The 144,179-nt window shown below is 41.6% G+C and overlaps 6 protein-coding genes across 13 annotated transcripts in view; 4 read left to right on the forward strand and 2 right to left on the reverse strand.

Moving 5' to 3' along the window:
• The first annotated feature begins 4,260 nt into the window (after positions 1–4,260).
• LOC139395153 (CTP synthase 1b) lies at positions 4,261–34,381 on the forward strand. Of its 2 annotated transcripts, XM_071142854.1 has the most exons (19): positions 4,261–4,586; positions 4,744–4,799; positions 13,377–13,557; positions 13,664–13,834; positions 14,027–14,127; positions 14,398–14,514; positions 14,800–14,883; positions 14,965–15,045; positions 15,205–15,356; positions 23,881–24,013; positions 24,306–24,394; positions 32,137–32,231; positions 32,432–32,494; positions 32,628–32,671; positions 32,764–32,860; positions 32,939–32,994; positions 33,168–33,264; positions 33,490–33,634; positions 33,858–34,381. In XM_071142854.1, exons 3-19 carry the CDS (start codon positions 13,392–13,394, stop codon positions 33,922–33,924), a joined length of 1,758 nt encoding a protein of 585 aa, XP_070998955.1. In that variant the 5' UTR covers positions 4,261–4,586; positions 4,744–4,799; positions 13,377–13,391; the 3' UTR covers positions 33,925–34,381. The 2 variants fall into 2 exon arrangements, with proteins under 2 accessions (XP_070998955.1, XP_070998954.1); XM_071142853.1 differs by having other exon boundaries at positions 4,326–4,799.
• Positions 34,382–35,008: 627 nt separating this feature from the next.
• On the forward strand, positions 35,009–51,167 carry LOC139395179 (RAB42, member RAS oncogene family). The gene is made up of 2 exons (XM_071142855.1): positions 35,009–35,678; positions 50,310–51,167. Exons 1-2 carry the CDS (start codon positions 35,461–35,463, stop codon positions 50,749–50,751), a joined length of 660 nt encoding a protein of 219 aa, XP_070998956.1. The 5' UTR covers positions 35,009–35,460; the 3' UTR covers positions 50,752–51,167.
• LOC139395195 (TAF12 RNA polymerase II, TATA box binding protein (TBP)-associated factor) lies at positions 51,164–56,722 on the reverse strand. 3 transcript variants are annotated; one of them, XM_071142857.1, is made up of 6 exons: positions 56,575–56,722; positions 54,698–54,948; positions 54,196–54,273; positions 53,944–54,058; positions 53,381–53,469; positions 51,164–51,979 (listed from the first exon to the last, which is right to left on the reverse strand). In XM_071142857.1, exons 2-6 carry the CDS (start codon positions 54,866–54,868, stop codon positions 51,944–51,946), a joined length of 489 nt encoding a protein of 162 aa, XP_070998958.1. In that variant the 5' UTR covers positions 54,869–54,948; positions 56,575–56,722; the 3' UTR covers positions 51,164–51,943. The 3 variants fall into 3 exon arrangements, with proteins under 3 accessions (XP_070998958.1, XP_070998965.1, XP_070998957.1); XM_071142864.1 differs by lacking the exon at positions 56,575–56,722 and adding an exon at positions 56,128–56,390; XM_071142856.1 differs by lacking the exon at positions 56,575–56,722 and adding an exon at positions 56,219–56,385.
• A 362-nt stretch (positions 56,723–57,084) lies between these two features.
• Positions 57,085–86,936, reverse strand: LOC139395222 (discoidin, CUB and LCCL domain-containing protein 1). Of its 2 annotated transcripts, none has more exons than XM_071142880.1 (15): positions 86,801–86,936; positions 77,848–78,069; positions 77,003–77,140; positions 72,012–72,063; positions 71,773–71,845; positions 71,438–71,571; positions 71,139–71,176; positions 70,373–70,567; positions 69,948–70,060; positions 69,604–69,778; positions 69,319–69,411; positions 68,538–68,631; positions 68,069–68,109; positions 67,878–67,985; positions 57,085–58,307 (listed from the first exon to the last, which is right to left on the reverse strand). In XM_071142880.1, the coding sequence occupies exons 1-15, from the start codon at positions 86,898–86,900 to the stop codon at positions 57,868–57,870; spliced, it is 2,016 nt and encodes a 671-aa protein (XP_070998981.1). In that variant the 5' UTR covers positions 86,901–86,936; the 3' UTR covers positions 57,085–57,867. The 2 variants fall into 2 exon arrangements, with proteins under 2 accessions (XP_070998981.1, XP_070998973.1); XM_071142872.1 differs by having other exon boundaries at positions 67,878–67,988.
• Positions 86,937–87,716: 780 nt separating this feature from the next.
• On the forward strand, positions 87,717–101,021 carry LOC139395240 (glucocorticoid modulatory element-binding protein 1-like). 2 transcript variants are annotated; one of them, XM_071142889.1, is made up of 10 exons: positions 87,717–87,808; positions 95,382–95,526; positions 95,868–95,926; positions 96,168–96,289; positions 96,460–96,563; positions 97,206–97,354; positions 97,881–98,024; positions 98,387–98,524; positions 99,017–99,139; positions 99,828–101,021. In XM_071142889.1, exons 2-10 carry the CDS (start codon positions 95,399–95,401, stop codon positions 100,457–100,459), a joined length of 1,599 nt encoding a protein of 532 aa, XP_070998990.1. In that variant the 5' UTR covers positions 87,717–87,808; positions 95,382–95,398; the 3' UTR covers positions 100,460–101,021. The 2 variants fall into 2 exon arrangements, with proteins under 2 accessions (XP_070998990.1, XP_070998998.1); XM_071142897.1 differs by having other exon boundaries at positions 96,171–96,289.
• Positions 101,022–129,828: 28,807 nt separating this feature from the next.
• Positions 129,829–144,179, forward strand: part of LOC139395256 (protein tyrosine phosphatase receptor type Ub) — a 343,039-nt gene continuing 328,688 nt past the window's right edge. The window contains exon 1 of one of the 3 annotated variants that reach the window (XM_071142903.1): positions 129,829–130,046. In XM_071142903.1, the coding sequence (XP_070999004.1) occupies positions 129,977–130,046 (70 nt within the window). In that variant the 5' untranslated portion in view covers positions 129,829–129,976. The remainder of the gene's footprint in view (positions 130,047–144,179) is intronic. The other 2 variants (XM_071142905.1, XM_071142902.1) reach the window with 2 other exon arrangements.

The following is a 144,179-nucleotide window of genomic DNA, read 5'->3' on the forward strand; positions in this document are numbered from 1 at the left end:
TAATGAAATGGGCAAATGTTGCACAATCCAGGTGTGGAAAGCTCTTACAGATTTACCCAGAAAGACTCACAGCTGTAATCGCTGCCAAATGGGATTCTAACATGTATTAACTTAGGGTTGAATACTTATATAATCAAGATGTAATTGTTTATTTGTATTTTATAATTGTTAGTATTTTGACAAAAAAAATCCATTAAATCCATTTTAATCCCACTTTGTAACACAACAAAATGTGGAAAAGGTAAAGGGTTGTTATTGTTAAATAACCAGCAATAAAGTTATTTAATGTTGTTCGCTAAATTGTACCAGAGAGGTCATTATATTCCGGTATACCTGGTTATACTCACCACCACCGGTTGTTGCACACCAAGCAAGCATTACTGTTGTAGACTCCAAGCAAGTACCTTATATATATATATTTTTTTTAAATTCAAATATAGATCAACAATTTACATTCTTAGATCATACAAAAAAAACAATTCTAGTGCATTGCAATCACTCTGAAAAAGTCTTATTGTAATGATTTAGGAACATTTTATTCTTGTTATTGTTCACTAGAGTTAATGCTTTAATAAAATACTTAAATTCAATTTTTAAAAACTGTAATTTGGGCATAGAATTTGTTTGTGTATGAAGTATTTGGCAACAATAATTAAAAAATGTACAATCATTTCAGTGGTCTTGTTATCATTGCAATAGTAACATGTTAAATACTTCATGTCAAAAACATAGTTCATAATGATAAATAAGTATTCTGCAAGGTTTTCCCAAAATTCTGACACAAATTTACATTCAAAGAACAAGTGAGACAGATTCTCACCTTCTTCTTCACAGAAAACACAGATATCATCAATAGCCACAAATTTGGATATCATAGAATTACATGGATATATCTTATGTAAAATTTTGAAGTGCACTTCCTTAACTTTGTTTGGTATACAATATTTGTAAGGCCTTAACCATGCATTTTTCCAGACAACGTCAAGAATAAGCATGTTCCAGAAAAACGTTCCACTCTGTGTAAGTTGGTTTTGTGAATGAAGAATTTGTCTTATATATTTATTACAACAAGATCTCTCAAGTAAGCCCACACCTTCCAATCTGTTCTGGATAAACTTTGTGATCGTTACCAAAGCTAAGATGAGTTTTCATTATTGTAGTTAGACCACTGGGAATGGCTTTGTTCACAGAAATAAACTCCCTGAAAGGTATTGGAAACTCTTTCAAAGTTATAAATTGTTCATATGTGAGAATATTACCCTTGCTGTTGAAAATATCAAGAACACAGTCAATATTCCTCTCATGCCAGCTGGGGTACAATTCCTTATAGATATGTCTGAATTATTCCACAAAAGAGCTTTAAGTGGGGAAAAATTGTGCAGGAAACATATTTTCCAGGCCATTAAAGCTTGTTGGTGAAACCTAGCCAATTTAGCAGGTAATCTTTCAGGAATATAATTACATTTCAGTAAAAATGGAAGACCTCTCAATTTATTAAACACATTATTTGGAATGAAATACCATATTGAATCAGTATTGATCAAAACATTTTCAACCAGTTTATCTTGAAAGTGTTATTTATGTCAACAAAATCCAACACTTCTAGACCGCCTTCAGCTCTTTTGTTTGAAAGGACAGATTTTTTGAGTTTGTGAGACTTATTTTTCCAGATGAAGTCAAGAAAGGTCTTATTGATCTCTTTACGAGTAGCAGGATTTACACATAACGATAATGAGGGGTACACAAAACGAGACAGTCCCTCTGCCTTGGACAGAAGTACTTTCCCAAGTATAGAAAGATCTCTTTGTAGCCAACTATTAAATATATTTTTAGTTCTCTTAATTTTAGGAGAGAAATTCAAATGTTGTCTGACTAAGTGTTTTTTTGACAGATGTATTCCTAAATATTTAACACAGTCCTTTACAGAAATATTTTCTAGTTTTTTTATTATCAGAGTCAAATAAACATAAGATTTCACATTTAGAAACATTCAGTATTAATCCTGATGGAATAGAAAATGCAGTTATAGCATTAAGGGCATGGGCAACCTGGTCTTTGTCTCAAGAAAAGAGTAGTATCATCAGCCAGTTGGGAAATTTTGATTTCTTTGTTAAAAATGGTTAAGCCATACAAATTTGCATTAATCAAACTATCTGGAGATAGAAGTTCCACAACCAAAATTAATACAAATGGCGAAATTGGGCATCTCTGTCGTACACGTCTGTTGATACTGAATCTTTTGGAAGTATTAAGGTTTAAAAGCACAGAACTATTTATATCTTTGTAAAACATGCAAATTACTTTGCAAATAAAATGTTCACTAAATCCAAAAAGTTTAAGAGACCTAAAGGGAAATTCATGTTCAATTGTGTCAAAGGCTTTACAGAAGTCCAAAAATAAGACAACCGCATGCATCTGAGTCAATTGCATCTGAATAATTTACAAGGTCCAAGATTAAACGAATGTTAGAGCTTATGTGACGTGACGGCCCTTCATAAGTCCTGTTTGAGTCTAATTTATAATGATATCTATTCCTTTCTTTAATCTGTTGGCATAAACCAGAGCAATCAATTTGTAATCAATATTTAATAAAGTAATTGGTCTCAAATTGTCAATAAGAGAAGGGTCTTTATCGGGCTTCGGAATCAATGAAATAAGGCCCTGTTTCATAGTGGAGACCATTTCCCCATTTTTAATGCAATCTTGAAACATATTGAAAATCGGGTCTTCTAGTAACCCTCACAACTGTCTATAGAATTCAACTGACAGGGCCATCAGGGCCAGGTGATTTCCCTTTTTTCATTGAATTCAGAGCCTCTAATTTCTTCAATTGACACAGGTGAATCGCAAACTGAGTGGAAATCATCCTCAATTTAAGGGCCATAATTCTGAATGTGGCAAATGTAGCTTTCACAACCATCTTCCTGAAATTGAGAGCTGTAAAGGTTTTCATAAAAGGAATTGACAAATTATGATATTGTAATGGGATCTTTGCATAAAACATAGTTAATTTTGAGTGCAGTTATAGATTTTCTTTTGTGGTTTCTCTTTTCAAGTGCAAAAAAGTAACTAGTGTTTCTTTCCCCCTCTTCACTCCATTTTGCTCTTGACCTTACAAAGGCACCCTTTGCCAAATCCATGTAAAGCTGTTATAATTCTAGTTGTAAAGACTTGAATACAGACTCCTCTTCTTCAGATAGATCATCTTTCTTTAGAAAACTGTCAAACTTGCTCATCATCTCCTTTTCTCTAAGGCTCTTAAATTACATCAGCTCTTTGGCGCGTTTAATGGCTACCACTCTGACTTTATATTTGAAAAATTCCCATCTACTTCCATGACCCAAGTCTTTTCTTGCAAAAATATATTTAGCTAATGATTTGATGTTTTCAATGAGAGTAGTATCTTTAAGAAGTGTGTTGTTTAATTTCCAATAACCTCGAGTACCTTTTGATGTTTTAGTAGTTTGTAAATTCAGGGAAATCAAGTGATGATCAGAAAAGGGAGCCAACTGATGATCTACATCTATAACAAATTGTAACAAAATGAGGGCCATTAGGAATAAATCTATTCTAGATTTACGTGACATAGTTTTGTTGGTCCCTTTGCATCCGGATTGAAATAACGCCAGGCATCCTCAGCACAGAGATCCTTGCATAATGTAACGATAATGTTACTATTTTGAGGGCTTTGACTCGTTCTAGGAGGAAAACGATCAGCAGATGCATCAGGTATTTCATTAAAATCCCCTGAAATAATTAGAAAAGCCTCTGAGTATTTGTTGCTTAAATCCTGTACTTTCCTGGTAAATTTGGTAAAAGGGGTCTTATTATGAGTATGTGAGTTATGTCCGTATACATTACAGATGATGAACATAGCATTGTCAAGTTTAACAGTTACTCAGACCCATATCCCGTCTTGTGAAGATGTGGATTCTAGAACGTCACATTTAAACTTGTGAATAAGTGTCAAAACACCAGCAGAATGATTTGATCCATGACTGAAATAGGCCATATCTCCCCATTGTGCTTTCCAAAGTTTAAAATCACTTTCCTTCCTGAAGGACACAATCTGCGATACTGCGTTTACAATATAAAAATAAAGCTTTCCTTTTTGTAGAATTTCTCAAACCCCTAGCATTCAGGCTAACGATATTGAGTGAACTGAAAACGAACTCCTGCATTAAAAAAAGAAAGAACACAAATTAGATAACACAAGTAGTAATGTGACCAATAAAACAAACAGTGAACCTTGAGAGGATTACTCCGACGGAAAACTACGCTCGGCTAAGGTAGCGGTGGTGGTTAACAGAATAACAAATCTATTTACTTCCTTTTTTGTTGTTGCTGTTGGCAAGTGTTCATCGGTTGTAGTTCGAACGGTACATTTACTCGTGGCAGTATGTTACTGTACTCATGGTATTACTCATAGTTCCAATTTGGTTAATGTCAACAGAGTTACCCAGTAATCATTCTTCCTTCGATAAACGCGTGTGGACCATTTGAACGCAGCCTTTTTTCCCTCTTTGTCGTGCCTTCTCGAAGCAAGTACCAATTTCTACCGCAAACACAACAGTGACGATGAAGAGGTAGTGACGTTGCTCAAGTCCTGCTCATGAGTGTTTACTGTGCAGTGCGCAGCAAATTGTACACCATTTGGCTGATATGCATGCAACGTCAACTCTTTTCACTTTGTAATATGTAAATCATTGCATTCAATTCTGCCTTGTTTTTGCGTCTGCGAAGTCTTCTTTTGTGTCAGTTTACGCCACACGTGTACCAACACAGAAGAACGTGCGCAGGCAAGTAGTAACAATATCGTGCATGACACAGAATACATGAAGAATTGACTTTATATCATTACATGTGTGATCCTCCTGGGGCTTGTGTGAACGATTTAATCTGTATTTGTATAATTCGGCGAGTTCAAATCGAGTAGAAGCTAGCTACGAGTTTGCTGTGCTAACTACACCAGATAGTTAGCAAGACAGCTACGGATTAGTATTGTAGCTTGATCAAGTGAGGTCTACTGTTGCAATGGTAATGTACTCTCCCAGTGGTGATTTTACATCGCTAGCTAGCGAGATCATGTAAGAAGCAGCGAACCTGGCTGGCTATACTTGTCATATCATGTGACTTATATTTTAGCGTATAAACATAGTGTATAAACAAAACGATCGAAACAGAAACGATGTGATTGCCATGAGGAATTCGCAATTCATATTCATATTCAACTGTAGTGCCATTTTTATTTCCCGCCATTGGATTTCCGCAATTGTGACAAGTTTAAACTGGGTGAACAACCCGTCTCGAGCTCCAGACAAAATAAACTACAGCCACATAGAACACTATAGTAGTTAGAAGTGAACATACAAACATGAACGGTGTTCATGTAATAGAAGAGATCCAAACACTACGGTGAGTGTATTACAGCTACCATGACACGATTGAATGTTATGGTGCTTTCAAGACAACTGGGAATTCGGGAAGATTCGAGTGGTAATGAGGTCAAATCATTACAGGTCGGTCGGTTCAGGTCGGAAGGTATGAGCTCGAGAAAGATTCCCGAGTTTCCGACTTAGAATTCCGAGTTGGATGAGTGTTACACGATTTTTCACAGTCGAACAGATTTTTTCCCCCTCCGAGTTTCCAGTTGTCTTGAACGGACACAGGTCGGATATTTCCGAGTTCCCAGTTTAGTTTGAATGTGGCATTATGCTAACGTTACATTATTTAAATGAAGACTAAGATGTCGGGGGAAACGAATTGCCTCGATCAATCAAACTTGTAGTGTATTATGACAACAAGTACTTCGCCATTTATATCATTCATTACTAGAGGTCGACCGATTATGATTTTTCAACACCAATGTCCTCCAAAAAAATGACAATGACAATTACAACTATATTGAATGAACAATGAACACTTATTTTAACTTAATATAATACATAAATAATACATAAATAAAATCTATTTAGTCTAAAATAAATAATGAAACATGTTCAATTTGGTTTAAATAATGCAAAAACACAGTGTTGGAGAATAAAGTAAAAGTGCAAAATGTGCCATGTGAAAAAGCTAACATTTAAGTTCCTTGCTCAGAACATGAGAACATGTGAAAGCTGGTGGTTCAATATTCCCAGTTAAGAAGTTTTAGGTTGTAGTTATTATAGGAATTATGACGTGTCAACTATTTCTCTCTATACCATTTGTAGTTCATAAACCTTTGACTATTGAATGTTCTTATAGGCACTTTAGTATTGCCAGCCTAATCTTGGGAGTTGATAGGCTTGAAGTTTCCTTGTGGATTGCAATGTAATCGGCATCCAAAAAGGCCAATTACAGGCCAATTCATTGTTATGAAAACTTGAAATCGGCCCTAATTAATCGGTTGATCTCTATTCATAACTCATTTGATTAATGTTTCTCCGGTCTTAAATTGCTTTAGTCCAAAGGCCGGCAGATGGCTTTCATTTCACTATGTATGCAGCCGGCAATACACTTGCATCAGTTCATAACCAAAACAATCTAATTTCAGACTGCAAAGGCGTTGATTTCCTCCTTAACTATATTTAATGGCGAGAAGGTGGGGAACATGTTAGGGATGGGCATGAGTACTCGAACAGATATCAAAACTCAATCTTTAAAGCTGCAATATGTAACTTTTTGTGCAACCTGACCAAATTCACATAGAAATGTGAGTTATAGGTCCTGTCATTCTAATTGAAAGTAAGGATACACGTGCGTCCACCATCGCGACATGGTGATTTTGGCCATCCACACCAGATGCGATGAGGACACACAAGTTGAAATATCAAAATGAACTCTGAACCAACTATATTAATTTGGGGACAGGCCAAAATATTCATGGACATTTAGCGAGCTAGCTAGCTCATTTGTCTTGTGATTTAAACATTGAAATGCACATGTTCCATTTTTCTGAATCTTTGTATAATTTGACACATGAAATCATGTGTTCTCTAACTAATCCACAGATAAAAGGGGAAACCTACTTAGTTTCTAGTAATCACTCCCCCTTCAGCAACAAACTAAGGTGCATTACTGCCACCAACTGGACTGGTGTGTGGAACTCTGTTCATCTTTCAATCACCCATGTGGGTATATGCCCTCGAAAAAACAATGAGGAGATGGGAGAGGCGGAACTTGCAGTGCATCATGCTTCAAAAACAGAATGAAGTTCAACTTTACATGCTGACCAGACCACACATGCACGTTGATTTAGTTCCCCCACACGCATGTTGAAATATCAAAACAAACTCTGAACCAATGTTATTAATTTGGGGACAGGTCGAAAAGCATTAAACATTAATGGCAATTTAGAGGGCTAACTTGCTGTTGCTAGCTAATTGGTCCCGGGATATAAACATTGGGTTGTTATTTTGCCTCATGCATAAGGTACTCTACTATGACAATTAATCCACAGATAAAACAGTAAACTGAATTTGTTTTTAGTCATCTCGCCTCCTTCAGGCTTCTTCTTATTTTGACTTTATATGGCAGTTGGCGACCAACTTTAAGGTGCATTACCAGACCCGACTGGAGTGTGGAACTCTGTTCATCTTTCAATCAGCCATGTGGGTATATGCACCTAAAAACCAATGAGGAGATGGGAGAAGTAGGACTTGAGCGTGACAAATAAACTCAGCAAAAAAAGAAACGTCACTTTTTCAGGACCCAGTCTTTCAAAGATAATTTGTAAAAATCCTAATTATTTAACATATCTTCATTGTAAAGTGTTTAAACACTGTTTCCCATGCTTGTTCAATGAACCATAAACAATTAATGAACATGCACCTGTGGAACAGTTGTGAAGACACTAACAGCTTACAGACGGTAGGCAATTAAGGTCACAGTTATGAAAACTTAAGACACTAAAGAGGCCTCTCTACTGACTCTGAAAAACACAAAAAGAAAGATATCCAGGGTCCCTGCTCATCTGCATGAATGTGCCTTAGGCATGCTGCAAGGAGGCATGAGGATTGCAGATGTGGCCAGGGCAATAAATTGCAATGTCCGTACTGTGAGACGCCTAAGACAGCGCTACAGGGAGACAGGACGAACAGCTGATCGTCCTTGCAGTGGCAGACCACGTGTAACAATACCTGCACAGGATCGGTACATCCGAACATCAAACCTGCGGGACAGGTACAGGATGGCAACAACAACTGCCCGAGTTACACCAGGAACGCACAATCCCTCCATCAGTGCTCAAACTGTCCGCAATAGGCTGAGAGGTGCTGGACTGAGGGCTTGTAGGCTTGTTGTAAGGCAGGTCCTCACCAGACATCACCAGCAACGATGTCGGCTATGGGCACAAACCCACCATCGCTGGACCAGACAGGACTGGCAAAAAGTGCTCTTCACTGACGAGTCGCGATTTCGTCTCACCAGGGGTGGTGGTCGGATTCACGTTTATCGTCGAAGGAATGAGCGTTACACAGCCTGTACTCTGAAGCGGGATCGAGGTGGAGGGTCCGTCATGGTCTGGGGCCGTGTGCCACAGCATCATCAGACTGAGCTTGTTGTCATTGCAGGCATTCTCAACGCTGTGTGTTACAGGGAAGCCATCCTCCTCCCTCATGTGGTACCCTTCCTGCAGGCTCATCCTGACATGACCCTCCAGCATGACAATGCCACCAGGCATGCTGCTCGTTCTGTGCGTAATTTCCTGCCAGACAGGAATATCAGTGTTCTGCCATGGCCAGCAAAGAGCTCGGATCTCAATCCCATTGAGCATGTCTGGGACCTGTTGGATTGGAGGGTGAGGGCTAGGGCCATTCCCCCCAGAAATGTCTTGGAACTTGCAAGTGCCTTGGTGGAAGAGTAGGGTAACATCTCACAGCAAGAACTGGCAAATCTGGTGCAGTCCATGAGGAGGAGATGCACAGTACTTAATGCAGCTGGTCGCCGCACCAGATACTGACTGTTACTTTTGATATTGACCCCCCCTTTGTTCAGGGACAGAATTCAATTTCTGTTGGTCAAATGTCTGTGGAACTTGTTCAGTTTATGTCTCAGCTGTTGAATCTTATGTTCATAGAAATATTTACACATGTTAAGTTTGCTGAAGATAAACACAGTTGACAGTGAGAGGACGTTTCTTTTTTTGGTGAGTTTAGAACCAAATTCTATTTTAGCGCCTGTCTACGCAGATGCTCGCAAGCAGAGTGGGTGCATAACATGTATGTGTTCATTTATTTGTGGTCAGCATGTAAGAAGCAGTAAATCTGTTCTATGTGCGCTATTTTTATGCTTCCCGTTCTTAAGTTTAGTTTTTTTGTCTTTTACTTAGTTTTGTACTCCAGTTTCAAACAGCTGAAAATACAATATTTTTGGTTATGGAAAATATCTTTCACACTACACATTGCTTGTTTTGCCACAAACTGAAATTAGGCAAACTATTATAATTTTAGCAACCAGGAAATGGCGGAGCGATTTCTGCATAGTGCATCTTTAGCCAAAGATTTTAAAAAATACTATAAAACTATTTGGTGGAATGTGCTTTGTGGCTTGTCCCCCAAAAAATGTGTAATTTTGTCTGGAAGACAACGTTACTTTGCTTTGACTCTAGTGTTCCAGTTGTACATGGTTTGCGCACCACAACCAAAAAGAAACAAAGGCAAGCATCACACAGTTCTCCCTAAATTCCCTTTCCCCTCCCCTTCACTCAATTGCATTTTGACCGTTCCCTCTACACCGTTGGCCACCAACCGGTTGATCTCCAAGACATTCATAGTCGATCGCCAAACATTTCTGCAAAAAAAACAATGCTGAAGTCTTGTGTTCCAATTTGTATTTTTTCATTTATCGCTGTGGGCGGTAGGTGCACGATTCAGCTGCCTTCTGCACCAGATAGGTGGTGTTCCCATTTTGACTCATTTAATGTGTCTGAAGGTTCGAACTCTAACCTTCACAGTGGGACCGATGAGCAAATCAAGTGCACTATACACTACCATTCAAAAGTTTGGGGTCACTTATAAATGTCCTTGTTTTTGAAAGAAAAACACATTTTTTGTCTATTTAAAATAACATCAAATTGATCAGAAATAAAGTGTAGACATTGTTAATATTGTAAATGACTATTGTAGCTGGAAACGGCTGATTATTAATTGAATATCAACATAGGCGTACAGTGGCCCATTATCAGCAACCATCTCTCCTGTGTTCCAATGGCACGTTGTGTTAGCTCATCCAAGTTTATCATTTTAAAAGGCTAATTGATCATTAAAAAAACATTTTGCAACTATGTTAGCACCGCTGAAAACTGTTGTTCTGATTAAAGAAGCAATACAACTGGCCTTTAGACTCGTTGAGTATCTGGAGCATCACCATTTGTGGTTTCGAATACAGACTCAAAGTGGCCAGAAACAAAGACCTTTCTTCTGAAACTCGTCAGTCTATTCTTGTTCTGAGAAATGAAGGCTATTCCATGCAAGACATTTCCAAGAAACTGAAGATCTCGTACAACGCTGTGTACTACTCCCTTCACAGATCAGCACAAACTGTCTCTAACCAGAATAGAAAGAGGAGTGGGAGGCCCCGGTGCACAACTGAGCAAGAGGACAAGTACATTAGAGTTTGAGAAACAGACTCTTCACAAGTCCTCAACTGGCAGCTTCATTAAAAACACCAGTCTCAACGTCAACAGTGAAGAGGCGACTCCGGGATGCTAGCCTTCTAGGCAGAGTTGCAAAGGAAAAAAAGCCATATCTCAGACTGGCCAATAAGAAGAAAAGATTAAGATGGCCAAAAGAACACAGACACTGGACAGAGGAACTCTGCCTAGAAGGCCAGCATCCCGGAGTCGCCTCTTCACTGTTGACGTTGAGACTGATATTTTGATATTTTGCACATTGTTATCTTAGGCTTGTGTGCTGCTACTCGGCCATGGAAACGCATTTCATGAAGCTACAAATGAACAGTTATTGTGCTGACGTCTCTTCCAGAGGCAGTTTGGAACTCGGTAGTGAGTGTTGCAACCGAGAACAGACATTTTTTATGCGCTTCAGCCCTTGGCGGTCCCGTTCTGTGAGGTTGTGTGGCCTACCACTTTGCGGCCGAGTCGTTGTTGTTCTTAGATGTTTACACTTCACAAATACACCACTTAAAGTTGGCCGTGGAAGCTCTAGTAGGGCCGAAATGTATGAACTGGCTTGTTGGAAAGGTGCAATGTTGAAAGTCACTGAGCTTTTCAGTAAGGCCATTCTACTGACAATGTTTGTCTATAGAGATAGCATAGCTATGTGCTCGATTTTATACACCTGTCAGCAACGGGTGTGGCAGAAATAGCCAAATCCACTAATTTGAAGGGATGTCCCTTTGTGTATATATAGTGTATGTGTCACAACAATGAGTTTGGATTTGGTAATAATTGCATGCCGTCTATTTTCAATTTAGGACTTTGCAAACTGCTAGTGCCATTTAGAATTGATTAGCCTAGGCTATAACCCCCCTAAACATAGACGGGTTCCACACTGAAAATATGCAAAAGCATTATTTTGATAAAGCGTATTTTCATCAGAATCATTAAGCCTAGACCTACTCACCAAACAGATGTTGGCTAAAACTGCTTAGACTAGTATAGTAGGAGGTAGGATAGTCAAATCTTTATCTGTAGTAGTGCTGAGCGATAAATTATTTTTGAGGTCTGTTCGTTTTCTGTTCTATTATTAAAAAATAATCCAGTTTTTTGGTTTCGTAAGATTGTTTTAAACATTAAATACACTAACTTTGTGGGTTGAATGCTTTAACACAGAATAAAACAAATAATAAATGGCTCATGATGGTTAACTTCTCACTTATTAACCATAATTTATTCACATTACTTTAATAAAATATTTAAATTGTGTCTATTACATTTCGGTTTATTTGATGACTTTATTATTTCATTCCAAGTCATAATCTCATTTCTATAGAGCTGCTGCTGCCTATGCTGTCTGACAAAAACACTATTTTAGTAGTTCTTCAATGTAAATGAGGCATAATTTTATGAATGCTGAGTACCAACTATCAATCACTTAGGTACCTCTCGAAGCAACTGCTCTCTATCCCTCTCGATCTGTCCACCACACAGACCGGAAAAGTAGATACGCAATGGATTTTGGTCATCGTAGTTAATGAGCACATTTTCTGTGCTAAACTAATATAAGTGTTGGTTTCATGAGCTGAAATAAAAGATCCCAGAAATGTCCTATACGCACAATTTGGTGCACAAAGTTGTTTACATCCCTGTTAGTGTGCATTTCTTTTTTGCCAAGATAGTCTATCCACCTGACAGGTGTGGCATATCAAGAAGCTGATTAAACAGCATGATTATTACCCAGGTGCACCTTGTGCTGGGGACAATAAAAGGCTGCGCTAAAATGTGCAGTTTTGCCACACAACACAATGCCACAGATGTCTCAAGTTTTGAGGGAGTGTGCAATTGTCATGCTGACTGCAGGAATGTCTGCAAGAACCGCAGACCACGTGTAACCATGCCAGCCCAGGATCTCCACATCTGGCTTCTTCAACAGCGGGATCGTCTGAGACCAGCCATCCGGACCGTTGATGAAACTCGGGGTTTGCACAACTGAAGAATTTCTACACAAACCGTCTCAGTGAAGATCATCTGCGTGCTTGTCGTCCTCATCAGGGTCGTAACCGACTTCAGTGGGCAAATGCTCACCTTCGATAGCCAATGGCACTCTGGAGAAGTGTGCTCTTCACAGATGAATACTGGTTTCAACTGTACTGGGCAGATGGCGAGTGGTTTTAATGTTGTGAACCGAGAACCCAACCGCCACTTTGGGGCAATGGTATGGGCAGGCATAAGCTACGGACAACAAACATAATAGCATTTTATCGATGGCAAATTCAATGCGCAGACGAGATACTGAGGCACATTGGCATGCCAATCATCCTCCGCCATCATATGTTTCAGCATGATAATGCATAGCCCCATGTCGCAAGAATCTATAGACAATTCATGGAAGCTGAAAATGTCCCAGTTCTTCCATGGCCTGCATACTCACCTGACATGTCACCCATTTGAGCATGTGTGGGATGCTCTGGATCGAAGTGTTACAATTCCCGCCAGTATCTAGCAACTTTGCACAGAGGAGTGGGACAACAATCCACAGGCCACAATCAACATCCTTATCAACTCTATGCGAAGGAGATGCTGTGTGAGGCAAATGGTGGTCACACCAGATACTGACTGGTTTTCTGATCCCTGTCCCGACCTTGAGGTCACAGAAAAAAACTATTGAACCGATGTCTCAGTTGTTTTAAAAACTGTACAATAACAGACATTTCGGTTAATCGCTCAGCACTAACCTAACATTGATTGTCATCTATCTATCTATTTTTGTTTCTAGGTTTCACATGCCACTATGAAGTACATCTTGGTCACTGGAGGTGTCATATCCGGAATTGGCAAGGGCATCATTGCCAGTAGTGTGGGCTTAATCCTGAAGTCCTGTGGTCTGCATGTGACTGCCATCAAAATCGACCCCTACATCAACATTGATGCTGGCACCTTCTCACCTTATGAACATGGTGAGTGCATTTGGGTGGTGAGTTCTCTCAGACTAAAGCATTTAATCTGTGAGGGCTAGGCCAAGGCATGCCTATCTAATTGACTTGAGCTGCATCACCCATCTAGGTGAAGTGTTTGTGTTGGACGATGGAGGTGAGGTGGACCTGGATTTAGGAAACTACGAGCGCTTCCTGGACATCAGGTTAACCAGGGACAACAACCTGACCACGGGCAAAATCTACCAGTCTGTCATCAACAAGGAGAGGAGGGGAGACTACTTGGGCAAAACTGTACAGGGTGAGCGAGAGATCAAGGGTTCTCCGCAAGGCAAGGGGCATTGGGATTAGCGCAACACCTGGAAACCTATGACATCACTCCTAGTTGTTGTGTTGATTTGTAAGGGTCTCTCCGTAGTCCTTTTTTCTATGCTGATCTCGAGTTTCTGTGGATGCTGATTCTATTTTGCTGATGTTTTCTCTCTTATCTCAGTGGTGCCACACATCACAGATGCAATTCAGGAGTGGGTGGTGAAGCAGGCCAAGATCTCAGTGGATGACGATGGGGTGGAGCCACAAGTCTGTGTTATAGAGGTACGAGCCACAGCGTAGTCAAGTTTGTCTTATTATGGGTCATTCATTATAGGCCATTGTGATTGTCCCCATGAAGTTGTTATTGGTGTCTGGTTTCAGCCAGGGATTGTTAAGCTGGGTCATATTCATTAGGGCACACTGTAGCAACACATTTCAAAATGTTGTGCAATGGAAACCGAGCAGTTCAGATAGTACCTAACCTTTTCAGATGGTTTCTTGCGTTTTTGCCAAGTGAATGTTGAGGTCTCAGGCTGTGTCCTGTTTTGACAGTTGGGAGGCACTGTGGGAGACATTGAGAGCATGCCATTTATCGAGGCCTTCAGACAGTTCCAGTTCAAGGTGAAGAGGGATAACTTCTGCAACATTCATGTCAGCTTAGTCCCACAGGTAAGAGATTTAACACACACACGCAGAGTAAGGCTTGTTTGAAAGCCGATTTCAGCGTTGTGACAAAGCACATCTGTACCAAAAATGTCCAAAACATTGTCAGCCCTTTACTGAATTAGTACATACACACACACAATTGAATCAAAACACAGTCTTTTACATAAGCATTGTAAAACATCATGAACACTTTAACTTCGTCTCAAAAGTACATCAGTTGTGTTTCAAGTAAAAGGTTTTACAATGATGCTTAACTGAGAACTGAAATGTCATTTTGTCTGCCTTTAGCCCAGTGCCACAGGAGAACAGAAGACGAAACCCACTCAGAACAGTGTCCGAGAGCTCCGTGGACTAGGACTCTCCCCAGATCTGGTGAGTTAGATACTCCCTCATCCTTTTGCCTTGGGACTCTTGGAATTGGCTAACTATGTGTTTCTCCTAATGTATTTTCAGATCATGTGCCGCTGTGCGACACCTCTGGAGAACGCTGTCAAAGAAAAGATCTCCATGTTTTGTCACGTAGAGCCCACGCAGGTAAGGCCTTCTCTGTCCGTGACGAATTTCCGTTTTCCATTGCGTGCCTAAATGAACACAACCCGGAAAAAAGTGAATGTAACGTCAACCAGCAACATTTCATATACTTTTGAAAAAACGTAATCCGATTCTTATGCTTTTCTCTCTCCCTGTCCCCAGGTGATCTGCGTGGCAGATGTGTCGTCCATCTACAGAGTACCCCTACTACTGGAGGAGCAGGGGGTGGTGGGCTATATCTGCCAGCGGCTTGACCTGCCTATTGAGATGAGGGCCAGGAAGATGCTCACCAAGTGGAAGGAGATGTCCGACAGGTGAATGGGACCCCTGGCCCCCAGTCCAGTTGGACTGTTTTTGGCAGAAATAGGCTTCTGAATGTAGCACTACTCTGCTGTAGTACAATAGTGATGGGAAGCAAAGCTTCCTGAAGTATTGAGGCTTTCCAGCCCATTGTGTTGAAATACTGTAGGTTCATTATTCAAGGCTTTACTCAATACAGCGTACACTGGTGGCAAATATCGCACTTAGTGTAGCCTTTTGTCTTCAACCAAAAGCAATAACAAACCAGTCAGTTGGTTGTGCAACTAAACAAAGCTTAGGACATCATTGATCTTGTGCCTCTGATAAAGTGATACAGGCATCGGCACACTGCTTTCAAGTAGACTGCTCTGTGATTTCGACGCATGCCTCAGAGCTCCGGTATCAAATGTAACATCACTATAGTACAACATATGATAAGGTTACTGTGGAACTTAGATTTTTACTACATGCTGACATAGGGCAAGATTCAGACTCACTTCTCAGTAGTTGGTATTCAGACTGACCTTATGCAGGTGCGTAGTGGGCTTTGCAGGTGTGGTACCCTTGCGCGCGCAGAATAAATGTAATTCAACTGCTGAAATCCCTCTCACTTGCTGGCCATCAGATTTTCTCGCTGGGTTTTCATTCAAGAGGGTTTTCAGTACAGTTATCTAAAGCCACCCCTTTAAATGTGGTGTACATAAAACATTTTTTTACAGTTAAGAATATTAGGGATCAAAAAGCCAGAAAGCCATGTGGGCCTAAATAGACTTCTCATTTTCAGCACCAATTGGTAGATGTAAAAAATACTCTGATCTTGTATATTATTTAGTGTTATGAAAGTATTTATGAATAATCATTTGTAAAAATAAAAACTTTGGAGAGTCTTTACGCACAAAATATATTGATGAATCAAAAATAGTGTTTTTTTTGTTGGTATTTTGGCATTTTATTATGATCCACATTAGCTGTTGCAAAAGCAGCAGCTACTCTTCCTGGGGTCCACACAAAACATGAAACATAATACAGAATGACATAATACAGAACATCAATAGACAAGAACAGCTCAAGGACAAAACTGCATACATTGATTCATCCTGAAAGTTGCCATATTCAATTGAAATATAAAAAATGCACATTAGTCCTATAAATCTACCCTAATAATCCTTACTAATCATGGAACTGTGATGACAACGGTCCTGTCGGCCATTTCTGTATGGACCTCGCTTTGTGCACAGGGGCAGTTTGGAACTCGGTAGTGAGTGTTGCAGAAGATGTTTACACGCTAGGCACTTCAGCACTTGGCGGTCCTGTTCTGTGAGCTTGTGTGGCCTACCACTTCGCGGCTGAGCCATTGTTGCTCCTAAACGTTTCCACTTCACAATCACAGCACATACAGTTGGCCGGGGCAGCTCTAGCAGGGCAGAAATTTTACTAACTGAATTTTTATACACCTGTCAGCAACGGGTGTGGCTGAAATAGCCTAATCCACTAATTTGAAAGGGTGTCTACATACTTCCTTCCATGTAGTGTACATTAGCCTAATATGATCCACTATTGCTAGCGATTCTTATAAACAACGACATGAGTGTGACAGTGGAAAGAAAGGTAAACTAATGATGTAATGGAATGATGCAAAATGTAAGGAAACTAACACAAGTCGGTGACATTTATACATTTGTCGTTATAACTGACGGTGGCTACCTATAGTGGTTAATTCGAGCTTCTACTTCTAAAAATTCACTTTTACAGAAACAAGTCTATCACTGTTGCCGCTTGCTATAGACCTCCCTCTGCCCCAAGCTGTGCCCTCGATACCATATGTGAATTGATTGCCCCCCATCTATCTTCTGAGCTCGTGCTATTAGGTGACCTAAACTGGGACATGCTTAACACCCCGGCCATCCTACAATCCAAGCTTGATGTCCTCAATCACACACAAATGATCAATGAACCTTCCAGGTACAACTCCAAATCTGTAAACACGGGCACCGTCATAGATGTCATCCTCACTAACTCGCCCTCCAAATACACCTCTGCTGTTTTCAATCAAGATCTCAGCGACCACTGCCTCATTGCCTGCATCTGTAATGGGTCTGCGACCAAACGACCATCCCTCATCACTGTCAAACGCTCCCTAAAACACTTCTGCGAGCAGGCCTTTCTAATTGACCTGGCCGGGGTATCCTGGAATGACATTGACCTCATTCCGTCAGTAGATGATGACTGGCTATTCTTTAAAAGTGCCTTCCTCACCATCTTAAATAAGCATGCCCCATTAAAAATATTTAGAACTAGGAATAGATATAGTCCATGGTTCACGCCAGACCTGTCTGCCCTTGACCAGCACAAAAACATCCTGTGGCATTAGCATCGAATAGCCCCCGTGATATGCAACTTTTCAGGGAAGTTAGGAACAAATATACACAGGCAGTTAGGAAAGTTAAGGCTAGCTTTTTCAAACAGAAATTTGCATCCTGTAGTACTAACTCAAAAATTATCTGGGACACAGTACAGTCCATGGAGAATAAGAACACCTCCTCCCAGCTGCCCACTGCTCTGAGGCGAGGAAACACTCAACACCGATAAATCCACTATAATTGAGAATTTCAATAAGCATTTCTCTACGGCTGGCCATGCTTTCCACCTGGCTACCCCTACCCTGGTCAACTGCCCGGCACCCTCCACAGCAACCCGCCAAAGCCCCCACCATTTCTCCTTTACCCAAATCCAGATAGCTGATGTTCTGAAAGAGCTGCAAAATCTGGACCCCTACAAATCAGCCGGGCTAGACAATCTGGACCCTCTCTTTCTAAAATGATATGCCGAAATTGTTGCAACCCCTAATACTAGCCTGTTCAACCTCTCTTTCGTATCGTCTGAGATTCACAAAGATTGGAACGCTGCCGCGGTCTTCCCCCTCTTCAAAGGGAGTGACACTGTAGACCCAAACTGCTACCGACCAATATCTATCCTACCCTGTCTTTTCTAAGTTAACAAACAGATTACCGACCATTTCGAATCCCACCGTACCTTCTCCGCTATGCAATCTGGTTTCAGAGCTGGTCATGGGTGCATCTCAGCCACGCTCAAGGTCCTAAACGACATCATAACCGCCATCGATAAGAGACATTACTGTGCAGCCGTATTCATCGACCTGTCCAAGGCTTTCGACTCTGTCAATCACCACATTCTTATTGGCAGACTCGACAGCCTTGGTTTCTCAAATGATTGCCTCGCCTGGTTTACCAACTACTTCTCTGATAGAGTTCAGTGTGTCAAATCGGAGGGCCTGCTGTCCGGACCTCTGGCAATCTCTATGGGGGTGGCACAGGGTTAAATTCTCAGGCTGACTCTCTTCTCTGTATACATCAATGATGTTGCTCTTGCTGCTGGTGATTCTCTGGTACACCTCTACGCAGACGACACCATTCTGTATACTTCTGGCCCCTCTTTGGACACTGTGTTAACTAACCTCCAGACAAGCTTCAATGCCATACACCTCTCCTTCCGTGGCCTACAACTGCTCTTAAACGCAAGTAAAACTAAATGCATGCTATTCAACCGATCACTGCCCGGCTCCGACTTAGAATACGTGGACAACTACAAATACCTAGGTGTCTGGTTAGACTGTAAACTCTCCTTCCAGACTCACGTTAAGCATTTCCAATACAAAATTAAATCTAGATTTGGCTTCCTATATCGCAACAAAGCATCCTTCACTCATGCTGCCAAACATACCCTCGTAAAACTGACCATCCTACCGATCCTCGACTTCGGTGATGTCATCTATAAAATAGCCTCCAACACTCTACTCAACAAACTGGATGCAGTCTATCACAGTGCCATCCGTTTTGTCACCAAAGCCCCATACACTACCCACCATTGCGACCTGTACTCTCTCGTTGGTTGGCCCTCGCTTCATACTCGTCGCCAAACCCACTGGCTACAGGTTATCTTCAAGTCTCTGCTAGGTAAAGCCCCGCCTTATCTCAGCTCACTGGTCACCATAGCAGCACCCACTCGTAGCACGCGCTCAAGCAGGTATATCTCACTGGTCACCCCCAAAGCCAATTCCTCCTTTGGTCGTCTTTCCGTCCAGTTCTCTGCTGCCAATGACTGGAACGAACTGCAAAAATCTCTGAAGCTGGAGACTCACATCTCCCTCACTAGCTTTAAGCACCAGCTGTCAGAGCAGCTCACAGATCACTGCACCTGTACATAGCCCATCTGTAAACAGCCCATCTATCTACCTACCCCATGCCCATACAGTATTTATTTATTTATCTTGCTGCTTTGCACCCCAATATTTCTAATTGCACATTCATCTTCTGCACATCTACCATTCCAGTGTTTCAATTGCTATATTGTAATTACTTCACCACCATGGCCTATTAATTGCCTTAACTTCCTAATCTTACTTCATTTGCACTCACTGTATATAGACTTTTTGTTTTATTTTGTTCTACTGTCTTATTGATGTTTTGTTTATTCCATGTGTAATGTGTCGAATTGCTGTGCTTTATCTTGGCCAGGTCGCAGTTGCAAATGAGAACTTATTCTCAACTAGCCTACCTGGTTAAATAAAGGTGAAATAAAAAAATATTTAACACTATACAAATTGTTTTAAAAAAAATACAGTAAAAAGTCCGGGCAAATAATTCTAGAAATCATAAATCAACTCTAGGTTTGGCGCTATACTGTCATTGGTGCAGAAGCCTATAGCTTGGGTCTCCAAATTTAATCTGAAGTTATAAGGCCAGCATTTCATATACAGCGGGGCAAAAAAGTATTTAAAAACAGCTCAAAACAGCTCGAGCTCAGTGAGGTTGGATGGAGAGCATTTGTGAACAGCAGTTTTCAGTTCTTTCCACAGATTCTCGATTGGATTCAGGTCTGGACTTTGACTTGGCCATTCTAACACCTGGATATGTTTATTTTTTAACCATTCCATTGTAGATTTTGCTTTATGTTTTGGATCATTGTCTTGTTGGAAGACAAATCTCTGTCCCAGTCTCAGGTCTTTTGCAGACTCCATCAGGTTTTCTTCCAGAATGGTCCTGTATTTGGCTCCATCCATCTTCCCATCAATTTTAACCATCTTCCCTGTCCCTGCTGAAGAAAAGCAGGCCCAAACCATGATGCTGCCACCACCATGTTTGACAGTGGGGATGGTGTGTTCAGCTGTGTTGCTTTTACACCAAACATAACGTTTTGCATTGTTGCCAAAAAGTTCAATTTTGGTTTCATCTGACCAGAGCACCTTCTTCCACATGTTTGGTGTGTCTCCCAGGTGGCTTGTGGCAAACTTTAAACAACACTTTTTATGGATATCTTTAAGAAATGGCTTTCTTCTTGCCACTCTTCCATAAAGGCCAGATTTGTGCAATATACGACTGATTGTTGTCCTATGGACAGAGTCTCCCACTTCAGCTGTAGATCTCTGCAGTTCATCCAGAGTGATCATGGGCCTCTTGGCTGCATCTCTGATCAGTCTTCTCCTTGTATGAGCTAAAAGTTTAGAGGGACGGCCAGGTCTTGGTAGATTTGCAGTGGTCTGATACTCCTTCCATTTCAATATTATCGCTTGCACAGTGCTCCTTGGGATGTTTAAAGCTTAGGAAATATTTTTGTATCCAAATCCGGCTTTAAACTTCTTCACAACAGTATCTCGGACCTGCCTGGTGTGTTCCTTGTTCTTCATGATGCTCTCTGCGCTTTTAACGGACCTCTGAGACTATCACAGTGCAGGTGCATTTATACGGAGACTTGATTACACACAGGTGGATTGTATTTATCATCATTAGTTATTTAGGTCAACATTGGATCATTTAGAGATCCTCACTGAACTTCTGGAGAGAGTTTGCTGCACTGAAAGTAAAGGGGCTGAATAATTTTGCACGCCCAATTTTTCAGTTTTTGATTTGTTAAAAAAGTTTGAAATATCCAATAAATGTCGTTCCACTTCATGATTGTGTCCCACTTGTTGTTGATTCTTCACAAAAAAATACAGTTTATATCTTTATGTTTGAAGCCTGAAATGTGGCAAAAGGTCGCAAAGTTCGCAAAGTTCAAGGTGGCCGAATACTTTCGCAAGGCACTGTAGGTACACTTCAACTAGAAACTGAGAAAAAAAATCCAGAAAATCACATTGTAGGATTTTTAATGAATTTATTTGCAAATTATGGTGGAAAATAAGTATTTGGTCACCTACAAACAAGCAAGATTTCTGGCTCTCACAGACCCCTTCTTTAAAGGCTCCTTTGTCTCCCACTCGTAACCTGTATTTATGGCACCTGTTTGAACTGGTTATCAGTATAAAAGACACCTGTTCACAACCTCAAACAGTCACACTCCAAACTCCACTATGGCCAAGACCAAAGAGCTGTCAAAGGACACCAGAAACAAAATTGTAGACCTGCACCAGGCTGGGAAGACTGAATCTGCAATAGGCTAGCAGCTTGGTTTGAAGAAATCAACTGTGGGAGCAATTATTAGGAAATGGAAGACATACAAGACCACTGATAATCTCCCTCGATCTGGGCCTCCACGCAAGATCTCACCCAGTGGGGTCAAAATGATCACAAGAGCGGTGAGCAAAAATCCCAGAACCACACGGGGGGACCTAGTGAATGACCTGCAGAGAGCTGGGACCAAAGTAACAAAGCCTACCATCAGTAACACACTACGCCGCCAGGGACTCAAATCCTGCAGTGCCAGACGTGTCCCCCTGCTTAAGCCAGTACATGTCCAGGCCCCTCTGAAGTTTGCTAGAGAGCATTTGGATGATCCAGAAGAAGATTGGGAGAATGTCATATGGTCAGATGAAACCAAAATATAACTTTTTGGTAAAAACTCAACTCGTCGTGTTTGGAGGACAAAGAATGCTGAGTTGCATCCAAAGAACACCATACCTACTGTGAAGCATGGGGGTGGAAACATCATGCTTTGGGGCTGTTTTTCTGCAAAGGGACCAGGGTTACTGAGCCGTGTAAAGGAAAGAATGAATGGGGCCATGTATTGTGAGATTTTGTGTGAAAACCTCCTTCCATCAGCAAGGGCATTGAAGATGAAAAGTGGCTGGGTCTTTCAGCATGACAATGATCCCAAACACACCGCCCAGGCAACGAAGGAGTGGCTTCGTAAGAAGCATTTCAAGGTCCTGGAGTGGCCTAGCCAGTCTCCAGATCTCAACCCCATAGAAAATATTTGGAGGGAGTTGAAAGTCCGTGTTGCCCAGCAACAGCCCCAAAACATCACTGCTCTAGAGGAGATCTGCATGGAGGAATGGGCCAAAATACCAGCAACAGTGTGTGAAAACCTTGTGAAGACTTACAGAAAACGTTTGACCTCTGTCATTGCCAACAAAGGGTATATAACAAAGTATTGAGATAAACTTTTGTTATTGACCAAATACTTATTTTCCACCATAATTTGCAAATAAATTCATTAAAAATCCTACAATGTGATTTTCTGGATTTCTTTCCCTCATTTTGTCTGTCATAGTTGAAGTACACCTATGATGAAAATTACAGGCCTCTCTCATCTTTTTAAGTGGGAGGACTTGCACAATTAGTGGCTGACTAAATACTTTTTCCCCCCACTGTAGGTCACTTTGGAAAAGGTGATTATATTGATTTGCTTCAGTTTGCTGCCATTTTTGCATTTATTATGGATCTCCATTAGCTGCTGCCAAGGCAGCAAATAAAATACAATTTTATTGGTTGCATACAGATATTTAGCAGCAGCTACTCTTCCTAGGGTCCAGCAAAATTAAGGCGGTTATACAATTTTTAAAACATTACAATACGTTTCACAACACATTAAGTCTGTGCCCTCAGGCCACTATTCTACTACCACAAATCTACAACACAAAATCCATGCGTGCATGTGTGTATATTGCGTATGTTATCTGTGTCTGTGTGTGTGTTTCAATATGACTGGGTTCAAATTTGTCAATACAGTCTCCAGCGATCATAAGTTAAAATAGATCTAAAACAATATTGTAATTTATATTTACGATCCCCTCATCCAAACAACTTACAAGTTTACCTAGCTCTTATCAATAGCTCTTATCAATTTGTAAATTACAGTGCATGGAGAATGTTGATATTTCTATCTGATAAAATAAAGTAGATGTTCACCTTAGAACTGACAAGTTGCTCGACCTTATTCATCATTTCATCGTGCCTAAAGGTGGTGGAATTATGAGGGAATTAAGTCAAGGTCAGAATACTGTTAGACACACCTCCGCCGCACCTTAATTCCTTTGATCTCCACCCAAAGTGAAAAGCGGTTGAATAGCATGCTATTCTCATGCTTTAGTTCAAGGTCAGAGTGCGCGTATAGAGAGAAGTGCATAAAAAGGGAATTATGTTCCATTTATGCACGATTAACTTGGGTTGGAATTTCCCCATACTGTATTGGGAGTCTCACCCTGGTTTGATTGAGTATTTACCATGTTTTAGTCTAAAATACATATTGACTTGATACCCCAGGGTCCTCGGAACATGTTGGAACTAAACTGTCTCCTCTCAGGTCTGACCGACTCCTGGAACATGTGTCCATCGCCCTGGTAGGGAAGTACACAAAGTTCTCTGACTCATATGCCTCTGTCATTAAGGCCCTGGAGCACTCAGCCCTCGCCATCAACCACAAACTAGAGATCAAGGTATGGAACACAGTCACATTCACCCATGCTCCCTCTTTGGAGCGACTGCAGTTCCCTACGCACAGCATCTGTGTGTAGGAAGAGACGACTCTGCTTACATCGGTGGCATTGATGTTATCTTTTGTGCTAACCAAACATTGCGTATCCTTAGACGAGGATTATGAGAAGCTCTGTTTTAATGGACTGTGTTAAATATGGCCTTATTTGTTATGTTATAATAAAAATGACGATTACTGTATGTCATGTTCTTATTCCACCCACCTCCCACTGACCCTCAGTCTTCCTCTTGCAGTTCATCGACTCTGCAGACCTAGAGCCAAATACACTGCAGGAGGAGCCTGTGAAGTACCACGAGGCCTGGCAGAAACTCTGCAGTGCTGAGTGAGTCTACAGCAAAATACCTACAATGAGTATACAAAACATTAAAAACACCTGCTCTTTCCATAACATAGCTTTCACTTGGTCAGCCTATGATGCATTATTGATGTCACTTGTTAAATCCACTTCAAACAGTGTAGATGGGGAGGAGACAGGTTAAGGAAGGGTTATTTTTAAGCCTTGAGACAGTTGAGACATGGATTGTGCATGTGTGTATTGTTGGATTCTGGAGTAAACTTTGAACATTTGTTATACTCAGTGTATAGGAACATTAGTTACACAAGAGACATGAGGGGTGCCATGATGAAGCTTGGGAGGGGCTGATTGCAGGGTAAACAATTGCATGTGAGAGTATGTATAAGGGGAGAAACTGTTGAAGGCTCATTTACGTGTAGTAGCAGTATCAATATGGAGAGAGGTTGGTTTATGCCCTATGGGGAGAGGGAGACATGAGAGATGATGCGGGTTATCAATAATAGTGATATTTGAGGATGTACTGGAATAGGACATTAAGTCATCCATATTCTCCAGTAATACATTTTCAGACGCTATGGTATCGGTTCTAATACAAGGTATTAAGTGCCATGACCAATTAATTATTATCCAGGGAAGTGTGTAGCGCTAACTTGTCAACTAGTTAATAGAAGGTGTGTATTATAGACGGGAGTGAAGGAATCTAAAATACCCTGGACACCGTCGGGAGAGTTAATGGAATAATAACTATTGATATGTCGACAAACGGCTCCGATTCTCCCTGTAGAACAGAGCTAGGGATTTTAATCAAGCCATGGAGGCTCTGAAAGAAGCGCACAAGCATTCTACCAATTCGGCTGGAATATGGGACAAATTGAGAAAATTAGATTAAATTGGACAACATTTTCCTGCTGACGGAGAATTCAAAACAAATAAAGACTTCAGGGAGGCAATTATGACTTGGCACAAAGACATAAAACCAGAATCAAAAGCTCAATATACCAGCATTTTGATGTCAGCATTCTATCAACAAAAAGTGCATCACGATAAACCCGGAATGAGTACCAGGACTCTGCCACAGAAAGACGTAACGGGAGTGTATTGATAGAATTTGCAGTTCTGCTTTGATGGCAGGTTTGAACCCTGTGATCAAAACGGTAATTGCAGGGGTAGTAGATTTAATTCAAGACGATGTTTTGAGAGTGGAATATAGCTCTGCTAACCTCGCCGACGTGCAAGGTTAGGGCCATAGAGAAAAGCACTAACTATAGTTTCAATGGCCAAGATAAGACAATGAAACGTAGCGGAAATGCATCACAGCGTAGGGAGACCGAGTCCTGTTTAAGGTGTGGAGCTATTGGTCATTGGAAAAGGGAGTGTAAAGTGGGTATGGAACCTGCTGTATTTGTAGAAAATGCTGCCAGGCAAGCGTTTGCATCATTTTGAAAACGGCAACAACAAATACTCTGGAAAGTAGCAGGAATGGCACTTTCACCTAGCGGTGTATAGTCTCTGTTCGATCGATTAGTGGTTCATAGAGATTACAGTTTCTATATCATGGAAGACGTATGAGATCACATTTTACCTAACTTTTTAGTAGAGGCCAGGGTTCAAATATAGCGGTTTCCTTACGATGGGAAATGGGCTAAATTTGCCACAGGAAAATGTATTTGGGGTTGAAGAATCTAGGCGAAATGCCAGGGGAATTAATTCTAAAGGTAACACATTTAAAATATATTGCCAAACACTCCTTGCAAACTCAGAAAGCCTTGTTTTTTTATTTTTATATCATGAGATATTTTGTGGTTTTATTTTTAAAATATATTTACATTTTATGTCATCTTTATTCTGGAAAATATTTCTAGAATGGTTGAAAGGGTGGAGGAGTCACGAGGTATTGGTATAGGGGCTATCAAACCTAAAATTAACTTTTCATTTTTTTATGTGGTGAGGTGGTTATGGAGAATCATGGGGAAAAGAGACCAGTGAATCGTTAGACTCGGTGGCGAGATAATGTTGCCTTGTCGAAGGGTAGTACATGCGAAATAAAGGATGGGGTGGATTAAAACAAACATTTAATGATTGGAGAAAGGACAGTGGATTTACAAATAACAGGTTTGGTTTATAATTAATACTATTGGGCTGCTGATTAAAATGTAGCACAGTGAATGCTAATGAAATGTACACTCTTTTCCAGAAGAGGGGGTTTTGTTATTTTTCGTTGGAAGGTCCCCGGAGATTGTGAGGGGAGTGCAGTCAGTGATATTTGGCCGTTTTAGGTATTAACGTATCGGGATTAAGCCATAACCGAGTTCCAGATAATAAGTGAGGCTTGTTCATGTGTGTTCTGGACCTACGGTTCACCAGCACACACCATTTACTGGTTACGAATGTGCGTCAGTGGTGTGTTGATACTGTGGGATTTATCGAATGGGGTCTTTTCAATTCGGTTAAATTGGGTATGCAGAAGGATGGACATGTTTTGAAAGGTATTTCAATTGTTTCTGAAGGACAGGGAAAGAAAAGGGAGAGGAAACATTTTAAATGGGGTCGAATGCCCTGTATCCTAAAATGTCTTAGGAAGTCTGATCAACCTCTGTAGAAATGATTGAAATGGGGATTTAATTATAAAATGAATGAGAAACACCAGTCTCTATCAAAACTACCATTACTTTAGGAGATTATTATTATTTCCGTAGGGAGTTATAAAGAGTTGTAATTCTAAGTTGATTAGTTATTCGAATTAGTTTATTTTTGATTTAACATATTGTTTTTGAATCACGTGTTCCACGGGGTAAATTACCAGTTCCCAGAGGAAAATATATGTTATAAGGGATGACAGTGACTTCAAATGGATTGTGATATATGTATTGCTCATTTCATTTTGTGTTTTTGTTTCGATACAAATTTCACCAGATTGGGATACTGGAGTGTGGAATTCTGCGAGGGGTTAGGGTGCTAACTTCATGATCTGGTAACTCTTCCGAGAGGTCGCCAGCTGAATAAGGGTGTATGGACTGATTTAGAAAATGGTTTTAGCAGTAACACGTATGTTATGCTTTTTGACATTTTTCGTAGATATAATGTTATTAAGAAATGCTTGTCTGGATTTCCTGAAACAGAAATTAAATTAACTAAACTGTTGTTTTGATCTGTGCTTTTTTGAGGTTATCATGGAAGGTGACGTCATACCGTGCCTTAATGCATGGTGGGAATAATTTGGCCACAAACAGTGTGTGCGAACCTCAAAACCCTCCCTAACCGTTTGAAGAAAGAGCGACAAAGGCGTGCAATGCGACAGTGACTTTTAACACTCCTGAGTCCGAGCCATAAACCGGGGCCGTAGTTCTGAGAGCGCGTGTGGAGTGAGCGTGGAGAGAGAGAGCGGCTCAGGTGAGAGACTCATGTACGTGGGTGAAACGTATGTATCTACTTGGATATTAAAATCGGGACGTTATCAAGGGCCATAAAATGTGACAGGTAAAAGTTACAGTGGGGCAAAAAAGTATTTAGTCAGCCATCAATTGTGCAAGTTCTCCTACTTAAAAAGATGAGAGATGCAGAGAGATGTAATTTTCATTATAGGTACACTTCAACTATGACAGACAAAATTAGAAAAAAAATCCAGAAAATCACATTGTAGGATTTTTTATGAATGTATTTGCAAATTATGGTGGAAAATAAGTATTTGGCCACCTACAAACAAGCAAGATTTCTTGCTCTCACAGACCTGTAACTTCTTCTTTAAGAGGCTCCTCTGTCCTCCACTTATTACCTGTATTAATGGCATCTGTTTGAACTTATCAGTATAAAAGACACCTGTCCACAACCTCAAACAGTCACACTCCAAACTCCACTATGGCCAAGACCAAAGAGCTGTCAAAGGACACTAGAAACAAAATTGTAGATCTGCACCAGGCTGGGAAGACTGAATCTGCAATAGGTAAGCAGCTTGGTTTGAAGAAATCAACTGTGGGAGCAATTATTAGGAAATGGAAGACATACAAGACCACTGATAATCTCCCTCGATCTGGGGCTCCACGCAAGATCTCACCCCGTGGGGTCAAAATGATCACAAGAACGGTGAGCAAAAATCCCAGAACCACACGGGGGGACCTAGTGAATGACCTGCAGAGAGCTGGGACCAAAGTAACAAAGCCTACCATCAGTAACACACTACGCCGCCAGGGACTCAAATCCTGCAGTGCCAGACGTGTCCCCCTGCTTAAGCCAGTACATGTCCAGGCCCCTCTGAAGTTTGCTAGAGAGCATTTGGATGATCCAGAAGAAGATTGGGGGAATGTCATATGGTCAGATGAAACCAAAATATAACTTTTTGGTAAATACCATTTCATATATTTAACAAGAGTAATAGTTAGTATATTACATTTACGCAAATCATGAATGCTTTTAAAAAATATCTATATTTATTACTTTCCAAATAAATGTTATATTTCCTTGGAAATACATGGTTAGCCATGAGAAAGACCCTCTCTCTCTGTGACAGCGGGAGAGGCATGGTAGGCTGGGTCAGGTTGTGTGGGGTGGTTGCTCTCCTGTAGATGAATTAAGCAGCAGAGTATCTGCTGGCCATCCACCATGGCAATTCACATAGAAATACATCACCTACAACAGTGTAGAATCGAGAACAGATCTATATATTGCATTTCTTTCTGGAAAACTGTATCTAAATGCGGTGCCTCAGATGAAATAAGCCGCCGTTCTTCATTCATTATCAATGGAGAAAGCTCAAAACTGCGGAGGACAGCAGAGAGAAGGATGGTAGGATTTGTGTGAAGCATAAACACAATCAGAGGTTTAAGCACTCGCCGTAATCAGCAGGTTAGGAAGAGTACACAACCATTCTAGGAGGCACTCTGCCACAAATGTGCTTTGATCTTTTTTTATCTTTTCCATCTCCAAACAGCGTGGTGGCGAGTCAATCTGCAAGTCTAATCTAGGCGAGCAGTGAGGAGCGCACATAACAATACAGGCTCCAGACATCACAAGCCAGCTAAAAGAAACCCATGAAACAAACAAGTTACACACACTCATAACTTCTTATGGCTTGGGGGCAGTATTTCGACGTCTGGATGAGAAACGTGCCCAAAGTAAACTGCCTGTTATTCAGGCCCAGAGGCTAGGATATGCATATAATGGTAGATTAGGATAGAAAACACTCTAAAGTTTCCAAAACTGTTAAAATAATGTCTGTGAGTATAACAGAACTGATATGGCAGGCCTGAGGAAAATCCATCCAGGAAGTGGGATTTTTTTGATGTGGGTAGTTTTCAATTGAATGCCTTGAATAACCCTATCTAATGGGTTAGGACCCAGATTGCAGTTCTTATGGCTTCCACTAGATGTCAACAGTCTTTAGACATTGTTTCAGGCTTGTTTTCCAAAAAATGAAGAAGAATGAGACCTTTCTGTCAGTAGACTGTAGAATCATTTAGTGCTGGTTTGCGTGCGTGATCGAGTGCGCGCCCTTCGTTGTTTTTCCTTTCTATTGAATACGTTATTGTCCGGTTGAAATATTATCGATTATTTATACAATTGGCAACCTGAGGATTAATTATAAACATCGCTTGACATGTTTCGACAAACTTTACCAGTACTGTTAGGATGTATTCGTCTGCATGTTTTGATTGCCATTGAGCCAATGGATTACTGAACAAAACGCGCCAACAAAACAGAGTTTTTGGGATATAAAGAGGGACGTTTTTGAACAAAACAAACATTTATTGTGTAGCTGGGACTCTTGTGACTGCAACCAGATGAAGATCTTCAAAGGTAAGTTATTAATTTTATCGCTATTTCTGACTTTCGTGACGCCTCTACTCCTCTACTTTTCCTCTACTTGGAAAATGTTTGTATGCTTTTGTAAGCGGGGATCTGTCCTCAGATAATCGCATAGTATGCTTTCGCCGTAAAGCCCTTTTGAAATCTGACAAAGCAGCTGGATTAACAAGAAGTTCATCTTTAAGCCTATGTATATCACTTGTATTTTTATGTTTATTATGACTATTTCTGTAATTTTGAATTTGGCGCTCTGCAATTTCACCGGATGTTGTCGAGGTAGGTTGCTAGCGGATCGCCTGCGCCAGAGAGGATAAACACACAACCTCGTGTGATGGATAGCTGTCGGCTATATTAGCCACGACTTACCGTTCTTCGTGCAGCTTCAAATGTCGAACAAAGTTGGAAATTGTTGCGCCTCCGTCTTTAATTTTCTTCCCGCATGTTTTGCAAGTTGCAATCCGTTTTTTGTTGATACAGCAGGTCTTTATATCTGAACATAATAATTTGGGGTATCATCTTTCCAAGGGCTCCATCTGAATTCACCCGCTGACGTTCCTCTGCACTGCCACGCACAATTTGATTGGCTGCTGTCCGATTCAAACTGTAATCCGTTAAATGAAGAGTTGATGCATTGCACACTTTTTTTAATAGCATAATTTTTTATATTTCGGCTTGGGGAGGATATCAAGTCAGGTCGAGTCATAAGGCTCAAGTCCAAGTCATGAGTCATTGGTGTTAAAGTCAGTCGAGTTGCAAGTCATCATATTTGTGATTCGAGTCTGACTCGAGTCTGATCAGAATTTCTGATGGAACTGTAAAGAGTGACATACAGAATAAGCGTTCCATCTGACATGGAACAAGACAGCAGATTCAGCTGGAATGGCATTTTGTTGTGTGATGAGAGATGGAAATGAAATTGTGTATGGTGTGGTCATAGAACAGAGGCCATAAGTCTCTGAGTTTGTAAACCTCACGGTGGAGTTTGTTTTATCATTGTTCGTTCATATCTAATCATGTATTATCTTTTATTTTAGATTCATGTTTTTTTTTAGCATTGTTTGTTCAATTATAAGTAATTTCCAAGTTTATGTCAATTGAACAGTAGGACGCCATTGTTCAAAAAGAGTGACTGTTGGATTCTGGAGTAAACTTTGAACATTGTTATACTCAGAGTATAGGAACATTAGTTACACAAGAGACATGAGGGGTGCCATAATGTAGCTGCTGAGGGGCTGACTGCAGGGAAAACAATTGCATGTGACGGTATTGATAAGGGGAGAAACCACTCGTATCACTTAGTTCCCTGCTTAGCAAGAATGATGCAATGTTTAGAGATGAGGAGGAGACTCCACCCAAAGTGGGGTATGAATATCACCTCGGGGGAAGCCATTTCTTGGTCTGAATACAGCTGTGTCGACCCTTTGGGAAAAATTAAACTTGGTCAAGCTTCTTTAGTGTCCGTGAGTGATTTACTAAAAAAATGAGAACTTAACAGTATGAATGGGCAAGACAAAATATGTAAGTGCCTTTTGAACAGGGTATGGTAGTAGGTGCCTGACACACTGGTTTGTGTCAAGAACTGCAACTCTGCTGGGTTTTTCATGCTCCAAAGTTTCCTGTGTGTATCAAGAATGGTCCACCCAAAGGACACCCAGCCAACTTTTTTCTTAACTGTGTTGTTGGTTAAGGGTTCGTAAGTAAGCATTTCACTGTAAGGTCTACATGTGTTGTGTTCCCTGTAGAAAGCTTTCGACACCTTGTAGAGTCCATGCCCTGACGAATTGAGACTATTCTGAGGGCAAAAGGAGGGCGGGGGTGCAACTCAATATAATAGGCTGCTTGACACCATAAATCCCACAGCATTTACATGAGCATTGTGAATAAAAATACATTCTGTGTAATTGTAACCCTAAGCCAAGGGAGCTGTGTTCTCCTGTCATTGAAGGATCAATGTTGTCTCATACACACAGTGGTGTCTTGGTACCTGGAGGCTTCGGTGTACGGGGGACAGAGGGGAAAATCCAGGCTATCAGCTGGGCAAGGAAAAAGAAAAAGCCATTTTTAGGTAAGATGTATTTAAGCATTAATGAAATACAAACGAATCAATAGTATTGTCATGTATCATGCGTCAGTTTAGCATGTTTTGTTAAATGGAAATGATATTCTGTATGTCACTCTTTATAGTTCCATCAGAACTTCTGATCAGACTAGTTCAGCCTGACTTTTTTTAATTGCACACATTTAATCCCAATTGTCTTTTTGCAGGGGTATGTTTGGGCATGCAGTTGGCAGTGTGTGAATTTGCCCGCAATGTTCTTGGCTGGCAAGGTAATATTTGAATCAGTAATCGTTATATCCTTGAGGTGTATGTTGCGTAATTCTAGAATGTTCATAAGTTAAATGTTCAACTCTCAAACCTTAGAATGGAACTGAAATACGTATTTCTTTTTTTTTATAACAGATGCAAACTCTACTGAATTCCACCCAGAATCTAAACACCCTGTGGTAGGTGTGCCATAGTAATCATGTCCTTCTCTGTCACTTCTCACTGAGTTTTGTCTCACGAACATTGTGATATTCTGGTCCTTTTTTGACAGGTGATTGACATGCCAGAGCACAACCCTGGGCAGATGGGTGGGACTATGAGGTTGGGGAAGAGGCGGACCATCTTCAAATCCAACACCAGCATTTTGAGTGAGTGCTAATCTTGCCAAAACCACATAGGGTTTGGTGTGTTATAATGGTTGATAATATTCAGTATTTATTTTTCAGGAAAGCTGTATGGTGATGCTGAATATGTTGACGAGAGGCATCGTCACCGTTTTGAGGTAGTAGAGCTGAATCGAGTCTTGATGTGTATATTTGCGTTACATTTTTAAAGTACATTTTACATGATATGTTACTTGGAAGACAATCCATTTGACAATCCATTTGAAGTGTTACATGTATTACATTCTAAGTGTGGATAGGATGAATTGATGGGAGCTCTCTGTCCTCTTAGGTGAACCCTGAGCTGAAGCACCACTTTGAGGAGAGGGGCTTCCATTTTGTCGGCCAAGACGTAGAGGGAGAGAGGATGGAGGTCATTGAGCTGGATGGTGAGTTAACCATGGAGACATTTCAGTGTTTTCCACTGTCTGGCTCTTGGAAATGTTATTGTTAAATAGTGCGTTATCACTTCATAAAGTACTTTCTTGACTGAATTGAACAAAAAAATGTAACACAATTTTGTAGGGGTATCAAATGTAATGACAGTTGTAGCTATGCCAACCGTCCGTAGTATCCATCTCAAACTGATCATCTTCCCACCTGTGTTGTTTCAGATCATGCCTATTTTGTTGGAGTGCAGTACCACCCAGAGTTCACTTCTCGTCCCATCAAGCCCTCGCCCCCCTACTTTGGCCTCCTGCTGGCTGCAGCAGGGAAACTCCAGAGCTACCTACAGAAAGGTTGTCGCCTCTCACCACGGTAAGACCACGCAGATCATTGTATTTCTCATAATTTCCTTTTAATCCATCAGATGGAGGCAAGCAAGATGAGTGGCATTTGGTCTGGCGTAAAGGGGAATGGAAAAAAGTTACCCGGCCAGTTTTGGATTTTTGTAATGCTATACCTAGTTTATATCTCTGACTTATCATATCATCCTGAAAAAGTATTATGGATGTATATAACTCTGTCCCTTGTGTTACAGAGACACATACAGTGACCGCAGCGACAGCAGCTCTCCAGACTCTGAGATCGCTGAACTGAAATTCTAGGAGTTACCAGTTACATGCACCTGTTACTCTGTTGATGCTGGTACTACTGTTATAGTTCACCTCATCTTTTCAAACTCAATACACAGCCTCCGCTCATCTACCTGACAATAAATACTTTTTTCCGTCACCCAACGGAAGGTCTCGTTACTGAGAAAAGTAGCTCTCTGAAATGATGCAGGAAACTAAAATGGCTAGATTTTTAAACAATTGAATTGAACAATTGAATGCAACATATCGGCATTACAATGCCCCCCTTTTTAAATGGTATTCTTCAAAGTGAAACTTTGTCCAATAACACTAATAAACAACAGTGTGAATACAGTTTGATAAAATGTAGTAAGAGATGTATGTGCTTGTCAATTTCCCTCAGAAAAAAACACCCAGCGAGGTGTTATTGAATAAAACAGTGATGCACTAATGAATGGAAGATGAAAATAAAAAGTTGGTGTGAATTTGATCCATCTTCCATTCTGCACTATTTCAATATCATCCTTCACATTTTTTTTTATAACAGAAAGAAAACCTTACATTTATTTAACTTTTATAATTGTTTGAGATCAGCTTTGATATAAGACTAGTGATATTCTGTGACCCTGAATAGACCACCCTTTTCAGTGTGCACCAGTCCCTCTTGTTTCCAATGACAATCCTTACAACTGAACGTGCAAGTTCCTGTCTTGACTTGAGAGAGATTGATTTGACAACCTATGAAATAAAGCTCAGTTTACATATCCTGAGTTATTAAAATCCCAAGTAGCCCCTCCGTGTGAGTCCTTGGAGAGTTTAGGTTGTATTGTTGTCCACTTCCCTTTTTCAGAGGCTCAACTACCCATATAGTGGGTTATGGGGGAGGCTACAATTCAATGTAAGTTTCTTGATAACTTGATATAAAAGGAGTGCTTGCAACCCATGTCATATTCTTATTTAGTGAAACATAGTGACAACAGGAAATGCATGATTCAGGGGAGAATATGCACCCGTTCCCTTCAGAGAGCCGCAACTCCCCTTTTCTCTCTTTCCATCTGCACACCCCTCCCTTTCCATTGGAGAGCCCTCCCTCTCACACTCTTGCACCTCTCCCTTTGTCAAGTATCAAGTTTGCACAGGCAAACTTTGGAAGTCCCCACCCCTACCAAACACTCATACACACATGCACATGCTTGTGCAATATCAGTCAGGATCTACATGAAGGAGGACGGCAGCATAACAACTTAAGAACTCGATGGGATGGACATTCTTCCACAGGTGCTTTCACTGAGGATTTGAGGAGCAAGCACACTCACTGAACCAAACACACTTTCGACAGCAGGGGATCAACAATGTGAGGGTGTTTCCTGGCTGCTGACACTACGGACAGAGACTGTTTTATGTGGGAGCCGTGAGAAGTGCCTCACACTATTTCTCCTCTGAGGGAGCGTCGAGGAACTAGCTCCAGCTTGTCAAAACCCTATCTGCCTCTGGCTTCCTGAGGGGAATCCCTCTCTCCATATCTCCCTCCATCTGCCCTATCCCCCTCTACAGTCCTCAGCAGCTGCTATGGACCTGACTCTGTGGCAGTACCAGTTCAGGATCATCATGTTAGGGGACTCGACAGTGGGCAAGTCGTCCCTGCTGAAGCGTTACACAGAGGAGATGTTTCTGGACTGCATCAACCAGACAGTAGGGGTGGACTTCTACGTGCACTTCCTGGAGGTGGAGCCTGGCGTTAGGGTCAAACTGCAGTTCTGGGACACAGCAGGCCAGGAGAGGTTCAGGTAAAGAACAGTAATGTGATGTATTACCACAACAACACATTCATTCAGCCTACAACATCACTCCATTCTGTAATGTTAGCTATTCATTTACTAATCCACCACCCAGTTACTTTTCTGACTTGAGGGACCTGCTTTCTACTCCATGGCATAAATCATGTAAATACATGATTACATACACCCAAGCCACTGCCTGTTCACACCGCTATCATCCAGAAGATGAGGTCAGTACAGGTGCATTAAAGCTGGGACTGAGAGACTGAAAAACAGCGTCTATCTCAAGGCCATCAGACTGTTTAACAGCCACTAGCCCACTTTAAGGAAGGAAACACTAGTCACTTTAATAATGTTTATATATCTGGCATTACTCATCTCATATGTATATACTGTATTCTATACTATTCTACTGCATCTTAGTCCGTTCCGCTCTGACATCGCTCGTCCGTATATGTATATAGTCTAAATTAATTCCTACTTTGATTTGTGTGTATTGGGTATATGTTGTGTAATTTGTTAGATATTACTGCACTGTGGGAGCTAGAAGCACAAGCATTACTCTACACCTGCTAATCACATGTATGTGACCAATACAATTGGATTGGATTTTAATGCCATGATCTGCACAAACAGGGTATTTTACAGAGGCTCAGGGGGATAGGATTGTTCCCATAAAAGGACAATTCTTACTAGTAAGAACTAACCATATTGACAACAGGAAATACAGGGCTTGCCTTGATATGGAGCAGAATGCACCCTTTCCCTTCAGAGAGCTGCAACTTCCCCTCTCTATTTCCATTATCTTCACACCGCTGCAATGTTCATGCAAATGCAATACCCTGATAAACTACCTGCTCTTTGATTTGGGTATTTTCAACAATAGGAGTATTCACCAGTCTTTACCTAAAGAAAATCAAACAAATACAATATAACCTATATGGGAGTATGGTGCATCAGACCTGCTCTCCTTACAGAATGTAATGAACACTGTGACTCACCACAGCCAAACAAAATATTCCCTGTGAATCAATGGTTAGGAGTTTCTTTTAACTGTCACATACTTGCACATTTGACCATAGTGCAAGTGTTCCTTATAGTCTGGTTTATCATCTGTCTCCCTCTCTACCTCATGAGTTGATATTCAGTGTTGGGGAGTAGTAAACTACATATAGTTCAACTAGTAATTTAACTACATTTTTCTGTAGCTTGGTGGTAGTTGAACTACATTAAAATCTTGGTATCGTTTTCAATAGTTTTTTGTTGTTGCCATTTTAGAGGTGTAGCTAACCACACAATACTTTTTGGCAAAAATAAATATGAATGAAGTAGGTAAGAATTGTCTTTATTTTTTGTCATCAGACCTGCCTAATTGTCACTTGAAACAGTTTTTGTGTTTAATAGGCCAAGTTACACATTCTGTTAAAAGCCAAATGCAGACTTTTTTATATCAATATCAAATACTTTCTGCGTAACAAATAAGTATCTTACTGGAATAGACTTCCATTAAAATGGGCAAAAAACTGAAAACTAGCTGTTATTGGCTATTAACCAATTTACTGCATGGTGATGTCACCATTGAAAGCCAAAATCCCCGCTCATGCAAACCTGATGATTAGAAGGTCCTGTGTAGATTGTATTTTCAACCAGCAACTATCAGGAAATAACACTGATCTACTTTTACAGTATGAGTTTCATCAGCTGGAAAAACTGAATTTTGGGACTGGGACTCAAGGGATGTGATAATTTATGAAAAAGTAGTTTGGATGTAGTGAATTACTTTTTCAAAGTAACTATAGTTAAATCAATTATATTTAGTGAAGCTTTAGTGAAGCTTAATTTCTTTCAATGTGGAGTAATTGGTAGCTTGCTAAACTATATTTTCAGAGAAGCTTCCCCAACACTGTTGATATTATTCAGTGACAAAAGGGGAGCTGAAGAGTTCATTTATTTACATTTGCAAGAGTGAGAGTGAGAGAAACAATCTGCTTAATCCTCTCTGTGGGGGGGGGGGGGGGGGGGGGGGGTGTACAATGGTAGACCCCTTAAGGCATGACATTTGAATAATTAAAAACCTGTCCCTCTGTAAAAAACCTGGCCCATGTTACATAACATATGGTGGTAGATTTTGCCTCGTTTTTTTTGGGGCTTGCTCCTCAAGAAATGTTGGCGGCCATGACAGAAGCCAAATGTGAGTTGGCTTGGGGGTGTGGTTGATGTGGGTGTTAATTGGGTGTGTCATTGCAACCACCAAGACACACCCATCTATCAGAACCTTGCCCGCAGCTGTTTCCCCCCACTCATAGTTGAGTTCAATAACTACAGGCAGATGTATGTTGAGGTGCCGGAGGAAACTTTGAATAGGTCAGTAGCCTACAGAGCAATATGAGAAGAATGCAATTGCTGAATTTATGTAGATATTCTAAACTAAGTGTTTTGGTAACTTTCAAATGTAGTAAGAGGTCCATGTAGAATAAACAACTCTTTACAGAAAAACATAGAATCAGTGTTCTGCTGATATAACATTGTGCACCTTTCATCAGATACTGTGCATATTGGCATTTTGTCTGGTGATAATTGGGCTACCTTGGCAAACTTGTCAGAGGGGTAATATACCTTCCTGCGTGGTGCCCCGTATACACCAGACGTTACCTGATCCTGGTCCTGGTACACTGGGTTTCTCCCTCCCCATATTGACTGATACCATTCAATTCAATAATAAAAAAAGACAAGTAAAAGTTGTCTAGTAAAATGTTCATGCTGTGTCAGGTCTCTCTCCATTCAGAGACATCAGTATCAAGCCTGTCTGTCATTCTGGACTTCATCACATCATATTGCAAGTATCCATGAGCTGGCTCCATACATGTTTCTGTGAACACATACACCCATAGTCACCAATGGATGTTAGGATAGGTAATAGGTAAGAAACAGGTACTACAGTGCATTCGGAAAGTATTCAGACCCCTTGACTTTTTCCACATTTTGTTACATTACAGCCTTATTCTAAAATGGACTAAATACATGTTTCTCTTCATCAATCTGCACACAATACCCCATTATGACAAAGCGAAAACATGTTTTTTTAATTATCTTATTTAAATAAGTATTCAGACCCTTGCTATGAGACTCAAAATTGAGCTCAGGGGCATCCTGTTTCCATTGATCATTTGACCACAGGCCAAACTGAGTAAATTGGGGGAGAAGGGCCTTGGTCAGGATGGTCACTCTGACAGAGCTCCAGAGTTCCTCTGTGGAGATGGGAGAACCTTCCAGAAGGACAACCATCTCTGCAGCACTCCATCAATCAGGCCTTCATGGTAGAGTGGCCAGACGGAAGCCACTCAGCGGCAGGGACTGGGAGACTAGTCAGGATGGAGGGAAAGATGAACGAAGCAAAATACAGGGAGATGAAAACATGCTCCAGAGTGATCAGGACCTCAGACTGGGTTGAAGGTTCACCTTCCAACAGGACAACGACACAGCCAAGACAACGCAAGAGTGGCTTCGGGACAAGTCTCTGAATGTCCTTGGGTAGCCAAGCCAGACTTGAACCCGATCTAACATCTCTGGAGACCTGAAAATAGCTGGGCAGCGATGCTCCCCATCCAACCTGACCTAACTTGAGAGGATCTGCAGAGAAGAATGGGAGAAACTCCACCAAATACAGGTGTGCCAAGCTTGTACTCAACAGGACTTGAGGCTGTAATCGATGAAAAAGGTGCCAAAGTACTTAGTAAAGGGTCTGAGTACTTATGTAAATGTGATATTTTTACATTTGCAAACATTTCTAAAAACCTGTTTTTGCCTTGTCATTATGGGTTATTGTGTGTAGATTGATGAGGAAAAACAATTTAATCAGTTTTAGAATAAGGCTGTAACGTAAGAAAATTGGGGAGAAGTCAAGGGGTCTGAATACTTTCCAATCCAATGTATAACCAAGTTTCCATCCAAACTTTTTATGCGAGTAAAATACAAAAAATGCTACGACAGTGCTACCCAGGAGCACGAGTACAGGACATCACAAAGCTTCTATCGGCTGTTTTACGACAGATGCCGGGAGCTGACACTGTCGTAGTCCATGTGGGGTCAAACTACATCAGGAGGGCTAGCTCAGAACATCTGAACATGGATTTTAAGGAACTTATTTTAGCCTTAAAAGGCTCCAAAAAACGGCCAATCATTTCAGGTCCAGTACCATCGTTGGGTGTGGGAGATTCAGCAGGCTACTGGCATTATACATCTGGCTAAAATATTATTGTAGCTCTGCTGGAGTCACTTATAGATAACTTTGACACCTTCTGGTAACAGAAAATATTCTACAGGAATGATGGAGTCCATCATGTTTCCAGAATCATCTTGGCTCCTGGACTCTGTCCGTGCATTTCAAGGCTAAGCTGAAACAATGACTTATCAATGACCCAAGACCAGCTCAGTTAATCCCTATCATTGTGACAATGAGTCGTCATAATGCTGCATCAGATGTACATTATCCGAGGGGCGTTGGCAGACACAATGTAAGTATCTTAATGTATGTCCCATGTATGTCCCCCTAATTGCCCTGAATACCTCTGTTGATCCTACAGCTATTGTATGCAGTAATCATGAGCCTATGAACCAGAGTTACACTGTTAACACAGAGGCGGTGTGCCCTAGTAGGAAGACCACTTTGTGCAGCTCACCCTGCACTATCAGCTCCAATATAAGTAACATGAGCAAGTCTACTTCTGATAAGCTTCCCAGTAAAAGCATTAAAAACCATCACGCAACCCAGAAAAGTGCTAAAATAGCCCATATTAACTTGCAGCCTGAGAAACAAGGTCCATGAAGTCAATAACTTGCTTGTAAACAGATGAAGTTCATATTGCATCTCTGAAACTCACTTCGATAATGCCTTTGATGATACAGTGGTAGCAATACATGGTTATAACATTTACCGAACAGACAGAAATGCCAACGGGGGAGGTGTTGCGCTCTATATAAAGCACCACATTCCTGTAAAGCTGAGAGAGGATCTCATGTTAAATACTGTTGAAGTAATTTGGCTCACAGGTTCATCTGCCTCACCTAAAGCCCATTCTTGTGGGAAGCTGCTATAGACCACCAAGTGCTAACACTAATATGTGTGAAATACTTGATAATGTATGTGATATCAACAGAAAAGTATATTTAAGATTTAAATATTGACTTGCTCTCAACAGCTGCCCACTGAATAAAAAACGTCAAACTGTAACCATTGCCTGCAACCTGGTTCAGGTTGTCAGTCAACCTACAAGGGTAGTTACAAACAGCACAGGGATGAAATCATCAACATGTATTTATCACATCTTTACTAATGCTGCAGAAATTAAATCAGTATCCAAATCCATAGGATGTAGTGATCATAATATAATAGCCATATCTAGGAAAACCAAAAGTTCCAAAGTCTGGGCCTAATATAGTGTATAAGAGGTCATACAAGAAGTTTTTGTAATGATTCATATGTTGATGATGTAAAGGATATTTGCTGGTCTGTGGTTTGTATTGAGGAGCAACCAGAGGCCACACTTGACACATTTATGAAATTGCTAATTCCGGTTGCTAATAAGCATGCACCCATTAAGGAAATGACTGTACAAACAGTGGATTGATGAGGATTGTGGATTGATGAGGAATTAAGAAATTGTATGGTTGAGAGGGATGAGGCAAAAGGTATGGCAAATATATCTGGCAGCCCAACTGATTGGCAAACATACTGCAAATTAATAAATCATGTGACTAAGCTAAATAAAAACCAAATGAAACTATACTATGAAACAAAGATAAATTATATAAAAGAATGATAGTAAAAAAGCTTTGGAGCATCTTAAATTACATTTTTGGGAAAAAATACAAAAAAAGCCAACTTAAACATTATTCATTGACTACTTGAATGACTTTTTCATTGGCAAGATAAGCAAACTTAGGGATGACATGTCAGCAACAAACGCTGACACTACACATCCAAGTATATCTGACCAAATTATGAAAGAGAAGAATTGTACTTTTGAATTCCGTAAAGTCAGTGTGGAAGAGGTGAAACAAATTATTGTTGTCTATCAACAATAACAAGCCACTGGGGTCTGACAATCTGGATGGAAAATGACTGAGGATAATAGTGGACGATGTTGCCACTCCTATTTGCCACATCTTAAATTTAAGCCTACTAGAAAGTGTGCGCCCTCAGGCCTGGCGGGAAGCTAAAGTCATTCCGCTACCCGAGAATAGTAAAGTCCCCTTTACTGGCTCAAATAGCCGACCAATCAGCCAGTTACCAACCCTTGTGTTCGACCAGATACAATGCTATTTCACAGTAAACAAATTGACAACAGACTTTCAGCACGCATATAGGGAAGGACACTCAACATGCACAGCACTTACACAAATGACTGATGATTGGCTGAGATAAATTGATGATAAAATTATTGTGGGGGCTGTCTTGTTAGACTTCAGTGCAACTTTTGACATTATCGATCATAGTCTACTGCTGGAAAAATGTATGTGTTATGGCTTTACACCCCATGCTATATTGTGGATTTAGAATTACTTGTCTAACAGAACAAAGAGGGTGTTCTTTAATGGAAGCCTTTCAAACATAATCCAGGTAGAATCAGGAATTCCCCTGGGCAGCTGTTTAGGCCCCTTACTTTTTTCAATCTTTACTAACGACATGTCTATGTATGGGGATGACTCAACGTGTATAGTACACGTCAACTACTACAGCGACTGAAATGACTGCAACACTTAACAAAGAGCGGCAGTTCGTTTCGGAATGGGTATCAAGGAATAGGTTATCCTAAATATTTCCTAAACTAAAAGTATTGTGTTTGGGACAAATCATTCACTAAACCCTAAACCTCAACTACACCTCCTAATGAATAATGTGGAAATTGAGTAAATTGAGGTGACTAAACTGCTTTGAGTAACCCTGGATTGTAATCTGTCATGGTCAAAACATATTGATACAACAGTAGCTAAAACGGGGAGAAGTCTGTCCATAATAAAGCACTGCTCTGTCTTCTTAACAACACTATCAACAAGGCAGGTCCTACAGGCCCTGGTTTTGTCGCACCTAGACTACTGTTCAGTAGTGTGGTCAGGTGCCACAAAGAGGGACTTGGGAAAATTGCAGTTGGCTCAGAACAGGGCAGCACGGCTGGCCCTTAAAGTACACGGAGAGCTAACATTAATGACATGCATATCAATCTCTCATGGCTCAAAGTGGAAGAGCGATTGACTTCATCATTACTTGTTTTTGTAAGAGGTGTTGACAAGCTGAATGTACCGAGCTGTCTGTTTAAAATACTAGCACACAGCTCAGACACCCATGCATACCCCACAAGACATGCCACCAGAGGTCTCTTCACAGTGCCCAAGCCCAGAGCAGACTATGGGAGGCACACAGCACTACATAGAACCATGACTACATGGAACTCTATTCCACTTCAGGTAACTGACTGTATCACAGCCTGGACTTGATTGGGAGTCCCATAGGGCGACGCACAATTGGCCCAGCATCACCCGGGTTTGGCCGGTGCAGGGCGTCATTCTAAATAAGAATTTGTTCTTAACTGACTTGCCTAGTAAAATAAAAGGTTAAGTTTAAAAAATGTAAAACTGATGCAAGGAGTAGAATCAGATTTTTTTTAAACATGTAAAACTACACCTTATGGAACAGCAGGGACTGTGAAGCAACACAAACATAAGCACGCATACAATACACACATGATAACATACACACTATACACACACGTACACATGGATTTTGCCTTGGCAGCACCTAATGGGGTTCCATAATAAATACAAATATAAAACCTGATTACTGCATTCACCTTTTTATTTCACTTCAGATATTTGGCTAGCGATTATAGTGATAATGCTAGCGATGATAGTGATAATGATTATCAAAATATACATAATCATACATATACATACTCACCACCTATTCAGCATGAAAGGGTCCTTCAGCAGGGCATGCTTTTCGGCTTTTCGGTCTCAAACGGCTGTAATCCTTTGAAGACGTTGGGGGTGATGAAACAACAGAGCCCTATTCAATGAGGGGGTTAATTTATCTGGCCCGGATTACCCTGATAGGAGGAGTTTGAACAGGGTGAAAAGTGATTGTCGTTTTGGAACTGTGCTGCCTCCCGTGTGTGAGCCAGGTGCCCCGCTCTAGTAAATGGTGAAGTCGGCTCAAAACAAAAGTGAAGTACTCAAGCACGTTGAGTGATTAAGTAGGATTCTCTGTTTTCACAAGCAAAAGCGATTGCTTTTTATAAAGATGCTGGTAACACTTGACACTCAGCATCATAACATGTTATGACACAGTCGTAACCATGACATAATATGTCATAACAGCTCACATAACTTGTTATTACCGGTCATAACACTGTCATGACCCATGTATTTAGATCTGTTGTGACATACAGTATATTGCGTTATTCTATGGCTGGTTTGGAGTGAGAGTGTCAAAACCCACAAAACCTACCACACACAGCAAAACCTTCTATTACACCATAAACAAGTAGGCTATGTTATATAAAATTTTCTGAAATTTACCATATTAAATTATCATTGTAATTGTGCACAATTGATGTCAGACATGTACCTATCCCAATGCTTGTTTTCTGATGACTGGGATGAATGCAGGAGAAGATTTCAAGAGCAGGACAAGACACTCTCTTTTTGACTGATGACTAACATAAGGGCATGTACGTGATAGGGTTGTCTGGCTTATATGATTATGATGGTCATAATGCTTCTTGACAGTGTCATAAAGTGTATTTTCTTAGTCCAAGTAAAGTGACAAAGTATAGTCATAATGCTTCTTGACAGTGCCATGAAGTGTATTTTCTTAGTCCAATTGAAGTGACACAGGATGGTCATAATGCTTTATGATGTGTGAAAGTGTATTTTCTACAAGTTATTTAAAATATGATGGGACAAAAACATGACTGTAAAGAATTCATTACAATAACAAAGGATTTAAGAAACAAGCAAGGAAAAAACATTTGAATAAATGTGGGTTTTGACACTCTTATGTAGGTTTTATAACCAGCCATAAAATAACTTAATATACGACCATGTTATGACAAGTAATGTCAGCTATTTTGACATATGATATGGTTATGACCGTGTTATGTAGCCGGGTTTCAAGTAAAGTGTTAGCAAAATGCTTTATCTGCCTTCCCAATGAAAACTAGTTTGAAAATTAAAATCTTTATTTTATGGAAAAGATATGTTGTATGTTTCTGGACGATGCACCTAGCTGCCTTGTTGACAACATGACCGAGCAGTGCAGATTACTGTTTTGAGAAGGGCGCTCCTCCTCGCTTTTGCCCAATGACATGACGGGCCATTGCCCTATTCAACCAGAAAACATTCATGGAAGCCTCTCTAATGCAAATTTGGTTGAGTGTGGTGTACTGCAGGGCAGCCAGCTTGGACCATTATTGTTTTCTGTGTTTACTAATAACCTTCCACTGACCTTGAATAATATCCTCCTAGAGTCTGTTGATGCACCGGTGCGTCAATCTAAGTAACATAATAAAAAAAATCCCATCAAAATCCTTCACTTTAACCTAGAGGTATCTGTTTTTTGCATGGGCTGCGTCTCGATGCACTGCATCCGCCTATGTGTCACGTTCGTCATAACGAGGAGACCAAGGTGCAGCGTGATAAGAATACATACTTCTTTTAAAGAAGAATAAACACTGAACAAACTATACAAAACAGCAAAACGACCGTGACGCTATGCGACACGCGTACTGACAGGCAACTACACATTGACAATAACCCACAAACTATCCAAGGAATATGGCTACCTAAATATGGTCCCCAATCAGAGACAACGATTAACAGCTGCCTCTGATTTAGAACCAATCTAGGCAACCATAGACATATAAACCCCTAGAATAGAAAACCATAAACATACAAAAACCCTAGACAGGAAAAAACACATATACCCACCCTCGTCCCACCCTGACCTGACCAAAATACATAGATAGCTAAGGTCAGGGCGTGACACTATGATGGCCTTCCGCATCAGCCAATCTACAGCAGTGTTTGACAGATCATGAGACATCCCAAAAATTAGTCTTCTCACGAAAGCGTCTGTGGCATCCAAAACGAATATGACCATGCTATGGAAAGATGAGACTCTCACAAACACAATGTTGGTCTCCGTTTTGTACTACGACCCCCTCGAGTGTAACAGGACTCATTTGAAGGTAACTGGTACTGGTTTTAAAAAATTATTGTGAGTATGGAGGTAGTTTAGACTCAACACTATACACGTCGGCAGCAACAGTAAATTAAATAACTGACACCCTTAACATAGAGCTGCAGTCCATTTTAGAATGGGTAACTAGCAATAGGCTGGTGTTAAATATCTCAAAAACTAAAAGCATAATTTTTGGGAGAAAACATTCGCTCAACCCTAAACCTCATCTTGATCTATTGTTGAAGAGTTGAAGAGACTAAACCGCTGGCTGTCACCCTAGATAGCAAGTTATCGTGGTCAAAACATATAAACTCAATGGTTACTAAAATGGGATGAGGTCTGTCCATAAGGCATTGCTCTTCTTTCTTGATATCTCAGTCAACCAGACTCAGGCTCTAGTTTTGTTGCACCTGGTCTTACTGTCCAATTGTGTGGTCAGGTACAGCAAAGAAAGACATAGGCAAGTTGCAGTTGGTCCAAATCAGAGCAGCACGCATTTCTCATGCATGTCATTGTGGTCAGTTGGTGGAGTGTGGCTCTTGCACCGCCAGCGTTGTGGGTTCAATTTCCGGGGCAACCCATATGGAAAATGTACGCACACGTGACTGTAATTTGAGTCTGCTAAATGGCTCGCATGGCATGGCTCGCAGTCGGCGTTCCAATTCATCCCAAAGGTGTTCGATGGAGTTGAGGTCAGGGCTCTGTCAAGTTCTTCTGTCAAGTTCTTCCACACCAATCTCAAAAAAACATTTCTGTATGGACTTTGCTTTGTGCATTGTCGTGCTGAAACAAGAAAGGGCCTTCCCCAAACTGTTGCCACAAAGTTGGAAGCAGAGAATTGTCTAGAATGTCATTGTATGCTGTAGTGTTAAGATTTCCCTTCCCTGTAACTAAGAAGCCTAGCCCGAACCATGAAAAACAGCCCAGACCATTATTCCTTCTCCACCAAACTTTACAGTTGGCACTATGCATTGGGGCAGGTAGCTTTCTCCTGGCTTCTGCCAAACCCAGAAATGTCAGTCGGACAGCCAGATGGTGAAGCATGATTCATCTCTCCAGAGAACGCATTTCCACTGTTCCAGAGTCCAATGGCGGCAAGCTTTACACCACTCCAGCTGACGCTTGGCATTGCTCATGGTGATCTTAGGCTTGTGTGCGGCTGCTCTGCCATGGAAACCCATGAAGCTCCCGACGAAAGTTATTGTGCTGATGTTGCTTCCAGAGGTAGTTTGGAACTCAGTAGTGAGTGTTGCATCCCGAGGACAGCAGTTTTTTTATGCGCTACACACTTCAGCACTTGGGGGTCCCATTCTGTGAGCTTGTGTGGCCTACCACTTCACGGCCGAGCCGTTGTTGCTCCTAGACGTTTCCACGTCATAATAACAGCACTTACAGTTGACCGGGGCAGAAGTTTTACTAACTGACTTGTTGGAAAGGTGGCATCCTATGACGGTGTCACGTTGAACGTCATTGAGCTCTTCAGTAAGGCCTTTCTACAGCCAATGTTTGTCAGTGGAGATTGCATGGCTGTGTGCTTGATTTTATACACCTAGCCGAATCCACAGATTTGAAGGGGTGTCCAAATACTTTTGTATAAATAGGGTAAATTTGGGTTCCTGAGTTGCGCAACGGTCTAAGGCACTACATCTCGGTGCTAGAGTTGTCACTACAGACACCCTGGTTTGAATCCAGGCCGTTTCACAACTGGCCGTGATTGGGAGTCCCATAGGGCGGCGCACAATTGGCGCAGCGTCTTCCAGGGTTGGCCGGTGTAGGTCGTTAATGTAAATAAGAATTTGTTTTTAACTGACTTGCCTAGTTAAATAAAAGTTAAAAAGAAAATATATATTATGTCAATCTCTCCTGGCTCAAAGTTGAGGAGATATTGACTGCATCACTATTTGTCACAGTTCGGACATTCATTGGTATTACACAAAACATGTAATCAGAGGTCTCTTCTAGAGGTCGACCGATTATGATTTTTCAAAGGCGATACCGATTTATTGGAGGACCAAAAAAAGCCGATACCGATTAATTGGCCGATTTTTAGATATATATACAGTTGATGTCGGAAGTTTACATACACTTAGGTTGGATTCATTAAAACTAATTTTTCAACCACTCCACATATTTCTTGTTAACAAACTATAGTTTTGGCAAGTCGGTTAGGACATTACTTTGTGCATGACATAAGTAATTTTTCCAACAATTGTTTACAGACAGATTATTTCACTTATAATTCACTGTATCACCATTCCAGTGGGTCAGACGTTTACATACACTAAGTTGACTGTGCCTTTAAACAGCTTAGGAAATTTCCAGAAAATTATGTCATGGCTTTAGAAGCTTCTAATTGACATAATTTGAATCAATTGGAGGTGTACCTGTGGATGTATTTCAAGGCCTACCTTCAAACACAGTGCCTCTTTGATTGACATCATGGGAAAATCAAAAGAAATCAGCCGAAACCTCAGAATTTATTTTTTTGACTTCGACAAGTCTGGTTCATCCTTGGGAGCAATTTCCAAACGCCTGAAGGTACCACGTTCATCTGTTACAGACAATAGTACGCAAGTATAAACACCATGGGACTACGCAGCCGTCATACCGCTCAGGAAGGAGACGTGTTCTGTCTCCTAGAGATGAATGTACTTTGGTGCGAAAAGTGCAAATCAATCACAGAACAACAGCAAAGGACCTTGTGAAGATGCTGGAGGAAACAGGTACAAAAGTATCTACAGTGCCTTGCGAAAGTATTCGGCCCCCTTGAACTTTGCGACCTTTTGCCACATTTCAGGCTTCAAACATAAAGATATAAAACTGTATTTTTTTGTGAAGAATCAACAACAAGTGGGACACAATCATGAAGTGGAACGACATTTATTGGATATTTCAAACTTTTTTAACAAATCAAAAACTGAAAAATTGGGCGTGCAAAATTATTCCATAATGATGAACAAAAATAGGACCATCGTTATGTTTGGAGGAAAAAGGGGCTTGCAAGCCGAAGAACACCATCCCAACCGTGAAGGACGGGGGTGGCAGCATCATGTTGTGGGGGTGCTTTGCTGCAGGAGGGACTGGTGCACTTTACAAAATAGATGGCATTATGAGGATGGAAAATTATGTGGATATATTGAAGCAACATCTCAAGACATCAATCTGGAAGTTAAAGCTTGGTCGCAAATGGGTCTTCCAAATGGACAATGACCCCAAGCATACTTCCAAAGTTGTGGCAAAATGGATTAAGGACAACAAAGTCAATGTATTGGAGTGGCCATCACAAAGTCCTGACCTCAATCCCATAGAAAATTTGTGGACAGTACTGAAAAAGCTTGTGCGAGCAAGGAGGCCCACAAACCTGACTCAGTTACACCAGCTCTGTCAGGAGGATTGGGCCAAAATTCACCCAACTTATTGTGGGAAGCTTGTGGAAGGCTACCCAAAACATTTGACCGAAGTTAAACAATTTAAAGGCAATGCTACCAAATACTAATTGAGTGCATGTAAACTTCTGACCCACTGGGAATGTGATGAAAGAAATAAAAGCTTAAATAAATAATTCTCTCTACTATTCTTACACATTCTTAAAATAAAGGGGTGATCCTAACTGACCTACGACAGGGAATTTTTACTAGGATTAAATGTTAGGAATTGTGAGAAAGTTTAAATGTAGTTGGCTGTGGTGTATGTAAACTTCCGACTTCAACTGTATATATATTTGTAATAAATTACAATTACAATAATACTGAATAAAAAAATTACATTTTTATTTTAACTTAATATTCTACATTAATCAAATCTATTTCGTCTCAAATAAATAATGAAAAACAAGAAGAAAGTAAAAGTGCATAATGTGCCATGTAAAAAAGCTAACGTTTAAGTTCCTTGCTCAGAACATGAGAACATATGAAAGCTGGTGGTTCCTTTTAACATGAGTCTTCAATATACTCCCAGTAAAGAAGTTTTAGGTTGTAGTTATTATAGGAATCATAGGACTATTTCTCTCTATACCATTTGTATTTCATATACCTTTGACTTATTGGATGTTCTTATAGGCACTTTAGTATTGTCTTCAATTGTAAGATATCCAGACACAATGCGTCTGACAACATCTACTGAAACACAACTAGGGGTCGTTCAAAGAGGATACCTATTCTGGTGAAACCTCCCTTCAATGAATACCACATCCTCTTTTGCAGATGCAATAGATAGAGTTCCTCCATACATAGTCAACATTAGCCTAATTTAGGTTAACATTTACCAATGTGTATGAGTTCATAGTAATTATCACAACTATTTATATGCTGATCATTGATTCACATCCATAAATTGAGTCCATTTTATTTTCTACAATTTACACAATTCTTTTCACTTTTTGATACGTTTTTCTTTTCTCTCAGGTCAGTGACTCGGTCCTACTTCCGTAACTCAGTGGGGGGCCTGCTGGTGTTTGACCTGACTAACCGTGCCTCCTTTGAGCATGTGCAGGAGTGGCACGCAGAGGTGTGTGAACATGTGCAGCCCCACACGGTGCTGTTTGTACTTGTGGGCCACAAGAATGACCGGGTGGCCCAGGGAGAGCGGGTGGTGGGCCATAACGAGGCTGAGAAACTGGCAGGCCAGCTGGGGATGCCCTACATCGAGGCGTCGGCTAAGACTGGTCAGTGTGTGACGGAGGCTTTCGAGCTGCTGACCCGCCGGGTGTACCAGGGCTTGCTGAGTGGGGAGGTGCAGCTACAAGAGGGCTGGGACGGGGTGAAGTGCTTGGCTCCACGTGCAACCTTAGCACAGCTACAAAATCCCAAGATCAATATATCCAACAACAGAAGGTGCTGTTCCTGAGTTGCTGTATTGTCATGTATGCCATGTCACAATGCCTCTCTTGAAAAACTGACTGCCATATTGGATAAAAGATCATAAAATAATCTTGACCGGATAAGAATAAGTTTTACAAGATGGGCATTACCTATTGTGACAATATTTCAGAACATGGAAATAGACATAACACATGTAAAAGACTTGCAAGTGTGTGTACAGGGACTTTTCTGAAGGAGGTCGTTAGTTTGTCATCCAGAATCAAGAAACATTATCACAGTGGTATTACAGTTAAGGAAATCTAGTCAAATCTCTTTACCCTGAATAGTGATATACTGATGTAATCCATTTATGTAGAAAGTGAACTCCGAAATACTCAAGGTTCCAACAAATGAGAAAGAACATGACTTAACACTGAAATAAACACACAAATCAAATGCCAAGTGAAATATGAATCTTGTTTTATTTATGGAATAAAAAGGAACAGGTTTAACTAAAACACAGCCATATGAAGTAAAACAAAATGTTACTGCTTCCCTACACATCTCCAAATAAGGACCATTACCCAACCCCATCTCACGGCAGTCTGGCGATACAAGCAATACTTCACATACTTATTATTTTTGAATAATAATCAGTTAATTGTTGACATCTTATGAAAAACAATGTCCTGGGTAATTTTCTAATGAACTATGAAGATGACATCAGATCCCTACAGCACACAAAAACATAGTGCCATGAAAGTACCCTGAAAACTAACTGCAAAAGGTGTACATTTCTGATGTTAGATGAAGGGGGTTTATGTGACAAAAACTAAACGCACAACAGCAAACGCATGCCAGACAAAATAAAATAAAAAAAGTGGGAAAGAGTATGGTAACCACCACCATATTGAAGGTGTGTGTGTTTGGTGGTTACCCCCTGAACAAAAATGTAAAGTTGAACAGATAATTCCAAAAACAAAACACTGTCCAAAAACAACACTCCATACCTGAGTGTACATTTACACTGAATGAGAGTGTGTGTGATTTTGGCCAGTTTGTGGTGAAAAGCATTAAAAAGGACAAGATATCAAAATACTTGTGTGATAGTGCTGACAAATCACACACAAAACCTGGGGGAGATGAAGACGTGGGTGAAACAATGTCCCCCATTATTAGAAATACACAGAGAAAAGACAAAAAGCAGAGTGTTTGTGCGAGGCTGGTTCCAGGTCTTGCTACTTTTTGGTTGTTTTGCGGATCAATGCCATTCTCTGGATGAGACAAATGAAAAACATGCTCAATCACTATTGCACTTAGGTCATTTTTTCGTAGACATTCTTATCCAGAGCGCCTTACAGTCAGTGCATTCAACTAAGGTAGTAGACAACCACATATTAAATTATTGAAATTATTTTCAATACTTTCTAAACAAACAATACACCAAAAATAATATTTATTTAATACATATTCAGTGCTGTGAAAAAGTATTTGTCCCCTTTCTAATTTTCTCTACTTTTGCATATTTTTGATACTGAATGTTATATCTTCAACCAAAACCTAATATTAGACAAAGGGAACCTGAGTGAACCAATAACAACAATTACATAAGTACTTTACACCACTGGAAGTAAGTAAGTAAAAGTACTACTTAAGTAGTTTTTTGGGTTATCTGTAATTTACTATTTAAAATGTAACAACTTTTACTTCACTACATTCCTAAAGAAAATAATGTACTTTTTACTCAATACATTTTCCCTGACACCCTAAAGAACTCATTACATTTTGAATGCTTAACAGGACAGGAAAATTGTCAAATTCACGCACTTATCAAGAGAATATTCCTGGTCTGATCTGGCGGACTCATTAAACACAAATGCTTCATTTGTAAAGATGTCTGGCCCACTCTTCCATGCAGAACTGCTTTAACTCAGCAACATGTGGGTTTTCAAGCATGAACTGCTCATTTCAAGTCCTGCTACAACATCTCAATTGGGATTAGGTCTGGACCTTGACTAGGTCATTCCAAAACTTCAAATGTGCTGCTTTTTAGCCATTTTCATGTAGACTTGATTGTGTGTTTTGTGTCATTATCTTGCTGCATGACCCAGCTGCGCTTCAGCTTCAGCTCACAGGCGGATGGCCTGACATTCTCCTGTAGAATTATCTGATACAGAGCAGAATTCATGGTTCCTTCTATTAAGGCAAGTTGTCCAGGTCCTGAGGCAGCAAAGCATCCTAAAACTATCACACTATCATCCACCACCATGCTTGACCATTGGAATACGGATCTAACTGTGGAATGCAGTGTTTGGTTTTCACCAGGCATGAGAACCGTGTCGTCCAAAAAGTTATACTTTTGACTCATCAGTCTATAGAACATTCTTCTAAGAGTCTTGATGATCATTCAGGTGCTTCCAGGTGCTTTTTGGCAAACTTGAGTAAACTTTTTCGATGAGATTTGGTTGTAGTCATTCCCTTTATCTAATAAAGGTTCCCTTTATCTAATATTAGGTGTTGGTTGAAGATACATTCAGTATCAAAAATAGAGAAATTCAGAAAGGGGGAAAATACTTTCACAGCACTGTACATTTAAATTATTGAACGTTTAGCACAATTCATTAGTATAAATTTCAACCCTGGGTGTGATCAAGATGAAAGTGTGACAAACAAACCTGTTTGTGGGCCTCTGTGGTACAAGCCTTCTTATACGGCCGAATCTCATCTGAACCATAGCCAGGAATCCACATGTTCCATTGGCGCTCTGTTAAGTGGCAGACAACAGTGAGAATAAGTGAGAATAAAAATCAAAAAGAAAATACACTCAACAGGAAATGTTCCATTAACTTCATCCACCTTTTATATGCATTATCTTTAAAACTCAAAACTGCTACACCCATGGCTCATTTTTGCCATAGTAAATGAATCATTCCAGTAATGGAGACAAACACTGCTTAAGTTGCCAGGGCTCTACAGTGAGACCATTTTACTTGCATATACACCAATATATTTTGCTGTGCGACCTGCAATTGTTATTTAGAAGCACCAGTACGCCTCGAAAAATGAAGGATTCTAGCATGATTACCTCTAATACTGTGATCCTAAATTTCTTTGTGTGCGCCAACATTTCTCAACTGAGGCGCACACGTGCTCCTTGTAAAAAAGTTCAGCATAGAGCCCTGACTGCAGCGGCTGCTGCTCCAATCATCAGCCAGTATCAGCCTGTACTTTTACTCACCCAGGTGTAGCTGGACGTCCTTCACTTCTAAGGTGTTGGACTTGCGATGGCGGGCCAGCTGACAGGCAGCCGTCACCACACTGTCAATAAAGTCATCTGCAATCTGCAGCAGCATCTGAGAGTAAAACAGATGGGGGACCTCAGGTCACAAGTGGTGAGGCTTCAAAACATTGCATGCACTAGTCTTTGCATTGTGGTTTTGGGACGCCATCTTCAGTGAAAGACACATCTGAGCTACTGTAGTAAACATACCTCCTCCACATCCTCATCGAGCTGCTCATTGGGGTCAATCTCTCTTACTAGGTCCTGCAGCTTCTTTTTACTCAACACCTGAGTGGAGGGCAAACAGGTTGTTAGTCATAGTCAATGGTGCACTAGAAGTGGTCAAGCAGAGTGGCTACATATGCTCATTGTACACCCTGAAACTTGGCATCTGGCTAGGGAGATGAACATAGAAGGCATGTTTTTACAGAACCAATCAGCATTTGAAACTGAAGGATTGGCGTCAATATGTGCAAAGCCAAGTAGTAACTGTACCTTACAGTTTTAGTGAACTCTTTGAACAATTCTATTGAAAAACATCACCCAGCTGGAGTATACCATGGTCGTGTTTATTAGCTACCAAATGGAAGAATCCGAACTGAAACAGGGAGGAACTTCATGTCTTATAAAAAAGATACATTTTCATTTTCTGTCACAACATTTTTCCAACATGCCCCAGGTTGGTGATGAGGAGATGGATATGAGGACTCACCTGACTTCCTTCTGGGCTGATTCTGCCGGCAGGGCCAGGTGTGCCCATCACCTTCCCTGGAGCGGCGGCGCTGCTATTGGCCATGCTGGTGGAGAGAGGTGGTGTTGAGGAGGCCTCGGCTTTCACGGTGAATAAGTTGGAACGGTTGGACTGTGGTTGGTACTGGGTCATAATCTTCCAGACCTAGGATGTCAGATGGTGGTGCCTCTCTCTGGGTCTGCACTGTCGTCGTAAGGACCAGGTCCGTGAAACTGGAATAAGAAGGGAAAAGTGTGAGACAAAAAGCCCCTTGCGCCATCAATCAACAACACACAGAATGCCAGGGTGAGGGTAGACTGGTACATGGGATATGACTAGGGCCTTGTAAAATCTGCGTTGCAGAGAACCAGGACAGAATCCAGACATTAAAACAGAATTCAACAATAAAAACAATTTTACTGAACTTAGTAGGAATGTACTAAATGTATGAAACATTAGAAAATGCAATAATTTGCCCAAGTTAATCATAAGACATGAACAAAATGCATCAGTTATTCATATTTGCCTGCAATTTTTGGAAACGGCACAGGAATGCCCCGCCTGTGTGTGTGCAGTGCTCGCGTATGTCTACACTTTGTGTAATCTCTTCTGGTAGAAATAGAAAGACTCTCAAAAACCTTCTAAATTAAAATGTTAACTACAAAATAGCCTATGCCTTCCTCACATAATGATATCATGATTACTTGCATCAATGCAATCACATGAACGCTACAGAAACATAGCCAACCAAACAAGGAACTATTGCTGGTGCACACTTGCATTAAAGGGTAACTACACCCCAAAACCCGCATTTCTTCTATTTTTCCCCAGATCTCAAAAGTGGTATCCTGGCGTTGTTGTGGACTACAATATTAAGTGTGATTGGAGCATGAAAACCTGAAAAGGCTTGGAAAAAGAGAAACCTGGAAAAACAAAAACGAGAAAATAATAATTTGGGGAAATATTCTACAAATCTTAGAGGGCCCTAGCCATATCATGACATTTAGGTAGTTAGCTATTTAAAAATGTCAGACTAGCTAACTAAAAACCTAGCATGATATGTCTATGGATATTTACTGGGTAGTTAAAAAACAAATATCACACATTGCGGCTGGCAAACCAATAACATTACACCGTCTGTCAGTCTTACATTATTGCGTATGGGCATATCAACACTCAGGTGACAGCTATGTTTGTTGACTAGCTAGCCTGCCGACTCATGTTAACTGAATAAATATTGATTGAGCACATGTTGATTGTTTGATATCGTGAGACAAGCGTTGAATTTAACTAGAGGAAGCCGTAATCATGTTGAAAAACTAGTAATAAATGCATCACAACCACAGCTAATTTCAGTTAACATCCGTTAGTTAGCAGGCTAACATGATTTAGCTAGGTAACATTAACGTTACCAATTTAGCAAAGATTCAGCTTGAAGACACAGCGGTCACATTTTCCATGGAATGGTCCAAGCAAACGTATCTGCATATATAAAATCAATACCTTTATATTTCACTCGAACGTTACATTTTAATGTCAAGCCATAAATGCAGCTAGCTTAACCTTAGCCGTCTTGCTAGCTAGTTATTAGCCAGCTAGATACCTGCTAACACAACATGGGGAGGATCTCAATTTCCTCCCGTTCCTTTCTTTGCCTCTTTTTCAAAAACCCATTGGGGGAGAGGGTCAGAAGGGCGGGACCTCTGGCTTTCTCATCCAATGGGTTTTTGAGAAGGGGAGAGGACGCGAAGAGTAAATGATTGTGATCTTCCCATAATCATAACGCTGTGCAAACTAGCTGGAAAAAAATACATGTACTCTCCCCAAGATATATATATATATATGTTTTAAATACTTACCTGACAAAACAAACACTATCTCTCCATGTTTTGAACTAGCAAATTTAAGCCCACACCACACAAACCCGTCTATGGCTAGAAAGTCAGATTTTTTTCAGATCTTCCTATTTGAATAACTGTATTTCCGGTACACCCAAATTGACGTACTCCTGCCCCCAGTGTCTGATGAAGGAAATGTTGCTCAATCTACAATATGAATGTGAACGCTATCCTCAAAAACTGATATCACGTCTAGTCAATAACCCACAACTGATCAATGTGATTGTGTATGGGTAAATTTGGGCATAAAATAAATTAATACTAAATAAAAATGATTTCTTCACACATCATTTTCTTTACCACAAGATGTCAACAAAGCACGTTTGTGTAATTTTTTATTCAACCGCAACACACACTTTTATCTCTGTACACAAACATTTGAGGCCCAGGAAATAGTGTAATAATATATATAATAATATATATAATATATATAATAATATATATAATATATAATATAATATATATAATATAATAATAATATAATAGAAATAACTATATTCGTCACTGTATTTATTTTTCCAGTACAAAAATAGTCACTTTTCAGTGTCATTCAGTTCACTCTGTGAACATGAAGTTCTCCTGAAAATTATTTTAAAAATATCACAGTAAAAAAACAAAAATAGTAAGCATTATCTAAACAGATGAGAGAAATGGTGTCACAACTTGATACAAGATAATACACTGTAATCAGATAGTCATATTGCTGTTTCCAAGACATGCTCTTTTTTGTACAGCTACTGTAAGAATGATTTAAACTAACACTTCAATGAGCATTTCAGCTTTCAAGTATGTTAAACTTTGATTTGTAATTTATATTTGACTTTTTGTGCCGTTTTATTCACGGAATATATTAGTTAATTGGAATCAATATATGCCATTAGACACATTTTCTTGTAAATAACAGGTCATCAACTTTGGATGGTACTGGTCATGAATGGTCCCTGCTTTGCCCATTACGGTGGCCCAAGGGGTGGGAGTGCCAAGCAGAGAGCAGCCAATGGTGCCACCAAGTGCAAACTGGTACACACAGACAATGAAAAGAATAAGGCTGTGTGTACCAGGTTGGGCTCTATTCAATCCTTATTGCTGAAATTCAGGGTTACAGTGTGAATTAAATTGAAAGACAATGTTCCTGTGTTAGCGGAGACTGCATTCACAGTAAATGCTGCATGTATCGGCGCAATCGTAAATTACCTTTACATTTATAGCGTGCAATATGTAACACTTCAGCAATAGTGGTTGAGCTTGCTGTATTCAGAAAGGCTCCTCATATGGGTGCTGTAGCAGGGAGTCAGACAACAGGGGCTCAGGCTCAGTGTAGACCACACTGGCTGGGCGTGGGACATTGGCATGGAGAGACGTAGTGCAATAGCCATTGGGCAACTTTCTGTGAGAGGGGCAGTCATACTGGGCTTGGGTTATTGTGGTCCTTGTCCCTGTAGAAACCATAGGCAGTACATGTTTGTTGTTGTGTAGTGTCCCCTGTGGAGTTGCCAGATTGGGATCTGGGGGCTGGTCACTGAATGGGGTGGCATACTCGGGCTCCAGGGGCAGGGGCTCAGTGTGCTCTAGGAGCTTTCCAGGGGTATCATAGTGGTTGAAAGTGAAGGGGACGGTGTAGCCCTCCTCCACTGTGGGCCGGAAGGTGGAGCCAAGCTTCTGCCCCCAAGCCATCACATCTGGCTCTGCATAGTCTGGGCAAGCAGAAACACAACAAACATGAATGTGTCATAGAACTAGAAGTAGTATGTGAAGCACCAGAAACCCATACAGTGGCAAGAAAAATGATATGAACCCTTTGGAATTACCTGGATTTCTGCTTAAATTGGTCATACAATTTGATCAGTCACAACAATAGACAAACACAGTCTGCTTAAACTAATAACTCAAACAATTCTAAGTTTTCATGTATTTTTTGAACACACTGTGTAAACATTCACAGTGCAGGGTGGAAAAGGTATGTGAACCCTTGGATTTAATAACTGGTTGACCCTCCTTTGGCAGCAATAACCTCAACCAAACGTTTTCTGTAGTTGTGCAGGTCTGTTCCGCAACAGTCAGGAGGAATTTTGGACCATTCCTCTTAACAAAACTGTTTCAATTCAGCAATATTCTTGGGATATCTGGTGTGAACCGCTCTCCTGAGGTCATGCCACAGCATCTCAAATCGGGTTGAGTTCAGGACTGACTGGGCCACTCCAGAAGGCGTATTTTCTTCTGTTCAAGCCATTCTGTTGCTGATTTACTTCTGTCTTTTGGGTTGTTTGGGTTGTTGTCCTGTTGCATCACCCAACTTCTGTTGATAGCCTTACAATTTCCTGCAAAAAGTCTTGATAAACTTGGGAATTCATTTTTCCGTCGATGATAGCAAGCTGTCCAGGCCCTGAGGCAGCAAAGCAGACCCAAACCACTATGCTCCCGCCACCATAATTTACAGTTGGGATAAGGTTTTGATGTTGGTGTGTTGTGCCTTTTTTTCTTCCCACATAGTGTTGTTTGTTCCTTTCAAACAACTCAACATTAGTTTAATCTCTCCACAGAATATTTTGCCAGTAGCGCTGTGGAACATCCAGGTGCTCTTTTCCGAACTTCAGACGTGCAGCAATGGGTTTTTTTGGACAGCAGTGGCTTCTTCTGTGGTGTCCTCCCATGAACACCATTCTTGTTTAGTGTTTTACGTATCGTAGACTCGTCAACAGAGATGTTAGCAGTTTCCAGAGAATTCTTTAAGTCTTAAACAGACACTCAAGGATTCTTCTTAACCTCATTGAGCATTCTGCTCTGTGTTTTTGCAGTCATCTTTGCAGGACGGCCACTCCTAGGGAGAGTAGCAACAGTGCTGAACTTTCTCCATTTATAGACCATTTGGCTTACTGTGGACTGATGAACATCAAGGCTTTTAGATATACTTTTGTAACCCTTTCCAGCTTTATGCAATTCAACAATTCTTAATCTTAGGTCTTCTGATATGTCTTTTGTTCGAGGCATCAGGCAATGCATCAGGCAATGCTTTTGTGAATAGCAAACTCACATTCTGTGAGTGTTTTATATAGGGCAGGGCAACTCTAACCAACATTTCCAATCTCGTCTCATTGACTGGACTCCAGGTTAGTTGACTCCTGACTCTAATTAGTGTTTGGAGAAGTCATAAGCCTAGGGGTTCACATACCTTTTCCAACCTACACTGTGAATTTTTAAATGATGTATTCAATATAGACAAGAAAAATACATTAATGTGTGTTATTAGTTGAAGCACACTGTGTTTGTCTATTGTTGTGACTTGGATGAAGGTCAGATCAAATTCTATGACCAATTTATGCAGAAATCCAGGTAATTCCAAAGGGTCCACATCATTTTTCTTGCCACTGTAGCTGAAGTACAGTTTAAATGTAACATCCTTAATTTCAGAAAGGGTAACAGGGGTTAAGGACTTGTCATGACAACATACCCCAGTACTGTACAAGCAGGGGTTTGGGCTCCCGAGTGTTGCTGTGGTCTAAGGCACTGCATCTCAGTGCTAGAGGTGTCTCTACAGACACCCTGGTTCGAATCCAGGCTGTATCACAACCGGCCGTGATTGGGAGTCCCATAGGGTGGCGCACAATTGGCCCAGCGAAGTCCGGGTTTGACTGGTGAGGGCCGTCATTGTAAATAAGAATTTGTTCTTAACTGACTTGCCTAGATTAAATGTTTTTCACAGTACTGGGGGTGTGTTGTCATGACAGTAGGGCTCATAAAAATACATTCAAATTAAAGTGTTGCTCTGTACTCCCTCCAGCCATGTCTTGAAAGTGCCTCCCTCATACTCAGTAGGGCTCATATCATGGGCATTGTTGAGCCCCTACAAGAGCTCTGTGGCCAAAAACAATGGCCGATCTCTAGGGACAGGGATGAGGGCTGACAGGGGAGGCCTCAGACCCTATCCCTCACCCAACCTCTGAGGGGGAGCTATTTTAATTAGAGATGCCTATAATTGTCTTAGCGACTGACCCTCTGTTCTGTTTATCACTGGCCTTCTCAGTGTAGTGCCCCTTCATCTGTGGGAGGGAGGAGGAGGCTGTGCTTCCCTGGCATGAATGCCTTTTATCCAGCTCCAATTAAAGGGTCTCTTTCAGAGCGGGCTCCGCTGACCAAAGAAAGGAATGTTTATACTGCAATTGGGAGACGGACTAAGTGAAGGGGAAGAATGGGCAGCCCATGGAGAAAGCTGTTTGCTTGTCAAGCCTGGTCTGAGCTCTGCAAACTGGCCAGCCAATTCAGGATGTGTGTGTGTGTGAGAGCGAGAGAGAGCGAGAGTACTTTGGATGAGGTTGGACTGAAAGATGGTGATGGACTCAGAGTCACAGATGGCTGGAGGGAGGGAGTTCCAGAGCCTAGGAGCAGCCCTGGGGAAGGCCCTGTCACCAAAGCTCTGGAGCTTGGACCTGGGGATGTCAAGGTGGCCTGCTGTGGTGGAACGGAGTGAGCATGTAGGTTGGTGCGGCAGGTAGCCTAGCGGTTAGAAGCGAGCCAGCAACCGGAGCGTTGCCAATTCGAATCCTAGAGGGCATTGCCTGCCGTTGTGCCCTTGAGCAAGGCACTTACCCCCCACAACGACAGCTCACCGGGCACCCAGTGTAGCAGCCCCCTGTACTTCTCTAAAACCTGTTTATGTGTCTTTCGGAGGGGTTGGGTTAAAAGCGGAAGTAAAATTTTGGTTGGACCTTGCGTGCAATTGATCAATAAAGTGATCTAAATCTTAATCTGACAGGTGAGAAGGTCTGAGAGGTAAGGGGGGGGGGGGGGGGGGGCAAGGTGGTGGTGGAGGGCTTTGTAGGTCAGAAGGAGGGTCTTGTAATCAGTGTGTTGGGAGACAGGGAGTCAGTGAAGCTGATGGAGGACAGGGGTGATGTGCTGCCAGAACTTAGTGTGGGTGAGAAGGGCTGCAGCGTTTTGAACAATTTGGAGCTTAAGGAGGGAGCTTGAGTTAAAGCCGGAGAGTAGTGAGTTGCAATAGTCAAGATGGGAGGAGATTAATGCATGTATGAGGGTTTCAGTGGCAGGAAGGGAGAGGGAGGACTTGACTTTGGCAATGTTGCAGGGGGAAGAGGGTGGAGTCCAGGATGAAGTCAGTAGTGGAGTTGCCAGCTTTGGTGAGGGTGGATTTGGTGCCTATCAAGAGGAGTTCCGTTTTATCACTGTTGAACTTGAGGAAGTTTTGTTGCATCCATGTTTTTATTGCAGAGGCAGGATTCAATGTGGGCCAGAGGCTGGTTGTGGAAGGATTTGGTGCCGAGGTAGATCTGGGTGGCGTCGGCATAGCAGTGGAAGTCAAGGTTGAAGTGACGGAGGATCTGACCAAGGTGGAGGATGTAGATAATGAAGAGTAAGGGGCCCAGCACAGAGCCCTGGAGGACACCCTGTGTAACTTCAGCTGAGTCTGAGTTGTGGCCATTGAGGGTCTGGTTTGTGAGTAATGATTGTAGCCATGACTGCGGTGCCCTCAACACCCAGACCCTGAAGCCTGGTGAGGAGGATCTGATGGCTCACTGTCAAAAGCGGCACTTAGATTGAGAATAATCAGGATGTTGAGGTCACCAGCATCAGCAGAGGTGAGGAGGTCATTGATAACTTTGAGTGCAGTTTCAGTACTGCGGCGGTGAGGGAAACCAGACTGGAAGGGCTCGATTAGCAGGTGGGTTTGGAATTGGGAGGCAGAAGTCCATTCCAGAGTCTTGGCAAGGAAGGGAATCAGGGTATAATATTCACTTTTTGGTCCACCAGCCACTGTGGCAGGTAGATAAAAAAAATATATCAGCCAATCAGATTTTTTACCAGCCAAAATATTTTTTTGTTGTTGCTAAAATTACACCAACAAAACACAAAAAAACAGATGAGCATGCTTTGCATTGTTTCTAAAACAATAAATGTATTACTAGTAAAAACTAATGTGGTATATTGTTACATTTAATTTCTTGTGACCCAAGTCTTTTAACCAAATATCACAAATTAGACAAAAATGTTATATGGTAGGGCACCTCCAGTCATATTTGTGCCTGTGAGATTGAGTCTGGCTAGTTGAAGCGTTGTCTTCTCTTCCCTAACAGTTGAAACTCAAACATAGAAAAACAAAGAGTTGGAGGGGGTTAACAGCTTTGATGTTGCGGAAGGAGAGGAGGCTTTTGTCAATGTTGTGGGGTGTGTATGAGAGAAGAGAGAAATTAAGAATATTGTGGTCAAACGTTGGGAATTGAGAAGGGTTAATATGAGTTAGGTTGAGGCTAACATAGCAGACAAGATCAAGTATCCCTTGATGTGAGTGGGAAAATTGTTGAGTAATATTGAAACAGTCCAGAACTGCAATGAGATGAATCCACGTGAATATTCATTGGCCTAGCAATAGTAAGTGGGGGGAGATGGGCATGTGTAATCCTAGCCTGTTGCCCTGGCAGGCTAGCCTGGTTCTGGATCTGTTTGTGTTGTATAGCCTAGGAGTTGGCAAAACAGTACAAACAGACATGGAACCAGGCTAGTCTTGACATGCCTCTCTCATTTCAGGATTATGACTGCTATGTCTCTGGCTCTTGGTTTACTGTTAATACATCTGGCAAATAGCAAACTATATCTGACAACTGCATGTCCTTTCTATTTTTTATTTGACTTAACCTTTATTTAAGCAGGGAGTCATGCTGAGACCACTCACTTTCGCAGATGAGCCTTCAACGAACACATCAATAAACAACCATTACACTATACATATCTATATACACATCAATTACACAATACATTAAAAGCAAACACAAAACACGAAAAGCAAAACACAATCACATGCATCAAAAACATTCTTCAGTAAAAAGGCCCTCTAAAATTTAAGGGCTTTTGAAGATCATTCCACACGCAAAAAACTAAAAGCAGATATATCTAACTCGGTGGAGAATGAAGGAATCTCCAGGGTTGGCCATCCGAGTCTGGGTCTGGTAACATAGATCTGAAGGTCTATAACGGGTTAAGGTATGGCGGACATTTATGCAAGACATATAGAGAAAAAGATTGTGATACAAGATTTTGTGTACTGAACCTATTGCCCGGAATAAATCACAATGTGCTATGATAAACTGCATCCAAAGGCTGCAATACAATGGCAACTGCCATAGTCAATAACCAGAATGAATGTTGACTGAATTATTTGTTTTCTGCTACAGTTGAAGTCGGAAGTTTACATACACTTAGGTTGGAGTCATTAAAACTCATTTTTCAACCACTCCACAGATTTCTTGCTAACAAACTATAGTTTTGGCAAGTCGATTAGGACATCTACTTTGTACATGATACAAGTAATTTTTCCAACAATTGTTTACAGACAGATTATTTCACTTATAGATCACTGTATCACAATTCCAGTGGGTCAGAAGTTTACATACACTAAGTTGACTGTGCCTTTAAAGCTTGGAAAATTCCAGAAAATGATGTCATGGCTTTAGAAGCTTCTGATAGGCTAATTGACATCATTTGAGTCAATTGGAGGTGTACCTGTGGATGTCTTTCAAGGTCTATCTTCAAACTCAGTGCCGTTTTGCTTGACATCATGGGAAAATCAAAAGAAATCAGCCAAGACCTCAGAAAAAAAAATGCTGGACCTCCACAAGTCTGGTTCATCCTTGGGAACAATTTTCAAATGCCTGAAGGTACCACGTTTCTGTACAAACAATAGTATGCAAGTCTAAACACCATGGGACCATGCAGCCGTCATACCGCTCAGGAAGGAGACGCGTTCTGTCTCCTAGAGATGAACGTACTTTGGTGCAAAAAGTGCAAATCAATCCCAGAACAACAGCAAAGGACCTTGTGAAGATGCTGGAGGAAACAGTTACAAAAGTTTCTATATCCAGAGTAAAACGAGTCCTATATTGACATAAACTGAAAGACCGCTCAGCAAGGAAGAAGCCACTGCTCCAAAACCGCCATAAAAAAGCCAGACTATGGTTTGCAACTACACATGGGGACAAAGATTGAAACCAAAAAAGGACTGTTTGACCATAATGACCATCGAGGAAAAAGGGGGAGACTTGCAAGCCGAAGAACACCATCCCAAACGTGAAGGACGGGGGTGGCAGCATCATGTTGTGGGGGTTCTTTATGCAGGAGGGACTGGTGCACTTCACAAAATAGATGTCATCATGAGAATGGAAAATTATGTGAATATATTGAAGCAACATCTCAAGACATCAGTTAAAGCTTGGTCGTAAATGGGTCTTCCAAATGGACAATGACCCCAAGCATACTTCCAAAGTTGTGGCAAAATGGCTTAAGGACAACAAAGTCAAGGTATTGGAGTGGCCATCACAAAGTCCTGACCTCAATCCTATAGAATATTTGTGGGCAGAACTGAAAAAGCGTGTGCGAGCAAGGAGGCCCACAAACCTGACTCAGTTACACCAGCTCTGTCAGGAGGAATGGGCCAAAATTCACCCAACTTTGTGGGAAGCTTGTGGAAGGCTACCCAAAACATTTGACCCAAGTTAAACAATTTAAAGGCAATGCTACCAAATACTAATTGAGTGTATGTAAACTTCTGACCCACTGGGAATGTGATGAAAGGAATTAAAACTGAAATTAGTCATTCTCTCTACTATTATTCTGACATTTCACATTCTTAAAATAAAGTGGTGATCCTAACTCACCTAAAAAAGGGTATTTCTTACCAGGATTAATTGTGAATAACTTAATTTAAATGTACAGTGAGGGACAAAAGTACGTATTTGATCCCCTGCTGATTTTGTACGTTTGCCCACTGACAAAGAAATGATCAGTCTCATTTTAATGGTAGGTTTATTTGAACAGTGAGAGACAGAACAAAAACAAAAAAATCCATAAAAACGCATGTCAAAAATGTTATAAATTAATTAGCATTTTAATGAGGGAAATAAGTATTTGACCCCTTCTCAATCAGAAAGAATTCTAGCTCCCAGGTGTCTTTTATACAGGTAAAGAGCTGAGATTAGGAGCCCACTCTTGAACGGAGTGCTCCTAATCTCAGTTTGTTACTTGTATAAAAGACACCTGTCCACAGAAGCAATCAGATTCCAAACTCTCCACCATGGCCAAAACCAAAGAGCTCTCCAAGGATGTCAGGGACAAGATTGTAGACCTACACAAGGCTGGAATTGAGTACAAGACCATCGCCAAGCAGCTTGGTGAGAAGGTGACAACAGTTGGTGCGATTATTCTCAAATGGAAGAAACATAAAATAACTGTCAATCTCCCTCGGCCTGGGGCTCCATGCAAGATCTCACCTCGTGGAGTTGCAATGATCATGAGAACGGTGAGGAATCAGCCCAGAACTACACGGGAGGATCTTGTCAATGATCTCAAGGCAGCTGGGACCATAGTCACCAAGAAAACAATTGGTAACACACTATGCAGTGAAGGACTGAAATCCTACAGTGCCCGCAAGGTTCCCCTGCTCAATAAAGCTCATATATATGCCCATCTGAAGTTTTCCAATGAACATTGAATGATTCAGAGGGCAACTGGGTGAAAGTGTTGTGGTCAGATGAGACCAAAATGGAGCTCTTTGGCATCAACTCAACTCGCCGTGTTTGGAGGAGGAGGAATGCTGCCTATGACCCCAAGAACACCATCCCCACCGTCAAACATGGAGGTGGAAACATTATGCTTTGGAGGTGTTTTTCTGCTAAGGGGACAGGACAACTTCACCGCATCAAAGGGACGATGGACGGGGCCATGTATCGTCAAATCTTGGGTGAGAACCTCCTTCCCTCAGCCAGGGCATTGAAAATGGGTCGTGGATGGGTATTCCAGCATGACAATGACCCAAAACACACGGCCAAGGCAACAAAGGAGTGGATCAAGAAGAAGCACATTGAGTTCCTGGAGTGGCCTAGCCAGTCTCCAGACCTTAATCCCATAGAAAATCTGTGGAGGGAGCTGAAGGTTCGAGTTGCCAAATGTCAGCCTCGAAACCTTAATGACTTGGAGAAGATCTGCAAAGAGGAGTGGGACAAAATCCCTCCTGAGATGTGTGCAAACCTGGTGGCCAACTACAAGAAATGTCTGACCTCTGTGATTGCCAACAAGGGTTTTGCCACCAAGGACTAAGACATGTTTTGCAGAGGGGTCAAATACTTATTTCCCTCATTAAAATGCAAATCAATACATAACATTTTTGACATGCGTTTTTATGGATTTTTGTTGTTATTCTGTCTCTCACTGTTCAAATAAACCTACCATTAAAATTATAGACTGATCATTTCTATGTCAGTGGGCAATCGTACAAAATCAGCAGGGGATCAAATACTTTTTCTCCTCACTGCAGTTGGCTAAGGTGTATGTAAACTTCCGACTTCAACTGTTTTTAACGAAAGGACCTGCTCCTATAGAAGAAACCTAATTTAATTCTTAATTTCTTAACTAATTCATCAACATCCTTTTTGAAGGACACCTTTTCGTCAATCCAGATATTTATAAATGAGGATACCAGCAACGAGGGCACCATCCAAAGTACTTATGCATCAGATACATTTTTACTTGATTTGGAAAATAACATATACTTGGTTTTACCGGCATTAAGTTCCAATTTCAGTTCAACAAAGGCTTTCTGCAGGACAGTAAAGGCCGATTGAAGATTCACTAGAAGTTGACGGAACATCCATTCATTCCAACTAGAGGCTGGGAGAAGGTTAGGCAGTCAACTGGCTGACCAGGATCAATTAAACCACCATTTTGTTCAAATAAAAAGCCTGCCGAGATAAAATGCCGATTGAAAGCATCACTTGTCTCATTTTTCTCAGTAATGATGCCAGAGTCTGACACAACTTGCTTCGGCAGGGAAAGAGAGGAATTTCCACGCTTCAGTCCATTAACTGTTTTCCAAAATGTTTACAAATCACCAACAAGGTCTGAGATAAAACTTTGAAATCTAGGTAATTTCTCTTTCTTGATTGAGGAATTGCCTTGAAACTATACCTATCAGCTACAGTCAGTTTTTCTAGCCTTGGCCCCTGGATTTATCATCATAGCAAGATCAGAAAGTTCTATAGAGAACCAAGGATTTGTTCTACTTTTTACTCTAAGGCATTTAAAGGAAGAATGTTTGTCTGCCAGAGAGATAAAATAGAACAATTCTAGAACTAATTCAGGGTCAGGCATGCAGCTGATAGAGGAAAGGTCAGAGTAAGACATATCATGAAGAAAAGCTTAAGGGTATATACCCAGCCTCACTGGCATGCTCATTTGAAAAGGCTGGGTTGTTTGTACATTCTTACCATTGAGAGGAGGGTTGGGTAAAGCATCATGGACACTCCGCTCTAGAGGGTAGGAGATAAGCTCAGAGTCAGAGCAGGGGAGGCTCTTCTCCTGGAAACTCTGAGAGGCTGCTGGACAGACAAAAACACTTTCAGAGAGGTCCTGGAAGAGTAGTAAGGGTAAAACAACAGTGAGCAATGCGCAAGAATACCTTTGGGTAAGGAAAACTTTTTCATATGTGCAGCTTTTTTCCTAAAAAAGACAAGACAAATCAAATTAAATCGAACTACACCATAATGATTTATCATAACATTGCCAAAATGTGTCAGAATAACACTGGAAAGTATGTGGACACTTGTGTTATCTGGGCGTTTGTTGGCAGCTAAGGACCAGATTCTCAGATCTGGTCTAGCCGACATCCGCATAGCAGTGTCGGAGATGGCAGCGGTGTCTGAGGTGAATTTAACACGAGTCGGATGGGTGTGGCTTCGTAACAATGACCACACTAGCAGCCGCTCACCGCTTTGACAGCTCTAACGCAGTTACACCTCCGACAGCTATTGAGCTATTGCCGGTTAACACTTGATCCGATTGAAACTGATTCAAATATCAAGCATTGGGAGGATAGCCAGTGAGTGGGTGTTGGACTGCTAACTACATTTGGTATAGTGTTACAATACCTTCTATTCCACCAGACTCCAGCCAACAGACAACTGACACACAGGATCAGTCCGAGAACCACGCCCACCGCAACTATCACTGGCTGATTGGAGCCTGCAGGGCACAGGAGGAGTCATTAGCATGCTAGGCTGAAGGGTCAGCACAACAAACAATCACTGCTGAAGAAAGGCCAGCTTTAAACTATCATTTAGCTATGTGCTTTATATCAATGTGAAGGAAGTCCAGTGTCAAGCAAATAAGCAATCTAACTTCAAAATCGATACTGTCGTACAACCATTTTTACAGCTGTTATAAAAGGCATGGTGGCCCCAAGGCTTATTCCGATCAATCAAGTACAATTTAAATTCCTCAAACTGCTGCAGTTCAAATTGAAAAACATAAAGTACTTTAAAAAACCCTAGAGTCAATGCCTGCATCCGTGTGTAAATCTAATTGCCACAACACAAAAATCCCTATCAAAATCCATCTGTTTAGGCTAGGAAAGATGACTTACGATGGTGTTCTCCATTTTGCTCTACGGCCCCCACAAGCTTCACGAGACTCGTCGGAAGTCGGTACTACTGATCTGTATATTGCCTTGAATTGCCTCTGTTTTGCCATGTATGAATACGTTATTCAATGCGTTTTTATGGGCTCATAGCAGCAGGGCCAAATTAAATGTTTAATCAAATAATCACATTTATATTTTTTATACCTAATCTCCTAAAATTCAAACTCAAATAGAAAAATGGTCCCTGAAAGGATTAGACTTTTAGGGGTTTGAACACATTAGGTACATACTCAGGCTTGAGTCCTTTATGATAACAGGGCCCTCTGTGGGGACTGGATTGAGATGAGGTGTTGTGCTAACATCAACTTTTAAGGATGGAGATCCTATAGAGAGAGTTGGAGGATATGATATGAATGGCATCCAGCATACAAGCTACATTCGCTCTTGCTGATGCCACAATTGCAATTTACCATACAATATAATGGAGAGTTTATTCTAGTGGCACAGCTGCTAAGAGCATGTAGTATTCACATCTTCTAGACTCTTTTTATCTGGAATGTATGGTTGAGCCTTACCCCCAGCGGAGCGAGGCCTGGGGTGGATCTTGGGGAGAGGACAGCCCAGGACCTGGACGTGTGCCGAGGCCCTACCTTGCCAGCTCTGGGGCTGCAGCCGGAGGTACCGGACTACCACCGGAGGAAACAGGCTATTGAGAACCCTCAGATGACCATCAGAGTGGGCTTCAAACACCTACAGGCCAAGAAGAGTGACATTAACTAAGCTAGTTCTCTTAGATGACTAACAGCACTTCCCTGTTCTACGGCCTCCCAGTCTCTGTTTGCTCAGCGCAGCTAGGAAATCTTAGCACAGATAGGAAATTGATCAGTAAATGTTGAAGAAAACATTGCAGGCAGCGTACCTTTTTCTCTCTGCTGAGAGCAGCTTTGTAGACTTTCCAGTTGTGGCGGTCTTTGCTAAAAAGGAGAACGTAAGATTCGATGTAGAAGTCAGCCGATCCCCTTGTTATTATTCCTGGGAAAACACAGCGTGTCTTTTTCAACACTCCAGACCACATTCATAATAGGCTACACACGGATTGTTTGGCAAATCTAACTAGAAGTTAGCCTATCAACATCACAGCTGGAACTGGAATTTTTTTTCATCCAATGAATAGAGTTTTGAAATCAGCAAAATAGTATTTTGAGTTCAATGAAAAAAACAGCGGTTTCTATCTTCATATTTTCATTTTAATAACAACTCAATGCTAATTATAGTGGATGTAGTAAATTAGACTCCTATTTTGGCCATGAGGGGAGAAGAACATCACCTCAAACTTTCACTGACCTGTGACACTGCTCTTGTCTGTAAGCTCTAGCTCCAGCCAGGGCTCCCGGTCACTACCGTCCGATGCCCAGGGTAGTAACTGTCCCTCTGCATCCATGTTCTTAGGGGACCATAATACAAGCTGCCCCAGTCTGTTCACTTCTCTCCAGATGGAAGATGCATTGAAACCAGACACAGTCAGTTCATCATTACACTCTGTTGGAGAGGAGAGGCAAGAAAAGAGTTGAAGTGACAGGAACAGGGCCAGCTCTAGCTTTTTCGGGGCCCTAAGCATCTTGCGGAAAAACATTTTACTAGCATCCCTTTTGACAGTGGAGAGAAAAATGTATGTTTTAAAGTTCATTTCCTGCAATTCTACACATTTTACTAAGGGAGGGAGATTTTCTTTTTACAGTTTTAAAGCACATTCCTGCAATTATTTTTATGACTTATTCCATGTTAATATGATATCTGAGTGAGAATGACTAACAAAATCAATGGTGCGTGTCCGGTCGGATTTCGGACATGATTACTACAAGTTTAGTTAGCTGGCTAGACTTACTGCCAAATGAAAAAATTGTTAGTTGACATGGCTAATTGAGTGACTGACTGATAAAACAAAATAAAAACTGCAGATGCACAACCACATTTCAAAATTGCACCTGGTGGCCCTAAGCGACCGCTTATGTCGCTTATAACTGGAACCGGCCCTGCAGAGGAAGATAACTTGCAATAATGACTTGAACAGCTAATTTAGTCTGGCATTATATCTCCTGGTTCCGCTTACCTTTGGTGAAGACCAGCTTCTTTTCAGACAGTGATCCCCTGTCAAAACAACAATGTTCATGAATGGCATCCCTGCATACCACAAGCAAGAGCGGATCCATATACAGTAAGTGGCCCACATTTCAGCTACCCAATAACACCTACAGAGGTCCTGGAGTGCTGATTAGATTACATTACATGAAACAGATTATATGAAATGTTACCTTTCTGAATACAGCAAATATTAACACAGTGTGTCATCATGAATAATGAATACGCATCCCTTTCTCCCAAACCAATATGATGTGGATAGAAACATACATCTTGGACAGAATGCCGTTGGCAAAGCTGGACTCATAAAGCGTGAGGCTCCTCCCACGGGTCACAGTGATCCGTCCTCCTAGGTTGTCTGACACCACCCCGGCATGGATCGCAGCTTTGCACAAGACTGACGTCTGAGTGGGGTGGGGGAATGTGTGTGTGTGTTTGTGAGAGAGATTGAGAGAGAGAATAAGAGAAAGATAACAAATAGTTTCAATAAACTATTGCAGCTCTCCACTGTTTAGCCTTCCTCGTGTGGCCCAGTACAACCGATGTCATTATCACAAGGCTGAGTTGATGAGGAAGTGAAACTGGAGCTGAGGCAGTATACTCACATCTCTGTAACCCTGCTCAGAGTGACCACATATGTCCCCCGTCACGTCCTTACACCCAGCAGGACAGTACACACTGGAGAAGAGGAGTCACGTGTCACAGAGGTCCACCATTTCACACACAGTTTCTCTATAGCCATATGTAAATAAATTCCTCAACGAGCCTGTAAAGACAAAATGTAGTTCACAGCAAAAACAACACTGAGAAGTGACTACTGAAATAGCCAGAGTTGTCCACTTACCTAAACTGCTGAGAGATAAAATGTGTTCCTCTCTGTCGACACGAAATGAGACCTGGTATTGAAATCAAATAGAATATGGGTTTGTAAACAAACAAAACAAAAAACATCTGTCCACTCTCAGGATAATTCTAAGGAACTTCGCAATAGACGGGTGAGTAAACACAAACAGACAGGCACACACATACATGCACATATACAGACGCACATACACTATACACACGCACGTACAGTGGACTTGTGATTGTTACTGTAGATGTGACTAAGTATTTTGTCTTCTGTGTTAACGTGACAGAGTGCAATTTTGTGGCACTGGCTCCAGACATAGCTGCATTTCATAAACAACTGAGTAAATAACAGGAAACAGGGATATGCAAACCACTTTAGCACAAATTGGAGAAACAAAAATCTTTAAACGCACACTATTTGTGGCTGTAAATTGGGTTAAAGGTCATTTTATGACCCCAAAAAATATCAATGCACACATCGCTAATTGTCACACTGGTATAAATGAGTCGGGAGACAGGCGCAGGAATGCGTAATCATTTTTTAAATTAAGCCCCAAATTACGGCGTGCAGTGTAAAGGCACGGTGACGAAGACCAAACAAACACGTCACAAAAACACAGGGCTGAAACCCCGCAAAAAGAGCGAGGAGTACCTTGAATAAATAACTAGCGCACAATGATGAGACCCGCAATCATCTGCGCAATCCACAAGGGCACGAAAGCCCAAAACACACAGCACAGGTACTCCCACGCACTAACAGACATAGTAACAATAATCGACAGCACCATGGTGAACAAAGGGCACATATATACAAATACAATCAGTGAGAATAGGGGCCAGGTGTGCGCAAATGAAAGTTCCAGAGGGATTCGTGACACTAATTCTACTATCAATGAGGCAACAATGTCAAGTCAAAACATCTCCTTCTTTTGGGAATGATTTTCACAAGTATGTGGTACATTTTTACAATTTGAAGCACAAAATTCAAAACAGATAATCAAAAAGGCTCATGTTTCAAAACTCTAAGCACATGTTCAGTTGACTGATTACAACAGACACATTCACAAAGTCACTTGTTTACTGCACCAAATCACTCATTTAGTTTGGACACATATTCAATCTAAGTATTGTATCTGCTTTTCAAAATGCAATATTCAGTTCACATTTGATATGATTTTCTTGTAATTTGTTAACAATACAATACAGCAGCGACTCTTCCTGGGGTCCTGCAAAATTAAGGTAGTTCTACAATTTTAAAAACATTACAATACATTCACAACAGATTTAACAACACATTAAGTCTGTGCCCTCAGGCCACTACTCTACTACCATATATCTACAACACAAAATCCATGTGTACATGTGTGTATAGTTGTATGGTATCATGTCTCTGTATGCATGTGTCTGTGTCTGTGTTTGTGTCACTTCACAGTCCTCGCTATTCCATAAGTTGTATTTTTATTTGTTAAAAAAAAAAATATATGTTTACTGCTTGCATGAGTTATTTGATGTGGAATAGAGTTCCATGTAGTCATGGCTCTATGTAGTACTGTACGCCTCCCATAGTCTGTTCTGGACTGTGAAGAGACCTCTGGTGGCATGCCTTGTGGGGTATGCATGGGTGTCCGAGCTGTGTGCCAGTAGTTCAAACAGACAGCTTGGTGCATTCAAAAAATACTCACAAATACTTGTAGTGATGAAGTGAATCTCTCCTCCACTTTGAGCCAGGAGAGATTAACATGCATATTATTACTGTTAGCTCTCGTACATTCAAGGGCCAGACGTGCTGCCTTGTTCTGAGCTAATTGCAATTTGTGCAATGTGCGACAAAACTAGGGCCTGTAGGACCTGCCATGTTGATAGTGCTATTAAGAAGGAACAGCAGCACTTTATTATAGACAGACTTCTCCTCATTTTAGCTGCCGTTGTATCAATATGTTTTGACCATGACAGTCGACTTGCTCAATTTCCACATTATTCATTAGAAGAGTTGAGGTTTAGGGTTTAGTGAATGATTTGTCCCAAATCCAATGTTTCTTCACAGATTTTCCGAGGTGATTAAAGATGAGCTTGCAGCCAGGGAGCTGCCCATGGATCTCGACTCCCTCATAGCCTAGACCATCCGGAACGTAGAAGGGAGAGTGGGTCTGTTCCCTGTCGCCCTTGCTCGTCCTCAAATTCCAACTCGACTCCAAGGAATCGCGGAAATCCCCGAAGTCTACATTTCCAAGAGAATCCGGTGTCACCCGAGTTCCCTCGGAGATCACAGAGGGCTGTCGACTAGCCTCCTCCGGAGCCCATGCAACTGGGCAGGGCTAGATTGTCTCCTGCTGAGTGCTTACATAGACTGAACATCAAGAGCTGTCTGTATTGTGGAGCTACGGGACACTTCTTATTTAGCTGCCCATTAAAAGACCAGGCTCATCAGTAGGTACGAGTACACTCGTAACCCCCTATGCTACCCTGTTGTGGTGAGACCAGTCCAAATTCATCCGGGTGCTCATTGACTCTGGGGCTGACGAGACCTTTATGGACACTACCCTTGTGTCAGAGCTGGGTATCTCCGCTCAACCCCTTTCCATCCCGATGGACGTTAGAGCGCAGGATGGGCGCTCTATTGACAGAGTCACCCACAATATGGTTCCTATCAACCTGTGAGTGTCAGGCAACCACAGTGAGGCAATGCAGTTTCTGCTCCTGGAGTCTCCTCATGTACCCATGGTTTTGAGGTTTTAATGGCTCCAGAGGAACAATCCCCTAATCGACTGGGCTACGTCTTCCATCATGGGTTGGAGCCCATTTTGCCATGCACATTGTCTGAAGTCGGCACAGCCTGCCCCAGGACATCTTCCTGCGGGCTTGGGTAAAGCCTTGGATCTCTCCGCCATTCCCGCAGAGTACCAGGACTTACGGGAGGTTTTCAACTCTGGCCGCTCCACATCTCTTCCTCCACATTGGCCCTACGACTGGGCAATCGACCTTCTCCCCGGCCCTGCACCGCCTCGGGGGAGACTTTATTCCCTGTCGTGTCCGGAGACCAACGCGATGGAGGGGTACAATGAGGACTCTTTCGCAGCAGGGATTATGTGTCCCTCTGTCTCCCCCCCCCCCCCAGCGCAGAGTTCTTCTTTGTGGAGAAGAAGGACAAGACCGTGTATCGACTACCGGGGCCTTAATGACATTATGGTTAAAAACTGTTACCCGCTACCACTCATCTCCTCAGCTTTCGAGACTTTCCAGGGAGTGGTCATCTTCTCCAAGTTGGACCTTCCAAACACCTACCATTAGGTTTGGTTACGGGAAGGAGACGAGTGGAAGACAGCCTTTAACAAGACTGTGGGCACTACTAGTACCTGGTGATAACATTCGGACTGACCAACGCTCCCACAGTGTTCCAGGCCCTTGTCAATGATGTGCCCCGTGACATGTTGAACCGATTTGTGTTTGTCTACCTCGAGGATATCCTAATTTATTCCCGGTCAGCTCAAGAGCATGTCCTCAATGTCCGACAGGTCATCCAGCGTCTCCTGGAGAACCAGCTTTTCGTGAAGGCGGAGAAATGTGAGTTCCATTGCTCCACCATATCCTTCCGAGGATACGTCATCACTGCAGAGAATATTCAGATGGACCCTGACAAGGTGAGAGGGGTGGTGGATTGGCCTCAACCCACATCCAGAGTGCAGCTGCAATATTTCCTGGGGTTTGCTAATTTCTACCGTCGTTTCATCTGGGGTTACAGCACCCTTGCTTCCCCGCTCTCTGCACTCACCTCTCCCAAGTTTCCATTCTCATGGTCTCCAGCAGCTGACTGGGCGTTCTCAGACCTTCAGCACGTCTTCCGTAATCCATGGACTTCCCATCGTCATGGTCAAGACCACCTCCATGGTCAAGACCACCGGACCCCTGCTCCCCGCTACCGTCTTGGGCAGAGGGTATGGCGTTCTACTCGGGATCTGCCCCTCCGGGTGGAGTCCCGCAAACTTTCCCCTCGTTTTATCGGCCCTTTCCCCGTCTCTAAGGTCCTTATCCCCTCTGCTGTTGGCCTGCTGTTGCCCCGCACCCTCTGTATACATCCAACTTTCCATGTATCTAGAATTAAACCCCTGTCTCATAGCCCTTTGTCTCCTGTTTCCATCACTCCAACACACATACGAACATTGGCGTACAAATTGTGTAAACATGTGTAAACATGTGTGCATACATTAAACTGACTTCATGCCTGTGACTCCATCAACTCTAATGCTGGACTTGAATGCAACTGGGTATGAAATTACAGCATGTTTCCAGTCTCTTTGACACCTCAGTAATGACTGTTTGTGCCTTTCAACTTGCTTAGCAGCACTTTGGGGGTTACCAGTGATGTAGGTGACGAGCAGAAAAACAACAATTATGATCACAGTGGGTGCTCTTCAGCACTGTTGTTTACATCAATGAGGTAGGGCCACTGTAAAAAAAAAAATACAACTTAACCAATTGCTTAATCAGCGTTTTTCTGAGTTGAGTGGCCTTCAAATGGACAAGAATTTGAGCTAAGGTGTTCACATTTGTTCACTCAACAAACTCTGCTCAAAGTGAGTGAATTTGAAAAGGCTTGTTGAGTAAAATTACAAATTCATGTTAACCCTTGGAAGGCAACACTGTATGTTGGTTCAGCTATATACCCAAATGTTGAGTATGCTGAGCAATGTTGAGCAAACTCACAATCCTATTGCAGCCTGACAATTGTATGTTCAATCAACTTTATTTTTTTCTATTTTTTATTTTTTTTACAGTGTGGGTCATTGCTTTCACTGAGAAAGTTCCACCGCAGAGCTACTGTGCACATGTGGGAAAATAATATATTATCATCAACATTCTGTGTGTAATGTGATTGTATGATGAATTAATTAAATTAGATGAAGCATTTCCATATGTAGCACAGTTGTATATACAAAGGTAGCTATAGAAAGTAAACGTGTGAGCAGTGTGTGATGAATTGGGCCATACCTGAGTGTTGGTCTGTGGTGTAGGAGAACAGGAACCCTCGGCCTGAGTGATGGGGGCCAGAGTAGAATACTATTGTCACCTCATTGCTGTTTACAGTCACATTTTTCTCTGAGTCTTCAAGCTGTCCACACAGGGGGCCTGTGGATGACAGACAGACAGGCATGCATGTAAGAACCCATACGCCACACACACACACACACACACACACACACACACACACACACACACACATCAGCACAAACATGACCAAGCTGGAGGCCTAGAGGCAGGGCAGTCTGGCTTTACACACTAGTGTGGTCTCCTAGTCATGTTTGTGTAGTACTGCAGACCATCCATGCTTGTGTGAACAGATGACATGAAGTGAGCTCCAGAACAGCATGAGGTTGCCCCTGTGGAATCCGCTAATAAAAACAATATAATAAGCAGGGTAACTGAATAGTTACAGCTTCTGGAATTGTCATCTAATATCTAGGAATGGCATCATACCCTTGTGCCCACAAGGTATGGCTGGATTCACCGTAGTGGTGTAGAATCGGCAGAGATGCATTGGCAGTGACATTGTGTTTATGTGCTCTCTGCAGTCTACACTGCATGGCTTTTACTAGTAGCAAAGATAGGTTTTGAATGAACTACTTAACAGAAGAGACAGATCAAGTGGTCCATCAGAAGTGGGTGGATTTGTCTTAATGACAAGCATTAATTCAGTCGGTCAGAACTTGAGTGAGAATTCAAAATGTCACTATAATATAGTTTGTCAATAGCATGTACAGTAAATCCCTTGTAAAAGTAGAGACAAGCACATAACCAGCCAGGTCTGCGGCCCTGTGTGCACTGGAGAGTCTTACCCAGGCTGGGAGCTCCGTTGTTGGGTGTGATGGTGAGGGAGCCATTCCTGCAGCCCGGACTCCTTTCCACGTCAAAGTCCCCAAAGAGGAGGTGCAGTGTACGTCCCTTCGGAACTCGCAGTCTCCACTTACACCAGGAATCAACAGGGTAGGTCCACGGGTAGTTCTGAGAGGCCAGGGTGCCACTCTCTGTGGCCATCACAGTGTGCCCGCAGCCATTGCCTGAAATATGAAGACAACCAAACGTACAGTTATAACAGTTATTGTACTTGTACATAATACATCTGTCATATATGAAATGGTTTGGTGGCTAATTCCAGGCAAATGATATATCCTAATCCACAGTAATGTCAAATTTCCACACAAGTACGATAATGGCTATTTCCAGGAAATCCTTGGCCGCATGGTGTGTAGGTGTGAGAAGTGAATGAATGCATGACTAGCAGTGTAGGCAGTACGGCGGGGCAGCTGTGGCTTGTTAGCAGAGGGGACGGCCAAGTTCCCCACTGTTTAGTCACAGTACATAACAGGGACTTTCATTAATGATGTTAATACGGTAAGGACACTATTTAGAGCTCTGTTAATTATAGGGCTCCTTTCCCAGACAAAGTGAGTAATAGGAGTCTCCAGGGAGGGAGCACTGAGTGTGCGCAGTAGAGCAGGAGATGTTTACACTCCTGAGATCATAACCGCAAAATGTCCTAAAACAACCAGCTGCTGAAGCAGTCCTCCTCAACACTGTTGGACACTGCTTACAGTAAAACAAGATTGAAGGCCCTATGCAATCAAAACTAAGTGGAAAATACTATTATTCAAAGGCAATGAGAAAGTGTGTTTGATTGTGTCATTTGTGTCATTTGAATCCAAAACTGCAATCATAACTCTTTAACGGGTTAACATGTTTGATTGAACAATACCCTCTGTTTAGCACTCCTTACAGGGGCTAATCCTTAATACTACAGAGTGTTGAGCAAACTCATCATCCTTCCACTCTGTTTCTATTTCATTTTAATCAATGTTTTCCTGCTAGTTCTCTGTCGTACCTCTTCTTATTGCCCTATTCTTAAATTGTTCCTATTTATTTTTAATTTGTATTTTATTTAACCTTTATTTAACTAGGCAAGTCGGTTCAGAATCAAATCTTATTCACAATGATGGCCTACCACAAAGCAAAAGGCCTACTGCGGGGATGGGGGCTTGGATTAAAAATACAAATAAAATACAAATATAGGACAAAACACACATCACGACAAGAGAGGCAACACAACACTGCATAAAGAGAGACCTAAGACAACAACATAGCATGGTCTACCTCTGTGGCTATGACTAACTATTTTTTGTAACGGAAAGAACTCAAATATTTAGCTAGACACATTCTTAATGTGACTGTTCAGATGAGTCAGTGCATTAGGTCATAGAGGTAAGTGCTGTGGGGTTGGCTGGCTGGCTTAAAGTTGTACCGTGGTCAAACCAAGGACACCCACGCTTCCAGGGTAGACAGAAAGAAGCGCAGTTCTCCCTTGGGTTTAAAATTAAGTTTGCGTGAAGAGTTGGTGGTCTCTGTTACTTTCCACTCACACGTCACATACACGTCACACTGGTTAGCCTTTCCTGTCCGGCTAAGAGACTCTTCCAATCATTGTACATAACATTCTATCTTTCTCCTCTCTCTTGCTTTCTCTCTTGCTTTCTCTCTCTCTCTCTCTCTCTCTCTCTCTCTCTCTCTCTCTCTCTCTCTCTCTCTCTCTCTCTCTCTCTCTCTCTCTCTCTCTCTCTCTCTCTCTCTCTCTCTCTCTCTCTCTCTCTCTCTCTCTCTCTCTCTCTCTCTCTCTCTCTCTCTCTCTCTCTCTCTCTCTCTCTCTCTCTCTCTCATAACTTCTCACTGCTACCGCCCCATTTCCTGTCCCTTAGGATTCACTGGAAATGCCAGCGTGACAAACTGTAGCTGTGGGCAACAGAGCGTGGATCTGTGTCACCATCAAGTCTGCTTGGGAGCAGTATTCCTTGTATTCTGGGGACGTTTTTGGGTTGGCAGGCCGAGCTTCCCCCCTACACTCGTCCCCTCTCACCCTGTCTTTGACCTGGCCTGTCTCATGAAGGTCTTGTCTAGTGGGGCTCTCTCTCTCTCTCTCCTCAGTGCTGGGGATCAACCTAAGCTTTAACTCATGCGTTATAGCTGTTGGTTGTTCCATGGAGTGAATAGTCTACACCCTGGCATTCCTGCTACTGGCCCATACGTGCGTCCTGCTTTTAGGTCTCTCTTGACAGACTGGGCTTTCTGACTGTCTCAGACATATAATCAAACGTTTAGATTATGATGGATATCCTTCTGAAAACCCTCACCTTCAGGGGCAGAAAAACCAAAAGTAATAACACAAGTTTTTAGAACACCTACTCATTCAAGGGTTTTCCTTTATTTTGACAAATTCCTACATTGTAGAATAATAGTGAAGACATCAAAACTATGACATAACACATATGGAATCATGTAGTAACCAAAAAAGTGTTTTATATTTGAGATTCTTCAAATAGCCACCCTTTGCCTTGATGAGCTTGACCAGCTTCACCTGGAATGCTTTTCCAACAGTCTTGAAGGAGTTCCCACATATGCTGAGCACTTGTTGGCTGCTTTTCCTTCACTCTGCGGTCCGACTCATTCCAAACCATCTAAATTTGGTTGAGGTTGGGTGATTGTGGAGGCCAGGTCATCTGATGCATTACTCCATCACTCTCCTTATTGGTAGAATAGCCCTTACACAGCCTGGAGGTGTGTTGGTTCATTATCCTGTTGAAAAACAAAGCCCACTAAGCCCAAACCAGATGGCATATCGCAGCAGAATGCTGTGGTAGCCATGCTGGTTAAGTGTGCCTTGAATTCTAAATAAATCACAGACAGTGTCACCAGCAAAGCTCCTCCTGCTTTACAGTGGGAAATAAACATGCAGAGATCATCCGTTCACCATCTCATCCGTCTCACAGACACGGCGGTTGGAACCAAAAATCTACAATTTGGACTCCAGACCAAAGGACAAATTACCACCGATCTAATGTCCATTGCTCGTTTCTTGGCCCAAGCAAGTCTCTTCTTCTTTTTGGTGTACTTTAGTAGTGGTTTCTTTGCAGTAATTCGACCATGAAAGGCCTGATTCACACAGTCTCCTCTGAACAGTTGATGTTGAGATGTGTCTGTTACTTGAACTCCGTGAAGCCCTTATTTGGGCTGCAATCTCTGAGGCTGGTAACTCTAATGTACTTATCCTCTACAGCAAGAGGTAACTCTGGGTCTTCCATTCCTGTGGCGGTCCTCATGAGAGCCAGTTTCATCATAGCGCTTGATGGTTTTTGCGACTGCACTTGAAGAAACTTTCAAAGTTCTTGAAATGTTCCTTATTGACTGACAATCATATTTTAAAGTAAAGATGGACTGCTGTTCTCTTTACTTATTTGAGCTGTTCTTACCATAATATGGACTTGGTCTTTTACCAAATAGGGATATCTTCTGTTTACCCCCCTACCTTGTCACAACACAACTGATTGTCTCAAACGCATTAAGAAAGAAAGAAATTCCACCAATTAACTTTTAAGAAGGCACACCTGTTAATTGAAATGCACCAGCTTCATGACGACCTCATGAAGCTGGTGGAGAGAATGACAAGAGTGTCCAAAGCTGTCACCAAGGCAAAGGGTGGCTATTTGAAGAATCTTGAATACAAAATATATATTGATTTGTTGGACACTTTTTTGGTTAGTACATGATTCCATACAGTTGAAGTTGGAAGTTAACATAAACCATAGCCAAATACAGTGGGGAGAACAAGTATTTGATACACTGACGATTTTGCAGGTTTTCCTACTTACAAAGCATGTAGAGGTCTGTAATTTTTATCATAGGTACACTTCAACTGTGAGAGACATAATCTAAAACAAAAATCCAGAAAATCACATTGTATGATTTTTAAGTGATTAATTTGCATTTTAATGCATGACATAAGTATTTGATCACCTACCAAACAGTAAGAATTCCGTCTCTCACAGACCTGTTAGTTTTTCTTTAAGAAGTCCTCCTGTTCTTCACTCATTACTTGTATTAACTGCACCTGTTTGAATTCGTTACCTGTATAAAAGACACCTGTCCACACACTCAATCAAACAATTTCCAACCTCTCCAGAATGGCCAAGACCAGAGAGCTGTGTCAGGACATCAGGGATAAAATTGTAGACCTGCACAAGGCTGGGATGGGCTACAGGACAATAGGCAAGCAGCTTGGTGAGAAGGCAACAACTGTTGGCGCAATTATAAGAAAATGGAAGAAGTTCAAGATGACGGTCAATCACCCTCGGTCTGGGGCTCCATGCAAGATCTCACCTCGTGGGGCATCAATGATCATGAGGAAGGTGAGGGATCAGCCCAGAACTAAACGGCAGGACCTGGTCAATGACCTGAAGAGAGCTGGGACCACAGTCTCAAAGAAAACCATTAGTAACACACTACGCCGTCATGGATTAAAATCCTGCAGGGTCCCTCTGCTCAAGCCAGCGCATGTCCAGGCCCGTCTGAAGTTTGCCCATGACTATCTGGATGATCCAGAGGAGGAATGGGAGAAGGTCATGTGGTCTGATGAGACAAAAATATAGCTTTTTGGTCTAAATTCCACTTGCCATGTTTGGAGGAAGAAGAAGGATTGAGTACAACCCCAAGAACACCATCCCAACCGTGAAGCATGGAGGTGGAAACATCATTCTTTGGGGATGCTTTTCTGCAAAGGGGACAGGACGACTGCACCATATCGAGGGTAAGAGTAAGAGCATTGAAGATGGGTCGAGGCTGGGTCTTCCAGCATGACAACGACACGAAACACACAGCCAGGGCAAATAAGGAGTGGCTCCGTAAGAAGCATCTCAAGGTCCTAGAGTGGCCTAGCCAGTCTCCAGACGTGAACCCAATAGAAAATCTTTGGAGGGAGCTGAAAGTCCGTATTGCCCAGCGACAGCCCCGAAACCTGAAGGATCTGGAGGTCTGTATGGAGGAGTGGGCCAAAATCCCTGCTGCAATGTGTGCAAACCTGGTCAAGAACTACAGGAAACGTATGATCTTTGTAATTGCAAACAAAGGTTTCTGTACCAAATATTAAGTTCTGCTTTTCTGATGTATCAAATACTTATGTCATGCAATAAAATGCAAATTAATTACTTAAAAATCATACAATGTGATTTTCTGGATTTTTGTTTTAGATTCCGTCTCTCACAGTTGAAGTACCTATGATAAAAAATTACAGACCTCTACATGCTTTGTAAGTATGAAAACCTGCCAAATTGGCAGTGTATCAAATACTTGTTCTCCCCACTGTACATTTTAACTCGGTTTTTCACAATTCCTGACATTTAATCCTAGTAAAAATTCCCTGTCTTAGGTCAGTTAGGATCACCACTTTATTTTAAGAATGTGAAATGCCAGAATAATAGTAGAGAGAATGATTTATTTCAGCTTTTATTTTTTTTCATCACATTCCCAGTGGGTCAGAAGTTTACATACACTCAATTAGTATTTAGTAGCATTGCCTTTAAATTGTTTAACTTGGGGCAAACGTTTCAGGTAGCCTTCCACAAGCTTCCCACAATACGTTGGGTGAATTTTGGCCCATTCCTCCTGACAGAGCTGGTGTAACTGAGTCAGGTTTTTAAGGCCTATTTGCACACTTTTCAGTGCTGCCCACAAATTTTCTATAGGATTGAGGTCAGGGCTTTGTGGTCAGGGCTTTGTGATGGCCACTCCAATACCTTGACTTTGTTGTCCTTAAGCCATTTTGCCACAACTTTAGAAATTTGCTTTGGGTCATTGTCCATTTGGAAGACTCGTTTGCGACCAAGCTTTAACTTTCTGACTGATAACTTGAGATGTTGCTTCAATATAGCCACATAATTGTCCATCCTCATAATGCCATCTATTTTGTGAAGTGCACCAGTCCCTCCTGCAGCAAAGCTCTCCCACAACATGATGCTGCCAACCCCGTGCTTCACGTTTGGGATGGTGTTCTTCAGCTTGCAAGCATCCCCCTTTTTCCTCCAAACATAACAATGGTCATTATGGCCAAACAGTTCTATTTTTGTTTCTTCCGACCAGAGGACATTTCTCCAAAAAATACGACCTTTGTCCCCATGTGCAGTTGCAAACCGTAGTCTGGCTTTTTTATGGAGGTTTTGGAGCAGTGGCTTCTTCCTTACTGAGCGGCCTTTCAGGTTATGTCAATATAGGACTTGTTTTACTCTGGATATAGATACTTTTGCAACTGTTTCCTCCAGTATCTTCACAAGGTCCTTTGCTGTTGTTTTGGGATTGATTTGCACTTTTCGCACCAAAGTACGTTAATCTCTAGAAGACAGAACGCTTCTCCTTCCTGAGCGGTATGACATCTGCGTGGTCCCATGGTGTTAATTCTTGCGTGCTATTTTTTGTACAGATGAACGTGAAACCTTCAGGCGTTTGGAAATTGCTCCCAAGGATGAACCAGACTTTTGAAGTTCTACAATTGTTTTTCTGAGGTCTTGGCTGATTTCTTTTGATTTTCCCATGATGTCAAGCAAAGCGGCAGTGAGTTTGAAGGTAGGCCTTGAAAGACATCCACAAATACACCTCCAATTGACTCAAATTATGTCAATTAGCCTATCAGAAGCTTCTAATGCCATGACATAATTTTCTGGAATTTTCCAAGCTGTTTAAAGGCACAGTCAAATTAGTGTATGTAAACTTCTGACCCACTGGAATGGTGATACAGTGAATTGTAAGTGAAATAATCTGTCTGTAAACAATTGTTGGAAAAATGACTTGTGTCATGCACAAAGTGGATGTCCTAACCGACTTGCCAAAACTATAGTTTGTTAACAAGAAATTTGTGGAGTGGTTGAAAAGCGAGTTTTAATGACTCCAACCTAAGTGTATGTAAACTTCCGACTTCAATTGTATGTGTTATTCCATAGTTTTGATGTCTTCACTATTATTCTACAATGTAGAAAATTGTAAAAAAAAAAAAAAGAAAGAAAGAAAAACCCTTGAATGAGTAGGTGTTCTAAAACGTTTGACCGGTAGTGTAGTAATAACTGGACAGATGATAGGGAATTGTAGTCAATCATCAGCTCTGTATTGGACCAAAATGTATTGACATCTTTGGGGGATTTGCAGGCAGGCCCTCACAGGTCTGCACTATGAGACAGGATGTTTAGCTGTGTAATCTGTCACTACACAATACTGCTGTGTCAATCAGAGCATGACAACACACACTGAGTTATTCATTGACCAGGAGAGGATTGATATGTTTTTTTCTTGTACATTTGTCTCTTGCTTCTCTCTGGTGCCAAAGTGATTCAGAGGAAGAAATGTACCATGAATTGGTCATCTTCCTCTGTGACGATACTAAATCCCCAGCAGCAAAACAAAATGTGTCAAGAGAGCCCAGATCTGCGTGGACATTCACAGTAAGTTTCCATATATGTGTGATTCATGTTGACCCCTGCCTGATTGTGAAATACCATGTCAACACAAGGGGTACACTCTCTTATTGTTGCATGTCTTCCTGCAAATCTTCTTGTGGGGAATAGTGGGGGGAAAAAATATGTATATATGTTTTGTCACATACACCAGCTGCAATTAAATGTGTTGTTTTATAGGGTCAACCGCAGTAGTACAGTGCCCCTGGAGCAAATTATAGTTATGTTCCTTGCTCAAGGGCACATCGACAGATTTTTCCCCTTGTCGGCTTGGGTATTCAAACCAGCGAGCTTTCGGTTACTGGCCCTGGACCACATAGGTAAACACAGATGAGAGTTCACTATCTGCAATGGAATGCCACCATGACATCACAGATGACCTTTGAACTATCGGGATTGTTTGCTCCAGACAGTCCCAAAGATATTTGTGGCTTTGGTTTGATCCACCCCATGTGTTGGAAGAGAGTTATTCACAGGAGCACTGAGCCTTATATTCATTTAAACCCTATCAAAGCTAGTGTTGTCGACTACTTGCATGCACCCCTTTAGCTGAAGTCAACTGTATGTGTGACAGGGTTTTTGCATAAAATATTTACTCTTGGAAATGACTTGAAAGGATGCTCAGCAATGGAAAGGATGCTCAGTTTGTCGTAAATACTTGGAATGACTAACACAAGCAGAACAGCTCCAAACGAGGATGTGTACACACACCTCACCGTTGCCAATAAGAGTGAGTTACCAAAGAAGGGCAGTGTACCTTTAACTTACCAATACAACAGCTACCTTGTTTATGAGGACTTTTATAAGAAACCTGAATTAAACTCATGTAGCCTAGTGGTTAGAGCGTTGGACTAGTAACCGCAAGGTTGCAAGTTCAAACCCCCGAGCTGACAAGTCTGTTGTTCTGCCCCTGAACAGGCCATCATTGAAAATAAGAATTTGTTCTTAACTGACATGCCTAGTTAAATAAAGGTAAAAAAAAAAACATCTGATTGATCAATGATCAATCTATGATATATTCCTTCTGAACTGGACTCTATTTATGTCACCAATAGCCACTTTAGAAAATGTCAAACGGTTTCAAATATGGACAACAACAAAAAATAATTAGAAAGTGATGACAATATCAATAAAGTAAGCACCACACAACATTAAAATGACATGAAGATAATCTGTGAATATGTTCACATGTAGGCTATTCGTGTCGATTAAACTCAGTTTACAGTACCAACTAAATTCCACAACTTTTATTATAGTTTTAGGGGGTGTTAATTAAACATAATAGCCTACAATTTATAGAGTTATTCCATAATTATCCAGTCAAGGCTCAGAGTAATTATCTCAATACAAATATTGTAAGCGATGAATAAAAAAGATAGCTAGTCTAATGTCTTTGGTTGTCTATTGCACTACATATATTATACTATACTGTACATTGACGAGGACATACACAAGGGAATAAATAGCTTACCCTCCTGTCCGTTGACAATTATAAACACGAAACTAAAGACGATCCAAAAACTGCCCAAATAATTCACAGCATCTCTAATCTGTCCAGGTTTCAAGAACATGATTTCCGCGGATAAATGCAAGGAGTAAACCCTCAAACCCCGGGATAACACTACTCAGTTCACTTCTGCAGAAATTACTAAATTACGAGGCATTGAATATTTACGATTGGGCACAGGGAGACGAACTGAGATCTCATTGGCTTCCAGATGTGTCAATTAAATCACTTCAAGAATCGCTTTCCCAAATAAGGGGGTCTTGCTAGATGTGGACCCATAAATGCTGATCTAAGGTCAGTATAACTTGTTATTTCATGTCGACGAGGGGAATACGCTGGTCCTAGACCCGTGCTTAGTGACAACCACCCCCTAAAACTTGAAATGACTTGAGTTGTGCAAAATGCATTAGAGCAGGTGAGCATACATTCCCTATATTTCTGAGTTTAATTGAGTGCTAATAATTTATTAGGCTATGGGTTGAGCCCATAGCCTAATAAAACTATGTGCGCTCTATGATTAGCCTACTGTACACAACTGTAAAAGTCCGCTACCCTTTGCTACAACGTGTGCATTGATTTCTAACTATTTATTATGCTAAATCATTTTACACGCTCAACAAACATCACTTATTGCATGCAAATAATATATGTGTATACAACAATCCTTTAGTGGCCAAATGACATACGCGCGGTCAAATAAAACAGTATGTATAGTTGTTGTGAGCTATTCTAGTCATTTAGCCTTAACCTTCTCTAAACCATTCCGTGGTGCTCAAGCAAGCGGTGCACTCCTAGTAGAGCAGTTTGACCGATATACACATCGCGTGCGAACAACCGCTTCTCGTGACAGTAGGACAGATGCTTCTCACAGGCAAATACTGCCTTCGTTGCAGGAAGTGTAGCGAAGCAGCAGTACAGCGCATGTTCTGAGAACTCTCTGCAAGCAAATTATGAATTCTCTGCAGTGAAACGGTAAGGAAAAACACAGAGTATTCAGTTAAAATAATATTTGATAATTTCTGGTTGGTTTACGTTGTGTTTTCGTTTGCCTAGTCTGGAATGGTGTGTACTATGTACACATTGGTTGGTTGTGTGCGTGCCGCCGCACCAACATAACGTCAGTTTGAGTGGGTGAAGGAGGGAGAGAGGCACGCAAGTGCCGAAGTGGTTTATGCGCTGGGAATACTGGCTAAAATCTCTGAAACCTTTGTTGGTATTTTATAGTTGATCTCCATCGGATTTTCCTAATTTTTGAATAACTTGGGTGTCTTTTTTTGATAGGGTTTAATTGCTTTCATTAACCACTTTTCCATCCACAGTTGTTGTCCCATATTATAGACTCAATTATAGAACTGTTTCTAATACTTTTCAGAAAACTCAATGGATTAATGTACTACTCCACTATCTATGGATTGGATTGGAAGCATCTATCTTTACTGTACCATTTTTATAATGCACCCCTCCAAACCTACAGTGCATTCGGAAAGTATTCAGACCCCTTGACTTTTTCCACATTTTGTTACGTTACAGCCTTATTCTAAAACTGATTAAACTATTTTATACACACAAAACCCCATAATGACAAATCAAAAACATATATATTTTTTTATCAAATGTATTACAAATAAAAAACAGAAATACCTTATTTACGTAAGTATTCAGACTCTTTGCTATGAGACTCGAAATTGAGCTCAGGTGCATCCTGTTTCCATTGATCATCCTTGAGATGTTTCTACATCTTGATTGGAGTCCACCTGTGGTAAATTCAATTGATTGGACATGGTTTGGAAAGGCACACACCTGTCTATATAAGGTCCCACAGTTGATAATGCATAGCCATGAGGTCGAAGGAATTATCCGTAGAGCTCCGAGACAGGAGTGTTGAGGCACAGATCTGGGGAAGGGTACCAAAAAGTGAAGGTCCCCATAGCATTGAAGGTCCCCACGAACACAGTGGCCTCCATCATTCTTACATAGAAGAAGTTTGGAACCACCAAGACTCTTCTTAGAGCTGGCCACCTGGCCAAACTGAGCAATCGGGGGAGAAGGCCCTTGGTCAGGGAGGTGACCAAGAACCCGATGCCAGAACTACAGTTCCTCAGTGGAGATGGGAGAAACTTCTCGAAGGACAACCATCTCTGCAGCACTCCACCCATAAGGCCTTTATGATAGAATGGCCAGACGGAAGCCACTCCTCAGTAAAAGGCACATGACAGCCCGCTTGGAGTTTGCCAAAAGACACCTGAAGAATCTCAAGACAATGAGAAACAAGATTATCTTGTCTGATGAAACCAAGATTGAACTATTTGGCCTGAATGCCAAGCGACACATCTGGAGGAAACGCATCATGATGTGGAGCTGTTTTTCAGGGGCAGGGACTGGCAGACTAATCAGGATTGAGGGAAAGATGAACGAAGCAAAGTACAGAGAGATCCTTAAAGAAAACCTGCTCCATGCTCAGGACCTCATACTTGGTGAATGTTCACCTTCCAACAGGACAACAACCCTAAGCACACAGCCAAGACATTGCTAACCCTAACCCTAATTTGTCCTTGCTTGGGGACAAATCTCTGAACGTCCTTGAGTGGCCCAGCCAGAGCCCGGACTTGAACCCGAACATCTCTGGAGAGACCTGAAAATAGCCGTGCACCGACGCTCCTCATCCAACCTGACAGAGCTTGAGAGGATCTGCAAAGAAGAATGGGAGAATCTCCCCAAATACAGGTGTGCCAAGCTTGTAGCGTCATACCCAAGAAGACTCAAGGCTGTTATCGCTGCCAAAGGTGCTTCAACAAAGTACTGAGTAAAGGGTCTGAATACTTATGTAAATGTGATATTTCAGTTATTTTTATTTTATTTTTATAAATTTTTCTAAAAACCAGTTTTTGCTTTGTCATTGTGGGGTATTGTGTGTAGATTGAAGGACAAAAACCATTTGAAACATTTTAGAATAAGACTGTAATATAACAAAATGTTGAATGTCTGAATACTTGCATATGTGATAATGGCATTTATCCTATAATGGAGACTAAATTAAAGGACTGATTCAAATTCTTTGTCAGCAAACTCAATGGATTAATGTTTTCAACTACTCTTGTATCAAGTTATGTATTAGAAGCATATTTACTGTACCATTTACAAAATCCACTCCTCCAAACCTAATTACATCACACACAATAATGGTATTTTTCCCATGTTAAAGAATAAATTAAAGGGCCGTTTCATATACTTTGTGATCAATCTCAATGGATTAATGTAGTACAACTACTCCACTATCTATGTTATGATCTAGAGTAATTTTTACTGTACCATTTTGAAAATGCACTCCTCCAATCTACATAATGGCATTTGCAGTTCCTTCAGAAAGCTTTCAAACCCCTTGACTTATTCGTCATTTTATTGTTACTGCCTGAATTAAACATTTATTAAATAAATACCCCATAGTAAAAAAGTTAACATTTGTTTTTTAGAAATGTTTGCACATTTATTGAAAATGAAATACAGAAATATCTAATTTACTTAAGTATTCACACCCCTGAGTCAGTACTTTGTAGAAGCACCTTTGGCAGCGATTACAGCTGTGAGTCTTTCTGGATGAGTCTCTAAGAGCTTTCCACACCTGGATTGTGCTGCATTTGCCCATTATTCTTTAAAGAATTCTTAAAATTTGTTGTTGGTCATTATTAGACAAACATTTTCAAGTCTTGCCATATATTTCTAAGTAGATTTATGTCAAAACTGTAACTCGGCCACTCAGTAACATTTATTGTCTTCTTGGTAAGCAACTCCAGGGTAGATTTGGCCTTGTGTTTTAAGTTATTGTCCTGCTGCAAGGTGCATTCATCTCCCATCTCCCAGTGTAAATTTTGTGTATAGAGCACACTTCGGACAAAACTGAATTACATTTTTTCCTCCAGGTTGGCAATGTTGCAAACTACACTGAACAAAAATCTAAACGCAACATGTAAAGTGTTTGTCCCATGTTTCATGAGCTGAAATAAAAGATCTCAGACATTTTCCATATGCACAAAAAGCTTATTTCTCAACGAAAATGTATAGTTTACATTACTGCTAGTGAGAATTTTCCTTTGCCAAGATAATCCATCCACCTGACAGGTGTGGCATATCAAGAAGTTGATTAAACAGCATGATCATTACACAGGTACACCTTGTGCTGGGGACACTGAAAGGCCACTCCAAAATGTGCAGATTGTCACACAACACATTTGGCATGCTGACTGCAGGGATGTCCACCAGAGCTGTTGCCAGATAATTGAATGCTCATTTCTCTACCAGAAGCCGCCTCCAACATAATTTTTGAGAATTTGGCCGGCCTCACAACTGCAGACCACGTGTAACCACGCCAGCCTAGGACCTCCAAATCCAGCTTCATCTCTTGCGGGATCGTCTGAGACCAACCACAGCTGACGAAAGTGTGGGTTTGCACAACCAAAGAATATCTGCACAAACTGTCAGAAACTGTCTGCGTGTTCGTTGTCCTCACTCGTTGTCCTCACCAGGGTCTTGACCTAACTGCAGTTAGGCGTCATAACCGACTACAGTGAGCAACTGCTCACCTTTCGATGGCCACTGGCATGCTGGAGAAGTGTGCTCTTCACGGATGAATCCCGGTACAGGACAGATGGCAGACCGCGTGTATGGCATCGTGTGGTGAGCAGTTTGCTGATGTCAACGTTGTGAACAGAGTGCACCATGGTGGGGTTATGGTATAGGTGGGCATAAGCTACAGACAATGAACACAATTGCATTTTATCAATAGCCATTTTAATGCACAGAGGTCCTGAGGTCCTGATGAGATCCTGAGACCCATTGTCGTGCCATTCATCCAACAACTACTCCCATATCTATGTTATGGACTGGAAGCTATTTTACTGTACCATTTTGAAAATGCATCCCTCCAATCCTACTTACATCGCATAGGCAATAATGGCATTTAACTTTTTGGGCGACCAGACCAAATTCACATAGAAATGTGACTTATACTGTAGATCTGTCATTGTCGTTGAATGCAAGTCTAAGAAGCTGTAGTTCTATGTGTTGTATTTCTATGCTTCCCTTTTCGTTTTTCTGTCTTGAGTCGGTTTTGTACACCAGCTTCAAACAGCTGAAAATACAATATGTTTGGTTATGGAAAATATATTCCACTGTGGTTTAGATGGTACAATGATTCTCTACACTATATTTGCTTGTTTTGTCATATAAACTGAAATTAGGCAAACTATTAGAATTTTAGCAACCAGGAAATGGCGGAGCGATTTATGCATAATGCATTTCTATGCTTCAGGCGTAAAATATTATGCTCTGCTCGAGGCATAATAAATAAATCAAATAAAACATCCCCATCAATATCTGTCTGCTTAAGCTAGATATCTGTTGTTTTGCATGAGCTGCGTTTCAAATGCCGATTTTGACTTTCTGCATTTGCCGTGGAAGGTGGCAGAGCTACAGCGGTGTTTGTCAGACCAGGAGACATCTCGAAATTCCGTCTTCTAACAAAAACGTCTGTAGTGTCCAAACGGTTTGTCCTACAAATTAACATGACCCCTCAATGGAAAGATTACTCTCACGATGGTGTTTTGCTCTACGAATGTCACGGTACGCGTATGAAGGTAACCTGTTACCTGAAAAATGTATGGAAGTGAATAGGGCATTTCCACGTCAAATGTATACAGGTAATAATACCACGGTAAAATGTATTTGATTTTTGCCCTAAGCTTTCTTAGATTTTTGATATAGGACAGACACTTAAGAACATACTTCCTTTTGATTACATTTTTGACCATCTGTTTTTCCATGTATGAATCTGTTATTCAATGCATTTCTATGGGCTAGTAGTGGCAAGGCCAAATTCTGTTTCATCAAATATATACAATACCAGTCAAAAGTTTGGACACACCTACTCATTATTTTTACTATTTTATATATTGTAGAATAATAGTGAAGACATCAAAACTATGAAATAACACATATGGAATCATGTAGTAACCAACATTTATTTAAACAAATAAAATGGTATATTCTTCAAAGTAGCCACCCGTTAATTGAAATGCATTTTGTCATCAAGGCACAGGGTGGCTACTTTGAAGAATCTCAAATTTCAAATATATTCTGATTTGTTTACCACTTTTTCAGTTAATAAATTATGTGTTATTTCATAGTTTTGATGTCTTCACTATTATTATTCAATGTGTAAAATAGTAAAAATAAAGAAAAACCCTTGAATGAGTAGGTGTGTCCAAACTTTTGACTGGTACTGTATATATTTGATGAAACATTGAATTTGGCCTTACAAGGTGCATCTGTGTAATGATCATGCTGTTTAATCAGCTTCTTGATATGCCACACCAGTCAGGTGGATGGATTATCTTGGCAAACGAGAAATACTCACTAACAGGAATGTAAACAAATTTGTGCACAAAATTTGAGAGAAATACACTTTTTGTGCATATGGAACATTTCTGGGATCTTTTATTTCAGCTCATGAAACATGGGACCAACACTTTAGATGTTGCGTTTATATTTTTGTTCACTGTAATATGGGCTACTTTTATGTACAGTGTGTGTACTTACATTGTTAGTACCAGGGTTACGGTTACCAGCTAGAAATATTGTAATCAGGATTACTTTTAAATTCAGAAAGGATGTTTGCGAAAAAATATATTTCAATCTTCTCTGTTTTCTCAATGACATTCAAATCAGCATTGAACAAAGGCACAAATTTAAGTTTGTTCCAACTGATTGAGTCTGACCACAGATCAGAGACCACTATGATGACACACCAAATGTGTTTGATGGATGGCGGGAAAAGGGCAGGAACAGGCTTTGGTAGGCTACAGTCCAAGCTATGTCTTGCATTGGTGCTACTGCTGTCGGCATCCAAAGATTATCCAACTTGAATAAACGCTTGGAAGTAAGGATGACAGAAGTGGTGTCGTCTACGGTGATACGGATATCACTTATTATTGATATCTACATGGCGCATTGATGGGAATCCCACTGCTGCTCTCTCATTTAGCTATTTGCGCCTCATGGATTGTGGTTGTTGTGGATAGCTGTTCACAAATCTAAATGGGTATCTGAACCCAAAAATGGTTGAATTCAAGAAGTTTAAGCTCCCTATCAATCATTGTTTTTTAAACCAGTGGACAGCCAGTGAAAAATGCGCTCTTGCAACAGCTGCATAGTGCGGATCCCAGCCTATATAATAAAAGTTTTTTTTTTAATTGTTCAAATCTAATTCATGCTGATTAAAACTAAACATCCATAGGCCAAATGGACACATACTCAAACTCGCACACTTTTGAAAAGACGTAAAGGGGCAATCTGAGGTTAATACATCAATTTTAGGATTTATAAATTATATTAGTGTAAAAATAGAATTTAATTGTATGTAGTATGTATGTAGTAAAAAGCGAGGGGTTAGAAGAATCCTACATAAACAACCCATAAAGTAACATTTTACATCCGTGTATGGCCAGCTATGTAAACTTTAACATTGATTTATCCTGCAATAGATGTAGTTCAATTGGTAACATACATTTTTGTCTTCTTCTAATACTTCTTAAGGGGAAAGTAAATTAAAAGTAACGGAACGTAATCAGATTACGTTACTGAGTTTGGGTAATCCAAAAGTTACGTTACTGATTACAGGTCATTTACAGGTAAGTTACTTTACTGGACAGGTAACTAGTAACTGTTAACGGATTCAATTTAGAAAGTAACCTACCCGACCCTGGTTAATACAGTAGGTAATCTCAGCACCCAGAATAACCAATGAGAGACTACACTGTCTGCTACTTATGTAGCTACCTAGAATGCATGATTTTAGCACCACATGCAATTAAGTGGTAATGTTGTTTTCTCTACTTCTTCTTACAAACCATTCCGAAGTTAGGGAAAGAACAATTCAACTTGTTGAAGCCTGTCAGTCTGTTTTTGTTAACCCCTATTTATATATATATATATATATATTTTAAAGGGGGGTAACCCATACTAGGAATGGCTCATAACCTTCATGCAAAATACTTTTTGTCAGATGATAAATTATTTGATTACATGAGAAGAAATCCCAGTCAGAACCATTTGTGCCATAAATTCAATATGGATCTATTCTCAATAGCTACTATTGCATGTCAGGACCTACAGTACTATTTAGGACTAGCGTAACATGGACCTCTATACAGTATGCTGAAAAGCATCTGTGTGTGTGTGTGTGTACGTGTGTGTGTGTGTGTGTGTGTGTGTGTGTGTGCGCGCATGTGTGTGTGAATGCGTGCATGGGGTAGCCTAGGCAGGTAGCCTAGTCGTTAGAGCATTGGGCCAGTAACCGAAAGGTTGTCAGTTCAGGGATTCGCTATAGCAAGGAAAAAATCTGTCGTTCTGCCCCTGAACAAGGCAGTTAACCCACTGTTCCCCGTTAGGCAGTAATTGTAAATACGAATTTGTTCTTAACTGACTTGCCTGATTAAATAAAGGTTCAATTAAAAAAATATATATATGCCCATATATATGCCTGTCCCTACAGCAGTCCAGGGAGTGGTCATGGCGAGTGCTGAGATCACAGTGTCCTCAAGAAACATAGTGATGGTGAAGGAAGAGGAGGAGGAAGGGGAGCACTGTGAGAGCCGCAAGACTCAGGTCATCCTCCATCTGCAGCCCATCATACAGGGGTAAGACTTGCAATGCAAAGAGGGGGCACTGGACACAACAGGGTGGAGGGTTGGAGTTACCATTTGGACAAAACGCAAAAGTCTCAAAATTCTACTTGCAATTAGTAACTAATTTAATTTATCGTTACTACGTAATGTAATTACACTAAGAAATTACACATTTCTTTTTTTAAGTGTACAAAGTGTGCTTTTCTAGACATCCAAGTTGTCAGTAAGATAAAACTGTCTTTGAAGTGTAGAATTCTGATAGCAGGTTCTGTTATATACTGTACATTGTAACAGCTGCCTCAGTGGGAGTGGTGAATATTGCATGAAATAGTGGACTTTGTCGCCTCCTACAGTGCAAATGAGGACAACGCTGACACTGGCTCTACTGTTCTAGCCATAGAGACGCATCATGGTAAGATTCCAAAAGACGCTTTGTTTCTATTGCTTATTTGTATGACCCGTATTTTAATTCATTACTACATTCAACTTGGAGATTAGATTTGTATTGTATACATCTAGTAATTTTTTAAAACTGGATATATCATTTGTATTATTTTGTTTTGTTGTGTTTTTGATGTATGGATGCTTGCTTGTGATATTGTGTATTTTATATACTGTGTGTTTATATTGTATTTTACCATTATGGATGCTAGAAGACAATCTTGCGGAGGGTGAGGAGGTTGAGTATGGATACCCCATCACCTGTGGCGAAAGCAAAGCAGTCCTCCTGTTTAAGAAGTTTGTCTGTCCTGGCATCAACATCAGATGTGTCAAGGTACCAGTCATCAAGTAACTTGTTCATAAGTACTGTATGCCGGGGGGGGGGGGGGGGGGGGGGATTTTGCTTTCCATTGTCGATATGAAAGCATGTGAGATATTTTATTATTATTTAACTCTTTCTGTGCCTGTGATTCTTCTCTGTGTTGCTTTTTCTACTCATTGCAGTTCAATGACCAGCTGATCAGCCCCAAGCAGTTTGTTCACATGGCAGGGAAAGCCACTCTGAAGGACTGGAAGAGGGCCATCCGACTGGGAGGGGTGATGCTCAGGTAGGCTGCGTCATACTGGGTGGAGGGCAGGGTTTACATTTACATTTTGGTCGTTTAGCAGACGCTCTTATCCAGAGATACAGTCAGTGCATATAACTAAAGAAGCTAAGACAACCACATATCACAAGTAAAAACTTTATTAAATAAAGCATCTATAAGCAGAATTAGTGCTAGGAAAAAGACAGGTTGGGGTCAATATGTGTCTGGGATCTTCTTGTTTTGCCTGCATCGGGTTACCTGGAGTTTTTTTGCCCCATACATTCCACTAGCAGTTAGTAAGCAGCGTTCTTGTGGTGGTAGGATCACATATCACGCTGTCAAATTGCTGAGTGATGCATTTCTCACCCCGTCTTCGTGTTTGCACATGTTCTCTGTCCATCTGTGGTTTAGTCTGCTGCCTTCATCCCTACATATCAGATCAGAAGCTTTTGTTACAAGCAAAGCTTTGATGAAACATTGAATTCATTAACCACTTGTAAACATTTCACTGTGTAATACACATATTGCCGCAACTAGAAGTAGCTATTTTCTGACTGGATTAGATATAGTGATAACAATGTTCATTATTATATAACTAATCATAAAATAAATATACTAAACCATTCTCCTTCTCCCAAATATTCTCTTATGTCCTCTATGCAGGAAAATGATGGACTCAGGTCAGATTGACTTCTACCAGCATGACACAGTGTGCACCAACACCTGCCGCAGCACCAAGTTTGACGTGTTGATCAACAGCACCCGCTTCCTTCCGGGCAGCGCCATGCAGCACCCCCCTTCCCCTCTGCCAAGTGAGCCTATCAGCCAATTAGCCAAGGGCTGACTACACATTGCCCAGTGTGCCTATCAGCCAAGGGCTTACCTAACTACAGTACACGTTTACTATGTACACATTTACTCTCTCATATCCCGTGGCTGCTGCCATTTATTAAACTGCTGTTTTTATCCCTGCACAAACTACACTTCACCTTCATAAACTGTACCACTCATATTTTGAAATGGACTACATCAAAACATCAATGAATAATTGCCCTCAGCAGTCTTTGGTGTGGCACCTATTTTATCACTAGACAGGGCAGTGATTGGAATCTAGAAGTAGGAAAACAATTAGATTTAGGGGCCTCAATGGTCTCCTCAGATGCACATAGAACTTGGATTGAAAACCCTGTGCTGTGAAGGCACTTGCAGAGCCACACAGTTGTTACCACTGCTTACAACCAAATGTCTACAACAGAACTGAACCAGAATTTGAGCTAGTGATATGAGTGATGACATGAGATGTTGGAGGAGTGATTTGATGTGTGTTGGTGTGTATAGTAGATGGAGGCCATGCTGCAGTGTCAGATGACAGGCTAGAGAAGAAGGCCTACACTACAGTGGAGTGGAGCCCTGGGCCAGCTCCTCCCATCACCAGCACAGTCAATGGACATGTCAAGAGGAAAAGGGGTGACATCATCCCTGGTCAGTATAACAACAACAGGGATAAATTGATAGTTAGCTTAATGTAAACACATGCAAACAGGCGCGTGCTTACGCACACACGTTCACACACACATACTGTATAAACACACACACACACTAACGCACGCATGGTGGCACGCACGCACGCACGCACACACGCACACACACACACACACACACACACACACACACACACACACACACACACACACACACACGTGTTAGGGACTTACAGTACTAAGGAAAGTCACTTTGATGACTAAAAAGGCATCCTGGTCACATCTGACGTCTTGACATACACACACATTCCCCCAACACCATTCCACTTTCCTAATCATGCCACGTCTCTTGCCTTTCTCTAGATGGCAGTCTAAGCTTTTGGAGAGGCATAGCAGACGTTGGCCTGATGGGGGAGGTGTTATCCAGTTTCCGCACAGAACTGGTGGCCATGTTGAGAGGAGTGGAGGTCCGCAGTGAGAAGGCCATTTTGCAAGAAGCCGGTGAGCTTACACACTGTGACAGGTTCCCACACATACTTACATAATACTTACATGTATGAAATATCAGAGAGTTAAAAAATGTAATGTTCTATGGGTAACATGTACACTGAGTGTACAAATCATTATGAACACCTTACTAATATTGAGTTGCACCCTCCCTTTTGCCATCAGAACAGCCTCAGTTTGTCGGGGCATGTACTCTAAAAGGTGTCGAAAGCATTCCACAGGGATGCTGGCCCATGTTGACGCCAATGCTTCTCACAGTTGTGTCAAGTTGGCTGGATGTACTTTGGGTTGTGGACCATTCTTGGTACACACGGGAAACTGTTGAGCACTTGTACTCAGTGTATTTAGCAGGTTTATATAGAGGCAGGTGGATTGGCAAGAGTTTCGTAGACCAAAATTATAATTGGGGATTGGTTAATTTGTTGGACTGATTTATTTGAATTGCCTGTCTATTTGTTGTTACTGTAATGTGTTTTGTTGTGTCAGATGCGGTTGTGCTGAACTCCCTTTCTGAGATGTTTGGGCTGCTGGACTCAGTGAGGAGAATTCTGGACCTGAGACGCAGTGAGACTGATGACAACCAGCAGCAGGTCCACAATGCTCTTAATGGTGAGAGAATGTAAGCTTGGATGTGAGCTTAGAATGGGCAAACATACACTCTTGGAAAAAGGGTTCAAAAAGGGTTCTTCGGCTGTCCCCATTGGAGAACCCTTTTTGGTTCCAGGTAGAACCCTTTTTGGTTCCAGGTATAACTATGTTGGGTTCCATGTAGAACCCTCTGTAATGGGTTCTACCTGGAACCAAAAGGGGTTCTTCAAAGGGCTCTCCTATGGGATTCTAGATTGCACAACACATTTGTACTGTACTTACAATATATAGGTTTGGATCCCTGCACTAAAAGTAACACCGTTTAAGTTATTTTTGCTTATCTGATATGTATACAGACTATTATTATGTTAGGTTTTCTTATTTCACTTGTGGTAAACCGTGGGGTGTTGGGTTGAGTGTGCCGAGATTAACACAGAGACAGTGAGGTTTTAGTTAGCAAACACAACTATACTAGGCCATAAAATAAACATAGAACAACAAAGAAAATCACATAGGTTTGGCTCAGTCCTTCTTCTCAGCTTTGGCTCTGTGTCGCTCTCTCCCGGTTCTCGCTGGCGGTGTGCCACAGTGCCAAATGTCGCATCACATACCTCCCCTCTATTATCACCCCCTGGGGTAGACCTCCTGGGATACCACACACTGTTCATTGCTCGATGTTATACCAGTACAACCATGTGTCCTTCCTCAGTGCTGGAGGACCAGTTGGAGGGCCAGAGGAAGCCGAGGCAGGATGAGCCCCCACCCAGCCCTGGTCACCTCTACATGGGCAGCTTCTCCAAGGCCACCCCCTCAAAGTGCCTGCGGCTGCATCCCTCTAGCTCTTCCACCACCCAGCCTCAGAACCAGACCACACAATCGTCTATCATCTTATCTCCCATTACCACATCCCCAGTGGGTCAGCCTCTCAATGTGGCCGGCTTACCTGTGGCCACACTGGCCCAACTCCCCACTGGCTCCCAGCTCTTCACCCACTACACCACTGGCAACACCTCTGCAGGAAAGAGAGGCAGCGCCAGGTCTGTGGCTCTCCATGCAGCCTCCAGGGTGACTGTGCTCAACACAACCACAGAGTCATGGGTGGGGACCCCTCTACAGGCGCTTCATCTAACCCAGAAGAAGGAGCAGGACTCTGAGGACAAGGAGAGCCAGAGACTGGGGGAGGAGAGGATAGTACTTGTGCAGCAGGGGGTACTACTGGACACTCCAGGGATTCAGACACACTTTGCTGGGAACAGTGGGGGCTCAATCAGAGATGGAGGAAGAGGGGGAGGAGCAGGGGAGGGACAGGAGAGTGAAGGTACAGAAGGAAGGGTTGCATAATGTAGAGTATAATGTAGAGTCTTTGGCAGGAAGAGGGCATTAAAAGAACGTAAAACCAAGTGAGAGAAGAGAGAACCGTAAGGAATACAGTTGAAAGAGAATAGAGTGAGTGAGTGAGTCAGCGAGCGAGTGTGTGTGTGTGACAGTGTGTCTGTGTGGAAGAGAGCAAGAAGGTGAACTTCGCCATGTCATGTCATGTGTAGCTCCACACAGATTTTAGGCTATATGTGTTTTAGGCTATATGTGTAACATCATTTTAACGTACAATACTTTTTCACATGGTGTTTATTACTGCAGGGCCCATAGTACTTTAATTACCCATGGTCTTCATCATCAAAGATATTGATATACTTAATGATAGGGGAGAGTGGGCTAAGTTGAGCCATTTCTCCGTCAAGGGAAATATTGTATTCTTTCTAACAAAGATGTCTACATTTATTTCAGGATGTTGTGTATCCCTGAAATTAATCAGAATTATGTATATATTACAGTTTTGCGGGACAAGGTAAGTTAAGCCGCCTATTTCTGTACTGAATTAAATATTACCACTACTGTTTTAAAACACTGTCTACCTTTATTTCCTAAACACAAATCAACATAATCACAATCAATTTTTTGTGTTTTAATAATTTAAAGCATATTTAACACTGGCTTAAAACTCTTTGTACTTTTTTAAAACACATTTAACTTAGGCCAGGCCCTGTTGTCACCCCATATCCCAGCGATAATGAGAAGAAAACACTTACATTTGCTCAACTTGCCATTGGCTCAACTAACCCGTGGCCATTGGCTCAACTTTCACCCCATGGCAAACATTTTGACTATATTAGCCCACACAGCTACACGGATGCACTTTCATGCTAGGTTTAGGACCTCATATTGAAACTTATAGACCCCCAACTGATGTACAGAACGATCTTAAAATGATCTACATTGGTTTAGATACAGTACAAGCATCATGAAAACACTTAACACAATAAATACATTTTTTGGGATCTAACTTGCTTACCACTTTTTCCATGTGGTTTCTTTCTTCACAGAGCTCTTCGTAAATATTTGGTCATGTAATACATGTTTTGTGTATGGTTTCCTAAAAACAAGAGTGGCCTAACTTACCCTTTGGCTCAGCTTACCCCACTCTCCCCTACAGGGTTTTATCACAACCTCCTCAGTAGTTCTCATCAACTCCTGTAAATCACAGCTTGTATTCATAAAGCGTATCAGAGTAGGATTGCTGCTCTTGGATCAGTTTTGCATTTTAAATCATAATGAATAAAAAGGGGGGACCTGATTCTTAAACAGCACTCCTACTCTGAGACGCAGAACTCACTGTTCCTCTCAAGTACACCAGGAGATAGGAACCATCTGTGCTATTATCATTTGGCTGTTTGTTCCATTCTGGGTTCTGAATTATCATAGCAGAACCCAGAATGGAACAAACGGCCAAATGATAATAGCACAGATGGTTCCTGTCTCCTTTTGTTCAGATTTGATTACATATTGGCATCAAAATGACAGCACAGACTGGGGCAGGACTCTAGCAAGTCCAAAGTTGTCGAAAGGGTTGTGTGCAAACATTAGAATATTCCTTTAAATCTTTTTTCTTCCTGAAGTTTTCACATGTTCAAATTAAAAACTTTGTTTTCCATTTTTGTTAGTAATGGAATGCTCCATGATAAATGTTTTGGTTGTTAGAGGTGCTTCTGATGCATACACATCTAATGTTTTATTATTTGGTATGCTATACAAAATGAATAGTCACACACCATGTATAAGCCTCCCAGAAATGTATTCGGTAAACCACCAATGTTTCGGCATCATATTGCCTTCTTCAGGGTTATTATTTTGTATAAAGAAATTTTTTGCGTTATTATTTATCATCCCGAGAGATGCGTCTTTTTTAAACCGGCAAACATGTTTGCTAAAGTTTTAAGCAAAACTTTTTTGTGTTTGTCACTTTCGTCCCACATCATCTACCCAACAACAATTGCAAAAAAATCTATATTGAAACGTCATAGCACCTTTAATTGTGAGAGTAAATGCACTACATTGAGTAAGACTGATAATGACAATTGTACAAACTTGTTATGTAAAAGTTGAATTAAAAATCCATTGCATATGAGATCTTTATCTGTGAATTCATTCAGTAGAAAAAATGAAAGACTGCCTGGTCTGTATGTACAATGTGCAAATGATTGGCTGGACGCCGAACGCTACTTCTTGGTGTAGCACTGGCGTGGTGGTGGAATTTTTACTGTAGGCATATTTTCCCCGTTTTTTAAACCTTCTCCCCTTGCAAGTTAAGAAGGTAAGGAGAAAACCTACACCAAGGCAGTCTGAATGGCACATGTTTGATGTCCCTGCTAGCACAAGGCAACTATGGGTAGGTGCACCCTGGAGTAGTGGGCATGTGGGTGCGTTGAAAGGAAAGAGTGGGCGTGTCTAAAGCACTATGCCATAGGTTAGAGGCTTTGGCTAGATGGTACACAGTTTATGTAAAAAAAAAATAACGTAGCAGGTTAGGATAATTATCTTAAGGTTTGGAAAAGGGTGTTATTGTATTTATTTAACCTTTATTTAAGCAGGGAGTCATGCTGAGACTACGGTCTATTTCGCAGATGAGCCCTGAATGAACACATCAATAAACAACAATTACACTATACATGAAAAGCAAACACAAAACACGGGTTCGGGTAAGGGTTAGGCGGTGCAGTAGCTGCTTGCTTTCGAAACGCCCACTCCTTTCCACACACCCATACTCTGATTGCCATATTGGGCTGCAGCTACCCCCTTCTCGCTCAAGGGCCGAATGAATCCCAATAAACTATAGCTGCAGTCCTCATCTCTCAGGCCCCTCTTATTGAGAAGGGTGTGATTGCTGTCCGCAATTCTCGTTTCCACTAGATAACACAGCCACAAAGTTCGAAAAAAATAAATAAATAATGAAAACAGAAATGTGCTTCTTGTCTTGATTTACGGCATGAAGTTAGCAGTGTGGTTAGGGTTAGGGTTAGGTTTAAAATAAGATTTAACGAAGATAAATTGTAGAAATGGGCGGGGTTAATGACTTTGTGGCTGTGTTAACTGGTGACGTCCTGCAATTTGGGGTATTCTTGCAAGTGGGTGTTCCTGCATCTCCCCCCACCCTGTGCTGTGAGCAAAATAATTTTGTGGCCCCTCTCTTGACAGCATAGATATATATTTTTTGTTGTAGAGTTAATTTTGTGCAATTCTATACATTTTGCCATGGGGTATAGAGAGAATGTTGCTGCTTTACAGCTCATTTCCTGCAATTATACACATTTTTCAATAGGGCGGTTAGAAATGTTTGCTGTTTTTAATATGGTATAATTGTATTTAACCTTTTACTGCATTGGGCTCAATACGGGTCACACAGAGTGTTTCTAGGAGGACTTAAACAAATCTACTTTGAAACAAAAGTATACACCTCAGACACATGGTTTATGGGCTTATCAAAATTAAGACACCTGTACCATGTCAGATATAGTGTTGAAATGTATTACATTTTGAGTTTGCATCCCAATATTACACTTTATAGACATCACAGAAGACTGAAATATAACAAAACCGTAAAAAAAAATATATGTTTATTAATGATGAAATTAAGAAAAATATTAATAACATTCCACCCATGAGGACACTAGGTCATTTGACTGTAGGAGAGGGTTACATTGAAGCGAGACTGACTAACAAAATAATGCCCCCCGGCCGGTACTTCGACCTGTTAACAAGTTTAGATAGCTGGCCGCTAAACTAATTTAGTAATCTAAAAAATGTTAGCTGACATGGGCTAATTGACTATCAGTGACTGACATAACAAGAGAAAACTGATGATGCACAACCAAATTTCGAAAGTGCACATTGTGTATTCTATTATTCTAACTCACAACAGTAAGTTGAGAAAAAAAAATACAAATAAGTTGCCCATCCCTGATCTAGCTAGTACTATCACACCATGATCTATCTCACCTGTCTTTGTGATTGTCTCCACCCACCTCCAGGTGTCGCCCATCTTTCCCATTATCCCCTGTGTATTTATACCTGTTCTCTCTGTTTGTCTGTTGCCAGTTCGTTTTATTCATCTAACCTACCAGAGGTTTTCCCCTTGCTCCTGTCTTGTCTATAGTTCCTGTTCTCTAGTTTTCCCGGTTTTGACCTTTCTGCCTGCCCTGAGCCTGCCTGCTGTCCTGTACCTTTTCCCCACTACTCTGGATTACCGACCTCTGCCTGACCTGACCCTGAGCTTGCCTGCCATCCTGTACCTTTGCCTGCCCGTGTTCGATTTAATAAACTTTTGTTACTTTGACACTGTCTGCACCCGGGTCTTACCTTCAAACCTGATAAGTACACACATAGCTCTAAGAATAGCTTGTCAATTGCTACGGAGCCTTAGATATGAGTGTGTCACACTTTTTTTCAGATGGACCTATGGGATGTTTGTTCCTGCAGCTGCAGGAATGCCCACATGCAGGAACGCCCCAAATGCAGGAACGCCCCGCAATCACACACTGTTGCTCCCATCTCTCAGGCCTATCAGTTACAAAACTCTCAGGGAAAACAAACCCCCTCTTTCAATTGGCTCCTGGATGATTTTCTTTCTATTGGCTCTTGACTACTTCCTAGTAGTAGTCACAGTATTTTATTTATTTTATTTTACCCTTATTTTACCAGGTAAGTTGACTAAGAACACATTGGCCTCTAGTCAGTAAGCCTTTCCCGACTGCAAACAAAAAAATTGCATAAAGTGTGTGGATGTATGGATTATGTGAGCAGCACTACATTACCTACACAGGTCTGATGTCCTGATGTTATTGAGATGGCTTAGCCTGTGACATTGATGTAACATAATTCATTGTTTCCCAATGGAACCTGTAGCACACTGTATATTACACAGAGAACGAAGCTGTCTGGATTCCCTGATTCCCCCTAGTTTCCATCTGAGAGGTGCTGTAGGTTTTAATCCAATCCCCCAATCACTACCCTATTCATCAGGGCTCAGCTGAAGTGATCGCCTGCTGCTGCTGTGGAATCTCTCTGATCTGAATATGGCAATGACAGAGGCTCTGTTCAACATTTATATCAGATCTCTGTCCCTTTATTAGGTTGAGGAAAGCATTCAGGAGAACCTGAGTCAGACTGATAATTTAACACACTGTCTAGGGATTGTGAAGGTGGGAGACTTTTGAGTCTATGTTGGGTCATAGATGTAAAGTATTACTTTTGTTTCCTTGGGGATTGGAATCGTAACCTTTCTTGATTAGAGGCTAGAGCTAATCTGTTTGGTTCTCCAGATGTGTTTGTTTACAGATGGTTGATAGTGGCAGCTGCTGGTCTAGTTGACCACTTAACACATCCACATTGTCAGTGTGCCTCTGTCCACCTATCCTTGTATTGGATTCAGGCAGCATATTATCCCAACCCCCACATCTGTGTGGCAAATTACCCTCTGGTTTCAAAGTGGCTAAGTCAATTTGTGGTGTGGTTGGACTATTAAGGTGCAAAATGTCTGCCTACTTCACCCAGGTGTGATTCCAGATGCTTGCTTGACATTCACTTTGCTCCTTTGTTCAAATTGAATCATTTGCAGAGTAATCCATCGCTCATCTGCCATCCCCGGCTAACTACATTAGAGACTGGGACGTGAGCTCCCCTTGCAGGCTCAGAGACGTCGCTCTCGGCAGGGGTGTGCGTCTGTTTCCCCTGTTTAATCCAATCCAGCGTCTCTAATGTTCAGGCGGGGAAACAAAATGAATGATGAAACAGCCTGCAAATGGTGGTTTGATCCAATTGGGCATTCTGGGGCCACAGTGTTTAATGACGTCCAAACTCTGTTCTAATGCTACCTTGGATCATTTTAGGATCCCACTCGGCACAAAATGGTTGAATCAACATTGTTTCAACGTAATCTGTCAATGTATTGTGACATTGAGTCTATGTTTGAAACACATTTGGATTTGCAAAAGTAATCAACCATTATTGTTTCTTATAATTCCAACCAGCGTTGCAAACATTGAAATTAAGGTAAAACTTTGATTTAAAGACAATAACTTTACCTGACTAACTAGTTGTTAGATCAGCCATGTATACGTGGAAATTGCGTTGCTAATTTTACGTAGAATGGTTAGAAAAATGAAACACAATTCATGTCATGTGGTGTTGGAAATACTTTGAACATGCAACATCAGATCCATGTCACATTTTCATCATATTTTAGATGTTGACATTTTAGCATTTTCTCACTGTTTAATCAATGTCTGTTTTTCATCCTATATCCAATATATATTGGGGTGGTAGAAATTATGTTGAACCCTGCTAAGCTTTGGAAACAAGCTGTGTTTGTTTCTGCTATCATGTCAACACATACGGATACTGAGCAGATCCCATACACATGTGCATAGCTATGCTCAACCTTAATAACATTGAATAGTTGAAAGTAACTCCTCTAAATTGTTTTACGCAAGCTATGTGAAAGTAAATTCAGAGTGAGGTTGGGTTTATGTACAGTACCAGTCAAAAGTTTGGACACACCTACTCATTCAAGGGTTATTCTTTTATTTGACTATTTTCTGCATTGTAGATTAATAGTGAAGACAATGAAACTATGAAATAACACATGAAGTAAGCAAAAAAGTGTTAAACAAATCAAAATATATTCATATTTTAGATTCGTCAAAGTAGCCACCCTTTACCTTGATGACAGCTTTGCACACTCTTACAGTGTTGCACACTCGTGCAAACTCTTCCAACAGTCTTGAAGGAATTCCCACATACTGTATGCTGAGCACTTGTTGGCTGCTTTTCCTTCACTCTGCGGTCCAATTCCTCCCAAACCATCTCAATTGGGTTGAGGTCAGGTGATTGTGGAGGCCAGGTCATCTGATGCAGCACTCCATCATGCTTATTCTTGGTCAAATAGTCCTTACACAGTCTGGAGGTGTGTTGCCTTGAATTCTAAAATAATCACAGACAGTGTCACCAGCAAAGCAGCCCACACCATCACACCTCCTCCATGCTTCACGGTGGGAACCACACATGCGGAGATCATCTGTTCACCTACTCTGCGTCTCACAAAGACATGTCAGTTGGAACAAAACATCTCAAATTTGGACTCATCAGACCAAAGGACAGATTTCCACCAGTCTAATGTCCATTACTCGTGTTTCTTGGCCCAAGCAAGCCTCTTGCTCTTATTGGTGTCCTTTAGTAGTGGTTTCTTTGCAGCAATTCGACCATGAAGGCCTGATTCACACAGTCTCCCCTGAACAGTTGATGTTCAGATGTGTCTGTTACTTGAGCTCTATGAAGCATTTATCTGCATTTTCTGAGGCTGGTAACACTAACGAACTTATCCTCTGCAGCAGAGGTAACTCCGGGTCTTCCTTTCCTGTGGCGGTCCTCATGAGAGCCAGTTTCATCATAGTGCATGATGGTTTTTGCGGCTGCACTTGAAGAAACATTAAAAATTCTTGAAATTTTCCGCATTGACTGACCTTCATGTCTTAAAGTAACGATGGACTGTCATTTTTCTTTGCTTATTTGAGCTGTTTTTGCCATAATATGGACTTGGTCTTTTACAAATAGGGCTATCTTCTGTATACCACCCCTACCTTAAATATGCAAAATAAATGTGGATTTGTTTAACACTTGTTTTGGTTACTACATGATTCCATATGTGTTATTTAATAGTTTTGATGTCTTCACTATTATTCTACAATGTAGAAAATAGTAAAAATAAAGAAAAACCCTGGAATGAGTAGGTGTGTCCAAACTTTTGACTGGTTCCATTCAACGTAGTACATTGACCTCAGATTTGCCCAAAGGACACAATAATTTCAAGGTGTAGCTAGGTATACTATCATTCATTCATGATTCATCTTTAGAAGTTTAAAAGTAGTGACCAACTTTTTATTTCGTTTTGTCATTTTTATTTCTCAAAGTAATTACCCTATAAATTGGATGCCAAATTCATGATAATAGTAATACACTTTTACCTTTGGATATTGTCTTTTCTAAATGTCATTCATAATATATATGGATAAGACAATATCCAAATATAAATGTTTATTATATTAATATCATGCATTTGGCATTCTATTTTTAGGGCTAAGTTGCCATATGTGACCAAGCAACTTGATTCAGTCTTATGTAGCAAAATTCGAAATTTTATTTTTACATTGGATAAAAGTAGAGACTCTGAGCTAGAAAATGGTATATCATACAATACAGTTGAGGAACAATGGGAAAGTCATTCTGCTTTGAAAGTTGATTAACTTGTAACCTCACTTTTTAATTCTGCTTTGGAAGTTGATAAACTTGTAACCTCACTTTTGAGAAAATGGCCCTTGAATGTTTTGGTACCTACTGGAGAGCCCCTTTTGTCTACACCCATTCAACATTGTTCACACCCTCTTAAGCTTTAGCCCCACCCATCTCTTTAAGGTTTCACATGTGAGGCTATGTACTAAATGACCAAAGATTTCAAGACTAAAGGCTGGTTTTTACTACGAGTGTGTTCGTAAATTTAATCGGGCGTGGCAGATTGTGCTCTGGTCATTCGTAAACTTAGAGCTTAGAGATGGTCCGTTTGTAATTTCAGAGCATTTCAGTCTCAGAGCGTTCAGAGCACACACTGGACACTCTGGCCGAGGAGTAGGGTTGATCAGAGCATTCTGACCTAACAACAGCAGTCAAGCACCAAAGCTAACTGGCTAACGGCTGGCTAGCTTGCTAGCTACTTCCAGACACAAATGAGAGAAAAGCTCACTCTGACCATTTTACTCACCCTAGCAGAGCTAGTTAGGCTGTTTTTATGTTATCCAGAGCGTTGGTGACTACAACTGTGCTGCTGGCGACAATTTAATTGTGCTTTTTATGCCAAAGTTTACTGACTGTTATTCTGCACTCTGGCACACTCAGATGAGAGTGCTCAGAAATCAGAGTGGATTGACAGAGCGAATTAACCAGCTACGTCTATCGACAGTTGTCGCAGGTACATCATAAACATTCTATTGAAATAGTTACTTGCATAGTGGAGTCTTTTGTTGAGACTTGTAGCTAGCTAGCTAAATAATTAACCATAATCCCAACTCCTGATGTTACTTCCCTGTTTTGAATCTGCAAGTAGCGAACCCACCAGGTTCAATGTTAGCTAGCTAACGTTAGGCTACAATTAGCTATGTAAATGGCTCTGAGATATGAAAAATATTACTACACAGATCATACATGTAACGTTAGCTAGCTAGCCAGCCAGCTAACATTAGCTAGCTAGCTAACAATACACTTTAACTTGAAATTAAACGACTTTCTGACAAAATTAGGAATGTGTAATATCTGAAAATGTAGCTAGCTAGACTCTCTTACCTGTATACATGGATACACTTCTCCCTCTCTGTCATGGATGCCATGGTTACCCTTAGTTTGAAGATGTAATCTGGAGACAGGTGTTTTATACAACAGCCTTCTGTGTGTTCTCTTTTCGACTCTGTCTGCATATTTGCAATCAAACGGCAGAATTTTCTCCACCTCCTTAGCTATCATACTCTAATTCCACTGATTTCAAAACTCGGTCCTCTAGAAAGTGGAGAGCAACATTTATGCAGTTCTACTACGTGATATATTTTTAAAAAAAAGTTGCGTTAGAAAGGATTATCTACACATAATCTACACCAGCTCATGTTATAGACAGAAAGAAGCGTGCTACATGGCAGACCAAACCAAACTCATCTCTTGGCATGTCCAGCCCACTCATTATCTCAGCCAATCATGTCTAGCAGGAAGGTTGTTAGTGTTTTCCATTGCCAAACCAACTAGGCTTGTAATTTAACAATTGTATTCGTATTTACATATGCATACAAGTTTGTTATTAAGGCACATGAAAGGTTAAGTTCAAATGGAGCTCCTGTGAAGTAGTGACGTACCCCTAGTTTTGTGAAACGATTCACATATGATGTTTTGGGCTCCTGAGTGGCACAGCGGTCTAAGGCACTGCATCTCAGTGCTAGAGGCATCACTACACACCCTGGTTTGATTCCACGCTGTATCACAACCGGACGTGATTGGAAGTCCCATAGGGCAGTGCACAATTGGCCCAGCGTCATCTGGGTTTGGCCGGTGTAGGCCGTCATTGTCAATAGGAATTTGTTCTTAACTGACTTGCCTAGTTAAATAATGGTAACCCCCCCCAAACAAACAAAAAATTGTGATTACATTGCATGAAGTGTTGCCACACTAGTGAAAAAGGTGTCTTGTCAACCTGTTCACGATGTCTTCTGACAGATGAACCCGATTGACCTGATTGCCTTATTAGTATGTGTTGCCTACAATTATTAACACAGAGCACAACCAATTTCAAGTGAATCAAGCCCTGCGTGGAAGACAATCACTGAAGAGGTAAGACAATCATTTTGTCACCTATAAATGCAAATTGACTAAATTTAATGGTTTGTTGGACCCACCAGATTAGCTAAATGCTTTCTATACTCGTTTCGAGGCAAGCAACATTGAACCATGCGTGAGAGCACCAGCTGTTCCGGACGACTGTGTGATCACGCTCTCCGTAGCCGATTTGAGTAAGACCTTCAAAACCTCTACGGGATCGGTGTCCCTCCACCGGGATGGCGGAGCTAACGTGTGCTAATGTGATTAGCATGACATTGTAAGTAACAAGAACATTTCCCAGAACATAGACTTGTCTTATATGGGCAGAAAGCTTAAATTCTTGTTAATCTAACTGCACTGTCCAATTTACAGTAGCTATTACAGTGAAAAAATACCATGCTATTGTAGTGATTCATATTTTGGCAAAGTGGGTGGGGTTATATCCTTCCTGTTTGGCCCTGTCCGGGGGTGTCCTCGGAGTGGGCCACAGTGTCTCCTGACCCCTCCTGTCTCAGCCTCCAGTATTTATGCTGCAGTAGTTTATGTGTCGGGGGGCTAGGGTCAGTTTGTTATATCTGGAGTACTTCTCCTGTCCTATTCGGTGTCCTGTGTGAATCTAAGTGTGCGTTCTCTAATTTTCTCCTTCTCTCTATGAACATTTGAACATCTTGACCATGTTTTGTTATAATCTCCACCCGGCACAGCCAGAAGAGGACTGGCCACCCCACATAGCCTGGTTCCTCTCTAGGTTTCTTCCTAGGTTTTGGCCTTTCTAGGGAGTTTTTCCTAGCCACCGTGCTTCTACACCTGCATTGCTTGCTGTTTGGGGTTTTAGGCTGGGTTTCTGTACAGCACTTTGAGATATCAGCTGATGTACGAAGGGCTATATAAATAAATTTGATTTGATTTGATATCTTTCAGAACATCAGCTATCTGGATTTGGGTGAAGGAGAGGTGGGGTGGGGAGGGGGGCTTGGGCAAGTTGCTGCGGGGCTGCAGAGCTGTTGGCCGGGGTAGGGGTAGCCAGGTGGAAAGCATGGCCAGCTGTAGAAAAATGTTTAATGAAATTCTTGATTATTCTAGATTTATTGGTGGTGACAGTATTTCCTAGCCTCATTGCAGTGGGCAGCTGGGAGGAGCTGCTTTTATTCTCCATGGACTTTACGGTGTCCCAAAACCTTTGGGAATTAGTGCTACAGGATGCACATTTCTGTTTGAAAAAGCTAGCCTTAGCTTTCCTAACTGACTGTGTATATTGGTTCCTGACTTCCCTGAAAAGTTGCATATCGCGCGGGCTTTTCGATGCTAATGCAGTGTGCCACAGGATATGCTGGTCAAGGGCAGTCAAGTCTGGAATGAACCAAGGGTTAAATCTGTTCTTAGTTCTACATTTTTTGAATGGGGCATGCTTATTTAAGATGGTGTGGAAAGCACTTAAAACATTATTTTTATATACTTTGTTTTTATTGTGTAGGAACACAAAGAAAGTACAAATAAAGTAAAATAAAAGAACAACAAAAAAAGATCTGGCAGTTATAGTGCACGTCATACCTTCATCATATTAGTTACATTGACATCTTTGAATTAGACCTTTTTCAAGTACGAAACCCATTTTTCCCAGTATTCCTGACTTCTCTCCTCTTGTGTTCCTAAAGCAAAGGTCATACGCTCTGTGTGGTGTATTTCTTTGACAATGTCTATCCATTGTGTCACTGTGGAAGGGTCTTTTTGTAGCCATTTCCTAGTGATAGCCTTTCTACTGGCTGCCAGTAGAACCTTCAAGAGGTACTTTTCTCTATTGTGTAAGTTATCAGGTATTTCACCCAAGTACAAAGAAATTAATGTTTGTTCTATGTCAAATCCCATTATTTTTCCAATGTTAGATCTTATTTCTTCCCAGTAAGTTTCAATTGCGGGGCAGGTCCAAAACAAATGAGTGTGATCCACCCTCAATGGACCGCATTCTCTCCAACAAGCAGTCTGTTTTGATTTCAGTTTAGGTGTTATGAAGAAACGTATAACATTCTTCCAACAGAATTTTCTCCATGACCTTAAGTTGGTGGAACTTTGTTGAGTCTATAATATGTGCAACCATGTTTTATCAGTTATTTCAATGTTAATTAAGTTCCTCCTCACATTTCTTTTTAATATAGTTTGTAGAAATTTTCTTTGAGGATTGAATACCCAAGTGGAGATTTGAAATAGTTTTTTTGTTACTCCCCAAGTTGTATGCATTAGTGAATACTTTGATTAATTTTTGAGGTGCTCGAGGGTCAGTCACTTTTATCTCCCTTAAGAAATTGTGTCGAACTTCTGTATCTGTAAAAATCTTGTTTATCCAAGCCATGTTTTTTTACTTAGGTCTCGAAGTTATCTAGGTCCCCATTCCTTATAATTGTACTGAATGATGTGATGCCTTTCTGTGTTCATTGTTTAAATCTGCTGTCCTGAGTTGCAGGGTTGAAGCTGGGGTCGTATGCGGGCCAACTCAGCAGTTTGATCTCTCTGTCTAAATAATTTTGCTTAACTACCCTAAACCATGTCTTCAGAAAGAAATGAACCCACTGGTTTTTTTTCTATCAATGTTCCTTATTTAACCCTCTGGCTTCCATTTCAGTTTTGTGTGTGATTGTCGTTGTCATGTGGGTTCGTTCTTTTGTGCTCTGGATATTTGTGTTTTTCCTTGTTGGAACATTGCTTACATTTGGAGTAAATTCTGATTATTACTCATACCTGTGTCCTGCACCTGACTCCGCCTTATCCATTCAGCTAATCGCTGACAGTATGGGTATCTCTGTCTCAAGTTGTCTCAATATCTTTCCATTTGGATTTGTATTCTGAATTGCACCAACACACCAGAGGTCTCAATTGTGCTGACACAAAATAATAGTTTAGGTGTGGTAAGGCCATACCCCCCAGTTTTTTGGTAATTGTAATATTGTATTTCTAATTCTTGGTCTCTTACTGTTCCAGATAAACCTTGATATCCGTTTATCCCATTACCTAAACTGTTTAGGTGGGATTTCTATGGGCAGTGATTGGAACAAATACAGTAACCTCGGCAGGATGTTCATTTTGATTGTTTCAATTCTACTAAGATCTAAGGGAAGTGAATTCCACCTGTCTAGGTCATCATATATTTTCTTGTTGATGTGATCATAATTCATGCAATAAAGTTTGGGTGTATCTTTTGGTAGATTTACTCCAAGATATTTAATGGATGAAGATGTCCAGTGGAAGTTATACCTACTCTTCAGCTCTGCCTGTGGGGTGTCACGATCCTCTTCCTGTGAATGACTGGACCAAAGCGCAGCGTGAGACATGTTCATGATATTTTATTAAAACCAGAACACTAGAACAAAAAATAACAAAAAGGAAAACAAACAGTTCTGTAAGGAAACTAACTATACAGAAAACAACTACCCACAAAACCCATGTGGGCAAGAGCTACTTAAGTATGGTTCCCAATCAGAGACAACAATAGACAGCTGTCCCTGATTGAGAACCATACCCGGCCAAAAACAAAGAAATACAAAAACATAGAAAAAATGACATAGAATGCCAACCCTAGTCACACCCTGGCCTAACCAAAATAGAGAATATAAGTCTCTCTATGGCCAGGGCGTGACATGGGGTATAATTATATACTAGGACTTGGGTCTTGTGAAAGTTAAGCACATACCCTGAATATGTTTCAAATGTTTGTAAAACATCCATCAATCTAGGTACACTTGAGCCTGGGTCTTTAAGGAATAACATAACTTCATCAGCATACATGTATATCTTATGTTTATTGTTACTCCCTCTAAAGTGGGTCCTGTCTTATTGCCTGTGCTAATGGTTCGAGGTACAAGGAGAAGAGCGTCGGTGAAAGATTACAGTCTTGTCTTGCCCCTCGCTCTCATTTTGTTGTTTGTGACAAATGTACATTTATCTTTATTCTAGCGGTCGGACATGAATACAGTGTTTTGATGCACTGTATCACTTCTTTGTTGAAACCAAATCTTTCCATAACTTGGAATAGGTAATCCCATCCCACTGAATCAAATTATTTTTCTGCATCTAGACTGATAAATACTGCACTTGTCTTATTCTGAGTAATGTGGTCCATGAAATGTAGTGTTCTCCTTATATGGTCCTGTGTCTGCCTATTTTGTATGAAACCAGTTTGATCTCCGTCAATCAATTCTGGGATTATGTTCTCCATTCTTTTGGCTATTATTGATGCATATAGTTTATAATCCATGTTAAGAATTGCGATAGGTCTATATGAACTGAATTCCTTCTTATCTTTACCCTCTTTTGGGATTACAGATATGATGGCCTCTCTCCATGACGGTAGGAGACCCCCCTCCCGCAGAGTCCAGTTAAAACAGGCCTTAAGTAGAATTGTTCTCTGAAGGTCTTGAACCATTCTGAAGGAAAGCCTTAAGTAGAGGTGTTAGTTGTTCTCCGAAGGTCTTGAACCATTCTGAAGGGAAGCCATCAGGGCCTTAAGTAGAGGTGTTAGTTGTTCTCTGAAGGTCTTGAACCATTCTGAAGGGAAGCCATCAGGGCCTTAAGTAGAGGTGTTAGTTGTTCTCTGAAGGTCTTGAACCATTCTGAAGGGAAGCCATCAGGGCCTTAAGTAGAGGTGTTAGTTGTTCTCTGAAGGTCTTGAACCATTCTGAAGGGAAGCCATCAGGGCCTTAAGTAGAGGTGTTAGTTGTTCTCTGAAGGTCTTGAACCATTCTGAAGGGAAGCCATCAGGGCCTGGAGACTTGTTTACTTTTAGTTGAGATGTTGCTTTATTAATTTCTTTGGTGGATATTTCTAAAGTAAGTCTATCATTTTGCTCTGTCCCAATTGAGGGGAGATCAAGTGAGTTCAAAAAATGCTCTATTGTCTGTGCATCTGCCTTCTCTGGTTGCTTGTACAGATTTGTGTAATATGATTCAAATGCATTCCGTGTTTCATCTCATTTGCATGGAATCTTATTTGTTTTGGGGTCTTTTATTTTCAAAATGGTATTCTGTGCTTGTGGTTTCCTGAGTCTCCATGCTAGTAATTTGGTTGCCTTTGAGCCTGCTTCATAATATCTTTGTTTCAGGAACCTGAGATTTTTCTCTACTTCTTCTCTATAAATCTGGTCAATTTCCTGTTTTACCTTTTGGATCTCTTGTATATAAGAATGTCTGTATTGACTATGAGATCGTTCTAAGTTTCTTAGGGTTTCCTGTAATTTCAGCAGTTTCTGTGCTTTAATATTTTTCTTCATGGATGATGTGGCTATGATCTTTCCTCTAATAACCGCCTTAGCTGCATTCCACAATGTAGCAGGAGATACTTTTCCGTTATCATTATTCTCCAGATAGATGTTCAATTCTGTCTTTATTGATTCCTTTGTCACTCTGCCCGATCCTACAATTCTTAAGCCGGTGTCTATCTGCATTGTACATGAAAAAGTAGTCTAACCTGGAGTATTCAGTGTGGCGGGCTTAGTAAAAAGTATATTCCTTATCGGTCTTGTGGGTGTCACGCCATACATTGAGCAGTACTAGATCCTGCAATATCCTATTTATCTTTTTAGCAACTAGACTCATTTTCCTATTTTGATTTGTGCTGTAAAATTTTGAGTTTAAAATTGTGTTAAAATCCCCTCCACAGATAAGAGTGCCAGAGGTTTCTGTGGCAATTAAATCAAACACCTTCCCGTAGAAGACCATGTCACTCCCTGGGGGTGCGTATACATTAAATAATGTAACTTCCTTGTTATCCAGTTTACATTTAACAAGTATAAAACTACCCTCCTTGTCTTTTATTTCTGACATAAACTCAAAATGAACTGAATTTGGATTGCAACTCCCCTTCTACCCATTTTGTAAGAAGAAAAAAAAGTATTCCTATATCCCATTTTCTTGAGTTTCTCATATTCAGGTGTGGATAAGTGAGTTTCCTGACAGAATAGTATGTCAACTTTCTCCCGTTTAATCTTTTCTATGACCTTACTTCTCTTGATGGCACTCCCCAGTCCATTCACATGGAGCCTTATGACCTTAAATTTCCAATGATGCATCGATATGAATAAAAAAACCTGTGCACCATATCTGCCTGCTTATAATGAGCCTAAAAATGAACGAAAAATCAAGAACGATAATAAAGTAAACCAAAATGGGAAAATTGTACTTTGTTATTTGGACTCCCATGTCAGAGGACTGTCTCTTGCCTCTGGGGTTTGAGGGGATGAGCCTGTCCGCAGGAGGGGCCCCTCGCTTAGATATGAAAATGCGTGATTGTAAAAATGCAAAAAATGACCAAAATGCAGCGTGGTTGTTATTCATTGTACCTTAATAAAGAAACTGTACACGAATAAACTAACAAAACAACAAACGTGCGAAAACCTAAAACAGTCCTATCTGGTGCAAAACACAGAGACAGGAACAATCACCCACAAACACATAGTGAAACCAAGGCTACCTAAGTATGATTCTCAATCAGAGACAACTAATGACACCTGCCTCTGATTGAGAACCATACTAGGCCGAAACATAGAAATACCCCAAAACATAGAAAAACAAACATAGACTGCCCACCCAACTCACGCCCTGACCATACTAAATAAATACAAAACAAAGGAAATAAAGGTCCCCCCCCAAAGGTGCGGACTCCGGCCGCAAAACCTTAACCTATAGGGGAGGGGGGGCCACTGTCCGCGGTGGCGGCTCTGGTGCTGGACGTGGCCCCCACTTCACCATAGTCTTAGTCTGACTTATTGTCCTCTTCCGTGGCCTCCTAACCACGGCGACCCTTCTCAATGGACAGAGGGGTGGCAGCTCGGGACAGAGGGGCGGCAGCTCGGGACAGAGGGGCGGCAGCTCGGAGAACCTTGAATGGCCCCACAAACCAGGGGCTGTGGGCGTCTGTCCGCGGTGGCGGCTCTGGTGCTGGACGTGGCCCCCACTTCACCATAGTCTTAGTCTGACTTATTGTCCTCTTCCGTGGCCTCCTAACCACGGCGACCCTTCTCAATGGACAGAGGGGCGGCAGCTCGGGACAGAGGGGCGGCAGCTCGGGACAGAGGGGCGGCAGCTCGGGACAGAGGGGCGGCAGCTCGGAGAACCTTGAATGGCCCCACAAACCAGGGGCACAGCTTCTTGCAGGGCAGGTGGAGTGGGAGGTTCCTGGTAGAGAGCCAGACACGATCCCCAGGATGGAAAAACGGGAGTCACACTGCAGTGGGGATCTACAAACTGGAGACTCACGTGAGCATCGCTCCACACTTCTGCGCGCCTGAAACTCTCATCAACTGCAGGAGCTTTGGTCTGGCCTGGGGGGTCCATGGAGCCAGGGCCAGCTGAAAACCCAGAACACACTGGAAGGGGGTCAGCCAAGTGGATGAGTGATGTAGGGAAATCTGGGCGTATTCCGCCCATGGAAGGAATCGGACCCACTTTCCCTGTCGGTCCTGGCAGTGACTCCTCAGGAACCTCCCCAGCTCCTGGTTCATCCTCTCCATCCGCCTGTTGGGCTAAAGCCTATACCCAGAATTGAGGCTGACCGTGACCCCAAGCTTCTCCATAAAGGCTCTCCATACCCGTGATGTGAATTGGGGGCCACGGTTGGAGACGATGTCCTCCGGAAGGCCATAATGCCGGAAGACCTGCTGGAGTAGTGCCTCAGTGACCTGGAGATCAGTATGGAGACCAGAGAGGAATTAAAAGACAGGATATGGAAAATCTATCCACAACCACCAAAATGGTGGTGAAACTGTCAGAGGAGGGGAGATCAGTAACAAAGTCAATGGATTGGGAGCTGTTCTCATCTATCCTTGCTGGAGCGTTACGGGGGGGGGGGGGGGATTTGGTTTGGGCACATATGGAACAGGAGTTGACGTTGCAAGTGATGTCCTACACCAAGGTGGGCCACCAGTACTTCTCAGAGATGGATTGGGTAGTGTGAGAAATACCTGGATGTCCAGGTAGCTGTGTGTGCCCAGGTCAGCAGCTGATCCCTTGTCCCTGTGGGAATCTAGATGCGCCCAGGAGGACAGTTAGTGGGTGCGGGCTCCCTCTCCAGAGCCTGGCGGATGTCCACATCTACATCCCAGACCACAGGGGCTATGACTCGGGAGGATGGGATTATTGGTGCATTCTGGACAGGACCCTCTTCTGAATTGTAGAGACGGGAAAGGGCATCTGCCTTGTTGTTTTTTTTAACCTGGACGATGGGTCAGCATGAAGTCAAATCTTGTGAAGAAAAGGGCCCACCTTGTTTGGCGCGGATTTAGCCTCCTTGCTGTCTGTATGTACTCCAGGTTCTGATGGTCGGTGAGGATGACGGATGGGTCCTTGGCGCACTCCAGCCAGTATCACCACTTCTCTAATTTCACTGCCAGGAGCTCTCGATCACCGGTGTCGTAATTCCTCTCTGCAGGGGACAGTTTCTTAGAGTAATATGCACACGGATACAATTTCTGTGGATTATCTTGTCGTTGAGACAGAACTGCCCCCACGCCCACCTCACCACAAGGGATATTCTGGGATCTGGGTGTTTAAGCAATAGGGCGGAGGTGAAACGTCACTTGAGTAGATAAAAGGCTATGTCAGCTGATGGGCTCTACACCAACCTATGGGGGCCACCCTTGAGAGAGGAGTGGCAACGGAGCTGAAGCTCATGATGAAACAGTGGTAGAAGTTGGCTAACCCTACAAACCATTGTAACTCCTTTATGGTGGTTGGGACTGGCCATGACCTGACTGCATCTGCCTTCTTGTCATCCATCTTTACTCCCTGCGGGCTGATTTGGTAGCCTACAAAGGAGACAGCCTTCTGACAAACTGGCACTTCACAGCCTTGACAAACAGGTGGTTAGCCAGAAGGTGTTCCAGGACTGACCAAACATGGGCGATGTGATCTTCCAGGGTAGCCGAGTAGACCAGGATGTCATCAATTTACACGACCACCTGGTGTCCAAGCATGTCCCTGAACACCTCGTTGACAAATGCTTGGAACACTGACGGAGCATGAGCTAAGACATTGTGCTAAAAGCCGTCTTCCATTCATCCCTCTCCCGGAAGCAGATGAGATTGTATGCACTCCGCAGGTCCAGTATGGTAAAGAACCGGGCCCCCTGGAGCAGTTCGATGGCTGCCGGCACCAACGAGAGAGAGCAAAGGTGCTCTGTGGTGATTTAATTGAGTCCTCTGTAATCAATACATGGACATAACTCTTCATCCTTCTTGCCCACGAAGAAGAAACCAGCTGATGCAGGACAAGTGGACGTGCGAATGAAACCTTGTTGGAGGCCTCTTAGATGTACTCCTCCATGGCTTTGGTCTCAGCCACCGACAGAGGGTAGATGCGTCTGCACGGAGGCTCAGAACCTGCAAGCAGGTCGATGGCACAGTCCCAGTCCCTGCGATGAGGAGGAAGACAGGTGGCACGGTCTTGGAAAATACCTACGGGATGTTGGGCTGAAGGGCAACCACAGGACTCTCAACCGATGTGGAACCACAGGGGATGGGGAAGCAGGTCCTCTGGCATTTGGGTGACCAGTCTGTGATTCTCTTCCTCGACCATGAGATGGTGGGGTTGTGGCGTTGAAGCCAAGGGAGGCCGAAGATGATCTTGGGAACTGGTGATGAAGGGAATGTTCTCCTGATGAATGGACTCCACTGTGAGGGTGAGTGGTTGGATGATGTGTGTGGTGGTTCCGGAGAGTGGGTATGAGATTATGTTCAGAGAGGAGGCAAGGGTCTGGTCAATAAAGTTCCCAGAGGCATCGGAATCCGCTAACGCTGTAGACCCAGTGCAGGAGGGACAGTCAACTAGTGTGATGGACACCAAAAATACTTTAGCAGAAAATGAGGAAAAGGGAATACTCACTCTTTCCCCAGGAGGTGGAAGATCACGTGACTATCCCTCTGCTCTCGTGGATCCCGAGCTGGTGCACTCCTTGACCACAATAAAGAGTCCCAGCTGTTTACACTATTTACATTGACCCCCCCACCCCTTTCTTTTTACAGTGCTGCTACTCGATGTTTATTATCTATGCATAATCACTTTAACCCTAAATTACCTCGACTAACCTGTACCCCCGTACAATGACTCGGTACCGGTACCCCCTGTATATCGCCTCGTTATTGTAACTTTTTTTCACTTTTTTTTTACCTTAGTTTATTTAGAAAATATTTTCTTAAAGCTATTTCTTGAACTGCATTGTTGGTTAAGGGCTTGCAAGTAAGCTTTTAATGTGGAACCTATGGCCCTTCTCCTCCACCTGTGGGATACTACTCAGCATCAGGTGGGGCTGCATCCTCAACAACCCAGTGTGTGGATTATTCATCTATGTTGGAGTATTACAGAGTTGCAGTGCCATGTACATCGCTGCATACGCCATATGGAGAAAAGGGTGCCTGTTTTTCCCCTATTGAGTAGAATATACAATCTTCACATTATGCAACAGAAGACCAGGTCCGGGCTTCCTCCTGTCAGGGGAGCCCTCTTCAACAGGTTGCAGTGGAGAACATGGGACAGTCATATGGAAGACAGCAGCAAGAAGTTTCCTCTCCAGCCCCGGCACTGTTGTCGGGCATGGCTGCAACTGAGACCGGGGAAGGACACATCATGTCCTTAGCCCCAGCTAGTCCTCAGGAGTTGCCTGCTACAGAGACTGAGCCCACACTAGATGTCCTTTCCCATCTTCCCTCCACTGCTGTGGAGTCTGGAGGAAACTTATCCTCGGCTCGGTTGGCCTATGCGGATCCAGCAGCATTGCCACCAAGTGAGTTGTGTGACATTGATTTAATCTTGTCTTTACAGTACCAGTCAAAGGTTTTGACACACCTACTCATTCAAGGTTTTTAATTATTTTTTAAAACTATTTTCTACATTGTAGAATAATAGTGAAGACCTCAAAACTATGAAATAACACACATGGAATCATGTAGTAACCAAAAAAGTGTTAAACAGATTATTCAAAGTATCCACCATTTGCCTTGATGACAGCTTTGCACACTCTTGGCATTCTGTCAAAATGTTATTGGTCACATCCACATGTTTAGCAGATGTTATTACAGGTGTAGCGAAATGCTTCATGAGGTAGTCATTTCAGGTGTGCCTTGTTAAAAGTTAATTTGTGGAATTTATTTCCTTCTTAATGCGTTTGAGCCTATCAGTTGTGTTGTGACAGGGTAGTGGTGGTATACAGAGGATAGCCCTTTTTGGTAAAATACCAAGTCCATATTATGGTAAGAACAGCTCAAATAAGCAAAGAGAAATGACAGTCCATCATTATTTTAAGACAGTAAGGTCAGTCAATGTGAAAACTTTCAAGAACTTTTAAAGTTTCTTCAAGTGCAGTCACAAAAACCATCAAGCGCTATGATAAAAATGGCTCTCATGATGACCGCCACAGGAAAGGAAGACCCAGAGTTACCTCTGCTGCAGAGGATAAGTTCATTAGTGTTACCAGCCTCAGAAATTGCTGCCCAAATAAATGCTTCACATAGTTCAGTAACAGACACATCTCAACATCAACTGTTCAGAGGAGACTGCGTGAATCAGACCTTTCATGGTCGAATTGCTACAAATAAACCACTACTAAAGGACACCAATAAGAAGAAGAGACTTGGTCTGATGAATCCAAATTTGCGATTTTTTGTTCCAACCATAAAGCATGGAGGAGGAGGTGTGATGGTGTGGGGGTGCTTTGCTGGTGATTTATTTAGAATTCAAGGAATTTAAGGCACTAGCATGGCTACCACAGCATTCTGTAGTGATATGCCATCCATGCGCTTAATGGGACTATCATTTGTTTTTCAACAGGACAATGACCCAACACACCCCCAGGCTGTGTAAGGGCTATTTGACCAAGAAGGAGAGTGATGGAGTACTGCATCACATGACCTGGCCTCCACAATCACCCGACCTCAACCCAATTGAGATGGTTTGGGCGTCATAACCAACCTCAGTTGGCAAATGCTCATCTTTGATGGCCACTGGCACGGTGGAAAAGTGTGCTCTTTATGAATGAATCCCAGTTTCAGCTGTACTGGGCAGATGGCAGACGTCTTATATGACGTGGTGTTAGCGATCGGTTTGCTGATGTCAACGTTGCGAACAAAGTGCCCAATGGTAGCGGTGGGGTTATGGTATAGGCAGGCATAAGCTACGGACAACGAACGCAATTGCATTTTAGCGATGGCAATTTCAATGCACTAGATCCTGAAACCCATTGTCGTGCCATTCATCTATCGCCATCACGTTTCAGCATGATAATGCAGGGCCCCGTCACAAGGATCTGTACACAATTCCTGTAAGCTGAAAATGTCCCAGTTCTTCCATGGCCTGCATATCACCCATTGAGCATATTTGGGTTGCTCTGGATCGACGTGCATGACAGCGAGTTCCAGTTCCCGCTAATATCCAGTTACATCGCACAGCATTAAAGAGGAGTAGGACAACATTCCACAGGCCACAATCAACACCCTGATCAACTCTATGTGAAGGAGATGTATCACGCTGCATGAGGCAAATGGTGGTCACACCAGACACTGACTGGTTTTCTGATCCCCGTCTCCTACTTATTTTTGAAGGTATCTTCGACCAATAGTTGCATATCTGTATTCCCAGTCATGTGATATCCATAGATTAGGGCCTAATGAATTCATTTAAATTGACTGATTTCCTTAACTCAGTAAAATCTTTGAAATTGTTGCACTTTGTGTTTATATTTTTGTTCAGTGTACATACTGTATCAGGGTACTTTTATCCTTATTTAATGTAAAAAAGCTTACATCCCAAAAGGCCAACTACTTCTAAACACATAATCAACACACTTCATGGATTAGCGATTATCCCTGTTGAATTCATTATGTGTTCTCAACCTCAATCCAATATTTAAATGTAGTTGATTATTAGTCGAGTATAGTTTTCAAACTCGATAGTACCAAAATTAAATAACTGTTTACTATCTTTTTGAGTGGTGAATATAGGTTGAGATCTCATTGATCAATGTCTCTACCAAATATTAATGAAATGACGTGCTGTGCCTAGTGGGATGCTGTTGCCTTGTCAGCACTTTGCAGCTTCCTAAAATACTTTACTTGAATTATGAGTCACAAGGCCCATGTAATTCCACCATAAATATGGGAGGACACCATTTATATGTGACAGTATGTGTCAATTCATGAAATAAATCATGGAATAAATAAATCACATTGCCAATGTTGCTGTATGTAATCACATGGCAGCAAACAGGTCGGCTGGTAAATTAACTAATATAAACGTGCCATCATGCCTGACTTAATGATCTATTAAACTCACAAGATTATCAGTGTCCATAGCTTTGTGTTGAATCAATGACATGTTTGAAAATTGATGTCAGGTGAATGACCGGTAAGAGCGACAGGCCAAGCATTCTCATTTAAGTGTCCTTAACCTGTATTGAAGGATTAGCTAAGGGCTAAAGTGTTTGATGGAACACGTAACAATGATTTTCAATCACTAAACAGACCAGACAAGATAAAATACTTCAATTTGAGACTTTAATAGATCAGTAACACACAGGAATCTTCGTCTTCTTCAGAATAATACATTGGGAGAATCTCAATGGTCTACTTCTAGCGTGCTCTCGCCTCCTTCTCAAAACCTATTGGAAAAGAAAGCTCCTCCCCTCTGACCTTCTCCTCCAATGGATTTTGAGAAGGAGGCGAGGACAGAGGACGTGAGGAGTATGCAATTGAGATTCTCCCATAAACAAATGTATTTGTATTTTTGTATTTATTTGTATTTTATTTTGTCTCTTCCTGGGATCCAGCAATGTTAAGGCAGTTATATACAATTAAAAACATTACATTACATTTCACAACAGATTTCACAACACATTGTGTGCCCTCTAACACCATATACAGTGGGGAAAACAAGTATTTGATACAATGCCAATTTTGCAGGTTTTCCTACTTACAAAGCATGTAGAGGTCTGTAATTTTTATCATAGGTAGACTTCAACTGTGAGAGACGGAATCTAAAACAAAAATACAGAATATCACATTGTCTGATTTTTAAGTAATTAATTAGCATTTTATTGCATGACATAATTATTGGATACATCAGAAAAGCAGAACTTAATACACTGCTCAAAAAAATAAAGGGAACACTTAATCTATTTGCTCTCAAGCTTAGCCTTTTGTTAACAACACTGTCATCTCAGATTTTCAAAATATGCTTTTGAACCATAGCTAAACAAGCATTTGTGTAAGAGTATTGATAGCCTAGCATTGCATTAAGCCTAGCATTCAGCATGCAACATTTTCCACAAAAAAACATAAAAGCATTCAAATAAAATAATTTACCTTTGAAGAACTTCAGATGTTTTCAATGAGGAGACTCTGTTAGATAGCAAATGTTCCGTTTTTACAAAAAATATTATTTGTGTCGACTAATCACTCCGTTTTGTTCATCACGTTTGGGTAAGAAAAAAAAAAAAAAAAAAAAAAAAAGTCATTAAAACGCAAACTTTTTTCCAAATTAACTCCATAATATCCACAGAAACATGGCAAACGATGTTTAGAATCAATCCTCAAGGTGTTTTTCACATATCTATCGACGATAAAATCCATCGTGGCAGTTTACTTTCAATTCTGAAGAAATGGAACGCGCATGGACTTACTGATTACGCACACAGGACACCGGGCGGGACACCAGGTAAATGTAGTCTCTTATGGTCAATCTTCCAATGATATGCCTACAAACACGTCACAATGCTGCAGACACCTCAGGGAATATACAGAAAGCGCAGGCTCATTCCTGGCGCATTCACAGCCATATAAGGAGACATTGGAACACAGCGCCTTCAGAATCCGGGGCATTTCCTGTATGAAACATCATCTTGGTTTCGCCTGTTGCATTAGTTCTGGGGCACGCATAGATAATATCTTTGCAGTTTTGGAGACGTCAGAGTTGTGTCTTTTCAAGGCTGTCAATTCCATGCATAGTCGAGCATCTTTTCGTGACAAAATATTGCGCTTAAAATGGGCACGTCTTTTTATCCAATAATGACACAGCGCCCCTATAGGTTCAAGAGGTTAAACAACACAATGTAACTCCAAGTCAATCACACTTCTGTGAAATCAAACTGTCCACAACACTGTCAATCAAACTGAAGCAACACTGATTGACAATAAATTTCACATGCTGTTGTGCAAATGGAATAGACAACAGGTGGAAATTATAGGCAATTAGCAAGACAATAAAGGAGTGGTTCTGCAGGTGGTGACCACAGACCACTTCTCAGTTCCTATGCTTCCTTGCTGATGTTTTGGTCACTTTTGAATGCTGGCGGTGCTTTCACTCTAGTGGTAGCATGAGATGGAGTCTACAACCCACACAAGTGGCTCAGGTAGTGCAGCTCATCCAGGATGGCACATCAATGCGAGCTGTGGCAAGAAGGTTTGCTGTGTCTGTCAGCGTAGTGTCCAGAGCATGGAGGCGCTACCAGGAGACAGGCCAGTATATCAGGAGACGTGGAGGAGGCCGTAGGAGGGCAACAACCCAGCAGCAGGACCGCTACCTCCGCCTTTGTGCAAGGAGGAGCAGGAGGAGCACTGTCAGAGCCCTGCAAAATGACCTCCAGCAGGCCACAAATGTGCATGTTTCTGCTCAAACGGTCAGAAACAGACTCCATGAGGGTGGTATGAGGGCCCGACGTCCACGGGTGGGGGTTGTGCTTTACAGCCCAACACCGTGCAGGACGTTTTGCATTTGCCAGAGAACACCAGGATTGGCAAATTCGCCACTGGCGCCCTATGCTCTTCACAGATGAAAACAGGTTCACACTTGAGCACATGTGACAGACGTGACAGAGTCTGGAGACGCCGTGGAGAAGGTTCTGCTGCCTGCAACATCCTCCAGCATGACCGGTTTGGCGGTGGGTCTGTCATGGTTTGGGGTGGCATTTCTTTGGGGGTCTGCACAGCCCTCGATGTGCTCGCCAGAGGTAGCTTGACTGCCATTAGGTACCGAGATGAGATCCCCAGACCCCTTGTGAGAACATATGCTGGTACGGTTGGCCCTGGGTTCGTCCTAATGCAAGACAATGCTAGACCTCATGTGGCTGGACTGTGTCAGCAGTTCCTGCAAGAGGAAAGCATTGATGCTATGGACTGGCCCGCCCGTTCCCCAGACCTGAATCCAATTGAGCACATCTGGGACATCATGTCTCGCTCCATCCACCAACGCCACATACGTTGCACCACAGACTGTCCAGGAGTTTAGTCCAGGTCTGGGAGGAGATCCCTCAGGAGACCATCCGCCACCTCATCAGGAGCATACCCAGGCGTTGTAGGTAAGTCATACAAGCACGTGGAGGCCACACACACTACTGAGCCTCATTTTGACTTGTTTTAAGGACATTACATCAAAGTTGGATCAGCCTGTAGTGTGGATTTCCACTTTAATTTTGAGTCTGACTCCAAATCCAGACCTCCATGGGTTGATAAATTTGATTTCCATTGATAATTTTTGTGTGATTTTGTTGTCAGCACATTCAACTATGTAAAGAAAAAAAGTATTTAATAAGAATATTTCATTCATTCAGATCTAGGATGTGTTATTTTAGTGTTCCCTTTATTTTTTTGAGCAGTGTATTTGATACAGAAACCTTTGTTTGCAATTACAGAGATCATACGTTTCCTGTAGTTCTTGACCAGGTTTGCACACACTGCAGCAGGGATTTTGGCCCACTCCTCCATACAGACCTTCTCCAGATCCTTCAGGTTTCGGGGCTATCGCTGGGCAATACGGACTTTCAGCTCCCTCCAAAGATTTTCTATTGGGTTCAGGTCTGGAGACTGGCTAGGCCCCTCCAAGACCTTGAGATGCTTCTTACGGAGCCACTCCTTAGTTGCCCTGGCTGTGTGTTTCGGGTCGTTGTCATGCTGGAAGACCCAGCCACGACCCATTTTCAATGCTCTTACTGAGGGAAGGAGGTTGTTGGCCAAGATCTCACGATACATGGCCCCATCTATCCTCCCCTCAATACGGTGCAGTCGTCCTGTCCCCTTTGCAGAAAAGCATTCCCAAATAATGATGTTTCCACCTCCATGCTTCACGGTTCGGATGGTGTTCTTGGGGTTGTACTCATCCCTCTTCTTCCTCCAAACATGGCGAGTGGAGTTTAGATCAAAAAGCTGTATTTTTGTCTCATCAGACCACATGACCTTCTCCCATTGGCAAACTTCAGACGGGCCTGGACATGCGCTGGCTTGAGCAGGGGGACCTGGCGTGCGCTGCAGGATTTTAATCCATGACGGCGTAGTGTGTTACTAATGGTTTTCTTTGAGACTGTGGTCCCAGCTCTCTTCAGGTCATTGACCAGGTCCTGCCGTGTAGTTCTGGGCTGATCCCTCACCTTCCTCATGATCATTGATGCCCCACGAGGTGAGATCTTGCATGGAGTCCCAGACCGAGGGTGATTGACCGTCATCTTGAACTTCTTCCATTTTCTAATAATTGCGCCAACAGTTGTTGCCTTCTCACGAGCTGCTTGCCTATTTCCTGTAGCCCATCCCAGCCTTGTGCAGGTCTACAATTTTATCCCTGATGTCCTTACACAGCTCACTGGTCTTGGTTATTGTGGAGAGGTTGGAGTCTGTTTGATTGAGTGTGTGGACAGGTGTCTTTTATACAGGTAACGAGTTCAAACAGGTGCGGTTAATACAAGTAATGAGTGAAGAACAGGAGGACTTCTTAAAGAAAAACTAACAGGTCTGTGAGAGACGTAATTCTTACTGGTTGGTAGGTGATCAAATACTTATGTCATGCAATAAAATGCAAATTAATTACTTAAAAATCATACAATGTGATTTTGTGGATTTTTGTTTTTGATTCAGTCTCTCACAGTTGAAGTGTACCTATGATAAAAATGACAGACCTCTACATGCTTTTTAAGTAGGAAACACTGACGATTTTGTAGGTTATCAAATACTTGTTCTACCCACTGTATCTGCAACAAATGTTACTGATCTGTTAAAGTCTCTAATTTAAGAATTTTCTCATCTCTTCCTGGGGTCCAGCAAAATGAAGGCAGACATATATACACAATTAAAAACGTTACATTACATTTTACAACAGATTTCACAACACATTGTGTGCCCTCTACTACCGTATATCTAAAAAAAAAAAAAATCCATGTGTACTTGTGTGTATGTAATCATGTGTATGTGCGTCTGTCTGTGCATGTGTCTCTTCACAGTCCCCACTGTTCAATAAGGTATGTTTTTATCTTGGTGCATCCTTTACGGAGTAAAGATACGCACCTCTGAACAAGTCACACATACCCATAGCCTACATAGTACAATGTCATATGAACTGACCTATACAGAGTACATTTATATTGATAGATGGATTAATATTTGGATATCTATGTCCCTTCACTTCCCAAAGTTATGACATAGCAGCCAGCCACCTGGTCTTTTGTTGTGTGCTAAAAGAAATTGCCTTATCCACTCAACCTGTGAAGCTGTTAGGATAATTAATCTGTTTTCCATTCTGCAGATAGACTGACAGACTGTGTCCATTGTTGCAGATCTGCTCATCTCACATGTGATCATAAAGCCACCAGTGAATCCATTGTTGAGGCTACTTTGAGCCACTGGTCAGAGTGGATCTGGTGTGACATCTTTTGGTAGATCATCAGGTGGATAACCTCAACACCCAGAAACAATCAGCTACTATATTTTGATGGAGACTAGGCTGTTTGTTGCAAGGGACTAGGAGGATGTACGTGAATGCTTGGCGAGACAGACACACGGAGAGAGACATGTAGCGAGTTCAATCTAACCTCAGAAAAATCTTCAAGCGCCAGAATAGTTGCAAGAAGGTGCCACTTGGAGGCGTCCGTCGCATATGTTTAATCACACACAATCACACAGAAAGTGTGCTTGGGGGGAAGAGAGAAAATGTTTTGTACTGTTTATCCTGACGTCAGTTAGTACGGATTGCACTACTGCCGTTGTCTCGCACCCACGTTTCAGCAAGAATTCGGGAATCGATAGGCTGGAGTCCACAACTTGCAGATCGGTCCTCGAGGAGTCACTGAAATGATTTCTGCAGCTATTCCAAACTGGACTAAAACAGCACAATGAACACCTGCGCTTTTCTGCTGCTCCTGGCCGTACAAATCTACGCCGAAGGCATAGAGGGACCAACAGGTAAAGAGACATTTCTTCCTGTTTTCAAGTCACTGCGCACTTGGGAAGCGATGCATCCAGTTTGGCAAGCTCTAAATCGCTGTGTTGAGCCTGAAAAGGGGTGTGAAAGGTGTCGCAGTATGTTTCCCGCAGTTAACTTTATTCATAGGAGATGGAAGGTTCGATTTATTGGATAATGAAGAGGGCTTACTGAGATAATTGTCAAGAGGCGAGATAATGGGCTCTTCATAAGAATAGACAACTTCGTTATGAAAATGTGTTTTATTAGATTGCTACGAATCTGAGGATAGTGCTTGTTTTGTGAGAAAGATTTGCCTCTGCATTCCAGATCAGAATCATCCTCACATTCCCGCTTTTTGTTATAGCTTTATGGTATGTAAAGGGAGGGTAGTCTAGGGTATGTTATTGGTATATTCGCCTAATCGTTTATAGCCCGTATTTCCCCCTTGGAAGTAGGCTATTCAAACAGTGCGTCGGTATTGTTTGCTACTTTAATTCTAGATTAACATTTCTGGACATGAAATTGCATTCCAACGTGTAAATGTGGATACAGCTTTACCGATGTTTTGTGTTGAGTTTTAAAGCCTCTTATCTGATGGAAATATGCAGACTGAAGGAAAATCATGCTTTGATTGAGAACATGTGCTGGCAAGTGGCTACACTGACATCTTCAACCTGACCCAGTCTGTAATCCCTTCATGTTTCAAGCAGGCCCTATGCCCAAGAACACCAAGGTAACTGTCTAAATGACCATTGCCCCATAGCATTCACATCTATAGGCAGAAAGGCTAGTAATGGCTCACATCACCCCAAACACCCTGGACCCATTTCAATTTGCATACTGCCTCCACTGTTGACTCAATCTGTATTGCACTCCACAGTCCACACCCTCTCCCACCTGGAGGAACACCTACAATATATATACAAAAGTATGTGGACACCCATTCAAATGAGTGGATTTGGCTATTTCAGCCACAACCGTTGCTGACGTGTATAAAATTGAGCACACAGCCATGCAATCTCCATAGTCAAACATTGGCAGTAGATGGCCTTACTGACGAGCTCAGTGACTTTCAATGTGGCACCGTCATAAGATGCCACGTTTCCAACAAGTCAGTTCTTAAAAATTTGAACCACTAGGCTACCTGCCGCCCCCAGATTGGGCTACAATCTGAGGTGCAGTTAACTAATGAATTTATCCTCTGCAGCAGAGGTCTTTCTTTCTTGTGAAAGTCCCCACGAGAGCCAGTTTCATCATAGCGCTTTATGGTTTTTGCAACTGCACTTGAATAAACATTCATAGTTCTTGAAATTTTCCACATTGACTGACCTTCATGTCTTAAAGTAATGATGGACTGTCGTTTCTCATTGCTTATTTGAGCTGTTCTTGCCATAATATGGACTTGGTCTTTTACCAAATAGGGATATCTTCTGTATACCACCACCTACTTTGTCACAACACTGATTGGCTCAAATGCATTGAGAAGGAAAGAAATTCCACAAATTAACTTTTAAGAAAGGACACCTGTTAACTGAAATGCATTCCAGGTGACTACCTCATGAAGCTGGTTGAGAGAAGAAAGCAGCCAACAAGTGCTCAGCATATGTGGGAACTCCTTCAAGGCTGTTGGAAAAGCATTCCATGTGAAGCTGGTTGAGAGAAGGCCAAGAGTGTGCAAAGCTGTCGTCAAGGCAAATGGTGGCTACTTTGAAGAATCTAAAATATAATATACACTGCTCAAAAAAATAAAGGGAACACTTAAACAACACAATGTAACCCCAAGTCAATCACACTTCTGTGAAATCAAACTGTCCACTTAGAAACCAACACTGATTGACAATACATTTCACATGCTGTTGTGCAAATGGAATAGACAACAGGTGGAAATTATAGGCAATTAGCAAGACACCCCCAATAAAGGAGTGGTTCTGCAGGTGGGGACCACAGACCACTTCTCAGTTCCTATGCTTCCTGGCTGATGTTCTGTTCACTTTTGAATGCTGGCGGTGCTTTCACTCTAGTGGTAGCATGAGACGGAGTCTACAACCCATACAAGTGGCTCAGGTAGTGCAGCTCATCCAGGGTGGCACATCAATGCGAGCTGTGGCAAGAAGGTCTGCTGTGTCTGTCAGCGTAGTGTCCAGAGCATGGAGGCGCTACCAGGAGACAGGCCAGTACATCAGGAGACGTGGAGGAGGCCGTAGGAGGGCAACAACCCAGCAGCAGGACCGCTACCTCCGCCTTTGTGCAAGGAGGAGCAGGAGGAGCACTGCCAGAGCCCTGCAAAATGACCTCCAGCAGGCCACAAATGTGCATGTGTCTGCTCAAACGGAAACAGGCTCCATGAGGGTGGTATGAGGGCCCAACGTCCACAGGTGGGGGTTGTGCTTACAGCCCAACACCGTGCAGGACGTTTGGTATTTGCCAGAGAACACCAAGATTGGCAAATTCGCCACTGGCGCCCTGTGCTCTTCACAGATGAAAGCAGGTTCACACTGAGCACGTGACAGACATGACAGAGTCTGGAGACGCCGTGGAGAACGTTCTGCTGCCTGCAACATCATCCAGCATGACCGGTTTGGCGGTGGGTCAGTCATGGTGTGGGGTGGCATTTCTTTGGGGGGCCACACAGCCCTCGATGTGCTCGCCAGAGGTAGCCTGACTGCCATTAGGTACCGAGATGAGATCCTCAGACCCCTTGTGAGACCATATGCTGGTGCCGTTGGCCCTGGGTTCGTCCTAATGCAAGACAATGCTAGACCTCATGTGGCTGGAGTGTGTCAGCAGTTCCTGCAAGAGGAAGGCCCGCCCGTTCCCCAGACCTGAATCCAATTGAGCACATCTGGGATATCATGTCTTGCTCCATCCGCCAACGCCACATTGCACCACAGACTATCCAGGAGTTGGCGGATGCTTTAGTCCAGGTCTGGGAGGAGATCCCTCAAGAGACCATCCGCCACCTCATCAGGAGCATGCCCAGGCGTTGTAGGTAGGTCATACAGGCACGTGGAGGCCACACACACTACTGAGCCTCATTTTGACTTGTTTTAAGGACATTACATCAAAGTTGGATCAGCCTGTAGTGTGGTTTTCCACTTTAATTTTGAGTGTGACTCCAAATCCAGACCTCCATGGGTTGATAAATTTGATGTCCATTGATCATTTTTATGTGATTTTGTTGTCAGCACATTCAGCTATGTAAATAAAAAAGTATTTAATAAGAATATTTAATTCATTCAGATCTAGGATGTGTTATTTTAGTGTTCCCTTTATTTTTTTGAGCAGTGTATATTGATTTGTTTAACCCTTTTTGGGTTACTACATTATTCCATATTATTCTACAATGTAGAAAATAGTAAATATAAAGTAAAACCCTTGAATGAGTAGGTGTGACCTATCTTTTGACTGGTATTGTATACTAAATAATACAGTTGAAGTTGGAAGTTTACATACACCTTAGCCAAATACATTTAAACTTAGTTTTTCACTATTCCTGACATTTAATCCTAGTAAAAATCCCTGTCTTAGGTCAGTTAGGATCACCACTTTATTTTAAGATTGTGAAATGTCAGAATAATAGTAGAGGGAATTATTTATTTCAGCTTTTATTTCTTTCATCACATTCCCAGTGGGTCAGAAGTTTACATGCACTCAATTAGTATTTGGTAGCATTGCCTTTATATTGTTTAACTTGGGTCAAATGTTTTGGGTAGCCTTCCACAAGCTTCCCACAATAAGTTGGGTGAATTTTGGCCCATTCCTCCTGACAGAGCAGGTGTAACTGAGTCAGGTTTGCAGGCCTCTTTGCTCGCACACACTTTTTCAGTTCTACCCACACATTTTCTATGGGATTGAGGTCAGGGCTTTGTGATGGCCACTCCAATACCTTGACTTTGTTGTCCTTAAGCCATTTTTCCACAACTTTGGAGATGTATGCTTGGGGTCATTGTCCATTTGGAAGACCCATTTGCGACCAAGCTTTAACTTCCTGACTGATGTCTTGAGATGTTGCTTCAATATATCCACATAATTTTCCTCCCTCATGATACCATCTATGTTGTGAAGTGCACCAGTCCCTCCTGCAGCAAAGCACCCCCACAACATGATGCTGCCACCCCTGTGCTTCACGTTTGGGATGGTGTTCTTCAGCTTCCCCATTTTTTCCTCCAAACATAACGATTGTCATTATGGCCAAACAGTTAAATTTTTGTTTCATCAGACCAGAGGACATTTCTCCAAAAAGTATGATCTTTGTCCCCATGTGCAGTTGCAAACCGTAGTCTGTTTTTTATGGCGGTTTTGGAGCAGTGGCTTCTTCCATGCTGAGTGGCCTTTCAGTTTATGTCGATATAGGACTAATTTTACTGTGGATATAGATACTTTTGTACCTGTTTCCTCCAGCATCTTCACAAGGTCCTGTGCTGTTGTTCTGGGATTGATTTGCACTTTTCGCACCAAAGTACGTTCATCTCTAGGAGACAGAACACTTCTCCTTCCTGAGCGGTATGATGGCTGCGTGGTCCCATGGTGTTCACACTTGCAAACTATTGTTTGTACGTTTTCAGGCGTTTGGAAACTGCTCCCAAGGATGAACCAGACTTTTGGAGGTCTGCAGTTGTTTTTCTGATGTCTTGGCTAATTTCTTTTGATTTTCCCATGATGTCCAGCAAAGTGGCACTGAGTTTGAATTTTGGCCTTAAAATACACCCACAGGTACACCTCCAATTGACTCAGGCTAATTGACATAATTTATCAGCTTCTAAAGCCATGACATAATTTTCTGGAATTTTCCAAGCTGTTTAAAGGCACAGTCAACTTAGTTTATGTAAACATTTGACCCACTGAAATTGTGATACAGTGAAATAATCTCTCTGTAAACAATTGTTGAAAAATGTACTTGTGTCATGCACAAAGTAGATGTCCTAACCGACTTGCCAAAACTATAGTTTGTTAACAAGATATTTATGGAGTGGTTGAAAAGCAGGTGGCAAATTAGTTTGCAACGAGCCAGGCGGCCCAAACTGCTGCGTATACCCTGACTCTGTTGCACAGAACGCAAGAGAACTGACACAATTAAATTATAAGAAATTCATCTTAGCAGGTAATATTAACTAAATGTGCAGGTTTAAAAGTATATACTTGTGTATTGATTTCAAGAAAGATGTTGATGTTTATGGTTAGGTACACATTGGTGCAACGATTCAATGATAAATTAACAGGCAACGCATTGATTATATGCAACGTAGGACAAGCTAGATAACTACACGTGGTTGATGATATTACTAGTTTAACTAGTGATTATGTTAAGATACATTTATTGCTAGCTAGCACCTTACCTTGGCTCCTTGCTGCACTTGCATAACAGGTAGTCAGCCTGCCACACAGTCTCCTCGTGGAGTGCAATGTAATCGGCCATGATCGGTGTCCAAAACTTCAGATTGTTATGAAAACTTGAAATCGGCCCTAAGTAATCGGCCATTCCGATTAATCGGTCGACCTCTACTAGAAACATGATTGATTTGTAATTCATATATAGAGAAAAAAACTATGCATTTCTAATTCCCTTCATCTGCATTAATCTGAGGACACAGGATAGTATTTCAATGAGATACTTTTAAGCACCAGTCAAAAGTTTGGACACACCTACTCATTCCACGATTTTTCTTTATTTTTACTATTTTCTACATTGTAGAATAATAGTGAAGACATCACAACTATGAAATAACACTGGTCTCCTGCATTCTGTAGTACAGGCATGGCCTGCTCTCCCTTGTGTAAGGAATTAGGCACTTTCACATGTTTACTACAGTGTGTATTGTAGACTGCACAGTAGCCTAATAAACAAATAACCACATTTCATTGATAAAAAATACTCTTTCAAAATGCAGATTTTGATTTAGTTATGGATCCGTAATGAATTACTATGGGAATAAATATCACTGATTTACAGAAATATTGGAACAAAGTTGTCTAATGAAGGCAAACAATTTAGAATCCTCCAATCCTGTAGACTGCTCCCGACCGTCACATTGTACGGCACCATATTTTCCATTCCATCCTAATGGAAACCCTCAGGGTTTCTTTTTTTCTCTCATTTTTTTCTGAATGGAAACACCATAATATTAATCACTGTATATGCCATGAAAATAACTTTTCAACATTTAAGATGGATACAACACAATAGTGTGTCATACACAACACACATGCAACAAAACCATGTTTGCAAATATGAATTGTTATGAGGCAAATCATTAAGTGGAATGGCTTGAAATTAGAAAATTATTAAATCACATGCAGATAATTAAAAGAGGTCAAATGGAACTGTGACGCTTCACTAGGAACATCTGATTGTGTCAACAGAGATTTACACGCTATTTATTATTTAGTTGGTGAACTGGGGTCTTGCAGCGCCCAACATCAGCATGATTTTCTTCCAATTAGCCAATTACAGTGGTGTGTTGTCTGTGGATCATCATACGAGTGATTGGACTCCCCCCACACTTCTCCATGTGTGTCTGCTGGTTGCACAGATGAGGCGACGTTATGTTGATTCGGCCTTGACTTTAAAGCAAGGGTTGGAACTGGTTCTGGGAACAGAACAGAAAACCGGAAAATAACTAAATTATTTGACAAACAGAACCCGAATCGGAAACTAAAGTATACAGTTCTGCAACAGAATTGTTATTTTATTTTATTTATTCCATTTATTTAACTTTTATTTAAATAGGCAAGTCAGTTAAGAACAAATTCTTATTTACAATGACGGCCTACTCTTGTTTAAAAGCTTGGGAGCCAGTTAATAATGTTATTTTACGTTGCAGGCATTATTTTCAGTTCCCTAAAATTGCAACAAAGCGCCTATGCAAAGCCCTCACTCTTTCTCAAATTATTCCAACGTCTGCCAGGCAGCTGGAAATCTTTGCCTGTGTGTGTGTGGGCTACCTGCCCCTCCCTTCTGAAGCATGTTACTGTAGCCTACTGACAATGTTACAAGCATGATTCAGAAATTAGGGAGATATATTTATTAAAATAATGGATTTAACTTTTTCAATGCTAGTTAAGGACACTATACTGTAGTTATCGCGTTTCACGTTGGATTTATTAACAACAAAAAGGTAAGACCTGTTTTTCATTCTAGTGCTGCTCTGCACACACAAGCTTGTTAGCTATCAAGCTAATGTTTGCTCTGGTCCAACTTTAAACCAGCTGGGAAGTTCAAAGACATTCAAAGTTCCTCCATAGAAGCCATTCCAACGTAGGTATAATTCTGTGGGCCTAATTCAGAAAATGCATGTCATAACAAAATGCCCAGCGCTTCAGGGCAAGCTTCCTCCATCCTCTCTTGCTCTCTTCTCAGCCGCAAAATTTCAGTTGCATCTCACACCCTACACCATGACTGGCAGCACAGTGTATGTGCTTATATTTCATTATGATTAAACCATGCTGTTACTGCAAAATACAATTTGCTCTTAACGACTTTCCTATACAGATTAAATTGCTTACCTGCTCCATAGCAAGCTGTTCTAGCCTCACGGATTGGTGAAGTAATTTAATGTCGAGCTAAATGTCGATTTCAGAGGTTTTAAAAAGAAACAGAAAGGAACGATATAAACCAGTACTTTTTTGAGGTTCAAACCGTCTCAGAACTTTATTTTGCTGGTTGGAACAGTGGAACGAAACCAAAACAATAATGGTTCTGTTCAAAAGAAACAATTGGAAAACCAACAACACTTTGCATTCTCTGGGTAGCCTGGCTACTCAAGCTATATAGAATAAGCTGAGAGTCAGAGAGGAAGATGAATGGGGCCCCTGCCGAAGAGCGTGCCTGCCTTGACGGGGCATACAAATCACAGCACTTGGTGTCAAGCTTAAATTCATAAAAAACACACATGGATAAGTTAGATTTTCCGCTGCCTGTAAGATGAGTAACCCAGTCGGGGTCTGGCACCCATCCACGTAGCCTTGCCACATTAATATATCAGTGGGAAGGGGAGCAGAGACAGGACTGCAGAGCACAGCACTCCTCACATAAGTACACTGCTTAATCACACAAGGCTGGGGAGGACGGGAGGAGGATGGTCTGGGGGACACCTAGGGGGTTATAGCACCATACTGGTAACCTGCTCTGAGACAAACCACTCCCACTCTGTCTTTTCATTGGCTATCCACAATTCCACCCAGGACCACACAAATAGTGCTGCTTAGATTAAGAGTGAAGTTATCTGATCTGTCCAGGACAAATTGATTTCTCTTCTCTCTTGCTTTTCTCTCTCCCTCTCTCTCTCTCCCTCCAGATGTTGGTTGGTCTGGCTCGTGGTGGAAGTGTTTCCCCTCTGTGGGTCCAAAAACAACATTGATAGCTTTTTATTTTGTAATGATGTGCAACCACCTCTCTTATACTTTTACCTCTATTATTCATTCGCACTCACTGGTCTCTTTGTAATAGTCTTAAACCAAATTAACGTCTCGAAAAATTAACCCAATATGACTACAGACCCAGCTGACTCTCAGAGGCCGGTATCTAAGCTAAACATGTAGAGTATGATATTCAGTGCATATTTCATAATCCACTCAATCAAGCTCCTCCCAAGAGAAACATGAATGGATATATAGCATGCGTTTAACTGGCGTCAAGGGGTTGCTCTCATCTAAACTCAACAAAAAAAGAAACGTCCCTTTTTCAGGACCCTGTCCTTCAAAGATAATTCGTAAAAATCAAAATGACTTCACAGATCTTCATTGTAAAGGGTTTCAACACTGTTTCCCATGCTTGTTCAATGAACCATAAACAATTCATGAACATGCACCTGTGGAACAGCTTACAGACGGTAGGCAATTAAGGTCACAGTTAGGAAAACCTAGGACACTAAAGAGGCCTGTCTACTGACTCTGAAAAACACAACAAGAAAAATGCCCAGGGTCCCTGCTCATCTGTGTGAACTTGCCTTAGGCATGCTGCAAGGAGGCAGGAGGATTGCAGATGTGGCTAGGGCAATACGTTGCAATGTCCGTACTGTGAGACGCCTAAGACAGCGCTACAGGGAGACAGGATGGACAGCTGATCGTCCTCACAGTGGCAGAACACGTGTAACATCACCTGCACAGGATCGGTACATCCGAACATCACACCTGTGGGATAGGTACAGGATGGCAACAACAACTGCCTGAGTTACACCAGGAACGCACAATCCCTCCATCAGTTCTCAGACTGTCTGCAATAGGCTGAGAGAGGCTGGACTGAGGGCTTGTAGGCCGGTTGGCTGGTGAGGACCTGCCTTACATCACCGGCAGCAACGTCGCCTATGGGCACAAACCCAACCTCGCTGGACCAGACAGGACTGGCAAAAAGTGCTCTTCACTGACGAGTTGCGGTTTTGTCTCACCAGGGGTGATGGTCGGATTCGAGTTTATCATTGAAGGAATGAGCGTTACACCGAGGCCTGTACTCTGAAGAGGGATTGTTTGGAGGTGGAGGATCCATCATGGTCTAGGGCGGTGTGTCACAGCATCATCGGACTGAGCTTGTTGTCATTGCAGGCAATCTCAACGCTGTGCGTTACAGGGAAGACATCCTCCTCCCTCATGTGGTACCCTTCCCGTAGGCTCATCCTGACATCACCCTCTAGCATGACAATGCCACCAGCCATACTGCTCGTTCTGTGTGATTTCCTGCAAGACAGGAATGTCAGTGTTCTGCCATGGCCAGCGAAGAGCCTGGATCTCAATCCCATTGAGCACGTCTGGGACCTGTTGGATCGGAGGGTGAGGGCTAGGGCCATTCCCCACAGAAATGTCTGGGAACTTGCAGGTGCCTTGGTGGAAGAGTTGGATAATATCTCACAGCAAGAGCTGGCAAATCTGGTACAGTCCATGCGGAGGAGATGCACTGCAGTACTTAATGCAGCTGGTGACCACACCAGATACTGACTGTTACTTTTGATTTTGACCCCCCTTTTTTCAGGAACACATTATTCACTTTCTGTTAGTCACATGTCTGTGGAACTTGTTCGGTTTAAGTCTCAGTTGTTGAGTATTGTTATGCTCATACAAATATTTACTCATGTTAAGTTTGCTGAAAATAAACTCAGTTGACAGTGAGAGGACATTTCTTTTTTTGCTGAGTTTATAAAGCAAAATGCTTAGGAATGACACTGTTTGTCTGTCTGTGTGGATGTTCTAGCATGTCCTGCCAGCAATAACTGATGTTGCTGCTGGTGTTGAAGACAGTGGCTCTGCTCTAATAATAAGAGCACATTCTCACGAGGCAGTCATTTTGACAAACTGTGCCGCTTCATATCGAGAATCTTCGGCATTAAGATGAGATGAAATCATAAAATGAGGGATGACACAGAAAAATTGGCACAGATTATGCCAGTTAGCCGACAGAGCAGAGGAGGTGAGGGGTAGAAGTGTTAGATAGGGATCCCGTATCATTTAAGAGCAATTGGACGTAATAATAATCTGGTTGAAAACGGCCTACATGGCATCGATATTGGTCAAGCATTTATTCCAGTGCCAAAATGGACTAAAAAGTGTAAGTAGGATTAGGGCTAGTACAATTATTGTGTAATAAACAAATATGGACAATAAACATTATTTTTTTCTGCATATTGGGGCGGCAGGGTAGCCTAGTGGTTAGAGCGTTGGACGAGTAACCGGAAGGTTGCAAGTTCAAACCCCCGAGCTGACAAGGTACAAATCTGTCGTTCTGCTCCTGAACAGGCAGTTAAGCCACTGTTCCTAGGCTGTCATTGAAAATAAAAATGTGTTCTTAACTGACTTTCCTTGCCTTAATACATTTTAGGAGAAGGGGGTTGCAACTTCAAGTAGATATAGTTGTTTTAATATATATATATTTTTACATTAAGTGGGTAAAGTTGGTCATAATTTCACGAATAGAACTGCACCATTGGGAGGAGAAGCTTCATTTGTTTTTTTTAAACATTTGTTTTTGAGACAGCGGTGTCACCAAAGCGGAGTTGTATTTATGAGGTTTGTTATAGCTATTTTCATGAGATGCATTATAAGCAAACATTTTTTTTTTTTTTTACAAAAATATCTATTATGACAATCACCTTTGCCATGACAATTAATCGTTACCCAAAATTCCATAATCTTCACAGTATTTTAAGTAAAAATACTTTAAAGTACTTAATGTTTTTTGGGGGGTATCTGTACTTTACTATTTATATTTTTGACAACTTTTACTACACTACATTCCTAAAGAAAATAATGTATTTTTTAGTCTATACATTTTCCTTGACACCCAAAATTACTTTTTACATTTTTAATGCTTATCAAAAGAACATGCCTGCTCATCCCTACTGCCTCTGATCTGGACTCACCAAACACAAACATTCTTTGTTTGTTAACGAGTGTGCAATAGAGATTGCGTCATCTGTGGATCTGTTGGGGCGGTATTCAAATTGGAGTGGGTCTAGGGTTTCAGGGATAATGGTGTTGATGTGAGCCATGACCAGCCTTTCAAAGCACTTCATGGCTACAGACGTGAGCCCTACGGGTCAGTAGTCCTTTAGGCAGGTTACCTTAGTGTTCTTGGGCACAGGGACTATGGTGGTCTGCTTGAAACATATCGGTATTACAGACTCGGTCAGGGACAGGTTGAAAATGTCAGTGAAGACATTTGCCAGTTGGTCAGCTATGCTCGGCGTACGTGAGAATGCTATTCATTGACTACATAGAGCTCAGCATTCAATACCATAGTGCCCTCAAAGCTCATCATGTAGCTAAGGACCCTGGGACTAAACACTTCCCTCTGCAACTGGATCCTGGACTTCTGATGGGCTACCCCCAGGTGGTAAGGGTAGGTAACAACACATCCGCCACGCCAATCCTCAACACGGGGGCCCCCCATGGGCGGGTGCTCAGTCCCCTCCTGTACTCCCTGTTGACTCATGACTGCATGGCCAGGCACGACTCCAACACCTTCATTAAGTTAGCTGATGACACAACAGCCTGATCACCGACAACAATGAGACAGACTCTAGGGAGGAGGTAGGAGACCTGGTTGTGTGGTGCCAGGACAGCAACCTCTCCCTCAATGTGATCAAGACCAAGGACATGATTGTGGACTACAGGAAAAGGAGGACCGAGCACGCCCCTATTCTTATCGACGGGGCTGTAGTGGAACAGGTTGAGAGCTTCAAGTTCCTTGGTGTCCCCATCAGCAACAAACTACCATGGTCCAAAAACACCAAGACAGTCGTGAAGAGGGCACAACAAAGCCTATTCCCCTCAGAAGGCTGAAAAGATTTGGCATGGGTCCTCAGATCCTCATAAAGTTCTACATCTGCGCCATCAAGAGCATCACTGCCTGGTATGGCAACTGCTCGGCCTCCGACCGCAAGGCATTACAGAGGGTAGTGCGTACGGCCCAGTACATCACTGGGGCCAAGCTTTCTGCCATCCAGGACCTGTATACCAGGCAGTGTCAGAGGACGTTCCTAAAAATGGTCAAAGTCTCCAGCCACCCTAGTCATAGACTGTTCTCCCTGCTACTGCACGGAAGCGGTACCAGAGCGCCAAGTCTAGGTCCCAAAGGGCTTCTAAACAGCTTCTACCTCCAAGCCATAAGACTCGCTAATCAAATGGCTACCCACACTATTTGCATTTCTCCCCCACTCCCTTTTACGCTGCTGCTACTCTGTTTATTATTTATGCATAGTCACTTTAACTATATCCTGTCTAGAACCTAGTTCCGCTAGCGGAACCCCTCGCCAACAGCGAATGAAATTGCAAATACAAATGAAGAGAGATCTCATATCAAATTTCTCAAACACACAAGTATTAGGCACCATTTTAAAGATACAATTCTCTTTAATCCAGCCACAGTGTCTGATTTCAAAAGTGCTTTACAGCGAAAGCTCCACAAACGATTATGTTAGGTCACCACCAACTCACAGAAAAACCCAGCCATTTTTTCCAGCCAAAGAGAGGAGTCACAAAAAGCACAAATAAAGAGAAAATGAATCACTAACCTTTGATGATCTTCATCAGATGACACTCATAGGACTTTATGTTACACAATACATGTATGTTTTGTTTGGTAAAGTTCATATTTATATCCCAAAATCTTATTTTACATTGGCGTGTTACGTTCAGTAGTTCCAGTGATATTGCAGAGAGCAACATGTATTCACAGAAATACTCATAATAAATGTTGATGAAAATACAACTATTATACATGAAACTTTAGATACACTTCTCCTTAATGCAACCACTGTGTCAGATTTCAAAAAAACTTTATAAATGTTGATTAAAATACAACTATTATACATTAAAACCTCTTAAGGCTCCCCTGCATTTTTTCAAAATTTTGTTAAAAATCGCGCAACATTTCAACGTCCTGCTACTCATGCCAGGAATATAGTATATGCATATATGTATATGCATAGTATGTGTGGAATTTTTCAGTTTTTGATTTGTTAAAAAAGTTTGAAATATCCAATAAATGTTCCACTTCATGATTGTGTCCCACTTGTTGTTGATTCTTCACAAAAAAATACAGTTTTATATCTTTGTTTGAAGCCTGAAATGTGGCAAAAGGTCGCAAAGTTCAAGGGGGCCGAATACTTTCGCAAGTCACTGTAGCCTCACATGTGAATCATTAAAGAGTGGGTGGGGCTAATGCTTAAAAGGGTGTGCCCAATGCTGAATGGGTGTAGACAAAGAAGAGCTTCCCAGTAGGTACCAAAACTTTTTCTCAAAAGTAATCTTACAAGTTTATCAACTTTCAAAGCAGAATTACTTTCCCATTGTTCCTCAACTGTAGTGTATGATATACCATTTTCTAGCTCGGAGTGTCGATTTTTATCCAATGTATAAAACACCATTTCAAATTTTGCTACATTAGACCGAATCGAGTCCGTTGGTCACATTTATTGTAATGAAAACATGCTATGTGTTGCAGTAGGCCTTTAGAATAATACAAAACATATCCTTGACTCTATCCAAGTTGATGAGGGGGAAACAAACGATGCTAGTCAGCCTGCACAGCCGGCCCATCGAAACTATACCGAAACTAATTTCACACATAACAAGAGTTACCCTATAGGCAAGATTAAATTGACAATAATAGTAATCTGATCTAACTGATTAGGCCTATCAATTGT

This window comes from Oncorhynchus clarkii, chromosome 3 (genome assembly GCF_045791955.1).
Source record: "Oncorhynchus clarkii lewisi isolate Uvic-CL-2024 chromosome 3, UVic_Ocla_1.0, whole genome shotgun sequence".
Lineage (NCBI taxonomy): Eukaryota > Metazoa > Chordata > Actinopteri > Salmoniformes > Salmonidae > Oncorhynchus > Oncorhynchus clarkii.

Excerpts from the sequence above, each read along its gene's own strand:
- LOC139395153 (XM_071142854.1), top strand. The coding sequence starts at position 13,392 with ATGAAGTACATCTTGGTCACTGGAGGTGTCATATCCGGAATTGGCAAG. Across the intron at positions 32,232-32,431 it reads AAAGAAAAAGCCATTTTTAG|GGGTATGTTTGGGCATGCAG; the intron begins GTAAGATGTATT and ends GTCTTTTTGCAG. Across the intron at positions 32,495-32,627 it reads CAATGTTCTTGGCTGGCAAG|ATGCAAACTCTACTGAATTC; the intron begins GTAATATTTGAA and ends TTTTTATAACAG.
- LOC139395179 (XM_071142855.1), top strand. The coding sequence starts at position 35,461 with ATGGACCTGACTCTGTGGCAGTACCAGTTCAGGATCATCATGTTAGGG. Across the intron at positions 35,679-50,309 it reads GCAGGCCAGGAGAGGTTCAG|GTCAGTGACTCGGTCCTACT; the intron begins GTAAAGAACAGT and ends CTTTTCTCTCAG.
- LOC139395195 (XM_071142857.1), bottom strand. The coding sequence starts at position 54,868 with ATGACCCAGTACCAACCACAGTCCAACCGTTCCAACTTATTCACCGTG. Across the intron at positions 54,274-54,697 it reads TCAGCCCAGAAGGAAGTCAG|GTGTTGAGTAAAAAGAAGCT; the intron begins GTGAGTCCTCAT and ends CCCTCCACTCAG. Across the intron at positions 54,059-54,195 it reads TCGATGAGGATGTGGAGGAG|ATGCTGCTGCAGATTGCAGA; the intron begins GTATGTTTACTA and ends TTTTACTCTCAG.
- LOC139395222 (XM_071142872.1), bottom strand. The coding sequence starts at position 86,900 with ATGTTCTTGAAACCTGGACAGATTAGAGATGCTGTGAATTATTTGGGC. Across the intron at positions 71,177-71,437 it reads AACGGCATTCTGTCCAAGAT|GGGATCACTGTCTGAAAAGA; the intron begins GTATGTTTCTAT and ends TTGTTTTGACAG. Across the intron at positions 70,568-71,138 it reads GAAGCTGGTCTTCACCAAAG|AGTGTAATGATGAACTGACT; the intron begins GTAAGCGGAACC and ends CCTCTCCAACAG.
- LOC139395240 (XM_071142889.1), top strand. The coding sequence starts at position 95,399 with ATGGCGAGTGCTGAGATCACAGTGTCCTCAAGAAACATAGTGATGGTG. Across the intron at positions 96,564-97,205 it reads CTGGGAGGGGTGATGCTCAG|GAAAATGATGGACTCAGGTC; the intron begins GTAGGCTGCGTC and ends TCCTCTATGCAG. Across the intron at positions 98,525-99,016 it reads GGCCATTTTGCAAGAAGCCG|ATGCGGTTGTGCTGAACTCC; the intron begins GTGAGCTTACAC and ends TTGTTGTGTCAG.